Raw genomic sequence first — 144,179 nt, forward strand, 5'->3', positions numbered from 1 at the left:
CAAGCTTAAAAAGTTTGCCAATGGTTTTATTTGAAATCCTCAAAAATAGACTGCAATTTCAAATCTTTTTCTGTTACTTAAAAGTTTTTTTTTTTTTTTTTTTAACAGAGCCCATTAAATCCTGTAAAAATAAAACTCAGATAATCTCAAATGATCTTGTTTGTTTGCCTTTAAAAATCATCTCAACGAACAACCACATGGCTGGTGCAGAATGGAGCCAGAACAACTAATCAGGCTATATTTTAACCTTGGCATGTACTAAGATGATATACTTTCCGCTTTGTTATACAGGCATGGAATTCTCATCAGCAGGAAACATTTCTATAAGTCTTGAAGGATATCAGACTAGACGATGGAGAGACTTTGTACATTTGAACAGATTTAAACTTCACCAACATGTTCAGTTCCAGACATCTGCCATTTACTTTGTACATTGTGTGATTTGAAAGAAAATTGTATTCATTTTGTTTTTTTAGGGCACTTTAGGAGCTTTTCCCTGAACTTGAACATGCTTTACCGCTTGTTCAGGGGTAAATGCTGTATTGTATGGATTGAGTAACGACGCCCAAACACCAACACTGTGTTGCACGGTGCACGGTGCCAAAGGCGGTTTGCGCTCTTGCCTCCCAAGAAGGAGATCATGGGTTCAATTCCCAGACCAACATCACATGATCTCTCTGGGTGGAGTTTGCATGTTCTCCCCGTGTTACTGTGGGTTCTCTCCGGGTTCTCCGGCTTCCTCCCACCGTCCAAAGACATGCATGTGTTAGGTAAAATTGGTGACTCTAAAATTGGCCCTAGTGAATGAATGTGAGAGTGAACTGTCTGTCATGTCTCTGTGTTGGCCCTGCCTAAGGCCCGAAGTTACTGGGATAGGCTCCAGTCACCCGCGACCCCGAAAGGGAATAAGCGGTAGAAAATGGATGGATGGCCCAAACACCAAACACCAAAACCGAATATGTATTTTGTAAATAATATAATTATTTGCACGATCCAACACTGTTAAAAAAAGTATGGAAAACGTGGTGCTAATAACGCCAAGGTCGCGGGTTTGATCCCCGTACTGGCCACTGACTTTATTTGTCAAATTTACAAAAGATGTACCTTTACAATATATAAATTGTATATACTATACTAAACTAATTATAATCTACTTGGAATTGGGTTTTCTTTCATCCAAGCATATTTAATGATACAAATTTCTATCAAACCATTAAGAAAGCACATTTTACAATTATTTTATGAAATCAACCTAAGCCTTGTTAAATGTACAATAAATACAATTCACCCTGGAGAGACAAAGAGACCACGAGAATGGACTGTTGAGCAAGCTTTATTCGAGAGTTATTTGGTGCTCAGACCCCGGCGGAAGACGTTGCAATCATGGGCACTCCATGATCTATTTGTATTAGATGTCTCCCCCGGAGCCTGGAGACTGGTGGTGGTAGATGTTAAGAGGAGGTAGAGGATGAGGGGAATGCAGAGGAGGAGCAGGGGAGGTGGTGGGTCGCAGTACGGTTTGAGCGGCCGAGCCATCTGCCTGAGGGCTTAAATGTGACCGCCTGGCGCTGATTGGGAGCAGGGGAGGAGTCACTTGAGAGCGTTGATTGGGGATGAGGAGCAGGTGCGAGGGCCATGGTACAGACGCCCCCTGACCTTTCACCCTACTTCTTTGGCCAGGAAAAACTGCAAACCTCTTTGGGATAAGCGCAGAAACCTGCGAGAGTCCATGGTGAAGGAGGGATCTGACTCTCACAGACGGACAGGCGGGCGCCCGCTTGAGTGCGATGATGGCGCTGGGGAGAGGGGTCCTTCCATGGTGGCCTTGACGTAGATGGGTGGAGTTAGGTCTTCCAGGCTGAATTTACGCAGGCTTCATTACATAAAATACATAAAATAGAATTAATAAAAAATGTCCGGAAGTAAGTCAATAAATGATAATCCCAATGCAGGAGTTCAATAGATCTTTTCAGTGGTGCCTGCCGTGGCTCTTCACTATTATATCTGCAGTCAGTGTCCATCAGGCCGTGCATTGGTCCGTTATAGCGGACTCCAGATTTGTGTTTGAAAACTCCTCGTCTATTCTATGTGAGGTCTGCTGCTTATAGTGCTTGCCTGTAGCATTTTTTTCCCGAGCTTCTTTTTAAGTAGCACACATACATAGATATCCCTGTGGCTAAAGGAGGCATGGTTTCAAAATGCCGTAGAAAGAGTTGATAAATTAAGATTACCTCAGTACACTTGATACACACATGGAAGATGGAAACAGGCTCCGGACATATGCGCAGTCGCCATTCATGTTTCATGTTTATCGTGTGATTTATGTTCATAATTCTTCAATGCAACAAATCCCCTGTCTCATCATTATTTTTCTCAACATAAATACTGTATAAAACAACACTTCCACTGCTTCTATGTCCAGTGTTTGACTTTGATGAATCATTCTCCCTAAAGGCTATGGTTAGTTTGAGTAATACTGCATGACATCATTTGTTTATTGACTTGACTATTCAATGCCAGCACCACTATATGATAATGTTAACTATGCCACAAAATTTACATGTACGTAATTTATTCATTGAAGTTTCCCTCACATCTTTGGTTTCCCCATCAACATAAAAGGCAGATCAAAATGAATCCCATTCTTTATCCTCATATTGTTTGATCTTGATTTTCAATTAATGTTTATTAATTCCCTTTTCTCAAAAACAAAATAAAAATGGCATTTAGTATTGATTCCATAATAGTTAAATAGTGACATTTAACACATTTAAAATTCCTTGAGGCTTGAAAGTAAACCTCTCTATTTAAAAAACCCAAGCATGTACTATTATTGATGATTAGACATGACTGAATCTCAATGTTGATTAAAGTATGATTATTTGCCCAGCCCTAACTGATCCCCTATCCAGCTCTTCATGGATAAACTCATGGCTGTTGCACTGCTTTTTACCATTTGATGCTCCAATGTTTTTTCATGTCCAAGTCGTTTGTAGGGCCACTTTAATTCCTCTGTTTTGCAAATCACTTGGTATAAAACGAGCAGCCAAATTATAGACTAAACACACACTGAAATTGCACTCATGATGAAACAATTTCTTTTCGAGGGTTGCTGATGCAAATGCAGTCCCCGCGCGCCGGCCGGCCAACAACTGGGTGCAGGTGGTCAGCAGCTTTTGATTAGGGTTTCAACACGAGCAGCAGAAACATTTGCACAAAGATGCCAGAAATATAAACCAACCATGTGGGGAATTAAAGGAATGAGAAAATACATGTATTTTTAGCCCAAACGAGTGTCTATAAAAACATAACATAACATTTTAATTGATTTTGATAAGTAAGTCAGTATAATCAGTAATTTGGACTTTTGACTCAACAGATTTGTCTTAATAAAACATTGTGTGAAACTAGAATTACAAATCACAAGCTTTGACCCCATTTGCATTGTGAAGCTGTTCACCACTAAATCACAGAAAATATAATGTCTGTCAGAAGAGATCAACGTAATAATAAAGCTTAGAGCTGTGGAGGAAGTTAAAGTTTGAATTGTGAAAGTGTCATAGAGTTCAAATGTACCTACAGACAATCCTGATGAAAGTCAAGGTAAAGAAAACAGATGGCCCTTCTTCATAACTATGTCTGCACTGTGGCTTCTATTGCTTTGATCTATAAAAATGAAAAGGCTATTGTAGACACAAAAGGGCATTGATCTGGCCTCCTGAAATATCAACTATGCGTCTAGTTACACTTGGAAGCGTCTGGGGATCAAACTTTGCCCTTACTCATAAAGCAGCGTGTGTGTGACGCACGTGTGTGGAGCCTGTGCGTTAGAGACAGGGATATCCAATAAAAGTGAGATTAAGGGGCGTAAGGCTTGTGAATGTGGTGGTGTCTGCTAGTTTTGCTTAAGGATTACAGTGTCAAACCAAAGATATATTTTGGCAGTGTTCATTAAATTCTCTCCGCTTTGCCCTGAAGATGCCAGTGCTTGTGCTGAGGGAGAAGTGCTTCATTAAAAATGACCGGTTTATTCAGAAAAATAGAGCTAAAGCACCCATTATTAAATGTTCAGGGGTAAATGTGCACAATATGAAACAAACATTCTGTCAAATATCTAGTTTAAAAAACAATCTCAGACAGGGTACTCAGTAGGCAAGTAAAATGTTGGTCAAGTAATTAATAGAAAGTATGTGTGTTATTGTATATATATATATATATATATATATATATATATATATATATATATATATATATATATATATACATATATATATATATATATATATATATATATATATATATAAGCGTTATTTCTTTAACTGAATAACTTTTTTGTATTTTGGGGCTGTTGAGGCACTGTAGGCAACAACGGAGAGCGCATCAACCTCAAATCAAGATTAAGATTATATTATATGACTACAATTAAGATGTGTGGCTATAACAAATTCAGTGACAGAAAAGTGTAACACAATAGCCAAAAATATGAAGTTACAGGACTTTTCTTGGAGCAAAAGACTGTTATTACTAAGAAGAATTACAAAGTACGTAAAAATAAATACCAAGCATTATTGGGTCTAATATTAGACCAATGTAAGACTGCAGAATTTGTGTTTTTTTTTTTTTTGTAATGTGTGTATGTGTGCATATGTATGTGTATTTATTTATTTTGGAGAATACATTCTGTTTAAAAAGGCTTTGAGTTGTCTACACCACAAATCAGAGATATTGAAGATGTGATGGCATATGTAAATACACAGGACTAGTTTGTCTGTGATGGATCCAGAGGAGCAAATAGTTGACAGGGAGTTCCAGAGTGTGTAGTCCACTTGAGCTGGGTCTGTGGCAGCACTAATGCAGAGGTGGAGGTGAGAGCAGAACAGGACGAGAGAGCAAGAGTCCAACGGCTGCTGTGGTTTTTCTGTGTGTGTGTAGAAAGTGTGTATTTGTGTGTAGGATATGTTGTGCTCCACTCAGGCTCCTTGACAATGACAGTGTGTGGCACTGAAAGCCTGGAGCCACATTGCTGCTACTGCAGCTTCAGCCTATTTCTACATGAAGCACAGTTAGAGGACAAGGCCACATGCAGGGCACTATAAACACTGTCACAGGAAGTTGTGCTAAAAGTGGAGAGGACAGATCCATACTCTGCCGCACAGAGGAGACTCAGGCTAAAAGCATTGAAGGACATGCCAAGCTGAGGGAGAGAACAACAATAATGAAAATGTGAATGTAAATGTAAATCACCAGAACTTTAACTGCAATCACTGAAAACCTTGAGGCTCTTCCACTTCATTTCCATTCAAACCTACAGAACAAAAATGTATGGAACAAAACAAAAACATCAAGGAAACAGATACAGAGAAAAGTAAATGTAGTGAAATAGGTTAAGAATAAAAAACATGTAGTTTAGTCATTAATGAAAGTACTTGTAAATGTACATATATATATATATATATATATATATATATATATATATATATATATATATATATATATATATATATATTATAAGCACTTCAGAAATGATTCAGAATACATCAATTCTGCCAAATACTGTAATGTCAGACGAGTAAGGAAATACATTTTATTAGGTTTGTGAATAAATAACTACATGACTTTCCAAATGAAACCTGTATTGAACACAGCATTCACACTTCTTTTCATTACACATCAAGTACACCGAGTCTTAAGCACCGAATGAATGGTGCTTGCTGAATACACCTGAACATATCAGCTCTAAAGCCATGCAGTGCTGCTGAGGTAAAGACCGCAGAGTCCTCCCACACTGAGCTCCTTGTGCTTACCAGAGCAGCTCAGGCTGTGCCCCCACTATTATCTCAATACAAACCTGTGTGTATTGAGTGTGGCCTTCACCTCTATTGTACACACTGAATCACACCTCACCCACACCTCACCCAAAGGGGCATTCACAGACATTGACAACATCTGCTTTATCTAGCCCGTATCTACTCCTCTCCAGCATTATTTGTGGTGTTTTTCAGTGAGATGCTGTGGAGTCTGACCCCAGCAAGGACACAAGTCAGGCTGTGGTTTCGAGGCTCTCTGGGGGACTCGGGAAGAAAACTCAACCGTTTGAAGACATGAAACACTTGAACACAATCTTATTTGTGCTGCCCACTCCTTCAATTAACAGTCTGGACAGGGGCCGAAAGTGCACTATGCATTCTAGCACATCCATGTTGAAATGTTTGCAGCATAAAATAAGTCTTCTCTTGTCGCTTTTTCACATTGCCAACACACTACAGCGGGTTAATCCACAGCACATCAGCCATGCAGACTAAAGGTGTGAAGAAGTGGTACGGCTCTGAAACAAGCAGTGCATTAAAAGTTCTATATTATTCTGAACTGACTTTCTGAGCCGTTAAATTTTTTTAAAACTAATTGTAATCTACTTGGAATTGGGTTTTCTTTCATCCAAGCATATTTGATGATAAAAAATGCGTTCAAATAGAGGAGAGACGACCAAAGTCTAGTGCAAAAATATAACACTGCAATGCACTGGAATTGGACCACCAGTAGAGGTTATGCAAACAGCAAACAGCAGTCACTATTTCAGCTCACTATTGGTACAATATGAAGGTCCTGACAGGGCAGGCCAAACATGTTACAGTTGAAGTTTTTAGTCAACTTTAGTAAACCTGTGTCATTGAGTTTACAGTTTTCATGCTTTTATTCATGTCTGACCAACAACTTGAAAAATGAGACAATGAGTATTTGTTGTGGTTGTAGATACACTTGAAAACATAGGCTTTTTCATTTTCTGGACATTTGCTTGAAAGGAATATTTTCAGTGACAACAAGCTTTTCCAAGTGCATCTCCGATCAGCACGCTTCAAGCAAGCTCACTCACTTCTCACTGCTGCATTGCAGAGGATTCCCCTGAATGTGTAAACTCTAGTGAACTCTGAAGTGCACCTCTTCTGTGGCCCAACTCAGTCTGCAGCAAATTCAGCTTCAAACTCAGATACAACTCAAAGCCAATGTGTGTATGTGAATGATTTGTCCTGCAGTTATGTTTTGCAGTAAACACAGAAAGTGTGAAGCGTGTTTTGTTCAGTTTGGGTTTATGTACTGTTTACCACTGCAGTACACAGACTGTTTGTTGTATGTACATAATGTGCAGCAGTATGTTTGTGTGCACAGGCCTCCATATTTACTGAACACACGGACCCAGTCAGAAACGATAAAACCAATCTGTATGATGCTGATGACTGCTCTTTATCCCAGTTGATTTATTTATCAAGGAAAGGCACAGAATTAGCATTAAAATGATTGTGGTGACAGACTGGCCTTGGATATCTCCCATGGCAGGCTCCCAAAATGTTTCTGTTTGCACAAGTTTTGTGGAGAAAGCCAAAAAGAGGGACAGAAGGCTTTCGGATAAAGTCACAAAGCCAAGATAAGGTCGCGTAAAATACCAAGAAGGAACATTGAAGAATGCACTTGGAAAAGGAGAACGATCCAGAAAGATGTAAGACTAGGACAAGGGCTTTGAAAAATACAGTTGAGTCATGCCCAAGAAGCAAAACAATAAATGCTTTTAAAAACACTAAATTCTCCTACACAGACGCTAATACAGAGAGTACAAAGACCAATACTTTAACAAAAACTGAACTACTACTATCAATGGTCTATACTACTATAATATCACATTTAAAAACATCACAAATATTATCCCAGACCTTAATTCCACACAGACAATTCCAGCACTTGAAGGTGAGTGATCATACAATATGATGATCATACAAATAATAATGCATAGGATTTTAGGGCTGCAAGATGAATCACTATCAAATCAGAATCGTAAATTGAATGGACGCAAGTGGCTGTATTTCATTTTTGAAGTACCATTGTTTCCTTCACAAACAGCAAAATATTCGTATTCGTATATGTCGTATTCTGCATTAAAAAAACTGCAAACCCTGAAGTTTAGATCTGTACAAACATATTTGGTATATGTATATTATAGTTTAGTCTTTTTGTCAACTCTGCTGGACACAATTTAATGTGAAATTTGAACAGAATACGATTATCAAAATCACAATTCTCAACAGAAAAACTGCAATCAGACACTTATTTACAAATCCTTCAGCCCTGTTGGATTTACATGTCTAATTTCAAGACAGCCAAAGTTCTACACTGCATTATTCCTTCACTCATTCACTGTAACCATAGCTTTACTGGCACAGACCGACTGAAATGAGGCTCCCATCGGCCCCTTCGACCACCACCCAGCATTCACTCCCCACATTCACACCAGGAGAGTCGGGTGACGTGTCTTGCCTAAGGTCACAACAATATGCACTGGAGCCACCCCCGCCTCTCTGCAGCCCGTGGTTTCCCCTGCGGTCTCTCGCGCTGGTGGAGACGTAAACTACATCAATGAAAGGTTTTACACATGATAAAACCCCACGGACATAGGATATTTAGAACACTGAAGAATACATTCATTGTCACTATAATTGCAGTCTTTGAGATCAGACATTCAAATTGTCATTTTTATTCCATTGTCACACGCTTCAGCTGAACAATGTGTAGAGGAACATTATTGTATTAGCATAAAATTGCAAAGAGGACATTTTCAAATTACCTCTAGGGAGAAACGGTGAATAACAGCGTGTCACTATGGTAACAGTCACATCAGCGGCAAAATGCAGCAGTGCGCTTATATAAAGTCTAAATTATATGCGTTTTTTGCTGTCTTTTTTTGAAGACAATGTTCTCCTTTTTCTCACTTATTGCACCTACGTTTTACAGCAAGCACCACCATCACAATTCCAGTATTTCAAGCATAATTTATCCTGTGTGAGGAAATACCAGCACCATGTAATTGCTAAATGGAAAGTGCGGCTTCAAACGAAATAAATCAAGTCAATTTACCTCTGAAAAACTAAGAGAATGGGAGGGATTCATTAATAAATGGAGCCAGGGTCACGTCTAAACATGAAAAGGCAGCAGAGCATTATTCAAGACAATGAGCATGAGGCAGTGAAAACCTCATTAAATCATGCTACATAGCACAAAGATGGGTGCAATCACTGGACTAAAAGTGAGGCTGAGCTGCTTCTGTCATCATAATCATATAAATGGGAAAAAGGTCTTCTGGGTTTTTAAAAGAGCATTTTTCATTTTGGTCAATATTTTTAAACAAGCAAACAGACGTGTACAAGGAGCACAACACACCAGCAAAATATGAACATTGAAACACACATCAGTTACGTTTTAGTCATATTTACTCCGGTAATCTGTAAACTATGACCCTTTTTGCAACAGTAGCCTTTTGTGACACATTTGGCGAGTTCGTATTTGGAAGGTAAATGTATGTTTATATCAAAATTGTGGTGATGGAGTTGTTGGTCGGTTCTAGTTATTAACTCTGTTGCAAACTAATGAACGAATGCATATTTTTCAGTGGCTAAAAATATGTTTTTAAAAGAAACCTCGACAATTTTTTTTTTTTTTTTATTAACTCAAAAGCCCAGACCTCCTTTGGGCGCCTTGATAAATTTGTGTTTAAGGGGCTTTTCTTCCGTTCCAGAGATAGCAGAAGCACTCGGGATAGGACTTGAGTTATACTGCTTAGCTCCGTCCCGCATGCAGAAGAGCAGTACTAAACGTAGTGAGTTGAGTTCTCAGTGAGTGGCTGCACAAGCGCTGTGTTGTGAAGAGGAGAGGATGTTTCTGGGTCACCAGCTGCCTACGATTTGTGCACACACTGCACTGTTAGACCTCACCAGCTGTTTTCTCTCGCCATCGTCCAACTTCCTCTAGGTCTTTTTAATCTTGCTACATATTTCTCGGAGCCGCTTCCACAAGCTTGTCTTTGAGTAAATGAACTGTCTCCTCTTGCGCGTCACTTCAAACGCATGTCATTTGTTTCCATGTCATTTGAATGCTGATAAGAGACTTGAATGTGTGCGAGGCATTAAGGCACATTGATCAAAGATGCATTGTCTGAGAGGCAGGACATGGAGAAGATTGTGCTCTTCAATATTCTGCCTTTGATTGAAGTGTTATGGACCCAGTATAATAGAAAATGGGATTACATGCTATCATCCAATTCTTACTATGATCACCATAACCTTGCAAATTAGAAAATGGAGGCAAGAGAATAACGAGAGGAAAAAAGGTTATATCATGATTCATGATCATTTGGGACTGATGGGAGCTCATTCGAAGTATATTAAAAAACTGAGTCTAATGTATAGTTTAAATCGGTAGGAGTTAGGTATGAATATGAAAGAAAGTACAAATGCTAATAAGAAAGGGCTTTTGCCATGACTATGATCAATGTGCTTTGCAGGAGCTGCACACCAAAATAAGTCTCGATCAATATTATTCAAGGCTGAGAGCTAATCTTTTCATTGTCCTAATGCACAACGCACTTCAGTCTTTGTGTTTTGGAGATTACAGATCAAACTATGTGTCAAGTGGAGTATTTAAGCATTGGAGGTCAATTTCCCACACACAGAAACCAATCACAGGAACGTGTGTGCCCATCGCCACAGCCAGTGAAGCCACACCAGCAAAAACATGACTGTGTCACGCACAGATACGGGATTACAAACAGGGCAAAATTTGACTTTAAAATCAGGAGATCGATGTCTTTAAATTGAGATTATCATTTCACACACGTGCTTTGAAGTGCAGCTGAAAATGTTAAGTGTGCTGACAGCAGCAGAAGTGCCCTTGAACACTCTTCACTACACGCTACAGTTCAGTACGTCCTGTGGGAAGAGTTCAGCTGCAACTCTTCAGCTTTCAACTTTATTCTGCTTTGACATCAACTTTGACATTAAAGGGGCCCTATGTAACTTTCCTGGGAGGGTTACATTACGTGTCTATATTATCTATATCGCACCCACCCAGACACAAACTCACATCAAGAACACATTATAGCAGCAGATTAAAAGCAGGCAAGATAAAGGACGAAAAAAACACAATATACTTGTAAACTGTTAAATAAAGCAGTATTGTCTCCGACAAAACATCCAAAGCTATTTTTCTGCCATAAGAAAATCAATACAAATAATCAATACACATAAGACCAGTCTACTTAAGAGCAAAATTGGAAAAAGTTATGAACAGATTTCAGCGCTGTAATGAAAGTTAAAAAAGTATAGCAAGATTTAAAGGATAAAGTGTCAGAGCCACATAAACCCCGTTACCATGGAGTCCACCATTTAACATCACCCCTTAATCAGGCTCCAGGACAAGTGATCACATGCTCTTTTCCCCTCAAAATTACTATCATCAAAATACTATGAATACTCCACTCAAACGATCATGAATGTATATTTAACTTTCCTGCTACTGACTTTCTATTAAACCGAAATAAAAAAAAGTTGAAAGATTGACAAAACTAATAAAAAGTATGTGAAATAGAACTGCATAAACTCCTACAATTTGTCCTATTGTTCCCAAGAATACCTCCCAATGGTAAGTACTGCTACGCTGCTGGTGAAAGCTAACAATTACAGTTGGAGGGATTGGCTTTGGCATTTTCACTTTATGGTGTTTCAAGAAAGAATCAACCAACATGGAATGAACAAGAAAAAAAAAAGACAATGTGACCAAAGATGACAAAACAAAGAGCGCTAAAAGACAGATTTGATTTTGTGTTTAAAGGTTTTGTCCGCTGCAGTTCAAGCGACATCTTGGGAGGGATGTGCACTTTCCCAAAGCCCTGTAGGAGTGTGAGAGGTATACGCTGCCATGTCACACTGGTCAGAGCACTCACGCTGTGCTCTGACACTAAACGCACACGGCAGTATGAGGCAGCACAGCTCACCCACCAGCAAATGCCAAAACCAGTCATCAAAACCACAGAGTAGAGTCAGGGTTTAAAACTGGGAGGCCAAAATAATCTAATAGCGTTAGTCGATATAAGGAGTTAAATTCAAGGATATATCTTCAGGACTATTTTAAAGCATTTTACAGTTTCAATTCAACATTTAATTGAAAGATAAAAGTGATACTGTTTACAAATGTACGATACAAAAGTAGTGCTATATTGCAGGATATTTTTTTTAATTATTTAAGGAAATAGCATTTACATTGGACGAACCAGATGCAATGTTTTAAGTGTTATAGCAGAATATGCTAATTTTCAACACCTGTCCATTGGGCCAATTTAGAGTTGCCAATTTTACCTAACACATCTTTGGACGGTGGGAGGAGCCAGAGAACCCACAGTAACACAGGGAGAACATGCAGACTCCACCCAGAGAGATCATGTGATGTTGGTTTCGTCTGGGAATCGAGCCCATGATCTCCTTCTTGGGAGGCAAGAGCGCTAACCGCCTTTGCCACCGTGCAATAGATTGATGCTGCGTTCCATTTATCCTCAAATCTTAGAGAGACATTTCTGTGCTCCAGTTGCAAAATCTGAGAAAAAATGAGCCATACCGGGCATTGTATGTACAGTAATGACTCTAAACAAATAATACATATGTAAGTGCTCAAATTAACAACAATAAGTATCCAATAAAGTCAATATTAGTTGTATATAAGTCTTGGTTCAGTCACTTACCTGTCAAGGCCAATCACAAACTCACAAACTTGTCCCTGCATTACAGTAAAGCAGTGCATCGCCTCAGTCCAAAGATCATAGATGATGACAATGAGCCACTTTTCCACCATTTTGAGCTCCTTCCATCAGGGCAGAGATACAGACTTCCTTGCACTGAGAAAAAGGTGTAGAGAAATGGTGCTCAGTGGCATCAGGGAGCTCAGTTGGTGCTTGTTTCTGCGCTTGTGTCTGCAAAGAACTGAAATGAACATGCTAATTCAGTTAATTATCTGAATGTGTTTCTTTTATTATAGTCTGTGTGCTTGTGATGTATATCAATGAGCAAGCCAGAGACACATTTCTGCCATCACTGCGCATGACAGACAATGACGTTATTCTATTCTATTTCATCCTATTCTACTTCATGTATTAACCCGTACAGTGCTATTACATTTGTAAGTTATCCATCAATGTTTGAGAGTGAACGTTAGCAACATTAGCATAACAGCACCATTTAACAGCTGAGGCTCAGGGGCATTGACCGCGTGGGAAGAGAAAATAACACAAGTACAACTAATAATGTAACTGGTGGATATCAAATTTCATCCAAACGCAGGGCACAGCCGTGTTGGATCAGCTAACTCGGATAACATACGCAGTTTAAATTGTAAGGTTATGGATTTGGTGAACCATGAACACGTAAGAAATCAAGGGGAACTAAGTGAGTACAATCCCAGGCCTGGAACCCTTTCATCAAATCAGTATGAAAATGAGGTCAATGATAGAACTGCTGAGCCATCTACTGTACATGAATGTGATGAGAGTTTACTTTTTGAACAGAAATAAAAAACACTTTTTTTGTGTGCAGCTGTATAATTTGTCCTTGAGCGATAACTCTTGCTCAGACTGTTTTATACCGTCAGCCCTCTGAAGGCATCAGCGTTGGCTTTTGAGTTGAACCCACTTGGCGTTGGACCGTGTCTTGCTGCAGAGTGACTGCACACGGAACAATTGTTTTATGGCAGGATAACGTGGGAATCTTGTATCTTTTGAACTTTGGCTGTCGCTTGTGAATCATCCTGACCAGAGGATGATGATAGGTGGCCTTTATTTTATCTTATAACACAGTGGGCCACAGTATCAGCCCAAAAAAAACCAACAGTGATGGAACCTGAGGGAACGTAAAAACCTTTTGACTTACCAGACAGTGACAGTGGGGTAAGGGGCAGATTTTTGTTGAGTTCTTCACACTCTGACAGCAGCAATAATGCTAAAATGTCAGCGCGCTGTTGGAGGCCGACACAGAAGAAGTTGGAGGGAAATATGCCCACTCCAAAAACTAACATCATCCTCGAGCACAGCAGTGGTTTAATGCTACAGCTGCGCTTTAGTGCACTTCCCACAGCAGCAGAACACCGACGCTGACCCACATGTCTGAAATATATTGTGATGGATAAACTGCAACTCCAATTTTTGTATTTGAGGAAATCTGAGATAAAAGTACAAAAATTGCAAATACTAGTACTAACCAAAGCCCTGATATCACCGATCTGTAAAGGCGGTGGGGAAAGCATTGACATGTTTGAATTCTGCCCTGTATTACCACATTTTGACAATCTAATTAAAAGGTTTCTGTTGAATTAATTAAGCATACATCAATCTTTGTAAATAGGGAACTTGTTTTTAAAATTAACTGTGGGACTTAACGCATGGAGTTTTGATTAACGTTTTGCTTGATTGATTGGTGGGAAGGGATGCGGGATATTTTCCAATAAAAAGTCTAACAAAATAGTGAGGTATTGAAATGAGTACAATGATATGTTGCTTTGGGAGTCTGTTGTTGAGCACAACAGATGCTAAAATGTAATTAATCTCTCTGTCAAAACAGTCTAACAAATTATCTCCAGTGACATTCTTGCAGACGACTGTGTATCATCAGTATCAGGGACATTTAATCACATTAGCATTTCTGCTGCAAGGGTCTGAAGCACTTTTTAAAACTCACAAAGTGCTGGCACATTCAACGAACAGGTTCTCCTGCCATTATCATAATTTACAACAGGCTCAGAAATATGAGGCCTGCTCCAGTTTTCAATCGGGTTTTACTGTATGTCGTATATGTCATTAATACAGTCAGGCTGCTTTGTTTAAATGCAGAAAATCTAATAGTTCAACGTAACAATACAGAACTTCTTCGCCTGTTCAGGCTGTACTGTCTCCAAGACCACACGCACATAATCAGTGTTGCTGGACTCCAGAGACCCTTTCCTCCCTCTCCTTTAATCCTGGCAATTAGAGAGAAATAATTAATGATAAAAATGAAAAAGTTGAAGGTGGTGAGCCCAGGAGATAGAGTTCTGCACTGTAAGCATCCAATTCCCCTCTCAAGGTCTTAAAGGTCCACTGCTCCCTGCTCTGATCCTAAGACAGGGCAAACATGTTCAGACCGACCCTCATTTACACTAAACTCTGCCTTTCAATGTGCAGCACAACTTAAACGTACGTGAACTATTTTCAGACTCGTCTTTCTTTCCCCAGTTTTCAACATCAAGGCCTGATTACTGAGGATCCACTTGAAGATAATTTGAAGGTTATGTTAGACATCAGGGGTACCTTCTGAGAGAAGTGTTGCTTGATTGCCTCCCTGTGAAATGAATAGTGGGTAATAGGGATGCAGTGTGGATATCATGTCAGGGGCCGTGTAGCTGCAACGTGATGAGAGCCGAGATGAAGGAGCGGGTCAAAGGAGACACGGGGGTCACGGCCCAAGTGCACTCTGAGGCCACACACAGTCTCCAGCGAGAATGACTAAATCTGACAAAGAAAAATGACACGAATCTCGATTTTCAATATGTCTTTCTTTTGTCGTATCAAAAAACAAATTAAATATAACAAATAAAATGTATTTTTAAATATTTTCTGAAGATAAACAGACTTTTAATCATCACCATTAGCACTAAGAATAGTCAAATGACTTCCTCTTAAGTGTAAACCAGGTCCTTTTACTGACTGACTATTGGCTGTAGACCTCCCAATCCTCTCATCACTCATAATCATAAATTAATGAGTCTTGATTAAAATTCATTAATTGCGCAGCCCTATCGGCCTTGTCAAGGATGCAGTCAAAAATCTAATGAAATCACATTAGTTTACTTATAAAATAAATGCTGTTATGAGTATGGCATGTTGCTGGTAAGCTTATCTGCACACAAATAATTGACTTAGAGCAAACACTGAGAACTGACGATAAAGGGATAAAGCCTGACCACTCCTGCCCCCTGGTGGCGTTCTGTGGGTGCGACAGATGGACGAACGCTGCGCTGAAGATTTCTGGTTATTGCACCACCACTGCCGCCTTTGATCTCTGCATTCATTTACATTCTAAATAAGAAAGACGTTATAGCGATAAAGCCCAATTCAAACCTATCCTTTCACTTTTCAAATCCACACCAACAATATTCAGAAATCTGGATCTAATTATTGTCAGATACAGTTAACACATTGAATAGTTGATTCTCTGTGTATTAATACAAATAATAAGAGCAGAGGCAGCAGCAAAAGCAGCAGCAGAAGCAGCAGTGGCTGTTGGAGAGAAAGTGCGTCGTTGTCAGTGATCGTTTATCTGCAGTAGGTATTTTTATCCACCAGGTGGCGTCAGCAGCTAGTGCTGTGAGCTAACTGATACTGCCTGGCCAGTCCCTTACCAGTGTAATGACATTAGATCACTTAAATTAAGATTGTTGTGTCACTCAAAACCATGTATTCTGAGTGCACAAAAAGATGATGAACTTTAGCCTTTGGCTTTTACCACCTTGTGTTTAAGCCCCATAGTGCACACCCCATGCCCCCTTTATATGGTCATGGCCCCTAGAACTGAGGGAAGTAACGACATTCCTTTCAAGGTTTGAGAAACTTGTGAAGTGTGAAAAATGGTCTCCCTCTCTACTCACCACCTGTGCTGTCACCTTGTCACGTTACTATGGCATTTCCTTAAACCACTCTGTGAAAAACTCTACCAACTTTAAATATGGTTAAAACATCAGACCTCTGTCAAGGGCTCATGTGTTATTGATGTTTTACCTTGACTTTCTTCAGACTTTTACACAGATTGAGCCTGAGGATGTCAGAGTTGACCTGTGTGAACATCTCCGCTTGCTGCGACGTAATGGTTGGCAAACACGTCTTCTAGATGTCTCAAGTTTCTTTTCTCTGTTCACTCATAGCCTGGCTTCAAAAGATGTGTTGTTATTAAAGTCAGTGGTGTGTCAAAATCCACATTTGCCTTGTCTTTATACATGAATGCATTGATAGGCCTACATTATTCATTCATTATTTAATCAAACCAGAAGCTTCCGTAGGGCCAGTTCCACATTAATATTACCAGATAATTTTCCATTGGATTATGTTAAAGAAAATGGCATTTCAAATTGGGTTCCACCGTATCCGGCATAAGTGTAGTTGTAAAATAAATTAAAAATCACAACACAACGGGCCAATCGAGAACAGATGTGTTTTGTGAATAAATTATGCTCCAACGTTGTCGTCATCAGTCTTCTTATCCTCAGGGTCAAACGGCATCATCACTCGGAGCAGTGTGTGCCCGGGTCACGAGGTTTACTCTGTGTGTGTGTGTGTGTGTGTGTGTGTGTTACTGTGTGTGTGTGTGTGTGTGTGTGTTACTGTGTGTGTGTGTGTGTGTGTGTGTGTTACTGTGTGTGTGTGTGTGTGTGTGTGTGTGTGTGTGATTCAAATGGAAAGAGGGGGAAGCACGCTGCGCTCAACGTCACATCTGGAGCTGGTGTATGAGGCTAAAAGCGATTAAACAGAGAGCGGTTGTGCGTCACGGGCACGTTGGCTATGAATGGATTAATAGGGAGAATTACATGAATGACCGGATGAACGTGAAAACAGTGAATGAGTGATGTGTAGATGCTTTACAGATTCGCTCCTTTGTCTCATTTTCCTCAAATTCAGCGGTTTTGGAAAATAAATTTATACAGCCTAAATAATTAGATGATTATAATGACTAATATCCATCTTCAATCCTCTCTTGCTGTCTTCTTGGTGTTTCTTGTGATTGATCTTTTTGTGGCAAAGATCTGTAGCTGTAGATCTTTGTCTAGTTATGGAACATACACAGTGGATATGGAACACAGTGTAGACACTGGCCAGCCGACAGCAAATGTCACATTGTTTCTTTTTCTTTTTTTAAACTAAAGGAGGAATATATTTCATATTCCAGAGGTAACTGTGATTTTGTTGTCGATGAACATTGCAACCATTTATACAATTGCTTCAAACCTGTTCACAATTTTTAGTTTGTTATTGTTTTTGCGACGAGCTGCCCCCTGTCCAGGGTGTACCCCGCCTAAGACCCAAAGTCAAAGGGAGAGGCTCCAGTCCCCCAAAATGAATGAATTAATGTTGTTGTTGTTGTTGTTGTTTTTTTTAAAGACAAAAGAATAACCTAGATAAGATAACCTATCTTATCTTATCTAATCTTATTATAGCTCACATAAAATACAAATCCTATAAAAGAATGAAGATTAACCAAGTTGAAGCAGAGCACAATACAGTCCAAATAACCAAATTAAAAAGGCGTTCAGAGGATCTCTGAGGGAGATTTCCTTGCAACCTGTCACTGTGCGTGCACTTGTGTGCACAGTAAAAGCAGCAGACCAAACGGGGCGTGTGTGTGTGTGCGCTCATTTGTGTTTCCAGTGGTTGTCGGGGGGCTGCCGAGGAGGAATGGAGGTCCGCAGAATATAGATTGATAGAAAGAAATAGTCGCCAAAACAGCACTCAGCTACCCCCTACCCCAGCCCCCACCCCCAGCCTGGGGTTTGAATTAATGTGTTTCTATTTCTGGCTCTCCCGTGTTTCCAGGGGAAACCTAATGACGCAATGACGTCAATGCAGGTCACCAGCAAGAAGCCGACTGGAGGAATTGAGTGGCTTCCATTAGATGTTTTGCAGCATTTTTCAGAGAGGAGGGAGGCGAACAAAATGGATTAAATCCAGAGAAATGCACAAAAATAAAAATAAACGGAAGAGAGCGGAGTGTATCGGAGGCAATGCGACTGACGTCTGGGAAGATAGGATAGAGGGAGGGCGAGAGGGTGGTGGTGGTGGAAGAGGAGAGGGGGGACCCTACTGCTGCATATCAATGGGTGCCGTTCAAATTCCCAGGGATTATTGGAGGGAAAACAGGGAAAAGATAAAAAATTATGCATGCTTCTTGGACTCGGTGCAGACTTGGTAAGACCATCTTTATTTTATATTCATTTTTGCATCTAGTTGAAATGAAACAATGAGCTGCAATTCTGTTTTCATGCTTATAGACTGCCATATAGAGAGCCATTGAGAAATCTAGTCTGAGTTTGACGGTGAAGCGGCAGTAGCCCGTGTTTTCTCTGCAGAGATGTGTTGATGTGTAGAATTGGAAAGACAGCATGTGCAAGTAAAATTGATTTGACGGTGACATCCACTGAGTTGTTTGCAATTTTATCATTAACCGCAGCGATGGACGTGCTCCGTCTCGAGCCTGCTGTTTTGTGCAATACTGTATAACTCCTGCATCCATCCAGATCTAGGCAGAAAGTATTTTCACTTGTGCCACGTTGAGTTTTGATTGTATAATTAAGTCTAAACTGGCTGTTTTTGTATACATCAAATCAATAAGCAACATTTGTCGTTTTTATTTGGAATGCCAAATCACTCACAATTTTGAAGAGAAACCTATGAACAGGTTCAGTGACTTTTATTAAGTACTATAAGGCCATAACCATTGCCAAAGCAACGTGTAAATGTCTTTTGTCAGGACTTTTGTGATGTGTGTTTGTGTGTGGGGGGGTGGGGGGGGCAGTCGTGCGCGCAGAGCCTTGAACAGAAGTGCTTCTTTTAGAGGGGAATTTCAAATATTAGACCTTTAAACTGGAACAACTACTTGAACGCATATACATTCACCTAGAAAGCATTAAGGCAACAAGTGCCAATTCATGCACAATCAATGCATCCTGTGGCTCATGTCCTTATCGAGCTTTGTATGTCAAAGAAGAAACAATAGTTTAACTGACATAATAATTTGATTTATTATTCTTCCATTTACCAGAGGCTCTCTTCAAAAGCTGGGCTCCAGTGCAGGGCGTTCACCACCAAGTAAAGGCTTAACCACTGACAGGCTCCGAATGCGTTTCAGGACCAAGGACAGCTCTCACACACAGCAGCCGATCAAAGGCCCGGCAGGTGACTATCCTACATCACTGCACAGATTAGATCACTGATCCATTGTTTGCTCAAAATGTGGCTCCATCACAACATTTCATATCGGGGCTACAGATCTGCTTCACTGAAATAAGTCCCATTTACACCAGATTCATGCACTGCATGGAGCTTGCCGAACAATTTAACTAATGCAGATATTATATGAAAGAACGTTCATTGTGGAGCAAAAAGTAGCACAGTTAGAGAAAGAGCAGCAGTGGACATGGTTTTTATTTTCTTATTTTTTCCCCCCACAAATGACGCATATAGTGAGACAAGTGGCAGGCCTACGTGTACAGATGGTCCAGTTTGCTGGTCCCCATGGGCTTGACGTAACGTTTACACTGGCGTAGGCCTGTCCAGAGGTGGTTGTGAGTCTCAGTACGCACAGCTAAGCCCTTTAAATACGCTTTAAGAAACTTACTTGGAACATGAACACTGTGATGAGGCCAGCGTGGCGCTGGACAGATATGCACATTTCAACATTGTATATATATATATACACACACACACACACACACACTTATTTTATGAACGTTGAAGAGCCCACTTCATTACAGACCTTTTTACAGATTTTGTGCACCAGGTGTAAAATGTAGGTGTGTTAAGTCATAACGTGTTCCTGAGTGCAACATAAAATGTAGACATTCTTAATTCTTTTTAAATAATTTCTATGAGTAATAACTTAAAAATGTATTACACAACACAGACAGAATGTAAAAATTTAGTTTTGGTCAAAGGGAATGAAAAGACACATTCGTTTAGTGTCGTTGTCTATTTCAAGTACGACAATACAATACAAATGGATCGTGCAATACCATTTTAAGCAAACATTTAACTAACATTAATCACGTTTTAAGTTGATGTTGATTTTTTTTGCCTCCTCAAATGTGTGATCAATTTGTTTCCCTGTTGAGAATGCATTATATTGAATATTTAGAGGTTCTACAGTGTTTTCACCATTAATTCACCATTCAGGGGATTTCTATGATTTGAAAATTAAATGTTTTAATTTCATTTTCCTCTCCTTATTCTAGTTGTTGTTGCTGAACCACAGTTGCATCAGTATGTACCTTCACCGTCACGTTTTTGTCCTTTGTGGGTCTTTTTGCGGTCTGGGCTTGCTGTTCCTAAAGAAGTATCCAGGAAGCCCTTACCCCAAAAAGTATCGGCACTGGATTCTGGCAACAGACGACAGAGTCACAGAGTCAATCCTTTTCTTAAGCCAACAGTGAGTGTGTTGCATTCATACAATAAAACATACATTTTACACTTTGCATTGACATTGACACAAACACCAGTATTAAAACATATTTATATTCCAAGTAAATATATTCATTGATCAGATGCATTATACAACAGAAGATAGAAACATCTCTTGTTGTTCAAAGCCAAAGTGACATTATTTTAACAAAGAAACATACTTCAAACACAGTCCTGAGTTAGAGGGAACAAAAGCTTAGGTTTTAAAGGTTTAACATACACTCATTCAGTCAAAACACCAGCATTAGTTGTAGTAGTTCTTTATTTTAAAAATGAAATATGATGTGCACTATGAATTGTGTTTGTAACCTTTGTAATGTTGATTAAAGCAACTTTGAGCTTTGACTGGCTTCAATTCAAATACACTTTGACATAAACAAATCTATACTATGATACCGTCTGTAATATACACTTACATAAACATATCTACTAGCTAAGTCCAATGACCGGATGTATGGATGAGTGACCTCTTGAGTGGACTAAAACACACCAGAAACACATTAGCAAAGATGATTTCTTTGACGTAGTGTGTTACATAAATGGGATAATACCACATTTTCAAACCTGGGAAAACACACACTATATATTTTTATGTAGTATACCATCCAAGGGGCTGCATGGGGCCCCTTCTCTTTCATTGCCTGTGGACATTACAGATATTTTCTATACTGTGCTTTTTCCCAGTTTTTATTTCATTTTTTTTATTACATATAAAGTAATAAAATAGTTGTGAAAATGTGTAAACACAACTGAAGCTTGACGTTAGCTGTTAACTAAATACTAAACACCAAAAATGAGAAAAATGCCTCTGGATTTCTAATATTTCTGAATGTATAATGGCAAAGGTAAATAACTACATTAAATAATCTGGAGCAATTCAGTAATTAAATATGTTTCCTCATGGTCACTAAGCTGAAATATCTCTTCACGTTTTTACTATGTCTACAATTGCATCTATGTGGTGTGTGTTCATTCATTAAAAGGTCAACAACCAGGACGTCCTTGTTTGTTAAATGAATTAGAACAGTGTGATGATTGACTGCTGTTTGGAGTTTCAGGGATGGACCTCCAGATGAACATAGCACTCAACACTTTACTTCACAATAGTATGTCACACGTGCCCCTGGGATATAGGCCAGTTCCCCTTCATCAGAATGTAGAAGCTGATGTGGTTAGTCTTTATCCACTCTCATAGAATTGACATTAAATATGCATAGCCAATGTATAAAGCAAATATTAAAAACAAACTATAAGTCAAGGTTAGTGGTGTTCATACAGAAAACAACAGTCTATAATGGGCAAGACGGAAAGAGCGCAAACCGTCGCCGATGGAAGTGAATATATGAGTGACTGAAGCCCTCCAGTGGATGATTGTGGAACTGCAACGAAGCACATTACAGCCCTGTCAGTTTAATACAAGCGCAAGGAAGAAATATATGTAACATTTTGCTTGCCATAAAATATTTGTTTGTTGGTACAGTTCTAATTTTGGTATTTTTGCGTTCTACTAAAAGTTCAGTTGTTTTTGATTCAATGGAGCAAAATAGAAACATTTGGTATTTCTTGCATTTATTCTGATTGGTCATAGTTAACAAAAATAGGCTAAATAAATATCCATGCGCAACACTCTGTTATTCTAATTATTCACACAACTGCAATATGATTACACACATTCTTTGCATGCATGCACAGGCAGATACACACAGGCACACACACACACACCACATATCGTAAATAAATATTTTATTCATATATTTGTGCAAAAGGCATTGCATGTGCTACATAAGAATGCAAAGAGAAGGAATTCAACAAATATGTGGCAAGACAACAAAGGAGAACAGTAGCAATTTACAAGACAAATTGTTAAAAGCATTATATTTCTCTTATATTATTCTTTTTAAGTTAAACTTGAACTTGTGCATCAATCATTTTAGGTTTTAAGAGGAGACTTGTGCAGCGAGCTCAAAAACCTGTCCAGTGCTGACAGATAGTCTTCAGGATGACACCTCATGTGCGCTGCATGCGTTGACTCTTTCCATTTCCTGCTCTGCACGGCCACGCCCCTCTGCCTCCAGAGCTCCACAATCTTCCCCATCATCAGGGGGTCACACAGTGCGTCGTTCTCACTGTAGAAAAACAGAGCTGGTGCGGTGATGGGTGTGCTGTGGAAAACCTGGATACTGCGCTTGTAGATGTCTGCTGTCTGGGACTTGAACAGCCAGAAGTACAACAACACTGTGTTTTTAATCAAACCCTCCAACCACGGAACCAGGGTCTTCCCCAGACCTGCAAACAGAACCACACGTTAGTGATGCAACAAAAGAAACATTGCCCTCTTTATATATATATATATATATATATATATATATATATATATATATATATATATATATAGCAACTCCAGAGTTTGCCTTGTCAGTCAACACAGGATTGTCTGCTGTGCAAGTGAGGTTTTGACAAAAATCTAATGATCAAAATAGTAAAAATATGACAAATACAGTCTGAACAAAGGTAGGTTATTCTTTTGTTTGGAAAATGTATAAATGTTGCAGAAGACGAACAAAGGCTGTGTATGACCTCCATTAGACATTATTACAGTCCATCCAACCATATCTAATCTGTAGGAATGTGAAAATGTTGGCTGGTCTAATAAGACAGAATCCCTACATTTGGTCTGAGTGTCATATAAAGATATATAAAGATTGGTTACAAGGGCATTGTTTTTTGTGCCTTGCTATAAAGAAGTAATTGTGTTCCCCTGTTTGATCATGCAAAGTCTCATCTAACTAATAAATCAATGTAAAGCTATTGTGGCTAACATAACACTGTTATTACCACAATTAGAGCTGGGCAATATATTGAATTATTGATACTATTGTGAATGTTCTTTTGAAGATATATAACATTTGACTATACGGTATAAGATCTAAATAAAGGTCTTAAGATTCAAAGAACATTTAAAAAATAGTACAGTATAATTTCACATGAATAACTCCAATAGAAGCTAGTAGAGTTTCCATTTTTGACCTAGCAGTTTTTATTCTAAATTTCAACTTTGATACTGTTAGAATATAACCTGTTTGTGTCCACACAAAAATCATTCCTGGAGCCAAGAGGGCTTAAGTGGCACAGTGGGTCGACTGTTGATAAATTATTTCCAGCTCTGACAAATACCTGACACAACGAGTAACCTGATGCCCAGGGAGAGCGCCTGATCACTCTCACTCACCTATGGCCATATGCTCCAGCGTTCCCACCACCAAACTGTCATAGATGTGGCATTTCACCCTCTGACTTAGTGCGGCGTGCCTCTCTGGATCTTGATAAATGTGTGTGAGTATCTGGGAGAAAGTATAGCCACCGATTGAAGTGGCATGGACGAAAATAGTGCGTCCTGAGAAGGGTGGCTCCTCCAGAACTTTGAGCACCTCCAGACCATACTCCACACCCCACCTGGGCCATAAGAAGTGCAGGGCATTGCTCTGGACAAGAAGAACGTCCATACCCCGCTGCAGATAAAGATCCCTGTATTTAGCCACGGGCCCAGGTTGGGCACCGAGCCAGGAGAAGAACACCAGCAGAGGACGGGTTTCTGGAGAAGTGTCTTGCAGTAGCTTGTTTGTAGATGAAGCAAAAGAGCTGGAGGTCTGACAGTCTTTGGCCGCACATGCTGCTCTCACTGGAGTGTAATAATAGGTGATCCCTTTGTTGATGCTTCTAAGAACAAATCTTTCCCCTTTGACGTGGTCTGACAGATCAGTCCTAAAAGGGCTGAAGCACAAACACAGAAACACGTGAAAACAAAGACAGACTCCAATGGACACAGGCTATAACACCACTGACTGACCCACATCCTTTATCAACAGCCTCGTTACCCCGGCATGCGGGCATAGCAACGCAGGTCTAAAAAGCACGACACAAAATAATAATTCTGCAACAATAATTACCCGATGCAGAATGAAACATTCCCCATTGCGACCAAACAATATGTTCATGCTGGGTGATGCCAGGCTTGGAATAAACGTATGTCCAGTGTGGTCAGGAGCTGGTGGGCCATAGAACGCACTTCAGAGGTTTGTTGAAAGCCGGTTTGCCCCGCCCATTACCCCGCCCCTCTGTGCACTGAACCAAACACTGCGGCTGCGCCAGGCTCGCGCCCGCGCAACTACCATGGCAACTACACGCATTATCATCGGCCTGTTGGACTATCCGCTTTTAGATGTGGCTTAACCACTGACAGTACAATGTGCTGGACCATCAACAGCAGAGTTATAGAGAGCGCATTCACGTGACGTCACACGGCGGGCCTGTCACGCCTTCACGACACGTGGGAGATCAAAGCGTGTGCGCGCGCATGGTCCCAGTGCGACTGTAAACAATGTACTTACTCCTGATTCTGATCATGACGCGCGTGTTCACTGACGCTGACCCACTAATCCACTCACTCAAATGTACTGTAATGACACCAGATGGAACTAACAGGGAACACTAACACATTGCCGAACATCTCCGTGTAATACTCCAACATTAAAAACAAATACACTTCAAAGTTAGCTACGTTTGTTTTCATTTTTTTTTTGAAACGTTGAATTGACTGGCTTTGCGATATACAAACTGCCCATACGATGGCGCCAGAGGCTTAAGTAACACAAGCACGGCATTATGGGAAAAAGACTGAAACACGATAATATAATAGATCCATGCTGAAAAGGTTACGCTGAACGTGGTCGACTGAATTCTATCTTGTGATTTGATGTTGTGTGTGAGTTTACCAGACTAAAGACTGTCACGTGCCCGGCCAGTTAAGTGACGTCAGGTACAGCGCGATCCTGGACAGACCGAAGTTATTTTGACAAATTGCTATCCAACTGCTGCAAGTTAATTATTTTAAGCCTTCATTCAAAATTGACTAAATCTGTTGCTAATTCATCCTATTAGGAGAAAACTAGAAGTCATTGTCTTGACATTTGCCAAACCAAACCTGGCCGATACTTACTTAAACTTGTTGGCACCAAAAAGTAAAAAAGAAAGAAAAAAAAACCTTGATGGAACCCATAGATCCGGGGTTGGCACACATGGAGAAAATAACTTTTTCCACCAAGGTACCACTAGTCGGCTTAATTACGATTCCCCCAGTGGCTAAAGGTGTTATTGCACTCGATTGTTGCGTTACTGGTCAATTTTACTTTAGACTAATCAGTGCCATTTCTCCATTAACTTTTGTTTTAATGATTTAAACCTGATACACTATTTATTTTTAAATAATCACAAAAAAGATTTGGATATTGGCACTTTATTTTTCAATAACCGGAAGTAAAGACATAGTGCATTATCATTCATAAGCAAATTGTTTTATGTTTTTCCCCCCCCTTGGATTTGTGTGGTCATATTCTCAGTGGCTCAGTCAGGCAAAAAGAGGTTTAAACTGGGCAACATCCTGGCCTCACCCCCTGCAATGTGCACAATGCTCTTAATGCTACTTACAAACTCTACACCCCTAAACTTAAACCGACGTCATTCTTCTGCCACGACCCCCATCACTTCCAATTCATTTCCATCATCAAATAGCTACAACTGAAAGAAGCCAGCGATCTTTCCTTTTTCTTTTGCGGGGGCGCGCCACCACTGCTCCCCTTTCAGACCCTCAGACCACCCCCTCCTTTTCCCTTTCACAAAGTTTCACCCTGGCCCCTATTGTCCCGGGCCAAGTGAGGGAGAGCGTGGAGGAAAAAGCTTCAAGGAGGGGACAGCGTGTTGTTTTGGCAATAAAAGTTCAACCCATGCGCTCAGATATTTGACTGTGGATATTCCATCGCAGCTTTCAAAACTTTTCCTCACTTAATACTGTTTTCCCCTTTAAGTCACTGTGCAGTTACAGTTTGCCTCTTCTGCCATGTGACTTCCTAGAGGCAGAGGCAGAAAAAAAAACATTGAAACATTTCAGGGTTTTTACAGTCAACTAGTGCTAAAATCTGGAAACAAATGTAAATGTGAGGATTGTGGTGTATATATAGAGTCATATATGTCATATTTATTTACAGTTACATTTGATTTGTGATGCTAAAATATTCTCCAATTTATTTCCCCAGGATTATCTAGATGTTTTCTTAATACAAGCGATTCCCGAAGCTCTTAATTGCCCCTTGTGAATGGATGTGAGCGTGAATAGTTGTCTGTGTGTCTCTTTCTCTGTGTTACCCTGGGACAAGCTGCCCCCCCTAAGGCCCAAAGTCACCATGCTAGGCTCCAGTGACGGGAATAAGCCATTTGTATTTATGTTAACATGTAAACGAAGCGTCACACTGAATATAGATCTCTCCCTTTCCAAAGGTCATAATGGATTTTCACAGGTCACGTTTAGCATGCAAAGAGCTGATCCATAATGTCCAGACCTCAGATAATGAACGCTCTGCTGACTTTTTTTTACATGATTCAAATGCCTAATAGCAAAGTAGTGCACAAGGATGTGTTTGAAGGAGAAACAATGTTAACTGTTTCATGATAGCTGAAAATAGTTTTGGACACACACAAAAAATACTGCTATTGTCTCTGACTTTCCATCCATTGGGCCAATTGTGCCTGGGCAAGTGCAGAATAGTTTGCCGTCACACACATTGTCAGCAGTCTCCGGGGAGCCGCAGTCTGCCTCAGTCTACCTGGGAACACACAGAAAACCTTCACGCATATTCAGTTTAGTCACGCTGACGAGACCGGACGTGTGTCAAAGTGCATGACACGGACAAACTGTGACTATCTTAAATTAAGGGCTCGTGTTAGTAACGCTCAAAAGTCAAAGATGCCAGACAAGACCCATCTTACATTTCCCCCCGTTTTATATGAACAAATAATACTTTCAGTCCTTTCTGAGATTGTAATCTAAGGAATTTTACTTCAAGCATGATATCTGTCTCCAAATCCTGGTGAAACCGAAGAACTTGTGTAACATGTAAGAAAAGTATTTGCTTTTTTTCTTTTATGAAAGTGAAAAACAACACCAACTGTTCTGATAGTTAATTATTGATCCACTCACGGCAAAACTGTATTATTATATAATTTATTATATTACGGCATATATTTATTGATGGATTATTTGTATGTATGTATATTTATTTAGTTTGTTAGTTTTGCACAACTTTATGCAAATCATCAGTAAATGGCTTCACTAAATGACTGAGATTTAAATTCTGTTTTTAGCGCCATTATTGACATTACATATTGTAGTGATTACAGGAGGGAGAGTCAAGGTCAACTGTTCTGATAGTTAATTATTGATCCACTCACGGCAAAACTGTATTATTATATAATTTATTATATTACGGCATATATTTATTGATGGATTATTTGTATGTATGTATATTTATTTAGTTTGTTAGTTTTGCACAACTTTATGCAAATCATCAGTAAATGGCTTCACTAAATGACTGAGATTTAAATTCTGTTTTTAGCGCCATTATTGACATTACATATTGTAGTGATTACAGGAGGGAGAGTCAAGGTCAAATGCAGTGTTACTGGGCTGACGTCGCCTGCAACCACAACAGACAGGACACAGTCAGGAAATGATGTGCGTCTGGTTGGGAGTTCACTGATTGTGTCCATTTCTTTCGCATTCCTGGGGATCACACACTAGGGAAAACCAGCAGAGAGAGTTCAAAACAAACACTTTCTTTTTTAAAACATGTCTTAGATGAAAGAGTATTGTTTGCCAAGGGCTTGTGTAATAATCTGAAAATATGTGTGAGTTAATAAGACATCAAAGTGACCAACAAATGAGACAAATGCACGGCCCTGTGTATTATTGAGCTTTTTTTGACCTGATGTTATTGCTTTTTTGCTTTAAATGCTCCACAGTATGGCATTCAACTTATCTATCCTGTATTTATTCAATTAAAGGTGTTTCTCACTTCAGGCAAAGCAATAACAAACTCCATGGAGACAAGCAGACCCTCCAACTAAAAAAAAATTATGTGTTTTAGTCAGGGCTGGGCGATATGGTGAAAGAAATCGAATTGCGAGCTCATCCTTGTTACAATTTGATATTTCGGTGGAATTGTCATATCGTGATTCACCATTCAACAAAAACAGATAGCTGCATTAACTAGAAAAAAAATGTTCTAGTTAATGCAGCTGTCTGTTTTTCCCACTCACTCCTCCTGTTGATCAGCGTTAGTCATGCTCTGAGTGAGACAGTCAAGTGTGATTTTATTTACCTCCTAAAAATCAATAGTACATGAATCACGATCTGGCCCAAGAAAATAATGACATACATTTTCTTTTCTGCCATAATGCCCACCCAAAGTTTAATTTCTCACTTCATTTCAGATGAACTAAACATAAATCCAGTTTGGTTTGAGTAAAACATGAAGCACACACACACCATGAAAGTAACATTCAGACCAAGTTAGTTTACAAATGTATGTGTTATTTATTTATGCACAAGTTGCTGTACTAGTAAGTTTGCTTTTGTCCCAGGCACCAACCACTGCAGCCGATTTCCACTAATGAACAATTTGCTCAGTGAGGTGTGACCACGGGGCATTGTGATGGCAGCAGCAGCAGCAGCAGCAGCAGCAGCAGCAGCAGTAGTAGTGGACTGATGCAGGGAAGAGAGAGAGCAACAGAGGAAGAGACCGGGAGGAAGGGAGGGAGAGAGAGAGAGAGAGAGGACTTCAGCTCAATAGTCCACTGGCAGCTCATATAGACGCTCTTGCAGCACCGTGATACACTGCTGCATGCTGTTCTCCATCTTTTTGCACACATTATACAGGTAAGACGTATTCTGGCTTTCATTCACCTCATGTAAATCAGCTGGCTCCAGTTTTGTCACAGGGAGATTCAGTGCTGTGCTGTTATATGTTGCCTAAAAGCAAATTGTGTACATGGGACTGATTTGCAGATGAGGAGACAAGATGGTATGTGTGGAATGTTTTGCTGACTGCACATGGATGTTTTTTGTAGTAACATAGAAGGGCATGATGCAAGTGTCATTCACCCCATGGGGCTACACAGACCGTTTCCCCAACATGTGTCGTGTCTGCAGGATCAAGCATGGGCTGTTATGATGTGTCTGGAGTGCCATTGGCCGTTTGCATTAGTGTGTGCGGCACAGGGCGACGGGCAGAAAAGCACAGTCAAAAAAGGTACCCAAATCCCCGGGATTAGCCAGACGTCTTTGGCTTCTGCTGTCTCCATGGTGAGGGCGGCCGGTGGAACGCGCATGTTTGAGAGTGCGCTGTGTTTAGTAAGCAGGTTTGCATGTGTAGCTGTTGGGTAACATATGTCATATTGGGGGTTTGTATATAAAGCAGACAGTAGAAACCAAGCCAAAAAGGCACAATATTCAACAACACGCAATGATTGATGTTTGTCGGCAGATTCAACAGATGTTTTTATTTGGAATTGGAATGAAAACATGTGAAATAGACACATAATAGGAGTTTTCATAGTTCAAGATAGTGTAGGGTTACCTTGTGTTAACCTGCATGTAAAAAGCATGACTTTGAATGTTGCGGTCCCCAAAGAGGCATAATACACGATACAGTATTACTATATAGGTAGAAAGGTTTGATAGCAGCTTTTGTATGGTCAATCAAAAGTATTGGCTAAATAATTCACTCTTAGCATAAAGCAAGTTATTTTGTTTTACAAGTGTGTGTTTACCGTATATCACATTTGCCGAGCCAAATTAAAGGACGTTAAGTGCGCTAATCTCTCTTAACACCTTATAAAGCCCTTCAAACGTCCTGTTTTTCACTGAATAAATCCCTATTGGCTTCAAGCATCCAATCAGATTGAGTCTGATCTAGCATCATCTCAATTTACCATCAAAGTCAGGAAAAGGACACGAGAAAATGGCCACAAGTTGCGAATGAATAACTGTAACTTAATAGGCTTTACATCGTGAATATGACAGATAATTTCATGAAAATTGTGACAGCAATGCAATGCATCCAAAACATATCACTGTGGTGCACGACGTAACTTCAATTACAGATGTTTTTAATAGCTAAAAAATATGCTTTCTTACTGTAAGCGCGGTAGCCTCTATACAGATCCGACCTGTCACACGACCTGGTGATGTCATCATGTAGACCAGCAGGTGGCGGACCCTCCATCAGAAAAGCTACATAGTGCACATGTTATTAGAATATATTAAGAATAGTAAATGATGAATACATTTAGGATTAAGGAAGGACTGAACCAGGCCTTAGACCCAGTGGTTTATATTTGACCAATGTTGTCATTTGTTCCATGATTTCTTGCACCGTCGGTAAGGAAACCATGAGAAAAGGCATAACATTTTGAGGAACAGTAAAAGCCTGCCTGCAGTTTTATATTGGTGCAGATTGAAAAGCAATCTCTCTTCAGATGAATATCAGAAACATGTGGAAAAACGCAGTAACCACATAGTCGCATGTCCGACCATGAAAGAACAGTGGGTTTTAGCCGGTCCTTGTAAACAGGCACACCCACCCAACAGGCTCAGGCGCAGTGGACTTTACAGGGGGCAAATTACTCCATTATTCAGGGCTGTCATTGATACCAGGACAATACAGAGCTTATGGCAGGTTGATTAAAATGTAATGCCATACAGGCCATTCCAGTGTTTCTCAAACGGCGGTTTAGATACCTAAGATAGTACACATGTCAAGGACCGTATAAAGCTTTGAAATATAGTAATAGGTGCATAATTACAGACTGGCTGTTCAGTTATACATGTGGTTCTGTGTCGCGTGTTTTTTTTTTACCTGTTTCATCACAATTTGTTTTTGGAGTAGATGCATTTCCTGGATGCTTGATCGTGTATGTTGTTGGGTTTAGTCTTGGTTTAGGTTTTAGATAAAAATGTCATGTTAAAGTGCACTGTGCATCTTTCCTATGTTATTACTTTGCCTGGAATGTTTTCTCATATGGCATTCAACTTACAATATAACCTGCTTTTATTCGATTACACACCTTTTATTCCTCGAAAATACTTACTTACTCTCCATGGATCGGAGCTGTAACTTGGCCTTGTGATGTCACCTGCTTGTCTTAATGGAGATATTTTTTTCTGAATGCCAGATGGTAAGACATTACAGGCAAAGTGTTCAGGTGAAATCAGGTGAAGTCCTTCTCACCAGAAAAGTTACACAGTGCACCCTCAATTCAGTGAAGAATATCAGGTTTATTCATCCATATTTTTCAATAGCTTCTGTTCATTTCAAAACCTTCCTTCTATGTCTCATGCATGTCACAAGGGGCTTGTAACATAAAATAGGGCCACAGCAGACTAATTCACAATCAAATAAGGAAAGTTCAATGTGCAAAGATGCAGATGAAGAAGCTGTTGTCTCTGAGTAAAATATTGATCGGAAGACTCGAGACAACGAATGTCAATATACATCTATTACCTTGTTTTGTTTTTTTTACTGCCCTATAACGTCTGCTCCCTTGCTTCCTAGTCTGCCTCGGCTCCGTCTTATCAACCCGCACTCAATTGAGCCTGCTACAGTGGCAGCCAGACCCCCCTCGTGTCAGAGGCAGTGAGACAAAACGCCGTCAAAATAATAGATCGGACTTGTAAATTCCCCGCAGACACTTTTTATAGCTCCTTTGCACTTGCTCTGCTGCCTGTCAGAGCAGACAATGCGCTCGCTAACAGGCACGCAGAAGAAGTGGGATCAATTGTGACAGAGGTTAAATGAACAGGCCAACAAAAGTAGCTGCGCTGAGCTTTAAGATTCAGCCTGTGTGGACGAGCCGCTCGATAGTTGTGGCAAAAGTTTCCTAGACCGTCTTGAATGTGTTTTGTTTGTGGCGTTGGCATCGATTTGTTATTAGATACTGAAACTTTGACACTTATTGGTTTAGTTTGAGGTGATTGAGAGTGAGAGGACATAAATTATCGCCCATCGCTGGTGGAGAGGCGACTTAATCACATGACGAACAATCACTCAAGCTCACATTTATTTATTCATTACTCACGCGACGCCTCATCTTTGTGGGAGGATGTTAGAGTCTCCAGAGAAAGAACACATTGTATTGCAGGTTATAGCTTGGCATTGAACTGACAATCTTGCAGAAAAATACATCCAATATTACGCTTTTTCGGACCCTTCAATAATTCATGCTATACGCAATTGAAAACCTCATTGTATTGTTACCATTTTGTTTGAGTTCAAGACTTTATTGACAGTTGTGTGAAATGACCAGAGAGAGGGTAAAGACATTCGGCAAATGATGGAAGCCAGGACGCAAACAACCACATATGTGCAACACCTAAACCACTACACCAGCTGTTATGTGTAAGATAAAGTAACACAACCCACCAGGTATAAACTCCCCCACACAACCAACATGACTCATCATAAAAAATATAATTAATGACACACTCTCCACCATTTGTTGAGCTTTGAAAGGCAGCGTCTCCATTTTAAACAACTGTTAAATGTTCTCTCTAAATCGCGGCATTTGTGTGTAGGTGTCGGCGACAATCAGTGCGTGTGGGCGAGCTAGCACAACAAGCTACGCACCAGCCTACAGAATCTGATCTAGATTGCACCGGGGCATGAGTGGGCCGCTTTGTGTGTGGGAGCTTTGAATCCGCAGGCATCAGAAGACCAAGTCACCTCAGCGGAAACCGATTTTACACTCTTCGGTCGTGGTACTAAAAGTGGAGTCCGTGTGGGAGGTTTTGACGTGTGACCCATAGACTTGCACGAGTCACTCTTCATTTCTCAGTGTATTTGAGTATTTAGGCTGGTGCTTACCCTCAAGGCAGGGGCAAAGAGGCTGATAGTGGGTAAAGGACTCTGGTATATATGGCAACAAAGAGCAGTGGTTCTCAAATAGTTGTTTGTGATCTGATTGGCATTTAAACCCAGGAACAAATGGTTGGTCATTAAACTTGCACATGCCAGACCAAGTTGAAGAGAGAGTCACAGGCAAGTGGTGGTTGTCATAAAAAAGAATATCATTCTCAAAGCCTAGATTGAGATTATACTTTTATCTGTAGATTATTTAAAATGCTTTGTCATCAGCACGTTCAAAATGACAGAATGCAACTAAATGCTGATGGTGTTAAGTCTTTACTACAAATGATGAGCAAAAATGTTGGTATAAATGTCAATTAGTTTGTTTTTGTTTTATTGTTGTGGACAAATCTGATGCTCTGAGGACCAAATTGTGTCCATTGGAATCACATTATGTTCGCGTTACTTTTGCCTCCGTTGTGGAATTTAGAATATTTTTGTCGACAATCTTTCAAAGCGTGTCTGTTGCATTGAAGAGGTAACCAAAGCTAAACGTCTTGATTGAGTGATTGAGTCTGCCTGTCACTCAACATTACTGAGGCTGACCAATTGGAGAACTGGATAGTGAAACTCACTTATCTCAAATGGACAATGGGGGTAAATGATGAGGAGAAGGGACTAATAAATCATAGCATCCGGATCGCTCTATTTATCTTTCAAAGAGCACTTGTGCACATAGAGTTAGAATGAGCTTAGGGAGTCAATGAGAATGTGTAGGGGTGTTGAATACAGCTGGACTATACAGATTGTTGTTCTCATAGAAAAATTCCTTTGGGGCTCCAGACTTTTCACTGGGGCAACAGGCTAGTGACTTTGAACCACTTTGAACTTCACAAAGGGTCTGCTCCATTCTCAACCTTGGCAACTTGGACCCCAATTCTTCTCTAATCTTCCCCCAAGACCCACCCTCACTCATTATTCCTTGCCTGGAGAACGTATGGGAAGACATTCTTCACCTAATTGGCCGGTCAGCATGGGCGTCTGATCCCCGCTATACTCTATACAAGTGAACAGCGCGACATAAATAGTGACCAGCACATCTAACAGGATACCACTAATTGCGGGGTGTCCATTGCACTTAAGTTGTTGTTGCGATTTGTGGTTATTTCTGGCCGTCTGACTTTGACTATTGCTTTCACTGCGTAGCTTAGTTTCTGCTTCATTTATTTTATTACACTGGATGAAACAAGGTCACAAAATAGGGCCAGACTAAAATTGTAACATGAAAAGAAAGTCAACGGATGGGGAGTCTATTAACTGTTGCAGTCTTGACTTTTGCAGGAACTTGAAATATGTCATTTTAATACTGCCTCAGAGCCCTTTCATACTTTCATACTTTTGTTTTATTGAAATGTATTTTAAATATGAACTTATCCCACTGTCTTCTGCCTTTTCATTCCCCACAAGCCCCCATAACAAATTCAATCAGTTTTTTGTAAATCTAAATGTATTGATTTAGCGTTTAAATTTTCTGCCTGGACCGTAATTACTTCTATACGTCATGACAACTATTATTAGACAGAATGCCGCCATAACCAAGGTACAAAGTTACAGTTCGGATATGTGGAGTGGCAACAATGTTTACATTAAGAATTCATGTTTTTCTAGGTATTTTTGAGCCACAGAAACACCTGTAATTGGATAAATGCAAATTACAAAATGTGTATTGATTGGCCTAGTCTAGTGGTACATTTCAGTCAGAAAAGTGACATCTCCATGGAGACAAGTAGGTGGCGGACCCCTCACCAGAAAAGTCACACAGTGCACTTTTAAAGAGTTGGTTAAACTGTGTCACTGCTAATACTGTGTGCTTGTGTCTTTTAGGTCACTCTAGGAGAAACCCGGCCAAGCCCTCTTCGGGGAGCAGAGGAATGAGCCACAACATGTGACCAATCTGAGCACAGCTGCTGACAGCATGCATTGCCTCCACCAGACATTGGCTTTCCTCATCTGGTCTATCCTGCTACTTCAGTCTGCGGCTGATGAAGAGGCACCCTGGGGACCCACCACACCCTCCGTAGTGAAGCCACCTGAAAATAAACAGCGTCCTTACGGGTGGTTTAACATCAAAGACCTATTCTATTCTCCTTGGGGTGGAGGTTCGGACAGTAATGAGGAGGCAAACGTGCTGACCACAGCTTACAAAGGACTGACACAAAGCATTGATCAGTCGGAGGAAATCTCCGGCTCGGGACATGATGGCATTTTTGAAACTTCTGAACCGCCCACTACTTTGACTCAGGGGCCTTTAACCAGTGCAACACATCCCACAAGAGTTTCAACCTCAGCACATAGCGGAACTGCACTGAACGACAATGACGGTCTTGTCTCAGCCTCCTACTCACTGCTATCAAGCATCTCGAGTACGAACACTCCACTCACAAGTCCTGCAAGCACAAACGCTGCTGAAATCAGTCCCACGTATACCCACACAACACGAGGCTCCGGGCAGGCGGGAACAACCAGCAAGGGTGCCACTGAACCACACTTATCCGACGAACACACGGACCGAGAGAACGGCATTTCAGGGAAGATGTTATCAACAACGGCAGACCAAACGACTGTTGAAACTACAACCACATTGACATGGGCCCCCGTGGAGAGCTCTACCTTCTCACCCGATGGCGCAACACTGACCAGCCCCCACACAAGGCCACAGTTTGTTGTCGATAAAACTACCACCACACAAGTGTTCACCACACATGGCAAAACAACAACTGAAGGGGTTGTAGCCACTGCTATGGGGATTGATGGCGTACCAACGCTGGAATCCATATCAGGCACAACTGAGAGCAAAAGGGTTAACTTCCCAATAGTAGGAGGTAAGCAAAGTTAAATCAAATCAATAGTATTTGGATTAGTTCAGTAGAAGTGATTGATCAAGAGTGGAGTGATTGTGAGTGGTCAATGAACGAATGTGAGTCAAAAGGCAGCGTGATGGATGACATTTTCAACGCGTTAAGTGTTTAAAGGCATTTGCGTAATATCCAAGTCGATGTCAGTGCCAGTGCACGATGAGTCATTTAAGGTGCACTAATGTAACTTTTCCAGTGGATGATTGTCTCCATGGAGATGTTATTGCTTTGTCTGGAATGGCTGTAATCTCCGTGGAGTCAAGCAGGCGATGCCCCTAGGCCAGGTTACAGGTCAGATCTGTGGAGAGGTGACCCCACTCACTGTTAGAATGCAATTTTTTCCCAAGATTTTTTATTTTAAATGATGATTAGCATTAGCATGGCATTAATAGTAACAATGTTGATGTATTGGGTAGTTTGTTTAAAGACAGAGGACACCAAATGAATCCCCTTTTTAACTTCATTTCAACTTAAATGTCAAGAAAATCAACCAAACCTGGCTTTGTCCATTTTTTGATTTAAAAGGCCCAAATACCGCTATGTGCAATTATTGATATGATTCTACATGATATGAAATAGTTCTTACATTTATGTGAGTAAACTACAGGAGAGGTTTCAAATGTATTTCTTTAAATTTAAGATGTTTTCCTATTCACCTTAAAATGTCTTGCCGGCTTTTAAGCGTACAAATCCATAGTGACACATTTGAATGTAAGGCCTTAACAAGAATGTAATTGGATTTTGTGGGATTTGTGTCTCCACATCTGGGAAAACCGTGCCCTCTACTTGACATTGAGGCAACACCTTGGTCTCCTTGGCCCATCCCCCAACTCTGCTGTAGGCCACTGTCTGCATGCTAAATGTCTGGAGCCTCCCTAAGACTATACACACATCCATCATATCATTGGGATGGAGGCTGGGCTACAAAATGATGAGTTGATTATATTTTGCTGGTTGGCTGCATTTGTCATTGCAAAGTAAATCCAGATCGAAATGGTTTGCATTGTAAGCCGTTTGGTTTCCACCCCAACATTAATAAATCAATACTCAAAGGAGATCTAGGATACTGAACTAAATGAACTAGACCTATGTATCTGCTTTAGTGTATTTTCAGTGCATTTAGTTTTAGTTTAGTTTAGTATATTACGTTATCAATGAATTACAAAATAAATACAGTAAAAGCATTAAACATTCAGCATAGTTTAGAAAAGGTACATTTTGTAAATGAGACACACCTGAAGTTGTCCCGAGTCTATAAATTGGGCCCATAGTATTTATACTGTAGATACAGATACAAAATGTATCTCATCTAATCACATTTTTAAAAGACTTTACCATCAGAATCAGAAATACTTTTGTTCATCTCCAAGAGGGAATTATTTCCGTTACAATCATGCAACTGACCAGCAGAATAAAGTAGACGTTATCAAAAAACAAGAATAGCTAATAACTTCACATCATTTGGTGGAGCATGTGCTACACATCTGTGTATTATACTGTACATATTTTGGCATTGTGGGTTCAAGTCTCTTACAATAAGCCATAATCTCTTTCTCCCCCAGGTTTTCAGACATAGCAGCAAAGTACAACTCAAATGAAGCCCACAAACCACTGTCATGTTACAATGAACATTAAAATGTACCAACCTGTGATCTCCCTGTTTCCCTAAACTCCCTAAAGTAGTGTTTTTCACCCTTTGATTGTGTTTGCCCAGTATAGAGGTGTAGATCAGTGAGGGGAAATGGGGGGCTTGTCCTGGTGACTGTGAGTGGAGTCCAACTATTCCTGTGTATCAGTATTCTAGCGCACACTCAGCAAAAACAGCACCCCTCCTTTGGGAACATGTGTGCGCCAGTTGCTCTTCATGGATGCTGAACATGCTGCCTAGTGCCATTTAGGCCTCTTCGAACCCGTCTTCCTTTCACAATCTTTGTGCTCCTGCATCAGCACAAATCCTGTGAGGACTGGTCTAAAACAAAAGATAATCAGAAACATGCTGGTAGTTAGGGAGGATATGATAGTTCTGGTTGGATGAAACATTTTGAAAAAATTAGGGGTTTCTTGTTGTGTATAGCCTTTGTAAAATAGGCAAGTGTGTCATTTATTTGAGGAACAGGGCAGGACAGCATCATCCAGGATGCGAAAAGAAGGTTACAAGGGGATGTTAAGGATGGAAGATAATGATACGCTACATTTTCTATAACCTTGAAAGGTGAAATATGCGATAGGTTATGGAAAATCTGAGCTGTGTAGCACTCAGTTACACATATTTCAGTAACATATTTAAATTAATTCATGGAGAAGTTTTGTTTCATCCCTTGTTGAAATATTAAAAATGTACATTATTTGATGTTTGTTTGGACTAATTTCCTGGACCATTTTTAGACAGTGCTTTTACACACCTCTGTAGAAAATGTAGGTTTTCAATGCTAATAGTTCGGCAGTGGCGTGTTTTAAAAGGCCTTTTTTTTCCATCACAGAGTTTTCACAATTATGGGTCAGAACAGGTTTTATGACAGGCTATTACTTAGATACCTGCAAAGATGGATGTTGTGTGAGCGCTGAATGCAAACAGATATTGATACTCTTACTTCAATTTGGATGCTGTTTTATTACACGCAAAGAAATTGAACAAAGTAAATGATATTAATAATCATAATCATAATCATGCAAGATTTATATAGCCTCGTGGTTTATTGTTTAGTATTTTTTTTGGTTTTACATTTAAACCAACTTTTACTATTGATTTAAGTGCTTTACCACTTATTAATGAAGAGATATAGAGATTGTTACATTGCATTAGGCAGAATAAGCTGAAATAGCTAATTAATACAGTTTATTGTATTGCTATTTATACCTTTTATACTGACAGAACCAAGGGCTAAAATCCATACATAATTGTTGATTCATCTGTAAATTTACTTTGGAAATGTACACTTTAGAGCAGTTTCAATTACAATACAATACAGATTGTAATTTAGCTTCTTGAGATTTCCTCCTCTCATTTTTCCTCCCACAGGTCTCATAACATGCCATCTTGTTTTAATATTCATCCTTTAGCAGTAAAGTCCCACTGTGGCTTCATCCATTGCTTCATAGCTCAGCTGCGTCCCCATAGACCTGCTCACGTTTCTACATCGCTCATTTGTGCTACTGTGCTCTTTTGTAAAATTCGCTGTTTGAGTTTTCTAAAAAAGAATTATAGGATTTGGTTTTCTTTGTTATTTTTGGACAGTGAAAAGAGGTCAGCTGGAGATGCTTGTCAACGTAATAAGGTTATCAAGGACAGAACTAGTGTATATGGATGAATGGCTACAGCTACGAGATGGCACGTTTGACATAACTGGGTTAAAACCACTGCATGTCTTCGCAAGCCTAGAAAGGGTTACATTTACACTCGCCAATTTCCAGCAGTACTTTTTGCTAATCTGTGTCTTCCAGACTTCAGTGAATATGCAGTCTGTTTGTATCAGGTTAAACTGCGTGTGTCTGTACAGAGATGCCAGAGGAAGAGGATCAGACGGATAACAATGATGGAGATGTGATTGGGAGTTCTACAAACACAAACCAGGACACAGGGTTAGCGGACATTATTACGCCGACGTCCGATCTTCTAACAACGCCACAACAAATGAACACAGGTGAGTCAAAGCAACCCGTAAAACAGGGGTGGAAAGTAACTCATTACAAATATTCAAGTTAACGTAATTAGATAAGATAACCTATATATATTCTATAATGGGGGAATTACAGTGTTGCAATGTGCAGTTTTCAAGCAGGAGAAACATGTTATAGGAAATAAGAATAAAAATAGGGGGGGAAGACTTCGAAAACAATGTGCAAGTAGAGGAAACCATAGAAAACTATTCTCTACATTGAGTGGCTATGACCATGGTTGAGTAGAATTTTTAATTTTTTTTTTTTAATTTTTAGGATTGTAGTTTTTTGAATCGATTTTTAAACATTTACTTGTAATTGATTAAAAATATGATTTGAGTTTTGAGTATGCCACTGCACGGTTGTCTCACTGCTCCTTTCACACCACTCAGAACATCACTGCTTTGACTAAACAGCGCTAATAGAATATTGTGGTCGAATGCAATTTAAATCATTGTAAAAAAAATTGAATTTTTCAAAGTTTGTATACAAGTAACTACTACTTTGAGTCGTACCGTTTAAGTGCACGTTTTACTTTTACTTAAGTACAATTGTGGCAGCAGTATTTGTACTTGTTATTAAGGACATAATTAACTATGTAAATGTACTTGTACTATTATAATATACAATAGGTTTTACATCTAAAAATAATCTGATAAATAATGGACACACCATTTTGTTGAACACACACAACCCCAGGAGAACATAATAGAGGACAATCTCATCATACTAAATGTCATGAATATATATTAGGTCACTGTGGCTCCAGTGATTCCCATTGAGATACAATAATTACAAACTGAAGCACGTGTGGCCCAGTTCTCAGGACCCAAATTACTTACCAGATTACATATGTCTCGTCAAGGGAAATTTAAAAATAGATATGTCAAATATGTTAACAAGTGGCTCTGGGTTTAGGTGTGTGGAAAGACTAACAAAATGCTTTAGAGATGTATTCGCTGTCAACACACCACCAGGGAGGGTTTTGCTTCAGGTTAGTAGCTGTAAACACCATGCTATCAAGTGGTAATCCAAAACAGACCCTAAGAAATTAATATTAATGAGCTTGTGGCTGATTCAGTATGGAACTATTACATCAGATTAATAAAATAATATAAAAAGACACTGAACATTAGTGTCCAAGGGTGTTCAAACGGTAGCCAAATTATTCATTATTTGTCTTATTCGTAAAATATAATTGTTTGGTAGTGTGCGTGGCAAAGTAGCCACTAAATACTTTGAAGAACTGCTCAATAGCTAACTATCTATTTGAATATGATTACTCTGAGGTCACACATTTTGCTTTGTGAATCTTTTTTCTGCATGAGGCACGTCTTCCTACAGGAATGTGTCAGCTGACTGGGCAGCATCCAGTGGAACATAACGATTTGATGTGTTTGTGTACTGCAGCCATCTCATACCAAAGTGTCTGGGGCTGTTCGGCTCTGCCTGCTGCTCTCTGGATATTTCCCCTCACCAATTGGACAGTGAAATGTTTAAGACAGCTGTGTTGCCACTTTGTCCAAATAATCTCAACCAGACTAAAATGACTAAACCTTCTTTATCAGTTATCAGATACCTGCTGCTCTGTGTTGGTTTTACTCACGCTTCCTGCTTTCACTGGATGAATCAACTCATACAAATACAGTTCCTCCCATTATAAGAAGAGACTATTATTGTGGCTCCCCGTTGTTTAAAAACTGATTAATGAATTATTAAAACAAGGTACACTTTTTGAAGATCTTGTTTTAACTGTACCGTTCAACTTGAATTGAGGGGTTCTAATAAACTATAATGCCTTTAGATCCCAGTGTTTATTATGTTAATAACAGTTTAAGTTGTAGCTGACATCCAGTAAAAACAGCTGAGTTGTACTTAAAATGCAGCCCCAGCAATTGCTTTGGTGTCCTTTTTCCTTGAGCTTGACATTTTCATGGCGACCTGACAGCCCTGAGGTCAAAACAACAAACAACAAAAATGCTAATAGTTTTTACTCAATATTGAAGAATCTGCTTAAACATAAGCATTTTTGAAGCTGCACTTGTGCTGTAATAAAAAAGCTAATTGGACATCCGGAAAATTGCTTACAGAGAAAATCAAAGGAAACTTTATTCATTGCCACATAGTTAGACCCTTTTCTTCTTCAAATTTGGATTGGCATGAACACAATCCTTCGTTTCACGCACTGCTGCAGACAGACCCACGTAGTAAAACATTATAGATTTAGCACACCATGGGAAAAAAACTGTAAAAGTCAAAGAGTACTGTCTCCTCCAACAACTGTCTGACTTTTGGAATAACAAACCCACCTATAGGAGTTTCCCTTGTTAATCACGTGTTAAGGGATATATAAAACAAAAGGGCAATCAGTGACCAGGACAGGGTGGGATAGGAAAGGACACGGCTAATAAAAATACATTAAAAATAATTTAAAATAAACCCTCAACCACATGAATTACTCTTTTAAGTTTTATGAAGGAAATAAATTAGAGTCTGTGGACCGTGCACATACTACATTGGGCAGGTCTTGTGGTAGCGTTCCATACATATACCTGAAGCACTTATGTTCTATGTGCATGTTTTATGGCTTATGATTAGAAATTGTTGAGCGTGGGGGTCCTTTGATTTCAAAACAAGCTCTTTGTTGTCTCGCTGTTACATAATAATGTCAAATTGTGAGTGCTAACAAATAGCAATGACAAAGATGACATTAACACTTTTCAATCATTCCCATTTTTTTATTGTTCGAATGTAAATCACTGAGGGTGTTTGGCTGCTATTAAAAGCATTAGACGCCCAGCAATACCCTCTTCATGTGGTGGAAAAATAGCAGCGTTGCAGTTAAACGTGTGTCTTATGGAAAAGAACTGAGTCTTTTTGATGGTGTGAAACTGAGGCACAGATGAGTTTTCCAAGCCTTTCATTTGTGCACACACGCATACTGTCTGAAGTACATGGTCACTCCCTGGTTTCCAAAGCTAAACCACTTTGAAACAGAAATGTCCTCTACAGCTCTAAAACATGTCCAAGACAATCATAATTAAATTGGATGTGCATGGAAACTCCAGATGGCTTACGTAATCCTAGAGACACAGGCTTTGTGGTTGTGGAGTGGCCTTATAATACGCACACACTATGAGCTGTTACGGTGTCCAGACCACTTGACGTTCGCTCCAGCTTACATGCTTCCAAGGATTAACACAAGAACACGTCTTAAAGGCAGGCAATTTATTTCCTTTAGTAATGTTTAAAGAACAAAGCCAGAGGGAGTCACAAACCAGTGTACTCTTTGAGCCAGTCCCACGGTTGGATAAATGGAGAAGGAGTTAGCCACAAAATCAATACATCACTGCAGACTAGGGGGTAGATTATTTGCTAGGGCAACTCCAGTTGGAAAACAAAGAAACAACCGCATTTCCAAGTATGAATGAATATAACACATGCGGTCATTCAAGTAATGTCTTTTGTTTTTGTTTTTCTAGAGAGTCCCCATTCCCTGACATACACAGACTGGACAAGTGGCGCTTATCCAAGTGGCGCTACCTTTCTTCCAGACTGCAACAAGGAACAAACCGGCATTTGCAACATCTCAGACACCTGGGAGGCCACAACCTCTGCAGATTTTGTATCCACACCAAACAACTCTACTGCCATGAATAAATCAAGCAGCCTGTTTCTGATTCCCGCTTCTCCCCTGTTAGTGCCTCTATACACAGACTGGAACAGTGCTCTGGCAGCCTGGGGTCTAGCCTGGGAGGTGCACGTGTACGGACTGGGTTGTGTCTTCGCTATGCTGACAATAGCTTCAGCTCTCAACCTGCTTTGTTTGCCTCTTCGATGCCCATCAGGATGTGGCTACTTCGCTCTGGTTAGCCTTTTCCTGCTTGCTGCCGGATGCACCAGGGCTTTCTCTCTCCTATATGATGCCTATGGCCACCTGGATCGCCTAACTTCCACAGAGGCCTCCCTGATGCTCTTTGAAGCACCCTTTCCTTGCTTGACTGCAGCATTCGGTCTGGTGTTCCTTCTCCTTTCCATGCGCTCACGAATGCAACTCTCCTACTCAGCCTTTCAGAGACCCTGTTTCCTGGCATGCCTGGTTACTCTACACTTTGCTGCTGCATTTGGCCCTGAGATTCTTCTTAAATTTTACCAACACAAACAAACCCTTTGCCTCTTTTGCACACTGGTTTCACGTGGGGCGTTTGTAGCTCTTGCAACCTTTCTTTCATCAGCCTATTTTGTATTCTACATTTATGTCAGAGCTGATTCAAAACACATTTACCACCTGAACAACACGTCTCCCACGCCTGCAGAGCGATACAACCGGTGCCCTTTTGCTGAAAGTCGTGATTGGAATCAAGCTGCTGTAATGGTCTGCATCTCAGCTTTGTTTACTTTAGCCTGTGCCGGACTGCAGTTGTTTGCCATGCTTAATGCTATGGGTGTAGCAGGTGGGGACCAAGTGCTTCACCCATGGTCCTGGTGGACGTTTCAGTTCAGCTGTCGACTGTGTGAACTTGGAATTTGTCTTACCTTAGCCCTTGTAGTTGCACAGCCCGTCTACTGCTCAGATCACCTACCGGCTGCTGGGAGCTGCTGGACCGAACTGTTAGCTTCCAAGTCTCCAATCCTGCCTGGGACCTACCAGTGGTCCCTGAACCAGCAAGAAAAGCTGGCCATTGTTGATACAGTAGGCTTGGGACAGACCGAGAGCCTCCCTCTTTACACTCTTATGGACGATAGATTTGCAAACAGCCTGAATGGCCTTGACCTCCTGTACCACAGCAACCGAGCTTTGGCCTACCGCGATCTGGAACTGAACTTGCACAGCTCGTTAAAGCCGGAGGATATAGGAGGTGGGGAACCTTCAGGAGGCTCTTCTTTCACCAGTGAATCCACCACAGACCTGCGTCCACCATCGCCCATAAATCTGCGGCGCAGCATCGATGAGGCACTGTTTGGTGAGGCCCTGTTCACCATGAGCATCTTCAGCCCTAGGCCCCTGCGTTGCAGTGACCTGTCCATCAATGACAGGTCTGCACTGGCCTGTAATGGCTTCAGCGATCCTCTCACAACAGATCCTGGCCTCTACCGTACCTCGTCTTGTGTGGAGATAGCCTCTGAACATCGGTCTCAAAAAGAAACTGTTATGACTACATTACAATCTCCGTCTTTGACGTCAACTTCCAGTATTTCATCTCCTGAACGTTGGGGGCAAAGTTCGTCCTCCTGTTCCCTGTACCGGCCCTCTCTTTGTGGGTCTCCCACCCATGCTCAGCAATCTCACCCAGAAGGACTCTCCAGTAACATGGGGACCTCTTCTGATCCGCAGAGGCACTACCAAACTCTGGGAGCAGCCTCACAGGAAAGTCTGGACCTGTCGTCAGAGGCTGACAGATCTGTGCAGGAGGAGTTCATCAGTGTCTGCAGACAAATCGATGCTTTGAGCATCTGCAGTGAGACAATTGATTTATGAAACACTTCAGAAAAGAGTCACATTGAAGAGTTGAGGAATGCTGATTACTAGGTGGCATACTTTCAAAAAGTAAAACCAGTGGTTTTCAGAATTAATGTAATTACTGTAGAACCATATTTGCTGTGGAAAAGGTTTTTATTTACATCCTCCTGAGACTCGGGGAAAAAAAGGTGATTTGACATTTGTTTTTGTCACATCTTAGCATTGGGCTGATAAAAAAGTCACATAATTTCCCATTTTGTTGACATGGACTGCAGTGCACAACTGTGAGGAGTTTTTACATGGAAAAGTCCATAGAAAATGAATGTTGTCAAATTTCAAAAAGTTCAATAACTGCCTATATGTTTAAATGGAATTAAACAATATTAAAGAGACAATGAGATTTGGTTGATAATTTTGAAAGTGATCAAGCTTAGCTCTGAAAACATCCTCCTAAGATGAACTTGAAAAAGACAAAGCATTTTGAACATGAATAGGCAATAAGGTCTACTACAGTGGTCACAAATATTGTCCGGGTCTCAAGAGGGCATTTGTCAACAGCAACATATTCTGAAAACCAAGAATGACACATTGAAGGTTTCCAATCAAGTGCCAAGTATCTCAAATAGTATTTTTTTCACGTTTGGTAGTAAAAGAAAGACCAGGACGCTTTTTGTACAAATGTTTGCTGACATTTAAACATTCCAACAGATCTGAGTGAAACTGCACTGCTATACTACTGGACCTCTTTAGTGTCAGAGGTGAATGAGGAGACACGTTCACACTGTATAGTTCTACATTCCAAACACTCATGTACTGTGGTGTGGTACTCTGGCTCTCTCTGCTGGCCAAACCAAGCTAGTTTTGCTCGTTGTGCCTATATTTACAGTGTATAGTTGAACCAAGATAGCATATAAGAACTGTTCTACAAACCAGTCTTAAGTGAATAGGTTTAATTTGTGTTGTCACTCATTAGGACAAACGTATGCACATAAGACTATATGGAGTTACACTATTGTGGAAGGACCCCATAGCCAGACTAATTTATTTATGTTCAAACATAACTTCACAGAGGATAATAAAACCGTTTTAGCACTGTATGGACTCAAATTATTACACACTAGACATACTCAAAATCTTGACAAAGCAAAGTATAGTTAAATTGATTTATTCATTTTTTTCATGTTGAACAGCAAAAGCAGGTTTCATGTGTTTTAGTTATCCTGAAAATCTTTGCACTTGTCCATCTAAAAAGTTATTGTTATTGACTGTCCTAGCCACCAGTGTGTCCGGCACCTGAGGGTGTATTGCAATACACTGAAGCTGAAAACAGAAACACGATATGTAAACGTACTTACAAATCACTATATTTGTGCTTTTTAGATGGACTATTAGTACACAGTGTATACACACTGAACATGTAACAGATTCACAATCCTGAATTCTCTCCTTATGTGGGCAAACTGAAAATGCAACGGGTCAAACACAGCATTGTTTCTACAGGCAAATTGCAACAAGACTTGTCAGTACTGAAATCATAGGCCTTAGCAAGTACATTGGCATTACTATTAAATTGTAATTATTGAAAGTTTACTGAACAGACAAGAAAATCTATATAAAAAAAAAGATATTTAAAAACATTGGGTTGTGAAGCTATAGTGTGCGATCTGTCAATTATAGTTTGTAACAAATATAAAACATGTCCTCACAATATGAAGATAAAAAGCAAGATACTGTGGCAATTTTGGTATTGCGTTATAAAAGAGTGAAAGAAAGTGTATATACACTTGGCAGTACGTATGCAATAACAATATAGCTGAATATAAATACAGCCAATGTTTGGCTTTGTGGGGAAAAAAAACATGCATATCAAAAACTTTTGATGCTCAAAGGCCCCTGGAATATACAAGTTCAATATAAGTTTACTTTCTAAAAGCGCTCAATTAAGGGGTAAGGAAATAGTCTCTAAAGTATTCTGCCTCCTCCACGATCATAAACATTTCCGATTCATGATGAGCATTTGGTCCTTTCCTGTAGAAAACAAAATTGAGGTGGGATGCACAATTGACTCAAGAAATGGCTACAATGGCAAACACTGTGGCTTTGAGTTAAACCCACTAACGGAATAATACTGTTAAAGCCAGTATCTTGTACCTCAGGATACATAATAATAAGTAAACAATAAGCAGAGGAATAGAAGACAAGCCAAAGCTTTTAACAAGCGTTAATAAGTAGCTTGAATCTGAAATAACTTATTTTGGCAAAATAAGAGGGAAAAAATGTCAAACAAACAAACGAAGACAGTTTTAAGAGTAGCTTGTGGACAGCTTCTATAGGATACTGATTGTTAACACAGATTCTATAAAAGGCTCACTGTTGTTGACCACAAAAGGCAAGACAAGAGGACACCTCAGGCTTTACTACTATACATTCACATTTGCTCTCTCCAATCAAAGCAAACATAATTGGGATTAGCTGCATAACCAAGAAACACAACATTTATTGTGAAGACCCTGATTCACCACTCAGTGAACCAGAGTGAGAGACGACGTTCATGAGTTCATGGTTCTCATGTCCAGATGATTCTCCTTCCCCACAAAGCAGCAGAGATGGCATTATTGGAAAATGAAGTTTGGCGGCCAAGGCTTGAGTAGCGGGTGGTGAGTACAGAATGTTTGGTCTCGTTTGAAGAGGGCAAGTAGCACATGTATCCTTACTCACTCAACTCAATAAAGTCGCTTCTCAAAACTGTTGGGAGGGGAAACAAAGTTGAATTAATGTTGGTTATAACCCATTGCTGGAGGATTAAAATTATTCTAATACTTACGAATGTAAACCATGAACTCCACCCTCCATTTGTGCAGACATGGTTCGCTTTTCAAACTTAAGTTCTCCCGAATACATCATCGACCTAGGAAGATTTTAATAAGTGAAAAGATTTAAGATAAGATAAGATCCTTTATTGTCAACACATGGGGAAATTTCATTGATACAACGCAGTAGATACAGAGGAAAAGGACAGATAAGTGTGAGCACATCAATTGCATATTAATACAGAACACATATGCTTACCGAAGAACAGAGAGACTTTTGGCCCCAATGTCCTGGCAGCCATGCTGGATACCAGCGATTAGGTAAGGGACAAACTTGTGGATGGATCCCTTGTCCTGGATTGAGCCAGACACACCCTGAGCCACCTTGACTTTGTCTCCCTCACTGCAGAAAGATTACAATTACAATCAAGGTTTTTATACCAACAGTCACAGCTTCACCAACACTTCATACAAACCTAAAATAGCGTTTTTGGCTGCTTGTATTCTTCTCCATTGCGTCCAGGGAGCCCATACCGCGGTATTTTTTTAGCCGTACACCATCGGAAAAGAAGTACTCCCCGGGAGTCTCCGTAGTTGCAGCCAGCAATGAACCCATCATCACTTTGAAAACGGAAACATTTTACTTCACTCATTTCACTTCAAAGGCTGATTTCAAAAACAGTATAGCATTATTGATGTAGTGAACCTCTTACCAGTCGATGCTCCCAGTGACAGTGCCTTTATCACATGTCCCACGGTTTGAATGCCACCATCAGCGATAACCGGCACACCAAAGCGCCTGGCATACTCTGCTACTTTATACACCGACGTTCCCTGGGGCCTCCCGCACGCCATGACTACAAGACAGGTGAACAAGTCTTGCATGACAATATAAAGACACCATGACAACACGACATGGGGTAAACTCTGTAAATATGTCACAATCAAAATCATGGAGGATGGGTCCCATGGCAACATAAATGAGGCAGAAATGACGTGATCCCATCAAGCAGTGGTCTTAGCATCAGCACAACAACTATAACAAATATACTGCTAGCCTCATAACTACACAGTAAGTGAGAACAGGCAGAGCATTATTGATACAAACTGCAGTAGATATTCAATAGTACGCTGTGCAGAAATAAGACATTTTGATGGTGTATTATGTAAAGACTGGTACCTTCTTGTGTGATGCAGATTGAACCACAGCCCATGCCGACTCTCAAAGCGTCCACACCAGCATCAATCAGATTCTTGGTCTGAGACGCTGTAACTACTATGAGCGAGAAGTGAAAGTCAGGTTGTACAGCATTCTGGATTTCTGTCATTGCACTACAGATTATAGGGGTGGGAATGTTAAGGGCATATCACTATTCTATTACAAGCATTTGAGTTCATGTCAGGAAGTCTGAAATCAATGGATAGGATTCTTTGGTTCATTCAAATTATTGATTGATTATTATTGATAATTTTGTTTGAAAAACAAAGTTTCTTTCTAATGGCTGTGACAATAATCGTTTCTGTTGGACATGCGTCAGTGATTGGTACTCCAAGTCTGAATACATGTACAATACTTCTATTCAGAAATTAAATTATCAACTCATCTACCAACTTTTGAACATTTTTACAAAGTAACTTACCATTTCCCCCAACAACTTGCAGCTCATGATACTTCTGTTTAATATAATTAATCATGTTGATTTGATAGACTGAGTTCCCTTGGGAAGAATCCTTGAAAGAAACAAAAAGTTTTATTATTGGAGGCATTGAAAGAGGATGATATAGACATCATAAAAAGGAAAAGAATGGAAAGCTGCAGCCAATCAAAGGCAACTTACCAGAACGACGACATCCACTCCAGCTTGCACCAGCAGATCTAGTCTGTATTTGTCATCCTCTCTTGTGCCGATGGCAGCGCCACACAGCAGCTGTTTGCGAGAATCTTTGGAGGCAAGAGGGTAGTCTCTGTTCTTTTTTAGATCAGTTCTTGCAATAATGGCCACCAGTTCATCATTATCATTTACAATGGGAAGCTTGCCTGTTTGAAGAATGTTCCAAAGAATTTAGAAGTGGAAAAACAACAATCCAAGCTGAGGTGTCAAGATTGCGCTTTGAACAAAAACCTTTTTTGCTGCGTTGCAATATATCATTAGCCTCTTTGAGTGTGACACCAGCTGGAGCAACCACCAACTCTTCCCTCTTAGTCATGGCCTGCAAAAAAACAGATCATTTAAAATGTACACAATGCACATAATATAAGAAACATACACAAAGGTTTTATACACACCTCTTCCAGAGGTCTACCGTGCTCTTTCTCAGTGAGGAAGTCGATGTCTCTTGAAGTGACAATGCCCATCAATTTGCTGCCCATCTTGCCCGTCTCTGTAACAGGAATGCCAGAGAAACCATGTCGCGTTTTGGCCTCAAACACATCCCCAACAGTATGTCTTGGGCTCATCACGACTGGATCTGTGATGAATCCTTGCTCAAACCGCTGACCAAAAAGAAAAAAGGTATAATATTAGAACTTCATTATAGAAAATGTCAAGGAGCTTTGAGAAGTACATACCTTAACTTTTCTGACTTCATTGGCTTGGAATTCTGGAGTGCAGTTGTGATGAATGATACCAATGCCACCCATTAACTAAGAAGAAAATCTAGTTATTTTTCTTAACACAAGGATATAATTGGGGACATTTTAGACACTTACTGCCATAGCAATAGCCATAGCGGACTCAGTAACTGTGTCCATGGGTGAAGAGATGAGAGGGGTCTTTAATGTGATCTTTTTGGTCAGCGCAGATGTAAGATCCTGGAGAAAAATGTTTTGGTTTACAGTATTGCATTTTACTTTTCATCCACCAGGAGGCAGTCAAACCTTTTACTTTTTTCGTGCTCAACTCAGTAGCTTTCCATCCCTTAAATATTTTATTCACAGAATTCATTAGAGAGAAGTATCAAGAGCTTTGGACTGGAAAGGTCAAAATACACTGCAATTCTACATAGTAACTTAACAATAAAAATCAACTGTGAGAAAAGCCAAGGGCAATAATAAACCCTAGTACAAATCCTTCGCACTGTTCTCACAACAATTTGCAGTTCATCGAGTGCAGTGTAAATAATGACAATCTTGGCACATGGGAACCGAAAAACATGTCTTAGAATGAAAACAGCTATTCTCCTTATCTAAGACAGACAAAAACTATACGTTTGTGCACTGCTTTTCTCAAGGGTTCACTGTGAAAGCCAAGTCCAAAGTCCAGGCACCACAACTCAATTTAGGGAACAATCCACACCCACCTGTTAAATTCAACCGAGAGTTCAGAAAGTACTTAAAATACATGACAGCTCCATAGTATTTGCAACAACAACCCTGCCGTGTGCGGAACATTGAATAATAGCGATTGAATACATGCAGTGACAAAAAACACTGCAATGAAAGTTGTGACGGAGGCCAAAATGTGGTCATGTATGCCATGTTAGTGAATCAAACCAGCGTTTCAAGAACAGCATGGACCTATTAAAAGTCCTAGGATTAAATATATAAAAGAAAAGAGTTAAACTAAGGCGTCGAGTAAATGGTGCAATGAACCAGACATAGACGTAAACATTCGGTTATGGAAGAAGTCAGCATGTGACCACAGGAAGGCAGAAATAGCTCCAAACCAGGAGAAATGCCAGTTTGCCAAACATATAATTAAAAAGAAAAGTTGGGACAGACAACAACACCAACTCAATATGTTTCCTTCCTGAATACTGCCCCATGTTTCAAGTTTTACTCACCACTTCATCTGAGGTAAAGTCAATAAAGCCAGGTAAGATCAGGAAGTCACTGAAAAACAAAACAAATATAGCATCATCAGTATTTTTAAAAACAAACAAACACACAATGTAATTTTTATGGCACATTTACTGAGCTACACAGTAGTAGTGACTATTGTGAGACATGCCAATTTATACTTTATGAAATGGACACAATAAGTAATTGCTTCAGAACTAGAGGTATTTGTACTGTCAAAGTTTCTCTGAGCAAGATAAAATTTATTTAAAATTGTAGTTTCACTCTCATGCAGTAAAACAATGTCCAGCCAAACGTTTTAACCAAATACTGGGGGAAGGGAGTTGAGGAAAGGTACACCACACAGAAATGAGGTGTTCAGTTTAAAACTGCCAAGACTGTACACTGTCCCATAGCATACTTGAGGGTTTCAAGGGGAATTTCAAAAATGTAGCTGACAGACTGAAGGAGTTACTTAATGTGTAATGAATATGAATGTTCAGAACTTTAACACAGATCCAGGCTTTGGCCGATTTACCCGAGATGACGCATGAAAGATGCATCGATGAATATTATTCAACTGGACATCCAAAAATGAATACATTACTTTCAGAGAAGCAAAGCAAGGACTTATTTTACACTCATTTTCACTCAGACACAGGCAGTAATGATTTTTTAGTTATTTATTTATGTCTGGAAATAGGGGGGAAAATCCTGTGAGAACCCTAGCTAAATACAAAGGCGTAATGATTTACTGAAGATGAAGATGTGGGAGTTTCTTTTTTTAGTCCAAATAACCACAGACATCAATACTGTAACCCAAAAAGTCAGGCATCTGCTAGCATTTAGAAGCAACCACAAACCTCAGCTGACGCAAAAGACGCCTACTCGCCCCGTGTTAACCCAATGCAGTAGGTCCCTTTGGTCTGGATTTGACTGTTAAATGTAGACAAATGCTTGCAGAGGGAAATGGATTCAAAGTAAGACCACAAAGACCATTCAATTGGGTTTTAAAAAACAAAGTGACACAGGATTCTGGACCAATGGATGAACAAGTCAGCGTAACCAGTATTTAGTCTGACTCTATTTAAAACCTTTTTTAGTCTGGTTACAGGTCAATCTAGGACAGTCACAAAAAATGCAAATCGGGAATCCAACATCCTAAACCCTGTATTAGGACTGCTGCCCAATGTGTTTAGTGACATTGGCAGGTGAGAGATTTTACATATTTTTCTTAAAAGACTGCGGCTACAACTGACAGGCAACAATTTTAATGGTTCCTGGTTATTTAAAATATAGTCAAGCTAACTAGTATGATTGAGGTCACAATATCATAAAAAATGGAAAAATAATATGAATAATCAAGACCAAAATGTCCCCATGTGTGGACAATAAAGGCATATCTTATGACGAATAAATTTTAATCCATAATGTGAACCTACATGTAAAGGGATTTTTTAGTTATTTATTTATAGCAGTTTGTCACATTAAATTCACTTTATCATATAAAAAGTTTGATTTCATAAAGCTTGTCACATACCATCGAAACAGGGATCCATTAGACGATGTGAATGGAAGTTAAATTAAGGATTTCATTGTTGTTTGTTCATGTGTCCTATTTTGAATAAATAAAAAACATTTAAAAAGGAAGTTTCTTTAAACAGTTTATTTAAAAATTAAAAATAAAAATCTGAATTGATATTTTTTTTCAATGCAATGACAACAATTCAATGTTGATTCGTACAGCCCTAACTTGTACATAGTACTAGATTATAATAGCAAAGGACAATGTTGTGCAAAAGAATCGCCTTTTTCCAACAGTCAGATGTCAAACTGTGACTCTCATATTAAGAATCCCCAGTCTTCAAGTCACCTGATGTCAATTGAATGATCATGTGCTGAACTTTTACTCCAGTCATGGTGTATTTCATTAAGATGTGGTGATGGTGTTCAATGACCGTTTAGTACAAGACTGGGCCATGATCAGACTGAAGGATAAAAGATAAATTCCATAAAAGTTAGTAAGTTCACATAGTGATTTAGAAATATGCAGAGAGAGGGTAAAAATCAACATTTGACAAGTCTCCTTATACACAGAGGTTTAGAAAACAATATTATATAATAAAAATAGTAAATGTATTAGTTATTAGATTAATACGGTTTACAAATGGCATTAGTAGGTAATTTACAATACAATTAGTATTATTTCAAGCCGTTTTTAATCAAATCAAAATTCAGATTAGTTAAACTATATTAAAGGACGACTTGAAGCAAATTTCATTCCCATGACCCTAATTAAGTTAAAAAACCACCCCTTTACCATTAGCATTCATGCACACATTTTTAGAAACACTGCATTTAAATACAACTTCTCTCTGTAAACATTTAGAAGGACACTATTTTGCTTTCCCATTAAAATGTAACAGACAATCAGCCGTGCATATTTTCTGCAGACAGCCATATTACTCACTTGAAAGTCAACCCATCTCCTTTAGAGCATAGCTCTTCAGCCGTATGACCATCGGAGACAACACACTGTTGGTCAGATCTGCCGATTCAAAATGTGTTGGCCGTTATAAAGTATTCTGGTGTAATTGGACTCACCGATTAAGTGTTTGTTTTATTAAGCTATCTTACGAGTAATTTAATGTCATACTTTAGTATGTTATATTGGAAAGAATGGAATAGAAATTCAAAAGAAATCCAAGTTTATCATGTAAAATAACTTACTTGTAGGTGAGGCCATCTCCAATCGAGAAAAGCTGCTGTGCTGATAGTCCATCTTCAGGAACATATCCTGTCCCACCACTGATTAAGTAATCGGCCATGCTGTTGAAACAGTGAAAAGGAGTTATTTTATCATGAGCGTGTAGGATGTTTTTCAGAGCACTCGTCTAATCGTGGAGACAGCACTTGACCTTCTTACAGTAAAGACAAGCAACATCTTCACTAGACACAGGCAGAGCGCATGCGCGACCAGCAAAACAAACCGTAAAATAAATCCTTGTCATTAAAATACAACAGATAAACAACAGAGGGTGAATGGTGCGTATGTCCGCACCCTTAGCTCATAGAGATTAACTAAGGTACTGTGAACAAATAAGTAAACGGAACAGCCACAGAAAAATAAATAAACAATTGCGGTTACGTCAGCGCGTAAAGCCGTGGCCGAGTGACACCATTAATATCGATTAGAATTGTAATACAATAAAAATGTGAGCATACATATCTGACAAGTGTGTGTAACAACATACTAGCTTGCCGACCTAGTTAAGCTACATCCATCACGTCTGTTCAGTGTTTGCATCTCGAAGCCAGCATCTGTCTAAACACGAGAAACCACAGCTATTTTAAATGTTACTCATAAACGTGCAAAGCAGTTGGATCCCTCATAACCATCCGAGGCAAGGACATTAAATCTGCTTCACGTGCTTTTGAGTACTGTGAATGATCTGACAGTGTAGAATTATTATACGGCACTCATTAACTAAAGGCAAACTTTAAACATTAACGATGCGCTTACACATTTCAAGCCCCATAGCACACAAAAGGAAAGGCTAGAGTCTATAAATGCATACTACTGATGTTTAAATCACTATTAAATCACGGTTCAGCAGGTTAAAAATAACAATAGAGTACTTCCTACATTCACATCGAAGACATGTGCAAGAAATGTTAGCATTAGCATTAGCAGCGACGCCGCTATAACTTGACGCAAAGGCAACGCATGGTCCGCCAAGACACTCTTTCCTCTAACTCAAGTGAGCGTCTTAAACCTGTTAATTGTTATTTATTTTCCAAACCAGTGGAAACCCAGCATATCATCATCCTCTTCCCACTGGAGCTAGCTAACACGATACTAACATTGGAGTGCTGGTTGTGTCCACGTTGACAATACAAGACCGAACTTACCACAATAAAGACAGGGAAATTAATTCAACATGCGACAAATAACGGCCTAATATTACCTCAAAAAACGCACACGGTGTGAACCTGATCGTCCGTTGCTCCAACCTGTAAAAACTACTGTTCTCCAGTCTTGAATGAGATGCTTTTGCGTGTGCAGAGTATCGATGTGTGTTATGTACGAGCAGCGGCTGCGTCACATCCCCTTCCCCACGAGAGGCGTGTTTACCACGTTGCCAAGCATTCACTTCCACATCCACGTTGCCAAGCATTCACTTCCACATCCACGTTGCCAAGCATTCACTTCCACATGCAGTCTCATGCATTCACCTCCACATCCACGCTCATACATTCACTTCCACATCCATGTTGCCAAGCATTTAATTCCACATTCACGCTCATGCATTCACCTCCACGCTCATGTATTCACCTCCACATCCACACTCATGCATTCACTTCCACCTCCACGCTCATGTATTCACCTCCACATCCACACTCATGCATTCACTTCCACCTCCACGCTCATGCATTCACTTCCACCTCCACGCTCATGTATTCACCTCCACATCCACACTCATGCATTCACTTCCACCTCCACGCTCATGCATTCACTTCCACCTCCACGCTCATGTATTCACCTCCACATCCACCCTCATGCATTCACTTCCACCTCCACGCTCATGCATTCACTTCCACCTCCACGCTCATGTATTCACCTCCACATCCACACTCATGCATTCACTTCCACCTCCACGCTCATGCATTCACCTCCACATCCACGCTCATGTATTCACCTCCATGCTCATGCATTCACTTCCACATCCACGTTGCCAAGCATTCACATCCACACGCATGCATTCACATCCACGCGCATGCATTCACTTCCACATCCACGCTCATGCATTCACTTCCACATTCACGTTCATGCATTCACTTCCACATTCACGCTCATGCATTCACTTCCACATCCATGTTGCCGAGCATTTACTTCCACATCCACGCTCATGCATTCACGTCCACATTCACGCTTATGCATTCACCTCCACATCCACGCTCATGCATTCAATTCCAAATCCAGGTTCATGCATTCACTTCCACATCCACACTCATGCATTCACTTCCACATCCACACTCATGCATTCACTTCCACATCCACACTCATGCATTCACTTCCACATCCATGTTGCCAAGCATTCACATCCACATCCACACTCATGCATTCACTTCCACATCCACACTCATGCATTCACTTCCACATCCATGTTGCCAAGCATTTACTTCCACATCCACGCTCATGCATTCACTTCCACATCCACACTCATGCATTCACTTCCACATCCACACTCATGCATTCACTTCCACATCCACGCTCATGCATTCACTTCCACATCCACGCTCATGCATTCACTTCCACATCCATGTTGCCAAGCATTTACTTCTACATCCACGCTCATGCATTCACTTCCACATCCACGCTCATGCATTCACTTCCACATTTACACTCATGCATTCACTTCCACATTCACACTCATGCATTCACTTCCACATTCACACTCATGCATTCACTTCCACATTCACGCTCATGCATTCACTTCCACATCCACGCTCATGAATTCACTTCCACATTCACACTCATGCATTTACTTCCACATTCACGCTCATGCATTCACTTCCACATCCACGCTCATGCATTCACTTCCACATTCACACTCATGCATTCACTTCCACATCCACGCTCATGCATTCACTTCCACATCCACACTCATGCATTCACTTCCACATCCATGTTGCCAAGCATTTACTTCCACATTCACGCTCATGCATTCACTTCCACATCCACGCTCATGCATTCACTTCCACATCCACACTCATGCATTCACTTCCACATCCACGCTCATGCATTCACTTCCACATCCACGCTCATGCATTCACTTCCACATCCATGTTGCCAAGCATTTACTTCCACATCCACGCTCATGCATTCACTTCCACATCCACGCTCATGCATTCACTTCCACATTTACACTCATGCATTCACTTCCACATGCACACTCATGCATTCACTTCCACATTCACACTCATGCATTCACTTCCACATTCACGCTCATGCATTCACTTCCACATCCACGCTCATGAATTCACTTCCACATTCACACTCATGCATTTACTTCCACATTCACGCTCATGCATTCACTTCCACATCCACGCTCATGCATTCACTTCCACATTCACACTCATGCATTCACTTCCACATCCACGCTCATGCATTCACTTCCACATCCACACTCATGCATTCACTTCCACATCCATGTTGCCAAGCATTTACTTCCACATTCACGCTCATGCATTCACTTCCACATCCACGCTCATGCATTCACTTCCACATCCACACTCATGCATTCACTTCCACATCCACGCTCATGCATTCACTTCCACATCCACGCTCATGCATTCACTTCCACATCCACGCTCATGCATTCACTTCCACATCCATGTTGCCAAGCATTTACTTCCACATTCACGCTCATGCATTCACTTCCACATCCACACTCATGCATTCACTTCCACATCCACACTCATGCATTCACTTCCACATCCACACTCATGCATTCACTTCCACATCCACACTCATGCATTCACTTCGACATCCACACTCATGCATTCACTTCCACATCTACGCTCATGCATTCACTTCCAAATCCAGGTTCATGCATTCACTTCCACATCCACGCTCATGCATTCACTTCCACGTCCACGCTCATGCATTCACTTCCACATCCACGCTCATGCATTCACTTCCACGTCCACGCTCATGCATTTACTTCCACGCTCCACGCTCCACACTAATAAGCAGCATTCACACATGCAGCATTACCTGGGAATGTGCCAGAATTGTGAGAATGAAGCCAGAACTGACTTCCCGGCATTTCCCTGGAAAATTGTCCGGACTAAAGCAGAAAAGGCGTGTGTGTAAATAAAGCCAGAAATTTCCAGCACCTCTGCTTGTTTCTTTTGTTACGAGCTTGCTTTTCTCAGGTTACGCTGCAGAGACACATGCCAGTTTAAGTCAATCTACACATGGCAATTTACTGGCTTTACACACTGGCTGTAGAAACACTACAAATGAGTCGTCCGTGTGCCTGCCCTATAATTTAAGAACAATACATTCTAAAAGTCACCTTAGATTTGTTTGCATAATCTAGCATGCGGAGCCCTTAATATGCTTGGTGTCAAGCAAGTTGGTCATCAAATCCCAAAATCCAAATTGCCAAATTCCCCAATTTGTGCATTTGTCACTTTAAGTGGACCTGTTTTAGGTTAAATTAAATCCATGCAGTGGTCAACATTGGTCGTATACGTCACACCAATGTTCTCCATGTCTAAGTGGGCCACTGCAGATATGGGTCAGTAGTAGTAGTAGTTCTGTTACGAAGCCTACAACCCAGTGTGCCGAAGTTAAAAAACAAGATGTATTATATTTTTGGCCTGCTACTATTTTTTTTCCATTTCATTGAAAGCAAAGCAGGACAAGGCCTATTTGCAAATTAAACTGAGTGCACATGTAATCCGATCCCACACAAAATCACTCATTTACATTGGCAGCCCTGAGTTTAGACAGCTGTGATTTACTCCCATAGATATCAAGGGCCATTTAATGAACAGAGCATTATCTCTAAAATATAATTCATTAGAATTGAAATATTTACCTCTCTGGGCCTAAACCAGCCTGGTATCGGTTGGCACTGTATCGACGCGCAGCACTTTCCTGTCCAAGCCCATGAAGCGATTGGCGAACAAAATGCTCTCCATGAGTATCATCTACAACCTTTGAGCAGTCTGCATGTGCTTTTGCTCCATCTGCTCCAAACTGCTTATATCCATGTTCTTCCATCACCAACGACTTCAGTTCCAACAGCCTCACTGCTCTCTTTTCTTTCTGCTGTGTCAACTCTCACTTGCTTTTTCAAAACAAATTCATGAAAATAACCCTTGACTTGACTTTTAGCTGGGAAAAGGATTTGATTTATGTGGTGGCATTGACCAAAAAAAAAAAAAAAAGAATAAATGATACAAACAAGCCAAACTGTTTTCAAGGTCTTTGCTAATCCAGCCAACTTCTCCAGATCTGCGTGGGTGCTGCCAGAGAAAAGAAAAGCAGTGATAGAAGTTTGCCAGCTTCTTCCTTCTGTCTGTACTCAGGATGCACCTGCCTTCAAAAAGGCACAAGCCACCTCTAGGCGTGTCATCAGAGGGCGTCACCTAGGAGATTCTCCCACTGAGAGGGTGTTGTTGTGGAAATGATGTCAACGACAGAACATGTCACCGCTGAGGCTGGAGGTCATGCTTTCAAATGGGGGACATCCAGAGAGTAATGAAAAGGGAAAGAGCATTGCACTTAATGTTATATAAAGCAATTGCTCCAAGCCATTCTCTGCAAGTTGAATAACATGGCCGCTCCATAAAGCTTTATCTATGGGCTAATCCAGCTTTCTATCAGAGCTGCACTTACAAAGAGGATTACACGAGTTTAAGTCAGCAAATGGGACAACTAAAAACAATCTGTATGCACTTTCAAAGAGAAAACCAATTTTTCAAACCCCCCTGACACTTCATGTGATCGTCACTAGACTCAGTCACTTAAGTCCCATAATAATGCACAAGGCGTGTGACACAAGTGAGAGAAAGTCCCACCAAATGTGTAAACTGGGGAACACATACGACTGTTTTGAGTTTTGTGATTCCTTTTACTCCCCCCATGTAAAAGGCCTTTTCTCTGCTCTCATGGATCACCTCCAGGTGACTGACTGTGACAGTTGGTGAGTTGGTGATGGAAAATCCTCTTAGAATGTCTTCAGTTTCTCAATCCCCACTCACACCTCATCTCAATCACAAACACATGCTAACATATGTTAGCATGTGTTTGAATCAGAATCAGAAAAGGTTTATTGCCATTGTCATTGAACACAGTTCACAAACATAGGATCTTGTCTCGGGGTTAAGGCGCAACATTAAAAAAAAATAATAATAATAATAATAATAATAACATCAAGAATCAATTATGGCATGCATAAATTAAGAACTTGCTCTCTGTATATACGCGGATATTTACACAAAAAAGATTGAGAAATGACAGTTAAACAGAAAAAGTGTTTTACAAAATGTCATGTATTTGCAACTAGAAAATTGCCATTCCAATGAAAAAGTTAAAGTACTGCTAAGGTACCTCTGATGAAGCATGTAATGTTTGAAATTGAAGCCTTCACGTCTTGTCACATGCAGACAGATCACACTCACATGCATGTCGTCAGGTTGAGCACGCTCCTCTCTCCCATTCACTCACTTATGATAATGATCGTCATGTGCACAGCCCGGCCACTCAGTGACTGACTGAGACAAATCCGGTTCATAAGATGTGTGTAGCTTTTAGTATTTAAGGTTTGATCTGATGAATGCAGCATGAAATGCTTTAGCTTTTTGTGTATTGTGTAAGTATTGTGGCTATGTATCGTAACCTTTCTAACTTTAGGTTTTGATTGTTAATAAAATTGATTTCTCCCTAGTTCTAAGATGCAAATTGGTAAGCAAAACAAACAAAAATATATTTAACTGGTAAGCTACAGTATGTTATTTTAAAGGCTGTCTCAGACAGTAGTTCCCAAAGTGGGAGTCAGGGGTCCTGCCAACACCATTTCCAAAATTAGATGACACTGTATTAAATCTTTTTTTTATTGAAAATGTATTGTTTTAGAATGTATTGTTTTAAATAAGGGCACATAATAAACTCCTAAAATAAATACAAATAAACCTGCATACAATTATTACAGGAGTTATTTTCACTCTGCAGTTGTGGTCCTGGTTCAGTTTCATGGTTTTTATGGAGTCTCAGACTGAAACCCCTGATCAAAGACACGTGTTTTCAATAGTGATGTTTAGTTTGAAGAGTTCAGAACTCACTATTGTAATTCTCAGTTGTTGCTTTTTTGGTTTAATATGTAAATTGTCTTTATTATTTCTGTGTTGTTATTTTTGCTTCAAACTGTAATAAACTGGTTATTTATTCGCAAAATTATGAAGTGCTGCCATCTAGTGACCAGTCACGGACCCTTCACTGGACTTGGCTCAAAAGATGATTTATTTATTGATTTATTTCATCAGACAATCTGGGCAATTGAATCAAATACTGCATTCACATCTTTCCAACGAATTGACGCAATCTGACATTGTGCATCAACAAAAACTGCAATCACAAATCCTAAAATTAATTGTATTATTTATGATGTTATTATCCACTCAACTACAAGATCAGACTAGTCATCTTTTGTCCCGAACTTAGTACCATTAAAGCCTTCATTTCCTATGGTTGTACTTCTGCTTGTGTCCCTCATGCTTGTTTAGAGCTATATGGCCCTCCTCATACCACAGAGCAAACACAACATCCCACTGTATTAAATCTAAGGACATCTCCAATTTATAGGAGATCTTCTACTGAAAGTGTTTTTCAGACTTCCTATAAGTGATCTGTTCTTCTGTATCTACCTCTGTATCTACCTGCGTTGCACCAATGAAATTTCCCCATGTGGGACAATAAAGGAATATCTTATCTTATCTTATCTTAAGACAACCTTTTGTCAAGGTTCTTCTTGTATCCTCATTATTGGCTGTTTGTCATCTTTAACAGACATTTTAAATTCAGACGGTGGGGTTTTGTTTGGGCCCATCTTTAAGGCGAGACCACATGTGAATAGAAAAACATCTTAAATGTAGAGGTATTAGTTTGAAACTTCCTCTGTAGTTTACTTACATACATACAAGGAAAACTGTACTTGTTTATCATCATGTAGGCTTAATGTTTTCATATACAAAATAAGGCATTTTATGTGTAAAAATTGCTAGAAAGAACATATTTGGGAGTTGGGACATATAAATCAGAAAAAATAATAGAGCCAGGTTTATTTTGAAGACAAATTACATTCAAAATGTAAAATGTGCAGAGATTATTTGGGATATTTTATATAGGTTAGTATAATTAAATATCAACAAATTGTTTCAATGCAATCTATCAAAATTGTAAGTAGGCCAACAAGATTGTAAAGGTTGCCATTGTATGTACTTCTTTAAGCACTGATTGTTGTTGATATTAATGTCCCATATAAATCTACGGATGCAAGTTGATTACATTAAATGATAAAACATATGGGTCTCCTCTTTCTTTAAAACACTTGAAATAACAAATGGACCAGGGAGAAGTTCACTCACTGAGGCCATCGTTCAGTGCCAAACTAAAATAAACTGTAAGCTCGTCTTTTGACTGAAACAGCAGCTTTAGACGTCTCTTAGAAACTGACGAGTCGATTTTGACGAAACCAATGCAGCCTGTGTGTGATGCGTGAGCATGTGAAGTATTGGCTTATTCTCACAGAGAAGTGTTGAAATGAAAAAGCACTTGAACCTCAACGTCATCACCTGCAATATGCCTTGCCCAAAGTGACTGCCAAAAATCACAAGAAATGGTGTGGTATAAGAGAGATGTGTAATAATTAGCTCTGATCTGTTAATGAAATAAAAATAATGTCTCAACAATCGGGTCTTAAAGTGCTACAGTGTTGTCATTATTCATTCTCATGCTCTGTGAAAAGCTACTACAGCCACAGTTGCCCTGGGGTAGATGGTAGAAGCAAGGCTGCCAATCTGCACCATCGGTCTCTGTGACAACCACTAACACTCACACACACACCACAAGGAGAGTGAAGTGTCTTGCCTGATTGGCACAATGACAGAACTTTGTCGTGGGAATCAATTGTCCCACTTTCATTATGTTATAATCACTGAGCCACTGTTGTCCTTTGTCTTTGGCCAAATCCAGTCTTTTCTCCCCCACAGGAGCCATGGTGGTGGCTGTGAAGGTTATTTTGTGTTTTTTATTACGAAGGCTTTTATTTTAGACTGGATTTATGTAATTTTTTTAATTTTAATTATGTTTCCCCCCTGTATTTATATGCAATGAATATTTTTACTTGATTGGATGTAAAAAAGTAATACAAAAATATATATATATATAAAATTCAATGACCTAAATTCAGTGTAAAATAAAAGCTTTCATAATAAAAACACAAGAGAACCTTCATAGGTGGCTGTACTGCAGTTACATTCCATTGGCACAGCTCTGATGGTCCTGTCGTCCCTCCTGGGATTGTGGACTCCATCAGGGGACATGTACGTCCAGGATCTGCACTACTTTCTCCATCTGCTTCAAGAGAGACAATTGAGAAAGACTGTGATGTGTAAAAGCAATGCAAACACAGTACCATCCATAGTGTGGCACAGACCTGCAGCCTATAGGATTTACTGTGGTTGTTTCCTGGAAGTAGTAGTCTACTGCTGACCTTCATATGTCAGAACTATGAACTTGTGCAACAACACTACTGGCTTGTGACAAAGCTGCTTTACTAAAATATGTTAATGTTTTATTATTTGATTAATAAAATATTTTAAAAGGAAAGCTCTTTCATTAATAGCCATGATAAAAATGACCTGTACTGTTACATAAATGACAAAAACAGGTCAACAACATGAACTGCTGTAGAAGGAGAATCGCACATGGCAGGTTTGAATCCTTTCAGGTGCTCTTTTAATCTGTTACAAGTTGTGCTCTACGTTGAAAGAAGAAAACACTTGAAATTTTAAGAATACTAATCTTGTGTATATTTGTAAATTACTTGAATGGCAAGGTGTGAATAGCCTGCCCTACAACCAACATGTAGTCATATTAGGGTGATGAGAATGAAGATCAAGCAAATGACAGTTGACAGGCACAATATTGTTTATGGACCCAATCGCAATAAATAAATAAATAAAATGGACTAAAGCTGGATTGATTTATAGTCTTCCCGTAGAGTGACATTATTTGCACGTTGCGAATTGGATAATTACAAAGCAAAGTTTTGCGCGAAGACCAAACGGAGAAGCAATTGCGCCCTCTAGTGTAGAGTTGGGCACAACCCTCTTGTCAAATAAATAAATCTGTTTCATTCGTCATTGTTTGTTCATATTTTTGGGTGCATTTTAGTCATTGTTGCTAGGCTGTTCACAGGTGACACTCTGCAGCCTCTGTACCGGGCAGAGATCACGTGACTGCTGCTGTCCGGGCTCGGGACAGGGTGCGGGCATACACCTGTTGAATGAAGACACAGACAGACCACTTTGCGCAGCACTTTTTATGTTAATGACCTGTTCGGGAACTTCCCCCTCTCTCCAGCTTCAGCCGCCTCTCGCGCTTCAGCCTCAGACTGGCATCACGTTCACTTGCACTTGCAGTTGTTGTTTTTTAAAGGAATCAGACAATCCTGTGATATGATCTGGCGACTGGTGGTCTTCTGGGGTGTCTGCTGTCTTTTTGTGGCAGCCGGTCACAGTCGAAGTGTCCCGGGGAGCACCGCGACACTCCGCAGGACACAGGCGCGCGCGCGTCCCAGAAGAGACGGCACTGCCAAGCCTGGACACGACCCCCCCTTCACCCGGTGCCGACTGCCCCTCAGTCCAACCGAGCACGAGGTCCTGGATGACAACACGCACGAGGTGAGCTCTGATATTTGAAACAGACACATTCATCTATTACATATTATTACATTCATAGGCCCAGAGCCTGTAATGTACAACTGAGTCATTAAAAGAGACTATAGTGTCATTTTAAATTGAACAGAAAAAAAACAAATAGGCTGAAGTGTTATATTATTCTCTTCAGACAGGCTTTAATGGTGATGATGGCTCATACGTCATCTTGACCTGGGTTGGTGATGGCACAGGAGTGAGTACTGAAGAAACTTGTATTTGCAGTTGTTGTTTTTGTTTTGTTGCTCTTTGTCTGGTTTATTATTTTCCAAAGTAATTTTCTTCCTGTGGGTCATTTTTATTGCATACTCCAGGTCATCTTGGTGCTGTCAACAATTAACGCACCCATTGACTCTTTTACGGGAGGAGGCTCCTCACGTCTTTACAGAAGGTATATTTGGAAACGGATCATTAACATGCAATTGTACTAAACATGTACTTAAATCTCCTCTTATTTTTGCTATTAGTACAGATTATGGAAAGTCCTTCCTTGACATCTCCCAACAGATCAATCACACATTTATCCGAGAGGAGTTTGGAGTGAGTGTTGGACCAGGAAGTTCAGTAAGTAACTGTTTTTTGAAAAAATCGCCCGGCAACAACTACAAACTGTAGAGTGTCCACAAAGTACAGACAGAAAGTTTTTGCTCTGATGCAAATTTTTCTTATGACTTCACGCTCTTGTTTAGCAACATTTGTCAACATAAAGATCAAGTTAACTAATTGGAAATACAGATTCAGTTTTAATCTAGGCTGTATTAAGTTCCCTTCTCTGTGCTGTTTTTATGTATTGTTTGAACTACTGGTATTTAACTAGATGTATATTTTTATTGCACCGTGGCAGAGTGGTTAGCACTCTCACCTCCCAATAAAGAGATTATGGGTTTGATTTCTGAGCCATGATCTGTCTGGGTGGAGTTTGCCTGTCCTTCCCATGTTACAGAGGGTTCTCTCCGGGTTCCTCCCACTGTCCAAACAAATCCATGTGTTAATCGCCCCTAATGAATGTGAGAGTGAATGTTAGTCTGTGGGTCTCTGTGTTAACCCTGTTTTATGATCACAAACAGGTGATTTTAACTGCAGATATCCCAGTGGTGGACCATCCTGGAGGAATAATCTTCACCTCCACAGATGCTGGGGCCACTTTTGCCTTCATCCAGCTGCCCTTCCACTTGGCTCAGCCAATCACATACCACTTCCTGATCCACGACTACCTGGTCGCTCTCAGCATTGATGTGAGTGTGTTTTTCAAATCCTGAGTTGGATGAATGACTTTTTTGTCACTTTGGTTTGATTTTGCTCTCTGGTGAAGGACACACCTTTCAGAAAGGTAAATACTCCTCTGTTCCTTCACAACCTCAGGGCGGACTGTGGCTCTCGTTGGACTTTGGTGCCCAGTGGACAGAAGTACATGATGGAGTGCATTCTTTTGCCTGGTGAGGAAAACAGAAACTACAATAGGCCAAGGATCAACATGTTATTGGAAATGTCACCATACAAACTCGAACGAATGTCAACACAGTAGTAGCAATTGCTTCACAAATTCAGTTAAGAGTATTTTGACTTCCTTCTTTTTTTAGGGGAGCTGGCATTAACCTGTTCTTCAGCTGCAGTAATGTAGATACAGGTGAGTCATTGTGCCTATGCAGTCAAATCAAATATATGGTTGATATTATTGCCGTGTTTTAGTTGATGCAGAGGAAAGGGGAGATTTACAGCTAAAGAGGACCCAAGATCTAGGAAAGTCTTTTACCACAATCCATGAGGATGTCTTCAGTTTTGGATACATAGGAACCTTCCTTTTCTTCTCTGTGATGGAGGATTTGGTGAGACACAGAAACAAGATTGTACTAAATATATAATTTAGTTGATTAGTTGTGTCTGTTGGGCAGTAATTGTACATGTACAATTGTTCTTTCAGAGATCTCCTCGTGTGATGTATTGCTCATCAGACCAAGGAGAAACCTTTAGCCAAGCGCTGCTTCCTTCTGCATCAACTGAGCAGGTGAAACACTGAACCAAACTATTTTAACCAACTGATCGGCACCACCATGGTTTATCTATAATATTTGTTCGTTTGGGATAATTCACTTTGTGTGTGTGCCTGCAGTTCTACTCAATTCTGGACGGTGATGAAGACATGATCTTTATACATGTGGATAATCCTGGAGGTGACTCATAACCTTTCATTCACATTTACATTTTCATTTTTAATTTAACAGGTTCCAAAACATTCACCCGTCTCTAAAAACACAATCTCCTGTTGACAAAAGAACTTTCCAGAATCTCAAGTTGTCTGTAGGGGAGAAGCTTAACGGTAAAGGACAGACTGGTTTCACAAGTTCTTAGTGTTGCTGACCAATCACTAAATTATACTTAAATGTGTTTATGCATCTTGCACAATACATCAATCTTTGTCATTTTTGCCTGCATAGATGATTCTGATGATTTAATGTTGGCGCACAGTTCCAGTTAGTCCTGTCTCGTTGAAGTGATGGGGCTTTTGTTGTGCTCGTATAAATAAGGGAGCTAAGGAGTAGAGGGGCTTTATCTTTTGTTGGCTGGAGATCTAGGTTACACTGTCAAAGCTGACAAGCATATCTCGGGATCAGGGCGTTGCACACACACTCATGCGAAACTTTTTCCATCACCTTCTTCAGTTCTGTTTTTCTTTCATGAGGAACCAGTCCAACTAACTTATCTAATAGAAAGCTGTTTATTATATTGTTTTTTTCCACACACATCTATATGTCTATTTCCAGATGCGGACCGAAATGTAATTTGATAATCATTGTATTATTTTATCTTTAAAGGTGCACTATGTAACATTTCTGGTGGAATGTCCGCCCCCTGCTGGTCATCATGGAGATGTAATTACTTTGTCTAACATGTTATAACAACAGTATGACATTAAACTGATCTATCTCCATGGAGACAAGCAGGTGCAGCAAATAGGCAAAGTTAAGTTAGGTCAAATCTGTGGTGACGTGCAGTACATGGTTAGAATGCATGATTTTCAAGTTTAAATCAAAAACAACATCTCCCCACCAGAAAAGTTAGACACCTTTGAGAAAAGTGGTGATGCAGTTATGTTTCCTTTCATTTAAATATGAATTATTTATTTAATTTCAATCATTTTTCCTCAGATACATATTTCGGAACCATGTACACATCAGACGACCGTGGGATTGTGTATTCTAAATCCCTGGACAGACATCTGTTTGACGGGCATCGTAAAAGTGACTTCACCAACATCACTTCACTGAGGGGAGCCTACCTCACGAGCAGACTGGGCGACGGTACGGACTCAACTTGCTCTGTATTCACAACGAGCAGCAGCGTTTCTTAGCTTTTTTTTCTTTGCAGATGGCCGTATAAGATCCGTCATTTCCTTTAACAGGGGATTAACATGGAGACCCCTGAGCAAACCCCAAAATGTGGACTGTGGGGAAAAAGTGAAAAAAGTTAGATAAATGAAAATGATAACTTATTACTGCATTAGTGTGTCGATTCATTTATTGTATTTCTATTTCGTGCCAGTGTAATCTTCATATCCACGGAGAGCACAGCCGGGACGACCACCTGGTTCCTATGCTAGCTCTGTCAGATCCAAGTGCTATTGGTCTCATTATTGCTCACGGTACGCTGTAACATACAAAGACTCTTAATGCTAAATGCAGCTTTAAATAGCCATTTATTTACCCTCTTTAGGTTCTGTTGGAGACTCCCTGTCCTCCTCACAGCGTCCAGATGTCTTCGTGACCTCAGACGGGGGTTATAACTGGAGAGGCACGTTGAAGGGGCCGCATCACTACAGCATACTGGACTCAGGGGGACTTATTGTGGCAGTGGAGGCTCTACATAATGAACAAGTCAAAACCATCAAGTACAGACAAGCTAAACACTAACATGCCATATATATCATAAAGCCAGGAGTTATAGCCTAGTTTTTTTTTTCTTTTAAGGTTTTCCACTGATGAAGGACAGTGCTGGAAGTACTATAACTTCACAGACCAGGCGTTTTTCTTCGCTGGTCTTTCGTCTGAACCTGGAACTAAAGCTCTGAGCGTCAGTGTGTGGGGTTTCAGGCCAGAGGAGGACAGGCAGCCAATGTGGGTGGCAGTCACCATTGATTTTGAGAGTCTCATTACAAAAGAGTGTAAGTAATAAATATATTACCACCAAAATATGCATTGGTTGTTTGTAGAGGTAGAAGTAGATTGTATGTCTCCTCCTGCTTTAAGTCACGGTGTTAAATAACTTAAATAATCATTTCTAACACTTCTTCAGGCAAAAGTCAGGACTATGAGCTATGGCTGGCTCATGCAACACAAGACGAGGGAACAGACAGAGCTGGCTGCGTCCTGGGCCTAAAAGAGACCTACAGGAGGCTCAAGAAGCAGTCTGTGTGCAGGAACGGAAGAGCATATGTGGTCAGCAAGAAACAAAGTCCCTGTTTATGTACAAGACAAGACTTTGTATGGTAAGAAACCAGTTAACACTGCTCCAAAGAACACGTCTTTGTCTGGCAAAAAGAAAGTTAAATGTCTGGAATTTTGAAGATGTTAAGTGTGTTTTTCTCATGCTTCTTTGAAAAAGTAGACCTTTCTTTTTATTGACATTTACAAACTGAATCAAAGTTAACCGGAATTATTGTTCAACAGTGATTATGGTTATTTCCACCAAGTAAACACCTCTGAGTGCCTGAGACAACCAAATTTTGCAAATAAAACTTTGGAGCTTTGCCTAAATGGAGAAGAAGATGAGCTGCTGACAGTGGGGTAGTTGTACATCTTTGTTTACATAAATAGTTGTTAACAGATAAATCACAAGATAATTGTGTGTAAGTGTATGAACTAAACAGATATCGCAAAGTCCCAAGCAACAAGTGTGAGGGGGGATTTACGCTACAGAATGCTGTTGAGACAATAATCCGACCCTGCAGTGTGAAGACGAGTCCTGGGCCACCAGACAAACCACTGTCTCCAGTTTCACACTTTGACACTCCAGTGAGTTCCAAGTAACTGGTTTGAATGCTCTTGTTTTTATCACCAATGGTTTGCAAATGTATTTTTCAGAAGGAAAAGCTCGTTTTGATACTTGTCTGTGTAGGCGCTGCTGCTATTGTTCAGATAGCCATTGCATCCGCTTTCATCATAGTCAAAAGAACGATGTACAGAATCAGGTAAGGAAGAGAAAAATGTGAGGTGCAGTAAAAAAATAATTAAATCTTGAGGTTATTCTTGACCAATGCTATCTGCAGGACACCAGAATATTGTTTTTCAAACCTCCAAGTACAAGATGAAGGTACATTTACAACAATGGATCTGGAAAATGGCAGCAATGGAACTACAGGTCCCCATGACTCAGACACGGTTCGTATTTCTTTTCTGGATCTTTGCCACTGTGTTCATATTTACCCTTACATTTCCTCATTCTTCATTCTGACAGGATCTCATTGAATAACCCACGAGTGAATGACAGTATCATGGTCACCTGTGCCATATGTTTGTCATGTGTGTGGTTTCATTTCCTAATTCTTGTAAATAAGTATCTTGTGTAATATTGTTTTATTTATTGAGGTGTTCCATTTATGTAAATATAAACTCAGTAAGCTAAATGAAAACCATCCATTGATTAGTCTACTCTTCTTCTCCTGTCGAGTGTCACCAGTACCAGGTGAGGGCGCTGCAAAGTGTTCACTTCAAAGCAAAGCACCGAACAAGAAATAGCACAAGATCGTCTATTGTGGGTAGATGCTCATGGGCTTACTCCGTGGATCTATTATAATATCGGCTTACACAGGATGTGCATCTGAACCATGGATCTATTATATTATCCGAACCAAACGTTTCGAGGCTTCGAAGCAGTTCGGATCACCTCTCTAGAGTGACATCTAGTGGTATGTTTTAGTACTATCACATCCAGTGGTTTTAACCCGATTCTATGTGCTATGGTTGGCAATAATAAAATAACTCCGCATTTTCGTTGTGTGTGTATTATTGTAGCAAACTGTGCTTCAAGAATAACATATTTGATACGAGCAAGGAATCTAGATTTTATTTCAAAATTGGCCAGATAAGTACAATAAGTAAGGAACACTTTGAAATTGGCTCTTTCTCTCACCCCATTTCTCTTTTTCTTTACGGTATAGCGTAAAACACATAATTTAAGGACGTACAACTACAGTGGGCCGAGGTAAATAAACCTTTTCAGTTGGGTGACGATGTAGAGCCTACATCCATGTGTAGAGCCTGGAACGCTGACCGTCACGTGTACGGAGTGAGACGTCTTCCCAGTGTTGTTATCTTTCTGCTCTGCTTCCGTCGCACGCGTGAACAGACACTCCTGGCTTTGTTTCCCGGACAATTAAACGGTATGATTGATGTTTTTTTTTTTTTTTATCTTTTCATTGTTACATATTTCGCATTAAACAAAACATTCATTTCGACAAACCTACACGCGCAATTTGGCAGTGGATTGAGCCATTTCAGTGACGCTCTAACAAGGAAGTACTACTACCAATTTCACCTACTAAGTTTAGTGTCGTACTTTTTAAATCTAAAACATGTTATTTTCCGGTTTAATCTTTTATACGAGCAAGCCAATAAGGAAAACTATATACAGCTTCGAACTGCTGAGGTTCGGCAAAGACATGTTGGCGCACGAGCCTAATGTATGACAGTTTATTGGGCCAGTAAAACATGTAAACCTAAAATAAATTAAAAAAAATAATTTCCGCGACGCATGAGTTCCGTAGAAGCTCGAACGGTTCCGGGTATGCGCGAGCCCCCCGGGAGCACGTGACTGCCGCACCACAAAGCCACGAAGTGTGCCCAGACGTGGCCTTCGTTCACGCCGATCTCCATGGAGACGCGGGCCACAGCCGCATTCCTAGGCTGCGTGAAATGGTACAGCTCACAGTAGGTGGCGGTAATGCGACACATGGATACCGACGTCATAAAACATCAGAGAAGAAGAAGAGGCGTTCCCTGAGATCACGGGCTGTAGTCATCTTGAGCCTGTAGCACATATATCAAGTAGTCTTTGTAGAGCTGTTGATGAAGCTGTGTTTGCACTTTTAACTCTTTTAAGCTTGTAAATATCCTTCCAGACTGCTACAGAAGACGGACCTTTGACAAGATGGTCAGAACAAGTGGTAAGTAAACATTCGGGTTGACTGTTTACCCTTTTTAAGATCTCCGTTTGGCAAAAAAGTTGATTTTCTTCTCTTCATCACTTCAGGTGTTTTCAAGTTCGCGACGATACTGTTCGTTTTCATCGTAGGGATCTTTCTGACGTTTCAACTGTTAGATCTTAATTTAGAGTTTAAAATAAGCGACATACTTGGTGAGTACAACGGGTTGGCGCGTTCACGTGACATCACAACATCCTTGAATCCATATCGTTAACGTAAAAGAGCACATGCCACGCTTCTGTGATGGAATTTGCTCTTTGTGATTGCCATGTCCACAAATTCGCTATGTTGCAACTAAAATCTGCGTTTTACCAACACTCATTAAACTTGTCTGTATTCAATGTGATCGGCCTGTAGAATGTTGTGATGCCATCTGAAACCCAGCTGCCTCATGATATTAAAGATATTATTTTATTTTCAGCCAGGTCCGTCCCAAATGAAACCAGTGAGTATTTTAACTTTTATCATCTATTACATATTCAATCTGCATATGACATTATTTGTAATTGATGTTAATGGGGGTGTTTTGAAATGATACATACAATAAAATAAGGATGCATTGTTGACCTGTTTGCAGCTGCTAAACCTGTGCGGCTCAAGTGTGGCTTGCTCCGTGAGTGTCCCAAGAGCCACTTTGCATTCAAAATGGCCAGTGGAGCAGCCAGTGTGGTTGGGCCACGCATCTGCCTAGAAGACAAGATGTAAGCATTAAACAGTAGTTTTTATAGTTTGATTATTGTTTTAAAGTTGTACTATGCATCCTCTCTGATAGAGGGTCATAGAAGGTTATTTCTTTGCCAGGAATGTTCAACAATTTGACATTTTATTTATCTATGTTGCATATGTTCACATATAATAGATGCAGGTGTTTTTTATACTAATAATGTACATGCGAGTGGGCTCTCCCCTCCATAGATCTGACCTGTAACTGAACATTCTAGGCAAAGCAAATTCTAAAATCTCCATGGAAACAAGGAAGTTGCATATTGCACATTAATTCCCGTGGTTGGTACTTTCACCCCAGTGTGGACATTTCAGACATTGAACCTTAGTCGTCCCTGTGATTATAGTATTTTAGGTCTAGTTCATCTTTTGTATGGCATTTTAAAAAAATGTGTAGATGCCACTGACCCTGGAAAATGTTTGCTGAGCTGAGGTGTTCAAGGAACAGTTAAGCTGACCATTTACAGTTGACTGTTGATAAATACACATGTTTCAAAGATATATTTTTTTTCATCTAATATATTTTATTTTCATTAAAAAAAATCTTTTCACAGATTGATGAGCAGTGTAAAGAACAATGTCGGGAGAGGAATTAACATTGCCCTAGTGAATGGTAAATATCAAGGAGGTCCATAACGATTGCACTGAATATTAATCCACCATAAAACATTTTTCACTAAGGGTGTTATTTATTTTAAAGGAAGAACAGGGGAACTCTTGAAATCGGCCTTCTTCGACATGTGGGGCGGAGGTAAATATGGTTATTGGCCTTGTTGTATTTATATCAGCCATGTTTGTGTACTGTTGTTCAGAAAGGTTGAGTTAGTTTTTGTTCCCTCAGACGTTGCACCCTTTATTAAATTCTTAAAGGAGATTGAAGATGGCACTGTGGTGCTGTTGGCCTCATTTGATGATCCTGCAACAAAGTAAGAAATATTGTTTTGTTATATTTTTAATAAATGGGTTTCATGTAACTGCTGTTCTTTTGTTTTAGATTAAACGATGAAGCGCGGAAGCTTATCGCAGACCTCGGCAGCACAATGGTCTCACAGTTGGCTTTTCGAGACAACTGGATCTTTGTAGGTGGAAAAGGAATCAAAACCAAGAGTCCATTTGAGCAGGTAAATGCCATTGCACCCGAGCAGACCTGTTGGACAGGTTTATCAGTCTTCTTTGCCCAAAGGAAAGGTGTTGAAGTGTTGAAACAAGGCGTTCGGCCTTTGTCCATGTCAAACAAATGCATGAATGAATCATTCTTACTGTGAAGTCACTGCTATTATTTAATAAAACAATCCGTATAACATTATATCATACTATTAAAATACCAGTTTATTTTTGAGAACATATAAAGAACGGAGACAAAACACACACACACAAGGGCATAAATACAGAAGTGAAACACGCATGACATAGTGCTAAACATGTAGTCCACCATTTTCAAGTTCAGCCCGAATGTAATGTTCTACATTTTTTGCATGTGAATTATAATGTCGGCCCTTGATTGGTTTAGTTTGCATTATCCATTTTTTTCCTTGGCATCTCTTTGTTCTTGCCTGGATGATGATGTTAATTATAATATTTATAATAATATATAATATGATGATGAGGATATTGATGATGAGGATATTGATGAGGATGAGGATATTGATGATGATGATGATGATATTATTATTCATACTTGGGTATTTTTGACCCCCTGTATGAAATTCATTGAATGTCACACATGGGGCATAGACGCGATCGGCTCGGCCTGAGGTTGTGAGAACGCCCGTCACAACAGTGCCGACTAGTTCAAAAAAGAAAAAACATGAAACTCTTAATCTTTGGCCTAGGCACATGAGACTTGGGACAGTGATAGAGCTACCTTTTGACCTCTGACCTTTTGACAAGTAACACACCTGGCAGCATCGCTCTATGATAAACAGTCGAGTTCAAAACAACACGTTTGCATCTAAAGACATTGAAATGTAATAAATAATCAAAAGAATGTTGATATTCTTTACGGTCTCTGCGTAACACGCCCCCAATAAAGGCTTAATTTCCTGTTTTTTCAAGGACAAGTCACACCTAATGGAATTGATCTACGGAGCTCATATTTCATTCACTTATGCGTTTTTATGGTCTGATTGGAAATAAATACCTTTGTAACAAATTTACTCTTAAATACGGCTCTCGACAGTTTGCCGCAATGTCCTTTTCATCCTTTTCATCTGATTTTAAGCTACTGTCTTGTCTAATGAAGCTTACGGGCCAAACAAATCCTTTAAAAAAAAAAGAAAGTTGAGACTTAAATGCTTTTGATAAAAAAAAATCTGAGTTATAATTGTCAGCGTTGCTTTGTTTCATTTCCTGGTTGTAAATAATTTGTTATTACCTCTAAAAGTCTCGTTTCTTAAAGTCAAATGATTATTTTTATGTATCGGAACATTTCATTTGCTCTCCCTTTTTAATTGAATACAGAATTACATGTACATCATTCTCAGTCCTGTCAGTTTTATTTCCATTACTTTTGCAGTAATATGGGAGCATGGTTTTTTGCATCCCTCTGTGAGAAACGTATCGATAAACCGTACAATTGTTGTGTTTTGTATCATCTTTTGCAGCACATAAAGAACAGTGCAAACACGAACAAATTTGATGGATGGCCTGAAGTTTTGGAGATGGAGGGCTGCATACCAAAGAAGTTCTAGTGCCTCCTGGTGTGGTCTCCTTCTGAAGGGCGAAGCTGCTGTCCTCACGCTCTGATCCCGTTTGAGAAATGGCTGGATTAAACTTGGCCTTCAAATAGGTGCTTGATATCGCCAACATGCGCGTGGGATACTGGTACTGATGACAGGCCTGCAGAATTTGCACAGTTGGGGTGGGGAAATGTTTTATACCAGATATGTGTGCCCTCCTCATGTTTTATACCTTCACTTTTAACGTTTAACATATTCAACCCTTAAAGCCTTAAACTATTCTTGTTTTTCTTTTTGTAACTTAATTCTATGTATTTAGAGTTGAATTTGACTGAAATAAAACAGAATCACTGTATTTGTAAATGTGTGGGTAATTAAATTTTATTTTGTGAAATAAAGTATATTAATTATGTATTATATGATTGATACATTTTTAAACACAGAATTTGTTGTTTGTTTTTTGCCTGTTATGTTTTGTATTATTAATCCCACAATGGTGTAATCTTTAATCATTGTTAAAACTGATAGAGTAGAATTTCTTATTAGATTGATTAAATTAAATTTATTCAAAATGATGTCCCAACCATGGGACACCTCAGATTCTATCTAGATTCTAGAGTAACTAAAATTGATTTACCAGACTATACATTTTGTAGTATTTGCAATAAGTGACTAACATGACAAGTAAGCTCTGTGACACCAGCAAACTTCAGTTAAACCTACAGCAAACTGCACTTGAGGTGATTCACTGTGACATGCACATGATTCCATCTTATTTGGTGATGGACACATACAATGCAGTTTATTTTATCCTACGAGTTACAATGGGCATAAGCTTCTCTTTGGCTTGTTGTATGCACTTATATTATGATTTATTTAAACGGTGACGGTGGGCCCCAACCAACATTGTATTTAGAGCCACCAAATGCTTAGACTTGGCCTGGCATATCATCTATTTTGCCCCAAACGCCTTCTGAAGGCCTATGTTAAACATTGCATCAATGTAAAATGAAAACTACACTTTTATAATCTACAAGACAAACGTTTATCTTATTGTTGCATCAATTGAAACTGTTCAGTCCTCAAATTCCACCTGTTTCTCTAATGTCAGGCAGGGGGCGCCATTGTCTTATTTAAGACCACTTGTTTCACAAATGAAGAGTATGGACAAGCAACAATGATGTCAACAGTTTGTACTTGTAGGGCTTAAATAGATCTACTCGTACTTCCATGTATAGCAGCAACTTACATTTAAAGAATGTGCATAAATATGCCAAAATCCACGAGAAGGTGGTTTGTTCATCAGTTTTATTTTCAGTTTTTCAAAGCAATTTAGCTCTTATCAAATCAATCAGAAGCACATAGAGCATTTTTTGTGTTCAGATTTCATGTTCTTCCTGTGTTTGGGTGAATTAACGCGTGCAAAGTCATTTACAGCAGCCCAATCCTCCACCTGAAGCCCTGAGCAGGTTCCAGGCTTCTTTCAATAAGGGCTTCTGTTTATTCCTGGTCTTTTTTGTTTCCATAAAGACATTGAGGGGTGGATCAAAAGCAAAGAATTTCCCTAAGTTAACAAAACAGTTATAACTTTATCATTTGAACTTTTTTAGGTAGATCTGGGAAGCGCAAGATTCTTCACAATTCCAATACAATAATATCATAATGTTGCAATACATGCGATAATCGATATATTGAACATGATGTCACTTTTTAAAGAACCAAATACATTTTAACGGCAGTATTTCTTTGTCAAACCACATCAAAACTGTAAAGATGTCAAATGTTTTGTATAAATAAGTTTATTTTCTTTTAAGACACAACCAAAGTGTATCACTGTCTCAAAATAATTCAGTAAAATATACCAAAAACGACGGAAACCCAATATTTGAGATAATTTGTCTTCTCTAAATTTTCATATGGAAATGTAGACATCATGTTACTTTTTTCCACATTACATACATGGATTTGGTCTTTTCTGCAGCATTGTGTGTGGAGATGTACAGTATGTGAGAGCTCGTGTGGGCTGGTCCTTCTCTGACTCTCCTCTGAGCAATTGGCCGTAGGAGTAAACCATCAGACATGATCTTATATAAGACATGTTATATGATGTATTATGTATGAAGCTGTAGTTTATCCCTGCTCATAAGCCTCTAATAATGGGACACCTGGGGAATGGAGAGCTCAGAATTGTAAACAGGGAGAATAACATGCTCTCGTGACAGACCACTTCTTCTTCACTTCCCATGATAAATCTGCCAGCCAAACAAAGGTGGCTACATCTCTGAAGGGGTCAGATTTCTAATTCCCTACTCACTTGGTCCTCTCACCTCTCAACTTTGACCCCCCTGACCGGTCCCCCCTATGCTTCTGTTCAAAACAAGTTTGAAAAGAACTCCTGGCAACCAAGGCAATGACAGTGAACAAAAAACATCACATAATGAACTCACTTAGGCTGGGGACAAATGTTCATCAGAGTTTTATTCCCCCTTTATGCTCAGCTCCTGTCTCGGTTTAGAAACATCAATGTTCTAAAAAGCAGCTTCCGCTCTTATTTTGAGCAAAGTCTTAAACATTGACCTTGTTCCATTTTAGTGCACAGAGCTGGACACAAACTAAGGAGCTTCTGAGAATGTCCTTTGGCGTCACAATAAACTTAGTACTCCTTTAAACATCTACTGTAAAGTCTATTAAATACGTGTTTCAGGTATGATATAATATACCAGTGTTTGGCCTGTGGCATCTTGAGACTGAAATCTGATCTGCACATTCACAGTATCTTATTCCATGCAAAGTCGGTACTATTCCTTAGATATAGGCCAAACAAAGACCCTTATGTTTACTCCACACACATTAACTCCATCAAACTTCTTCCACCTCCAGAGAGAGCCTCCTCTGAGTCAGTTAATCCCCCACTCACAGTGGGCTCTGACCTCATTGGCCTTGCTCCCCTCACCCCGGCCCAAACAGCCTCCTCCTCCTCCTGCTGCTGCTGCTGCTGCCCTGGTCCTGTAGACAGCTGTGTTTACACTCTGTGGGGCTGTGGGAACTTCCTGATACGCACAGACAAACGGCACAAAGGCTGCAGACTCGATCAATAACTGATCATATCGATCACTTTGCACGTGTGCATCATGGTAAAGAGCAGGCCAATCTACACAGGCTGTTGTTACTAAAGAAACACACACTTTTAAGTTGTGCCTCTACCCTATTTGAAGATCTAATCCATCTGAAATCTTCTATCAGTGACATTTACACTTGTTAGCATTCGTGCAACTTGCAGAGTGTGTTCTTCATGCATCTAATTAAATACTGCTAATTTTAAATCTTGACAAAATGTGCTTTCATCTTCAGAATATACTAATGTATTCAATAATTGGTGTCACATCACTTCAAACTAAACATTACCTCATTTGGGTGCTTCACAAAACCAGATCGTGTCAGTATCTTATGTAATTCATCTCACTGGGCAAATCAAAGTTTCACTGCATGTGATAAAAGTCTTGAAAAGATAAAAAAAAGCGCGCTGACGCACACTGAAATAGGCCAATAATGTCAGCTTGTATCAAGGAGGCCGGCAAGGGAAGGAAATCACACTATATATTATTTTCTGACTTGTCCCTACAGCTTTTCTCCATGAATACAACCTCCCCATAAAAGTTTACTGCATCAATTTGCATCATGCTTTCTCCTTGCACTACACCCTTTGCAACGACATGCCATAAAACTGAATTAAACAGGACATTCCCAAACTCATTTCAATGAGCACATGTTATTGCAGTCACTTTGGTGCCAAGAAATGCATTTTTCTGCATAAAATGATTAGCTTTAGCCTTCCATCTTTTCTACAGAAGACAGTTTGTTTCCACAAGCTAAGGACGCCTCTGAATTAAACACTTTGCATTTGACTCTATGGATTTAAATAGCTGCTTTGACTTTGGGAGCATAATAGTCTTTAAAGTATAAATGCACAAGCAGTCACGCGTACGACCTTATAAACTAATGTGCTGGCAGGGCCCCAGAAAGGCAGGGCTTTTACCATTTTCTTTACGTATATTTGTTTATTTTTTACTTAACAAACCAAATACACAGCGTTGATTTAATGGAATGCATAATGTTTTGTATTCCACAATATTATCCTTGAGGCCATATTTTATATTCATTCACAAAGCTATACATTTTCTTGAGAAACCGACGCACTGACAGATGTATTTTTCACAAAGGAGAACGTCACGTGGCAGACAAAAAGGTTTTCTAATGGATTTTAAACTGGAGCAACATGGGATGGCGCTGCGTTCAGGGAAGGCTGTTTTTGTTCACATTTGAGACGGCGTCGAGTCAACTGTAAGTGCTGAGGGTGATGGCATTTCTCCGTCGTTTTCTCCGCCAACAAACAGAACCCTGTCCGCTGTATGTTGTTTCTTGTATGAAGAGGAAGCAGGTGTGCAGACTTAACCTGGACCTTCACCTCAGCCAATGACCTCACATGAGCAAACACACGCCCATTTAAGAGATCCCTTTAAGAGAAAACTGCTCTCCATTCCATATCGCGGTAAAAATAACTCCAGATAGCCTTTTTAGAATATGTGAATACTATCTCTGTAGACTCATATCTTTGCCTGTGAGGGACTGTACTCAGCAGTGGTGGAAAGTAACAAAGTACAAAAGTAAAAAGTACTGTGTAGGTGAAATGTTTAAGTACTTCGGTTTAGTCATTTCTACAGTGGATACTTTTTACTTTTACTTGACTACATTTGAGAGCAGTATTTGCACTCCATGACATTGTTGAACCGGACTGAAAAGTAGAAAGTACTTTTGTAAGAATAAAGGGGTTATTTGTAGCACATTCAAGTCCCGGCTTTGGGCAAACAAAAATATACATACAATTTACAAAATGTTGATTTGAATTGCTTCTTTTGACCAAAAATCAATACTAATCTTGATCAAAAACACCACATTTATTGCTGTTCTCAAAAGTTTGAAAAATACGCTTTTGAACTACATTTTGAAATACGTGTTTCAGAATTTAAGTTAAGTTGATTTTTCTATATGCTACTTTCACTCATGTATCTGTACTCACACCCAAGTAACAAAATGGAGTACTACTTCTACCGCTGGTACTCGGAAGCATATTTTCAGTGTGGATTCTGTCACTAACAGATAGCAGAGGTTACTGAACTGTCAGAGGGTGTCGCACACACATGTGGCCAATAAGGAGCCAGAAACACCAGGTGATAGAGCAGGGGAGTGACCAGCGGTTCACTGCAAAAACCACATTGCAGATTTAGAGAGAAAGAATGCCAGGAGGAGTGGTCCAAAGGGGGCGTGGTTCGGAAGATCGATAAGTTAAGAGTGAGAAAAACACATACTGCAGCATGTCAGGTTGGATTGCTCAACACTTGGGTTTGTTTTGACCTGGAGTGACATTTCTGTTTGTGTGGAAGAGGTAGGCAATAGTCTGCAACAAGATTATACTGAAATAGTTTAAGATATTGACATTTAAAAGGCAACTATAGCTAAATTATTCAAAAGTCACAGCAATACTTTTGTGCTTAATTTCACAGTAACGGTGGGCAGATCGATACTAGTCTAGGTTGATATTGACAAGGTATCAAAAAGTATTCTCTCTGATTCTCATGCAAAAAATATCAATACTTCAAGTTTCTCCAAAAGTGTTCATCTGTTCATAGTTTAGCAGGGGTGGATGAAGTGCTCAGTGTTGTTACTTGAAGCTGTTTTGCTGTAAATTGAGTATATTTTGTGCTCCACCAAAAAGGATCTTGTAAAAACAGCACTTTCAGACTGTCTGCAGCTGGTAATAAAGTCTTTTATCTTTCATAAACCTGGAAGTAAAAGTCATAAGCAGCGCTCTGATGAGCTTTGGCGGTCTCTGCACCAGCTTCACTTCACTGTCTGAAATAAATATTCTACACGCGTCTGACAATTAATGCATGTGAATATTAATACATGCCAAAACGCTAGGAACATCCTCCTTTCTCAGTTTGAATAAAGTAAAAGTACAGATACAGGATTAAAAAACAAACTTTCATAAAAGTATCACATGTAAAAATCTACAGTATTGAGGTGCTGCTGTGCCTGTAAAAAGTAAAAGTATCCCGAGCCAATATTTAGATTAAATGTTTAAAAAACCCATCTAAGAATAGATACAGATAGGTTCTTTGTGATGTAGAGAAGTAAAAGGAAAAAAACATCTATTGTAAAATTTACTGAAGGAAAGTACTTTTACTGTTACTTTCAACCACTGTATTTTATTTGATCTTAGACCAGTTCATACAGCGGCAGAGCAAATAAAATGATGAAGGCAAAAACCCTTTATAGACAAATTTAAATGCATTTAACACAAACCCATTGGAATTGGTATCGGGTATCGGGTATCGACGTTCCGATACTGGCCATAGGATATTTTATTTTCTTGGTATCGTATTGAAATAAAAATCACAGCTATAAAATCCCATTTATGATATACTTGACCAGGACATACAGGCACATTTGGGACCATTTATGATAGATAAATAAAGACATACATTGTTGTCAACATATCCGCCCTACCAGCTGGGGACCTTTATCTTTTTATATTTTCCTCTGACATGGATCTTTCATCATAACGTAAATGACCTGTATGTCACTCAAGCCAGGCAGAAACACAACACCCTTTGGCCCAATGCTGTTCTAGTATTTCCCCCCATTTGGGAACGCTGGTCTATATTATTGAAGACCGGAGCCACAAGAATGAATTATATTTCATTACATGTAAAGTTATGTGCATATTCATGATTGACATCGGACAGAGCACTTGCCCCTGAAACTCTGTATGTATCTGCCATTTCAGGACGTCTTTTTGAAAATATATATATATATATATATATATATATATATATATATATATATATGTAGATATATATATATATATATATATATATATATGTAGATGTTTTGCACGGCCCTGGACACATTTGAACAAAATGTATTTTATTGCAATTCAAAGCCATTTCGGTCCCAAAGTCAGTAACCATACCAACCAGTGTTCCAAATCTGCCCCGTCTACAACAAATGGCCAACCAAGTGCGTTGTTAGCAGCGTAGTTTAGTCTTTCTTTTCCTTTTATTACGTGACCTTAATATCAAGCTTATTCTTTTCTATACCATTGTTCATAACGGCTTCTCCCATTCTCTCCCTCTCTCTCTCTCTCCTGCATCTCTGTGTGGATAATTATAGCTTACTGGAAGAGATGATGCCGGCTCCAATGCCTTGTGGGTAGGAAAAACACCAGGAAAACAAGAGGGATTCCGATTGTTCCCTCTGAGCACGACAGCATTGTGGTGTTATGCTACTGCGCTTATCTCCTACACAGAGCACACAGTACCTTTGGGAATGTTTTATTTTGCTTTCTTCAAGTGCCAGACATTTAAAAAGTTGTTTTTTGTGTGCCACTGAGGCGTAATTTTGCTAAAAGTGTGAAAATAGCGACTACTCACCCAGCACAACATTATATCTCAAAAATGATAATAAAGAGCAACAAAATACTTACAGATGTATTGGGGAAATATATATCTGTGTATAGATGCGGGTTTGCTTTGTTCAAATTAAAAAAAGAAAATGTACCAATAAATGCATGAATAAATACATAATAAATAAATAAATAAATATTAAAAATAATTAATAATTTTGATAATAAATGATACAAAAAATACAGGCTTCATTGTTGTATTGTGGGGTATCTGATGGGTCAATTCCATACAATTCAAAATAAACTAATCTGGCCTACTTAATCTCAATGGTCGTTGATTTTGTCTGTTGGAGAATTCTTTCTTTTTACATTTTCTTTTCCGTGTTTTGAACGACTCAAGCAGTTGATGCGTGTTCTGGCAGAAAAGTGCTGGGGCTGTGTCTGGCCTTGTACCCAAGTGGAGGTCTAAAGTGCACACTGAATACACGTATGTAGTCTCTTAGGTTCGCTCTGCTCTTTTCCTGTTACACTAATGGCCAGACTTTCAGAGGCAGGTTCACGGGGGATGGACTGAGGGAAGTACATATCTGCACGTAGCACACGGAATGAGTCGGAACAAAGGACTTTAGCTTTGACAGCGCGGCGTTTAATCACTCTAATAGCATGAGTCCCTCTGTCATAACGCTAACCCTATATCGCCTTATGGAACCACTTCTGTGATTTTTAAAGGTTTATTAGATTACAACAGATGCCGTCCAATTGCTTCAACCCTAATGTCCAAGCTGGCCAACTATGAGCCTCTAGTAAAGTGTTTGTCAGCTCCTTTTGTACTTCCCCTAAATCCCTATTTTGAACTATCTGACTGCTCACAAGGCAGAGAAGTGGATGTTTATTTGCACGAGACAGCACATGTTTTATGGAATACCTTCTCGCTCTTATGCATTTGGAGGTTTCATGTGGAAAATCCGTGACACAGGCATGCAGAGTGGGGGAAAGTACAAAAGTAAAAGTTCTGTACCGTTATAAAGATACCTTAAACATTTTTATTCTATTGGATACTTTTTACAATGGAGAGCAGTTTTTTTACTCCACTACATTCTTTAACTAGACTGAAAAGTAGAAAGCACTTTTCTGGTATTTTTAAACATATTTATGATGACAACTTGCCTGAAGGTTTTTACTTCAAGTCCTGGCTTTGAGCAATGACCAGGAAAATTAATGTTGCAATTTTTGACTGAAAATCAACGCAATTCTACATCAAGATCAACACATTTGACTCTTAAATACATTTCAAAATATGTGTGAATACTTTTTACATTTAGTTTTAATTAAGTAGATTATTTTATGTGGTACTTTTACTTAAGTATTTTTTTGCTCCTGTATCTGCACTTTTATTTTGATTAGCAAAATTGAGTATGTCATTCACCACTGGGCTGGCCTTTTTATTGTTGTACTAACAAGACAGTAAAGCAGTGTATTCTTACTTTAGAAGGTGTAGGTCAACATGTTTTGGAGCTGATTTAATCATTTGTCAGTAAACTTTGACCCTGTGTTTCTTCTTTGGGCTTTCATGGCTCCTCCCCCTTAAGTCCAAAAGTGATAAACTTGTGTTTTGCAAATGTTGACACAGTTAACAGCTTTAGCAGACGGCCCGCAGAGAAGGGAATGACTCCGCTGGGCCAACAAAACACCAAACGCAAGTCCAAAGAGCATTTCAGTTAAAATTCTATTTACTCAATCAGGGAACACAAATACTGTACATTTTTGAGCAAAATAATTCCTATTTTTCATTACCATTCTATAACAAGAACAGCATGGTGTAAACGCTCTCTCTTCTTTCTCACACTTATTGTGCTTTATCTCCTATATTTTGTAAATATAGTTAGTATATTTTTTCTATTTTACTGTACGATAGGGACACGCGCTGGAATAGCAACTGTTTTTGACTTTTTTCGGCTGGATTTGAGCGTTTTTCGTTGCGTTCGTTGTGTTGTTGTGACGTGAGCTAGCTCCGAGCGAGCCCACCAGCCCCCCCCCCGCGCTCTCCGGCCGCGCTAAAGTACGGCGTGTCGTCGGTACACGTTTATATACACGTTTATATGAAAGAGGAACTTCACGAACGATCGGGACACGCACTGGAATCGCTTTAAATTAACTTGTTTTGACTTTATTCGGCTGGATTGAGTGTTTTCGTCGTGTCTTGGCTCTGAGTCCCCCGGCTCCGGCCCCGCCCCCCGGCCCCGCCCCCCGGCCGGCGCCGTACCGCGTTTCCACAAAGGAGGAACTCATGAAACTGAGGAGAACAGTCGTCTTACCCGGAGATCGTCACATTATCCCGTCGCAATACTGACCTAACCTAATACTGATGTGCAATTCTGTCGTATGTGCAATTGCTGTTGGAATTCATGTGCAATTCATGTGCAATTACTGTGAAATTCATGTGCAATCTATGTGCTGTCGTGACACATATTCATGTGCAATTACCGTCGGGATCACATGCAATGGTATTTATTTATTTATTTATTTGTCTATGGGAGTTTTTATTTATTTATAGGAGATCTTCTACTGAAAGTGTTTTTCAGACTTCCTATAAGTGATCTGTTCTTCTGTATCTACCTCTGTATCTACCTGCGTTGCACCAATGAAATTTCCCCATGTGGGACAATAAAGGAATATCTTATTAACATAGGTTTAATAAATATGTTCTAAGACAGACTGACTCACTGTTAGTAACTCTGTCCAATGACCACACGCTCCTGCTGGTCTCACACTCAGATGCTGCGTATATGATTTAGCAGAAAGCCTTTTTGGCCCATTTCCCACCGCGTCACAGACATGTGAAAGTGCATGGATGTGCATCCATATGATCGACTAGTTGACCAGTCATATGAGTATTTCTGTTGTTTTTATTTAAATTTTGAATAGATTAAAGTCTAAATAAAGTGTAATATGGTGACTGAAAGCTTCTTGATCGAGAATATTTACTGTAAAAGTGTATTATTGATAAATCTATTATTATTTAGTTCTTCAATTTTCATTAAAATACCTCTGTCTTTGCTGTAAAATGTATTTTTCTATGTTTATTAGAGTCTGTATAGTCCAGATTATGATTACAATGATCAAGTATTATAATTATTTTTATAATCTTCTCATCACAATTAGTCACTTATTCATTGTAGCCCTAGTTAAGAGCACTCATAGTTATAATTTATTATAATTACCAATATTATTTTAAAGTTATTTGGTTTTTTTTTATAATTATTACCGGTAAACTGAATTTAATTGATCATTTGAATATATAACACTACTGGCTTCTGCCATCAGAATAGGCATTATAGCTCATCCAGAATATCAGAACATAATAAACATTGTGACCAGACAGTATATATTCTTCTTTAAAATATGACAACACTGTTCAAGTTATTTATGATACATGATTACTATTAAGCCTATTGCATTTTCAGATGTGCACACCCTGTTCTACAGTCATCAACACAGGATGCATGCAGTTTGTTCTTGCCCAATGTAAACTCATCAGTGACTAATTCTTTATGGTCCATTGCCATGCCTTTGCTATGAGTTACACAGAGATTATCTCAAGACTTTCCCACAGCCACAGTTTCTACAGATGGGATCCATTCCAACTGATAATCCTGCTAGAACAAACAATGCATCTCATTTGTGAAGATTACCTGGCTCAGTGGAAATGTGTGTTTGTGTTGTGCCTTTGTGGAAAACTGCAGGATGTTTTAATATTGACCATTGATTTATGGAATGTTGTATTTTCTATTTTTCCTCACTTATTCAGGGATGTTTGATTCCTAAATGTCATCATCAAATACCACAATGTATTCCTCTTATTTTTAAAAAGTAACTGTATTCTGAATACCACCAAATGAAAGCGTAATTGGAATACAATTATTACAGTTACAATAGTATTCTGAATATATATTTTCAGTTTCTTCCCAACACTGGTAACATTTCTGGTGGTGTGGTTTCCTAAGTACGGTAATAAACTTGTCTATCTCCTTGGAGACAAGCAGGTGTCATCACCAGGCCAAATTACAGGTCGGATCTGTGATGAGGCGACACTACTCAGAGTAAGAATGCATGTTTTTTTAAAGTTGTGTTTTGATTATTATTTTGCTTATTTGTTAATGGGACAGCATGTATTAATGAAATGTAAATACACTGAATTTAACTCAAATCTAATCTCGCCTAACATAAAAGTTACACCTTTAAGTCCTTTGTAAATTATATATAATAAACCCGATTTTAGAAACTAACTTTCAATCTTTATTGATCCAGGAGGGATTTAATTGTGGCACAGACGATCCTGTGCTTTTCACCATTTAATATAAATGTTTATTGGCGCCATTTTAAGCACTTTTCACCATTTAAAAGATAGAAGATATAAAGATATAATATTTGTTTTGAATTATTAATTGCCATGGCAAAGAAATTAATGATTCTCTCTGAAACCCACAGAAAAGCAGTGCAATGGACTAATTCTGTTAATAATATAATACATCCTAATCCACTAGTGATATTTTCTTAATCCAGTCTTCCTTGAAACCCACTGTTCATTACACGGGTGTCACTAAGAGGAATAGTAATGAGCTCATGTGTCCTCACTGATTGCTGTTCGCTGCACTTCCCTGTTATCGCTCTTCTCCCCCTGCTTTCCCATCACGCTCTCGTCACACCGTCTTTAATGGAGTGCCTCTTAAAGCATCTAATTATCATTTTCTCCCTGTTTTCCCCTCAGACTTTGACAAAATGTCTCTCCTTGTCTTTACAGTAGCTACAACCTCACATTTGTAGAATTTTATGGTAGGTGGAAATATGTATCTTAACTATGGTAAGCAAGATGGTCATCTTTCTTCTCCCCCATCCCAAAGTAACAGTCACAAATCAAAGATGTCATCTTCACATTTCCTTCACACATTTTCTCTGTCATAAGTGTTTTCCTGTCAGCATTCTTATGGGATTATTTCAATTCCCTTCCAAGTCTATCAAATACAGTGTAAAAGTATTTGTGATTTTTAGAGTGAATATTTTTTACTTTTACTTGAGTGCTGGTATCTGTACTTGTACTCTGTTTTGAAATTAAAAGTAAAAAGTACTTAGTAGAAAGGGTTATTTTTAGATTTGAATGGCCGATTTTTTTTGGCCCAAATCTGAGTCTCATTTCCTCGTGGACTGCCGATTAGTCTTGCCACGTATCAATCATAAAACGCACCTACACCTGCAGCCGCGTCGGCTCGTCCCCAGCACGTTTCAACGTGTCTAAGCGCATTGATCTATCATAATATAGTTCCCTCAATGTACGGGACAAAATGAAGACGGAGAAAAACAGTTCGAGCTGACTCAGAAGAATACGGAAATCTACGGGAGACGAGAGATGTGATGCGATCTGTCGCGCTAATAAACAAACGCACGTGTGTGTTGTATCAGTCCGCACGGGGGAGTGCGCATGCGCACTTCCGCCTGCGTTCTCAAATCGCCGATTACGCCTTTAAGGTAACATTTTGCTCAAAGGTTTTTAGTTCAAATGTTTCCTTGAGTAAACAAAAATATATAAACTCTTAAAAACTCAATTCTTTATCAAAATCTTGCTTTGACAGTTCTCAACATCTGTGAGACTTTTTTACACTTAAAATACATGTTTAAACAGATACTTCAATGTGTTTACTTAAGTGGATTTCTGCATGTACTACTTTGTTTTTTCTCCTCTATCTGTACTTTTACTTAAGTAACAAAACTGAGTACTTCTTCCACCATTGATCAACTACATCAAAATAGCATCACATTTTCAAATAAAATGTTATCCTAATTACAGTTTTGGAGATTGAGGTTCATGTCGCTATGGAAACTATACAAGCAAAATGTAGCACCTAAAGAGTACCATCATTTTTTGCTATGAACTATATGACAGAACCTTTTTGTTCATTTACATTTGACCAGATAGATGAAATAAATAACTTTAACTGTGACTATGATGTGCATATTTTATTAGGTCATAGGCTCTTTTGTGCGTTTGGTTCTTTTGGAGGTAATTATAAGGAGACAATTGCGCCTCACTTCATGTTTAGTTTGTGACACACGTTTGGCCCTAATCCCACTCCCTCTGAGCTAAACCCATTGAACACAGCTCTTTATGTTTTCTCCACTGAATAATATCTGCAGCAGACATACAGTATGCAAATTTAATCCCGAAGACTTTGTGAGCAGGTAAAAGGAACACAGAACATACTCACGTTACTATTTGCTTCTTTGACACTTGAACCAAAAGGTCATAAAACCACATTCCATTCTGTAATCAAATCTATGTAAAACGTCTTTGCAGCATGTAAATGGGTTGTTTTGAGAGTCAGGTTTTAATGGGAAGAGGGCTATGCAATCATGGAGCTGCTTGCTAAAAGTGAGTGAAAACAGGTGAAAGGCAACAACGACATTTCCAACATGTTAACAGAAAGTAAAGAACCTAAATGTATCTACGGTCTGTTCCTGGAGGTGACGGGCCGGTGCGTCTTTGTTCAATTTTACACTGTATTTTGAATAGCTGTTTTAGTTCTGACAAGAGGGTCATGATTTATTGATTTATTAACCTTTATTTAACTTGTACAATTGCACTGTGATTTAGAAACTCTTTTTCAGGGGAGTCCTGGCCCAGAGGAGGAGGAGCCTATTGTACATCTTTTTAGTGGTATAAGGGAAACAGAGCACCCGGAGAAAACCTACACAGACACAGGGAGAACATGCAAACTCCACACAGAAAGGCCCCATGCAGCCTCAAGAGAGCTGAAACGAGAGAGCAATTTGCAGCGCCAAACATACAGCACCTACATGAAGCTCAACATGCAAACGACAGATTAGACTTTCATTAAATGTAGTAAATATTATTACAATAAGATTTTACCAGAATGTTTGCCTATTTTTCCCCAGTTTGAACATTTTAGTGTTTATAACTGTACTTCCTGGTTGTACATGAGCAGCATATGTGGCATGTATAAGATAAGATAAGTTAAGATAATCCTTTATTGTCCACACATGGGGAAATTTCATTGTTGCAACGCAGGTAGATACAGAGGAAAAGGAGAGATAACATAGGAAGTTTAAAAAACACTCTTAATAAACAAAACTCTTAGAAACAAAAACTCCTATAGACAAAACCTCTCATTTCCTAATAAGGAATGGAGGGGAAAAATAAATAAAGATAAAAAATAATATAATAATATAGAGGTAATTCCATTGGTTAGGGTTAGGGTTGAGCTCATAGGTAAAACAATCTTTTCATGTTTACTGGTTTATTACTGCAGTTGTCACTATTTACACTTCAGGACTAAAACAGACTCCCATGGGGCTGCTGCACTTCCTGCCTTCTTAACCATTAGCCTGTGGTCTCCTCTGTGTAATTACAGCTAAGCCTGATACTGTGAGAGCCACGGTTCATATAATGGGACCTTTTGGGCAGCCCCTGGTCATGTGACAGAAGTTACTCATCCAGTCGGCCATGATGTGGGTGAGATTTCCCTTTAAAAACATGTACTTGGTCTGGGCCTCTGTTACTCTAGAGGTTCAAGAGTGCTCCAAAGTTTCCTCTTTGTGGAAGTGCAGGGGATTTTGACTCTAGTTTTGGTTTAAATAACAACTAGTTCTAAATATAAATCAATAGGTCATACGTGAAAAATAAAAACGTTTCGCTTTACGTCGCTTCATTGTCTGGAAGTTGAAACCACAATGTTTCTCAGTAAACATGGAATGGAAACTAGCTTTTGGTTTGCAGAAAACGTTCAGACCGACAGCATTTTGCAAAGGTCAATGAGTGTGCAGCAGATGTTAAAGGCCAACTTACAAGCAACAGTGAGTGAATAAGCCCTCTGTTCCTCCTCTGTTCCTCCTCTGTTCCTCCTCTGTTTCTCCTCTGTTCCTCCTCTATTCTCCTCTGTTCCTCCTCTGTTCCTCCTCTGTTCCTCCTCTGTTTCTCCTGTTCCTCCTCTGTTCCTCCTCTGTTCCTCCTCTGTTTCTTCTCTGTTCCTCCTCTGTTCCTCCTCTGTTTCTCCTCTGTTCCTCCTCTGTTCCTCCTCTGTTCCTCCTCTGTTTTTCCTCTGTTTCTCCTCTGTTCCTTCTCTGTTCCTCCTCTGTTTCTCCTCTGTTCCTCCTCTGTTTCTCCTCTGTTTTTTCTCTGTTCCTCCTCTGTTTCTCCTCTGTTTCTCCTCTGTTCCTCCTCTGTTTCTCCTCTGTTCCTCCTCCGTTTCGCCTCTGTTTCTCCTCTGTTTCTCCTCTGTTTCTCCTCTGTTTCTCCTCTGTTCCTCCTCTGTTCCTCCTCTGTTTCTCCTCTGTTTCTCATCTGTTCCTCCTCTGTTCCTCCTCTGTTTCTCCTCTGTTCCTCCTCTGTTCCTCCCCTGTTCCTCCTCTGTTCCTCCTCTGTTCCTCCTCTGTTCCTCCTCTGTTTTTCCTCTGTTCCTCCTCTGTTCCTCCTCTGTTCCTCCCCTGTTTCTCCTCTGTTTCTCCTCTGTTCCTCCTCTGTTTCTCCTCTGTTCCTCCTCTGTTTCTCATCTGTTCCTCCTCTGTTCCTCCTCTGTTTCTCCTCTGTTCCTCCTCTGTTCCTCCCCTGTTCCTCCTCTGTTCCTCCTCTGTTCCTCCTCTGTTCCTCCTCTGTTTTTCCTCTGTTTCTCCTCTGTTCCTCCTCTGTTCCTCCTCGCTGAATCTTTTTCTACAATAGTTATAACGTAGTTTACAGATGGACTGTACATCAACGCTTCTGCCGTTTATTTAAAGTTAGGTTAAATAACACAACGTTTAAGAAATGGCAAAATGTCATGCTTTTTAAAAGTATGTTTCTCTATAACTTATCGAGGTCAGAAATCGAATTAATCTTAAAAAATGAAATAATCAGAATAGTAATTAGATTGCTTCAATCAATAGATCACAACAATCAAAATAATTATTTTAGTGCTTCCTTGAATAAAGTTTTTTACATTGACAATAATCAAAACAGCAACTAAAATCTTGTTGTTGAACCTAAACCTTGACTTGACTATCTCACATTTTATTCACAATGACAATCACCATTTAGTACTGTCCTGAAGTGAGCATTGTCCTCCGTCAGGTAAACTAACAGGTTAGACGGCCTGTAAAACTTACAAGCTTCTTCTACGTTGTTTGTTTTAGGAGTGTTGCCCCTCCCTGTAGTTTTAAGATGATTTAATCTTCAACTTCTGTTTTCATGTTTGTATCTGTACTTTCTTGCTTGCTTCGTAATCTCTTTCTTTTTTTTGCAATACCATCTGCTTTGATTTTCCAAAACAGGTCACACAATTTATCCTTACATCTGCTCACTTCAATTCAAATACAGTTCATTTGCTATATTAATTTTACAATGAATCGACCACAATTGCTAATGCTAAACACACTCATTTCAGGCAATCAGGAGCATTTCAGGTTATTCTATCTTTTATAAAATTGTATGGCTTTTTCCTGGTTCTTCACTTAAAGAGCAACTAAACGCCAAAACCACTTTAAAAAAACAAAAAAACTGATTAACTGTGTAAATGGGTCTGACAAGTATACATACATACACACGTACATACATACATACATACGTACATTTTAGTGCATATTTGTTTAAAGGGAGGTGGCCGAGCGAGCAGAGAATGCCGTGGACGCACTAGCATTGTTATTAGCATCTTGCAATGTTCATTAGGGTGAATGTCCGCGCTTTAACACATTAACAATAACAATAATAAACTGCTTCCTAAACATGTTGAATATAAATGTAGTACCTGTGTGTCATTCTTCTGACGCGGGCTCATTCTTTCTTAGCATTACCTGCTCATTTTTAATCTGACGTACACCTACAGCGTTCCCACACATCCGTGCTAAATGAAGATCCACAGAAGGCATTTAGCCCATGTCAGCGGACCCACCAAGCTGCACGGCTCATTACATCTCCTTAGCTACTCCTCCGCATCCCTGTAATTATAAATCCCCAGACAACCCATCCATAGCGCATCCCAAATCTTTCATTAGCATACAGGAGCACTGGAAAATATGACCACATTTCCATCTTAATATCACCAGGCTTTGGAATTTGCATGTTCTGTTTGTCCAAAAGTGGATTTTAGGAGTGGCACAGATTATGGAGTGTTTACAAATCAAACGCGGTGGCAAACTTTGGTTTCTTGGGTCTAATCTGTGTTGTTTGTGCGCAAAGAGAGTCAGAAGGAGATGTAATCTGCATACGCAAATGCTACTGTCCGAAGAGGCTATTTATGCTTATCAGCCACTCAGAGGACATAGAATTCAACCACACGCTGCGTCTATACTGATTGCCCTCTGTGCACCAAAAACAAATTTGTTCGAGGATAGATTGAGCGTTATCAACCAAAGCTTTGGCTTATGGAAATAAATGATATTTTTCCAGTAGTATAGTAGTAGCGGTAGTATTAATGTTTTGAAAATGAAAAATCTAACCTTTGTTAAAGCTGTGCACTGTCAGCCGTAAAAGGGCAGTTTGATGTTACAAAAATTCGCCTAGAAGTGCAGTACCACTAATCCAACTGGAACTTTGACACTGTCTAATCCAGTTTATATTATAGATCCGTGGCAGGATCTGAACTACGGGCCTCCATCTTTCATGTGCATTTACCTAATGTTTGATGGTCGTCATTCATCACCAAAATACAAACAGATAAACCATTAGCCATTGTTGATTGCTGATAGAAAATGAGATGGGCTCAACTGTTTCCATTAATTTTCTCTGTTGTTTTAGATAAACGGCATGGGTGATAAAGCCACCTGTGTGTGTTTTTCCAACTGATTGCTTGTCCCTCGGCGTTTTTTTCCACGACGTGCCCTGCAGCAGGACATGCAAAACACACAAGATATCATCTCCCAGTCCACAGCGCAGTGGAAGCTCCTGTGACCAGATCATTCATTTACCAAACAAACTTCCATTTTGTGGAGTGGATTAATCATGGTTATCTAGACTTTTCTATAAGAGGGACCAACGGAAACACAACACAGATGTATTTACTGTGTAATTTTTCTACTTCTTATTACAATACTCTTCTCTATTCCTGGATTACACACACAATAAACAGTAAACCAGTTAAAAAGCTTTCTCTGTACATCTTTATAAATAAGAGGGGAATATAAATATATATATATATATATATATATATATATATATATATGCTCCATAAAAGGGGTATATATATATATATATATATATATATATATATATATATATATATATATATATATATATTTATATTCCCCTCTTATTTATATATATATATATATATATATGTGTGTGTATATATATATATATATATATATATATGTGTGTATATATATATATATATATATATATATATTTTATATTCCCCTCTTATTTATATAAATATATATATATATATATATATATATATATATATATATCTATATATATGTGTGTATATATATATATATATATATGTGTGTGTATATATATATATATATATATATATATATGTGTGTATATATATATATATATATATATATATATATATGTGTGTATATATATATATATATATATATATTATATATATATATATAATATAAAGTACCCAAGAAATGTTCATATATGCTTCATACAACAGCGGCACTGTTTATTGTCTGAATCCAACCCACACAACTGTAAAAGGCCCAATGATGCATCTTCAGTGTGTAAGTGTAATGAAATAGTACCAGCCTAACTATCTGCCTTGTTTTGGATCACGAGCTGAACTCTGAGTCGCCCATGCTTTTCCCACGTGCCCACACTGTTCTCTCTGTGTGCCCGTCTTGTTTGGCGTTTGCTCTGTCTTTCTGTGTGGACATAAAAGCCCCCATTCAAAACACCAGACAGTTGTTCGGGGCCGTCCAATCACAGGCGCCCTATTATGGTGGCGGGACAGATGCGGGTCGGGGTGTCGTATGTTTACTGGAAAGTGATAGTGGGATAGTGTGCCATGGTTTTCAAACAACCATTGTTGATTATTGTCTGTGATGTAGGTCAATAGAGCAGTCCAGCTACCTACATTTTGAGCTGTTTTGACTATTTGTTTTGTCCTTTTAGAGGCACTGGCCTGTGGAGAGCCTGTTTTGAGAGTTTCTTTGTGTATGTGTTACGGGCCCCAAGCTCCGGGACTGCCATAGCAGGAATTGTGTAATCTGAAAATATCGTAAAAGACAAAAGCAAGGATGAACCGAAACACTGCTTTTCATGTTTCATGTTCACTGCTTCAGCGCGTTTGACGGGGAAGTTCCATCGTCAAAACCCAATCTGGTGCAACACCTTCTGCACAAAGGTTCCACCCAACTTCTCCAACTTACAAAAAATCAGGAAAGCACCTAATAATGACACATACTATGTCTAAGTTAATGTCTTAGTATTAATATACCAAAATAACCTATATATTTAATTACTGTACAATACCAAATTACCAAATAATAATATAACTAAAAACAATGTGGTGACATATTTTGGGTGCACCACATATGCTATAGCTTTACTGAAAGATGAATGATGTCACAATCAGTCAAGTACAACTGGCCTTGTCGACGTCCCCTGGTGCGGTTGAGGGCTTTGGCCATTGTCTTTTTCTGTTGTTACTCTATAAATCATTGTTGACCACACCCAGGATTATGACCAGCAACAAACTTGCACCTCGCTCTGGCTAACTAAAGTTGAGATTGCGCAATGAGGATTTTTATTATCTCTTGGAAAATAAATCCAGGAAGGGGTGTAAAATATCAGAACATTTTGTACCTCCGTTGTATCTGCAGGCCGGGTCAAGCCGTTTAGCTCACAAAAACACCCTGTAAATTGAGCTAACCGCCTTTTAACGTGGTTGATGGACACAGGCTGCTCCGTCATGTGATACGCACAGCCCGCAGTCAAATGAGAATGGCTTGAAGGCTGCGTGTTGTACTGAGAAAAACAAACCTGTGGCGTTAGAAAGAAAGCAGCTTGATATTTATTGAACAAATGTAAATGGATTGCAAAAATAAGTCAATATGTACTCACAAAATAGTTGCAAGACTGTAAATAGTGTTTTTAATTATGATTCATGGCAACAAGCTCGTGGCATTTTATTGCTGTGAAAGATTTGCGATTGTTTGCATATTTATCTACTCAGCCTTTTTCTACACAAATACACCTAAATTGAATTACTTTCTGATGGTGGGTACGATTTTCTTGTTTTGTCTAGAACGTTATGCATTGTGGCAGTAGACACGCTATATCAAATCAAGCATTTGTATTGATTTGGGTGTCGGTGTAATCCCTCATTCGTCCAGGCGTGTTCCATAGTAGAAAAAGCTTCAGTTGTAGTCATCTGGACTCAGTTAGAAAAAATAGACGTTTCGACTCTCATCCAAGAGTCATTGTCAATAAAAGAATTTAGATCGAGAACTCCGATATTAATACTGTTCTGTGGTAAGTCCCGCCCATTGGGCGGAGCATTCCTGAAGTAGAAACTGAAGTTGAAACAAACAACTCTTTCTACTTCAGGAAGGCTCCGCCCAATGAGCGGGACTTACCACAGAACAGTATTAATATCGGAGTTCTCGATCTAAATTCTTTTATTGACAATGACTCTTGGATGAGAGTCGAAACGTCTATTTTTTCTAACTGAGTCCAGATGACTACAACTGAAGCTTTTTCTACTATTGATTAGGGTGGTTTTGTTGCTCAAAAATACGTGCAAATAAATACATTCTTACTGTGAGCAGTGTCCGCTCCCCACAGCTTTGACCTGTAACTTGGCCTGGTTGCGCCTACTACTTGTCTCCATGGAGATAGGCAGATTCTTGGCAAAGTAATAACATCTCCATGGATTTAAGCAGGTTTTAAAATCAATCACTAATGCATGTATTGTGTGACAGTTGTTCTCATAACAGCCCTATATGTAATTAGTCTTGATGAAGCGCTGCACATGCCCCATGATGCTGTGAGCTGTCTGATGCACTGGAGGTTAAGATTTAAATGCAATGACCTCTCTGTATGGGGAATAACATGCCACCAAGAAGAAGAGAGTGTGAAGTCAGACAAAAACCTGCACACAGCTGCTCTTTCATCATGATAAGTTATGGGCCTTGCTGTGGCAACACATGGTAATCTACTGCTGAATCTATGAAACGTTCCCAGAGGAGGAACAGGGTTATCCACATGGATCTGACACGGCATCACTGACTTTGGGATGTGGTTGGTTAAATCTTTGTAATCTCTTTTTTGACATTCCTGCTCTTGGGCCATCTTCCAGTCACGGATTTAGAGTCAAAATCTCTCAAAGATTCTCTTGATCCTCTCTCGTGTATTACATAAAGTTGCATCTACTCGCATTTGTCACACGCGTGAGTCATTTAGTACTACACATCAAAGCAAATCTGTATGTCCTTCATACAATCCCAAATTCAACAAGACGATTCCCAATAGCAGCGACAACCAAACATTGAGAGTACAGACCCTGCCAAGGCCATGTGCAGTCCAATCCACTTTATTACCACGGAAAAAGTTAATGAACAAAAGCCGTTTACTAAATGCTGCAGATGGTGAAATAAGATTTACTAGTTAACACAGTGATTAAACCATAAGATAGAATCAAAATGAAATATACAGGCATAAATTGCTTGGTTAAAACGCGTAAAAAACAACAACAACAACAACAACAAATCAATCAAAGACAGAGGACCACACAGCTCACGTGGTGTTAAAAGCCAGAGAACAAACGTCGGTCTTAAGACGAGACTCCACTGTAGGGTCTGTTTGGACGTGGGGGGCACAGAGAACGCTCTGTCTCGCCTGGTTTTAAGTCTCGCCTTAGGCACCATGAGCTACGCCCGGACCCCTGACCCCAGAGCGCGCCGGAGTGTAAATTTGGATGAGGTCCCAGATGTAATGTGGTCAGTCCATTGAAAGCAAAATACATTCTGAAAGTCACAAGATATGGTGTGATATGCTTATGTTTTTTACTTAAAATGCATAAACCTATGTATTTATTAATGTATGTATGTATGTACTTATATATGTATGTTCATGTACTGTATGTATATATCTTTGTAAGTCTGTCTGTATGTATTTATTTATCTGTTTATTTATCAATTGATTAGATTTTTAAATATATAAAACAGAACAAAAAAACACAAAAAGACAACAGACATCAATGAAATTTAGGCACATATTATTCATCGTAAACATCCCATTTGGTCAAAGAATGTCAAATTTGTCAATTTTCATATATGGTTTGAATGTTATTCATTACTTTTTAAACAAATGTCAACAATAACGTTGGTCCAAACCTTGATTGTTGGTTCAGTTTTTGTCATCCATTTCATTGTTGCCTTCTTCCCCACTTCCAGAAATATGTTGTTGTTGTTGTTGTGTTACTTTTAATGGCGTTTGGCAGCCAACTGAAAAGTTGAAATTACCCGCCACCTACTGTAGTTGTACCTCTTAAAAGCGCATAACATAAAGAACATAAGAACATAAAAGAGCGAGAAAGAGAGAGAGGGGGAGAGAGAGAGAAAGAGCTTCCAGAAATATGTTCCAAAGGTCATCCATCCATTTATTGTGTCCATGGCAGTAGTTTCGAGGCCCAGATAGATAATGCTGAGGTCAAACGGTATGAAATGTCAAAAACAGCTAATTTGATAAGTCACGTTTTCCCATTATTTTTAGCTGCATTAATTGATCTGTCCTTCTCATACATTAGGTAATCGCTTGTGATTGCATATTACACCATCACTTAACCTCACCCCAGAGAATCCCGAGATGCACATTGGTAATACATGTAGCCCAAATCATATTACACCGACTCGGCTGCATCGATCGGATAAGGATGACATCATCTCTCAAAGCTCCCTGCTCAGGTTTTTCCCCTGATGGAGGAAGCTAAGTAGCGCAGAAAAATCTTTAACCCAATGGGATCTTCTTTCATGAGAAGGGGAGTGCTTCACCTGCCCCCTCCCCCACACACTTACAGTATATGCCAGCACCAAAGGGGATTATGGCCCGACATTGAATTTTCCATATTATTCTGATGGACAGTCTATGGGACATTTGTGTAGTGCTTCTCACATGATCAGTGCGAGATGAATGAGGCTGGAGTTGTGGCTAAACATGCTTGTTCCATATGAAGAGGGAAATCCAGAGCTAAGTGACTTTGAATGTTAATAAAAACATAGGTGTTGTGTGATCTGCCAATAGAGCGCTAAGAATAAAGGTATTGTAATGTGGCTAAGTCCGGGGTTTATGTACATTCCAGTTTTCATCATCACTTTCCATTGACAGTATATATAGAGGGATTGACCGTCACAACGTTTACATCTACACTGGGAAAAACGATTATTTTAATTTGGGGGCATCTTCTCCACATCTTCTTCACAACTGGGGAACACCATTTTACTGCATCTTAAACAGAGCATTCCAACATTGCCAGAAGAGCCAGCACGCAAATATTCAGCTCGCTCTTGTCGCTGTTGAATAAAAGTGAAATAAAAATGTATGTACGTTCCACTGAGCAGCACATTTTATAACTCATTCAATCATTTGCCATGAAACAAAACTTAACATAAACCAATGCTAAATGTATGAATCAATACAATGACAGCATGCACAGGAGGAGAGATGCTGTGGTGATCTCGACTGTGAACCATTCAAGATCTTTCTAAATTGTAAGTCTATGTAGTGTTGAATGAAGGTAATGACCTGCTTTAGTGTACTGTACGTCAGAGTGGTTTAATGTGTGTGTGTGTGTGTGTGTGTGTGTTTGTGTGTTTGTTTGTGTGTGTGTGTGTGTGTGTTTGTGTGTGTGTGTGTGTGTGCGTGCCATGTGTGTGCGTGGTGTGTGTGCGATGTGTGTTTGTGTGTGTGTGTGTGTGTGTGTGTGCGAGGTGTGTGTGTGTGTGTGTGTTTGTGTGTTTGTGTGTGTGTGTGTGTGTGTGTGCGTGCCATGTGTGTGCGTGGTGTGTGTGCGATGTGTGTTTGTGTGTGTGTGTGTGTGTGTGTGTGCGAGGTGTGTGTGTGTTTGTGTGTGTGTGTGTGCGTGCCATGTGTGTGCATGGTGTGTGTGCGATGTGTGTGCGTGAGGTGTGTGTGCGGTGTGTGTGTGTGTGTGTGTGCGAGGTGTGTGTGTGTGTGCGAGGTGTGTGTGTGTGTGTGTGTGCGAGGTGTGTGTGTGTGTGTGTGCGAGGTGTGTGTGTGTGTGTGCGAGGTGTGTGTGTGTGTGCGCGAGGTGTGTGTGTGTGCGAGGTGTGTGTGTGTGTGTGTGTGTGCGAGGTGTGTGTGTGTGCGAGGTGTGTGTGTGTGTGTGTGTGTGCGCGAGGTGTGTGTGTGTGTGTGTGTGCGAGGTGTGTGTGTGCGATGTGTGTGCGTGAGGTGTGTGTGCGGTGTGTGTGTGTGTGTGTGAGAGGTGTGTGCGCGTGGTGTGTGCGCGTGGAAGGTGTGTGTGTGCGTGGTGTGTGTGCGTGGTGTGTGTGCGTGAGGTATGTGTGCGAGGTGTGTGCGCGTGGTGTGTGTGCGTGGTGTGTGTGAGGTGTGTGTGCGTGGTGTGTGTGCGTGAGGTGTGTGTGAGGTGTGTGTGCGTGAGGTGTGTGTGAGGTGTGTGTGCGTGGTGTGTGCGTGGTGTGTGTGCGTGGTGTGTGTGTGAGGTAAGTGTGCGAGGTGTGTGCACGTGGTGTGTGTGCGTGGTGTGTGTGAGGTGTGTGTGCGTGGTGTGTGTGCGTGAGGTGTGTGTGAGGTGTGTGTGCGTGAGGTGTGTGTGAGGTGTGTGTGCGTGGTGTGTGTGCGTGGTGTGTGTGTGAGGTAAGTGTGCGAGGTGTGTGCACGTGGTGTGTGTGCGTGGTGTGTGTGCGTGGTGTGTTCGTGGTGTGTGTGTGGTGTGTGTGCGTGAGGTATGTGTGCGATGTGTGTGTGTGCAAGGTGTGTGTGTGCGATGTGCGTGCGTGAGGTGTGTGTGCAATGTGTGTGCGTGAGGTGTGTGTGCGATGTGTGTGTGCGACGTGTGTGCGCGTGATGTGTGCGCGTGATGTGTGCATGGTGTGTGTGCGATGTGTGTGTGCGTGGTGTGTGTGTGCGTGAGGTGTGTGTGCGATGTGTGTGCGATGTGTGTGCGATGGGTGTGCGATGGGTGTGCGTGAGGTGTGTGTGCGATGTGTGTGCGTGAGGTGTGTGTGCTGGTGACTCACCCAGACTCAATGTCCCCAGCTCAATCCATCCAGGCTCATCTCACTCTGTCCCCAAGGGATCTGATGGGATCCTGCAAATGGGCAACACCAGCTGCTCCAAACACTAACTCCAAAGTTTTCAAGCAGATTTCACATAAAAATGAGAAAGGCAGCTATAGCCATGGCCAAAATAAATCTAACGGTACATCTAGTGTACATTAAACATCCACCACCTTCTTGACCAGTTTTCATCCTTGTTTTGTAGATTGCAAATGTTAAAAGTGGTGCGTGATTTGTTTTATTATTTTGGATTAGTTTGAGTTTGATTCCTAAACGATATGCAATACAATGTATTAAGCCAACCTTTAACCTCTTTGTTTGCTCGAAAAAGGGTTTTGTCAATGGGCTGCCTGTCGCTCTTGATAGTTAAATGAATTGTTTTGTGTTCACTTGCATTTGCACCTAAAACGTTACATGTCTGTGCTCAAAATTCAACAGACCATTCAGCTAGACCTACGCTAACCTTTGACCTCTCTGTGTGACTCTGTTAAGAATACCATTAGCATTGTGATGAAAAAATGCAAGCTCCATGGCAACACCTCTGGCACAAAGGGAGGTGCCTGTGCTGTCATATGTAGATGTGATGACGTTTACCATAACAATAATAATAATAATAGTGAAAATACATAGCAGGATTTTTGTATTTGTTTTGTTGTGATTGTACTTTTAATATGTGAGCAAATTGTTTAGCCGTAGCCTTTACAACAAACAAGTGCACCTTCACAACAGCAGTGGTGTGTGTTTACTCATTCCTGCCCGAGATTAGGCTCCATTCATCTCTCTGTCACAGCTTTCAAACATAACAAAGATGCACAATCTCCAGTTCCAGTCCCTCAGGCTTCTCCATAAGTCCACCTGTGTTCCTTGGGTCAATATTTGTGCTTGGGCCACCATATCTCATCTTAACAGTTATAAATCTCCTGTCTGTTCAAAATATGACATTTAATTATTGATGGATTAAGAATTCAGGGGCAAAAAGAGAGCAGGGATGGAGGGTAACCTTTGCGAGAGCCCCAAGACAAACAGCTCCTGTGTGGGTTGTTTCTATTAAAACATAATACCCACACATGATGAAGACGTGTAGTTTTGCTATTTGAAAATTCAAACCTTGATGGAGGGTAAGAGAACCAAAGGGCAGGGGTTTCGAATGTGTGCTTACAGTGGATTTATGTGGATTTTAGAATGATGCGACCCTAATTTATTTGTGGTAATCTTCTTCTATATACATTTAATCTGTATTTACAGGATTTACACAGGAACCACAGTTGTATTGCATTGTTGTGAGACAATACCATACTAATAGTTAATAGTAATCTTTTTTGTCCCTAAATTTTATTCTAACTCATTTAAATCAAAGATGCATGGTTAATTCAGTATACTACTTCCATTGTGTCCTTGTTTCTCTTTAGTGTAAATCTAAAAATTAAACCACTTTCAACCTCTGTAGTGATCCATTTCCGTTGTTTTGCTCAATCCCAAAATTTTATATCATATTCATTTTTCTTATTTGTGTTTTTTTAGATCAAAAAGTTCAAAAATCCACTTTAGGGGATCCTGAAATGTCTTTCCAGTTACAGAAAACAAAGTAGTCGTAGGCCTTATGCAGCCACAGTTCTTTGCACATCGTTATTCTGTGTTTGAAAACAGTGTCATCATCGTTGTCTTGAATAAACAATTTGTCTTGGTCTGTCTTGATATTCTTCTCCGTCAATTACGTCAATTTAATCCTTTGTAAATACATTGGCATCCGTGTATGCATGGCACAAATCCTGCAATTGTTTTTAATTATAGGGAACAAAAGAGAAGCAATGTTAGAGATGTACTGTGCGCTGACTTGTCTCTATGGCGACAGTGTCCAGGATAGACCCCTGTGGTGCAGTGCAATGGAACAATGCCATTTAAACTGAGCTGAGGCACCATAAGCTATCTGCTATGATATCATGGGACAAATGATAATAAACAATCATAAAAACACGAAATGGCTGCCACCAGCTTGACCATGAAAATGTTTTAAAATGCATTCACTTGATTGTGATGGAACAGCATATCCTGGGGGTCCATCTTTGATGAGGGAGCCATATTGTAGAGCTGCAGGGCAAACACTTTATCTTTTACCAACACATTCTTTACAGCCCCATAGAGTGACCAGAACCACAATAGGCAACACGATACAATTATGTTAGACTGTATTTCATAAGTTAATGTCCATAACAAAATTGCACACTAAGTTAAAGGAATAATAGAAGATTTTTTTGCAGATTTGAGAACTCAAGCGACTGTTAGTCCCTTTTTTAAAAATTGTGCATGCGCACACTCACCCCCACCCTCCTGTTGTTTCCAAGACAACTACCATCAAACCTCAACAGCCCCACTGCTACATGTGCGTTTGTTTATTAGCACCACGGATCGCATCGCATCTCTCGTCTCCTCAGATTTCCGTCTCTTCTGAGCTAGAACACAGTCTTTCTCTGTCGTCATTTTGTACTGTAATCTGAAGGAGCTCGCCAAACACACACAGGCATATCAACCATGCATGCGCAGCCAGGGAAACGTGCCGCTATCCTGGGAACGAGGATGCAGGTGTGCAGTAGCACGCAAGGAATGATTGACATGTAGGAGAACTACTTGGCTGTCCACGCCACGAGGAAATGAGACTCAGATTGCTCACCAAAAACCCATTATTATTCCTTAAACATAAAAACATACAGTATGTCTCATTATAATGGCAAATACATTATAATACATACATGATTAATTTCTTAGTCTTACATACTGAAAGGAATATTTGGTGCATTGCCAATTTTTTATTGGCTAGCCATTAGAATGGTGAGAGTGATTGTTATTTGTCGGTTTCTTCTTCTTATAATTATTATTATTAGGCCCAAGCCAAAGGACGATTGTATCCGGGGCCCGGAAAATCACAACGATCGAGTAGTAAATAAGGATGAATGAGTGAGTGGTATCAAAAAATAGAACTGTGGGTTAGAACAAATATTGAAAGACGGCTCAGAAGTGCTACCTCAAAAATCAATAAACATGGGGCCAATGGAAGCCCAACACCACAAACAAATTGCAGAAAAAAATATGACTCTCACTCCAAAAAACAGTGTAAAAAAGGATACTATGACCCCGCCCTAAATCATACAGGCAGTCGGCCATATTGGATCAAACAGCGCTGACAAAAGTGCACCTCGTCGTACTTTTGGCATTTCCTCATATTTGGCCACAAGACACAAAACCCATGACCAATTGAAAAATAGTAAAAGCAATGCCAAGAATCAAACAAACAATATCTACAAAACAACTTTTAAATGACAAAAATCTGACAAGAAATGCAACCTGTGAAGCAGGCCAAATAAATAGAAAATAAATAAATAACAAAGAGTTACAAGAACTATTAGTGACTGTCTTTGTTGTGTTACTTTACGGTTGGCTGAAAAAGTTAATTTACCGCCACCTACTGCAGTTGTACATCTGCAAAATATGTGTTTTACGCTATACCATTAAAAAAAAGGAGAGGGAAAGCGAGAGAGACAGAGAGAGAGAAAGTGAGTGGGAGCTAACAGTGACTTTGTAATGCATTGCACAGTCACTCAATAATAGCTCAGTGACATTTCTGTTACTGTTTGTAAAAAAGAAAAGTCCTGTCAGAGCCTTGTCTTGTCTTTGATGTTTTCTGCAGCAAAAGTTTACGGTCATTGAATTGACTTGGTAAAAAAAACACCCCAGACACTTCCTCCAGCTCCTCCGGAGGGATATCGAGCGTTCCCACACAGTCCCTCCAGCATGTCCTGGGTCTGAAATATCAAATACTAAATATTTCATCCTGAAACAACAAGAAGACTCAAGAGGGGATTGAAGAGGCACAGAATGAATAGTGGATTTGGTGATGTCTAGCTCCAGATGCTGTAGACAAGGGCCTGATGTTCTATTAACACCTCATCAGTTTCACTGCCTGTTATTTGTCTCTGTCGGCTTGTGATCTGTGGCTCCTGCTGTGAAATATGGGGCTGTTCTGTGTCTTGAAGTACTTATACTATCATACGTATAATGACACCATGACAGCTCAGACATCTACAGACTCTGATTCTTTATAGCAACATTTACTTTTATTCAAGAGTGTTTCTTTTAAATTCTTTTAAGAACATGTCATTTTTGCTGCAACAATGGCTTCATAAGGAGTTTTCTTCCACCTCTGGATATGTGGCTCGATCGTCATCCCAATTTTATCACACAAGAACACACAGAAGGAAGCAGGGAAATTACAATAATAGTGTGTCCTATTGTACATGCGAATGTTATACTTTTTCCTTAGACAAAAGAGACTGGAAAGATTAACATGTTCATGAGGCGTTCGCGAGACATAGAATTTAAATATTCATTGTCACATATACAGTATAATTATTCACACGCAAATACAGAAAGAAGAATCATGGTGAAGTACCATACCAAGTTGAGTGATTAGATAATTCAGATTAAACTTTTCAATTCTTTAGATAGACAATATATAATTCACTTTTTTGTTCTGAAGGTTTTCTAGTGACGTAAAAATATTGGCAAATATTGTGGGGTTTGTGTTATTCCACTTGCAACAATGATGTATTCTTTCCCATAGAAAATTCAAAAATACAATATTAAAATGTATTTTCATAATTATTCTCAAAATAATACAACTAAAAATCCCTTTTCCCAAGTATCACACAATAATAATACAAAAAGTGACATTATTAACACAGCCTATATTTCATGGGTCACATTTATAAACAATTTCTTCCATAAACCTCTGTGACTTTGCTGTTAACAAGATATCTGTGTTATTATAAGTCCAGATTTGAGCTCGATCAGTATTTGAAAGGACAAAAAAAAATGGCACAGAGGAGTTGCTTTGTTATTATTATTATCTGTCTCAATGTGTTGTTACGTTTGTCACACAGCCAAGGCCTTCGCATGCACATCGCGCTTTAAACAGAGACTCCAGTCCCAACCTATTTGCATTTTTACACAATTGTTTCATTCCTCCCGCTTTGCTCATGTCTCCAGGGGATTTCCTTTGCAGACTAAAGTGGCCAAATAGATATTTCATCCAATGATTTTTGCATTGAATTTATGATTTGCTAATTCAATGTTCATATTGGTGGAGCCCCAAAATGATCATGCCCTGCACATGTCTGTACGTTCATGACCTGAATTTGAGCTGATCGCATTGTGCAGATTTTTAGTGAAAGGATTAATGCACATTTTGATGCTTGAATATAGGCTCGTAACACAATATCCACAATGGTATTTCAATTAATTTGGGCTCATGGAAATAGACAAAGACCAAAGATAACTATTTCATATTCAACAGTATCAAAATAAATAATTGGACTCTATGTGTGTAATGGAAGTAATCGTGTTTGGTTGTGGTGACATCATTAACCAGAGCCCTTATTGTTTTCCCTCAAATAATATGTGATGATGCTTTTAACATGGCTATTATATGTTTTAGTGTTTATAGTCTTAAAACACACTGAATCCATCAAACATTACAACATACTTACATAATTGATTTAAATATCCGTCTCAAAATTCTACAAACTATACCGCATGATGACAACGTGAAAGATGGTTGTTTGAATTATTTGCAAAGGTAATTTAAAAAAAAGAGAAAAAGAAAACAAAGCACATGCTGAAAACACATTTATTTTGCATTGATTGTAAAAGCCACACTCATACAACTTATATTATCCTCTTGCTCCTAAACAGTTACATCTGGACTTGGTTTTCACCCTCATTCAAAGGGAACATTCTTCAAATCTCATACCAACATTGCAAAAAGGGGCATTGCATGAGCTGACTTTGAAATGTGGCAATGGGAAGGAGAGAGCTAGAGAGGAGAGCCTGAGGTTTGTGGGGCACACACCTCCACCTCAGCCATCATCATCATCATCCTCTCCAGTAACCCTTGTGGGGGGGTCAGACCTACGGGACAGCTCTTTCCTCTGCCTCACTACCTCCTCGAGAACAGATTAAAGACATTTAATGCCTTATTGGCGAAGAGTCTCCCTATGTCTATCACACAGTCTTCTAAGGCCTGATTTTCTTCTTGTAACTGTTTTTTGATGTCGACCTTTTCTTCAAAGGTTCCAATGGTTCTTTTTAATTGAGCAGGGTAGTGTTTATGTTCCTCCAGAAATCCATTCAGTTCATCCATGTTCACCTTTTGGTCTTGATTTAACGGATGTACATGTTTGTCTGTCATTGAGCTCCTCTTGAAGTTCTTGTATTTTATGTTCTAATAGAGCAGTGTAGGCGTCATGTGCGTCCTTCATAGACATCATCTCATGCACCCTTATCTCCTTTTCTATTAGCTCTTTGAGAAGACTATGTTCGAGATTCTCACTTATTATTAGAGCCTCTGCCTCTTGTTCCTCTACCTTCAGCATTTCATCACTTTTGACCAAAGCAAGCTGTTCCAGCTGTCCTTGTTGGGCAACATATTGGTGCAGTTCAGTCAAATTATTCTCAAGGTTTTCTACCTTTTGCTCCGGATAGTTGTTCCTATGGCACTGTTCTTGAAGTTCACCTTCAGTCCTCTTAAGCTCTCGTGTGAGCAGGAGGACTCTCGACTGTGGCTGGATCCTGGGTGCCTCCTGCAGGCTCATCCCTGAGGAGCCTCCGTCTCTTCCTACAGACGCCTTCAACAGGTGTTTCTGTGCCTCTCGTGCTCTGAGGCGTCTGAGGCGTCTGAGGCGTCTGAGGCGTCTGAGGCGTCGTCCTCGTCACTCCAAGCCCATCCGTGGTTCATTTTGAGTTGAGTTGTGATGTGTTGTTCTGTTTGACGGATCAAAGTCTTGAAATTCTTCTTCTTCTTTTTTGGTGTTTTATGGCGGCTGGTATCCAAGTGTTGCATTACCGCCAGACTTTATTCCTTAGGCTGTTGTTGTTGCTGTTGTTATTGTGAAGTGGTCTGAAACAAATTGTTGTTGTTGTTGTTGTTGTTGTTGTTGTTTTATGGCGGTTGGCATCCAAGTGTTGCATTACCGCCAGACTTTATTCCTCAGACTTTGTCGTAGTTGTTGTTGTTGTTGTTGTTGTTGTTTTATGGCGGTTGACATCCGAGTGTTGCATTACCGCCAGACTTTATTCCTTAGACTTTGTCGTAGTCCTAAAAGTTCTTCTTCCAGTGCCTTGACGTCCTCAGACTCTGTCGTAGTCCGTAAAAGTACTCCTTCCATTGCTTTGGTGTTACAAAGCCCATGAGGTCATGATATGTCTTTGTGACCGGCTTTATTCCAGGGAGACTCTTCTTCATCTTCCTCTCCTTCTTTGACGTTTGGTGCTTCCACCGTACAGCTTTATTCTTCAGGCTTCATTCTATAGGCTTTAATATGTCCACTGTGCTAGCCGGTCGGTCTCTGAAACAACAACGTGCACTTGGATGCCAACTGCCATAAAAAACAACAACGACAACAGTTTGGATATTACGGCAACATAGAGGAACGCCTCGGTCCGTATGACGGGGAAGAAGAAGAGGAAGCGTGACCTGGTCGGTGACGATATGAACAGCGGGGAGGACCCCCCTGGAGCCACTGATCCTGTGCAGCGTAGGGCGTCTTCTTGCTCGTCTATGGAGGGCTCTCTCAGTGAGGAGCAGGGCGAGGGGGTTGCAGATGTCGGGGATGTGAGTTCAGAGTGTAAGGTGTTCATAAAGCTTGCGCAGGATAATGCGTCCTTTAAGGGGTGGGATCCGATGGCGTTGACAAGGAGCCTGACTGTAGCTGTGGGAGTGGTCAAGCATGCAAGTGTCCTTAGGGTTGGCTCGCTGCTGGTCGTGTGCAAGGACGTGGCTCAGCAAAGGAAGGCGATTGAAGCTAAGTGTCTGGGGGGGAAGGACATTCTTGTGTCTGATGCTGTAAGAAGCACGGTTAGGGGAGTTATAGTAGGCGTCCCTACGACGACATCTGTGGATGACATAAAGGAGAATTTGACTGGAGCTAAGGTGGTGGATGCTAGGCGGTTGAAGATGACCCGGGATGGGGTAAGGTGTGACAGCCTGTCGATAATGATTAGATTTGAAGGTGGGATCCTGCCTCGTGTGGTGTGCGTTGGGTACATGCGCTATGGCGTACGCCCATATGTTCTGCCGCCCCTGCGTTGCTTCAAGTGCCAGCGCTTTGGGCATATTGCAGCGGTCTGTAGAGGGAAGCAGAAGTGTGGTAAATGTGCAGGAGACCACGAGTATGGGAAGTGTGACGACGGAGCAAAACTCAAGTGCTGTAACTGTGGGGGAGAGCATAGCTCTGCCTACGGGGGATGCGTGTTCAGCAAGAGGGCTGCTGAGGTGCAAAAAGTTAGGGCCTCTCAAGGCATATCCTATGCGGATGCGGTCAAGAAGGTGTCTGGTAGTCAGGTGACGGTGGATGCAGTGGGGGCTGCCAGTGCTGCTGGTGTCCTAGGCGACAGGGGAGGGGGCAGCGTTGCCCGCGGCCAGGGGGAGGTCCTCACTGGGATGCCTGTGAGTGTGGCTTCCACGGGCAGAGGCCCTGTGGGTGCGGAGGATGTACTGGTTGTGAAGAGGAAAGATTTCTTCCTCTTTATAGTGGAAGTGATTAACTGTACTGGGCAAACCAAGAAGAGATCCGAAAAGACTAAGATCATCGCTAAGGCTGCAGGGAAGTACTTTGGAGCTGGGGGCCCCGAGTGGACGGAGATAGAGGATGCGCTGCGGGAGGGCGCCCTGCCCCATTCTGGCAGTGGGAGTGGGGGGGCTCCCGATGCGCCGTCAGGTTCCGGGGGCTCATAATGGCGGTGGTTGTCTTGCAATGGAATGCGCGTAGTCTTCGTGCTAATGGCCAGGAATTTAAGCATTTTGTCTCTACCTTGTTGAACAAGCCTCACGTTATGTGCGTGCAGGAGACTTGGTTACGACCTAGGTGGGGTTTTGGGATACAAGGGTATGTGTGTGTTAGGAATGATAGGGAGCAGGGTAGAGGCGGAGGTGTGGCTGTGTTTGTCCGAGATGACCTAAATTACGTTGTTGTCAGTGTGAGTAAAGCGCCGGAGGCCCTGGCGGTGAGGGTCTGGCTGGGTGGTGAAGCTGTTACTGTGGTTAACCTTTATAATCCGTGTGGTGAGTTAACGTTAGAGTCCTTGCATAGTATCGGTAAGGATGTTCGGGGAAAGGCCGTGTGGTGTGGGGATTTTAATGCGCATAGCGCTTTGTGGGGCGGTAGTGGTACCGATAGGTATGGGCAGGTGGTAGAGGGTTTTATCAATCAAAGGGAGTTGGTTTGTCTGAATGATGGGGGTGGGACCCGCTATGATATGGGGACCGGTGCGGAAAGTGCAATAGATCTTACACTTGTGTCCAAGGAGTTAGCTGGTGTTTGTAGTTGGGAGGTTCTTGGTAATCTTTCTTTTGGTAGCGATCACTATCTAGTCCGCACCGTGATTGGCTTTGGGAGCTGTGTGGTCAGGGGGACGAGGATCCAGAGGTGGCAGTTGGCAAGGGCGAACTGGGGGGCTTTCCTGAGGAAAGCTGATGATGGTTCTAGGGTTCTGCAGGAAGGAGGATTGACTCAGGTGGATGATCTCAATAGTGCAATTGTCTCGCTCATCACGCAGTCAGCGGTAGGCACGATTCCTAAGAGTGGTGGTAGTGGACATAGGAAGCGAGTGCCGTGGTGGACTGAAGCATGTGGTCATGCTGTTAGGGCGAGAAATGCGGCGTTTCGCCGGCTAAGGGTTGCCCACACTGAGGGTGCCCTCATTGACTACAAGAGGGCCCGCGCTGTTGTGCGGAAAACTGTGAGAACGGCCAAGAGTGCCTATTGGAGGCGGTATTGTTCCAAAATTGGGAGAGAAACGCGTCTCGGGGATGTTTGGGGGATGATTAAGCGGATGCATGGGGTTGAGCGCCGTCATGGGACCCCGGTCCTAATACTGAATGGTGTTGAAGCAGTCAGCGACGTTGACAAAGCTGAACTGTTGGCCAGCACCTTTGTGTCGGTGCACAGCTCTGACAATCTCTCACCTGCGGAAAGGCACTACAGGGAGAGTACTTTGGCCCAGAATTCTGAGCTGATTGGGCACCAGCCTTCGACTCAAGATGACCTTGACCTTCCGTTTAGTTTGTTTGAGCTAAGGAGAGCACTTTCTAAGGCGAAACAGACAGCCCCGGGTAGAGATGAGGTGTGCTATGACATGCTCTCTCATTTGACTGATGACACGCTTGAGCTAGTCCTGGGTCTTTTCAACCGTGTTTGGGATTCAGGTTGTGTTCCATCTGCGTGGAAACAGTCTACGGTGGTGCCGGTTCTGAAGCCGGGTAGGCCAGCGTCTGACCCTTCAAGTTATAGGCCGATTGCCTTGACGTCGCAGCTCGGGAAAACGATGGAGCGCATGGTTACCGAGCGGTTGGATTACTTCTTGGAGGGTCGGGGTTTGCTTCCTGCGCACCAGAGTGGTTTCCGTAGGGGCAGGAACACCATGGATTCCGTGTTGTGTTTGGAATCTGATATCCAGCTGGCCAGGGCTCAGAAAGAAAAGGTTATTGCGGTGCTCTTTGATGTGGAGAAGGCGTACGATATGGTTTGGAAGGATGGGCTCCTCATTAAGCTGCGGAAGTGTGGTGTGAAGGGTAAACTGTTTAACTGGGTCCGGAGCTTTCTGTCTGGCCGGCGTATCCAAACCAGAGTGGGCGCTGCTTACTCTGGGGTCTATGAGGTAGAGAATGGGATCCCGCAGGGGAGTGTGTGTAGCCCTATCTTGTTCAATGTCATGATTAAGGACATCTTTGACTACGTGGATGGGTCTGTTGGGAGGAGCCTTTATGCTGATGATGGTGCTCTATGGGTGAGAGGGAGGAATCTCCGGTTTTACGAGGCGAAACTGCAAAGGGCAATACAGCAGGTGGAGCAGTGGACCCTGAAGTGGGGGTTTAAACTGTCCGTACGGAAGTCTCAAGTGATCTGTTTCTTCAATGGGCATAGGGACGTCTCCCTTCGACTGCATGGGCAGGTGCTTGAACAGGTCAGGGAGGTGAGGTTCTTGGGGGTCACCTTTGACGAGAGGCTTAGTTGGCGTCAGCACATTGATGAGGTCAGTGGTAAATGCAAAAGGGTGAATAACTTGCTTCGTTGTCTATCCGGCCAGGACTGGGGGGCCAGCAGAAGGTCGCTCCTGGGTATTTATCGGGCCGTCATGAGGGCGGCTATTGATTATGGCTGTATAGCCTACATGTCTGCGGCTGAGACTAACTTAAAGAAGCTTGATGTGGAGCAAGCCCAGGCCTTGCGCATCTGCTGTAGGGCTTTTAGGACCTCCCCTGTCTCGGCGCTGCAGGTTGAGTTGGGGGAATTGCCGTTACGGCTCCGGAGGCTAGAACTTCTGTTAGCTTACTGGGTGAATGTGCAAGGTCATACGAGCTCTCACCCGGTGAGGGACTTTCTCAGGGTTGATGGGGGGCAGAGTGAGGCTGGCGGTATGGTTTTCAGCCAGGTAGGAAATGCGAAGGCGCGGCTTGCGGGGGTTGGTGATCTGCGTGTGAGCCCGTCGGTGGCTTTGTCTGCTATAGCTCCGTGGAAGTTTGTCCCGGCTCCTGTTGATGTTAGCTTGCATGGCAAGCTTAGAGGAGTCGCTGGGAGGGCACCGCAGTTTGCCGTTCAAGCGATCATCGATAAGCACTCAGGTGATGTGTTTATTTATACCGACGGGTCTAGGGATCCTGAGAGTGGGCGTACTGGCGCCGCTTATTTTGTGCCTGACCTGGGGCTAGCGGTCAAGAAGAGGTTGACAGATCGCCTTTCTGTTTTCACGTCGGAACTTATAGCGATACGGTTGGCGTTGGAATGGGCGGAATCTGCTTTGCAGTGTTGCGGCATTGTGGTGGCCTCTGACAGCCTTTCTGCATTGCAAAGCATTAAATCTGGGAAATCGGATTGCAGACAGGATGTGTTGAATGGCATCTTCTGTCTGATGCTCTCCCTGTCCAGGAAGGATGTGAGGGTTTCCTTCATTTGGGTCCCTGCGCATGTGGGGGTGGATGGTAACGAAATGGCTGATGCACTGGCTAAACGTTCCCTTCGGCGGCCATCAATTGATGTAGCGGTTGAGTTGGGCAAGTCTGAAATCAAGCCCGTTATCAAGAGTCATGTGGTCGGCCTTTGGCAGGAATTTTGGAGCCACTGTGTTACTGGACGGCATCTCTATCACATACAGGGTAGTGTGGGTCCTTGCGGGTCTATGGGCAGGAACGCGTGGGAGGAAAGGGCCTTCGCCCGCATGAGGATTGGCCATACTGGACTCAATTGGTCACTGAGTAGGATAGGCAAACATCCGACCGGTCTGTGTGGTCACTGTCGGGTGCCAGAGACTGTCGAGCATGTGCTGATTTGCTGTGAGGCTTATGATAGGGAAAGGGCCGGGTTGGCCTTGTGGTTTCGGAATAATGGGCGGGAGTTCAATCTGCGGAACGTTCTGGCGATCCAGTCACAGGGTTTGTGTCAGGCTGTGGTTGCTTACTTATGTAGCACAGGGCTGGGTAAACGTTTATAGAGGTGGGGGGTGTTGGAGACTGAGCCGAGGATGAGGAGCAAGAGGATGTTCTAACGCGCTTGGACTTCGTGGGCCTAGAAACGCCAAAGTGATGGAAGAAGGACTTCTAACCGAACGTCAAAGAGGGCGAGGAAGGTGAAGAAGAGTCTCCCTGGAATAAAGCCGGTTGGTCTCTGACACAACAACTATTCTAGTCACAAAAACACATCATGACCTCATGGGCTTTGTACGCCAAAGCAATGGGAGGAGTACTTTTACGGACTACGACAGAGTCTGAGGACTACGAAACGTCTGAGGATTAAAGTCTGGCGGTAATGCAACACTCGGATGCCAACCGCCATAAAACAACAACAACAACAACAACAATATGTCCACTGATGTCGCTGCTTGGTAGCCGTGCGTCTACGAGATTGGGCGAGGACAGGAGACCACCCCCACCCCCATCTCGTCACTCTGATCACTCTGACTCCCCACAAGCAGACCCCCATCACTCCGACTCCCATTTAGCGCCTTTAGCCTGTTTTATATATCTGCCCAATCAAGCTCCTTTGTTCCAAGGAATCTCCCTGCAGCTTTAGCAATGATCCTGATCCTTTCAGTTCTGCTTTGAGTCTGAGCAGCACAGTTTACAACATCTACCATAAAGAGTACAAAATCCTCTCTATCCACAACCAGGGTATTCTCATTAATTCTGGAACCTGCACACTTGGGACCTCCACTCTTGAAACCTTCACACTTCTTGGGAGCCACGCTGGCCTCTCTCATTTCGCCCTGGCTGGGAGCAGCGCTGGCTCCTCTCTCTGTATTTACTCTAAACTCGTTACTTGAAACTTTCTTGACTGCATCTGCATAGGATACACCTTGAGAGACCTTTATTTTCTGCACCTCAGCAGCTCTTTTGCTAAACCTGCATCCCCCGTAGGCAGAGCTATGTTCTTCCCCACAGTTACAGCACTTCAGTTTTGCACCCACGTCACACTTCCCATACTCATGATCTCCTGCACATTTACCACACCTTTGCCTCCCTCTACAGACCGCTGCAATATGCCCAAAGCGCTGGCACTTAAAGCAACGCTGGGGCGGCGGAACATATGGCCTGACGCTATAGCACATGTACCCAATGAACACCTTACTAGGCAGGCACCTCCCTTCAAGTGTTACCATTACCGACAAGCTGTCACATCTTACCCCAAACCGGGTCACCTTCAAACGCCTAGCGTCCACCACCGTAACTCCCGTCAAATTCTCCTTAACTTCATCCACAGACGTCGCCGTAGGGACACCTACGATAACTCCTCTGACCGTGTTTCTTTCAGCATTAGACAATCGCCTTCCGTTGCTGAGCCGCGTCCTTGCACACGACCAGCAGCGAGCCATCTCTAAGGACACTCGCACTCTTGATCACTCCCACAGCTACAGTTAGGCTCTTTGACAATGCCACTGAATTCCACTCCTTAAAGGATGCACTATCCTGTGCAAGCTTTATGATCACCTTACAGTCTCTGCTCTCACCCCGGACATCAATAGCTTCAGCCTCATCCTGCTGCTCATTCCCAGAACCCTCGGACGAGCCAAGGGACTTTTTACATTTCCGGGCACGTGCAGGCAGAAAAGGCTGCTCCTCCACGCCGTCCAGAACGTCTTCCATCCCCGATCCACTCTCCTCCGCCATCTCCCGTCTCTCCAGACCGGGTGTGAGGCTGTAGTTGCTTCCTTATTGTTTTATGGCGGTTGGCATCCAAGTGTTGCATTACCGCCAGACTTTATTCCTCAGACAAATTGAAACATTACTGTTACACACTTTGCCATAAACTCTGTCATAAAGAGAGAATCACTGTGGAACCTGTTGACTTTACCAAAGAATAAAGTGTAAAGAATAAAGTCTAAAGAATAAAGTCTAAGATGTACGAGCTTTGAAGATGGGGAAATATCAGCAGCGGTACAAGCACGAGCTAAAGTCTGGCGGTAATGCGACAGGACAACGATAAAACACCAAAGAAGAAGAAGAAGAAGAAGAAGAGCTAGTCTCCGGTCTGGAGAGACGGGAGATGGCGGAGGAGAATGGATCGGTGGTCGAAGACGTTCTGGACGGCGTGGAGGAGCAGCCTTTTCTGGCTGCACGTGCCCGGAAACGTAAAAAGTCCATTAGCTCGTCCGAGGGTTCTGGGAATGAGCAGCAGGATGAGGCTGAAGCTATTGATATCCGGGGTGAGAGCAGAGACTGTAAGGTGATCATGACGCTTGCACAGGATAGTGCATCCTTTAAGGAGTGGAATTCAGTGGCATTGTCAAAGAGCCTAACTGTAGCTGTGGGAGTGATCAAGAGTGCGAGTGTCCTTAGAGATGGCTCGCTGCTGGTCGTGTGCAAGGATGCGGCTCAGCAACGGAAGGCGATTGGAACTAAACGTCTGGGTGGAAAGGACATTCTTGTGTCTGATGCTGAAAGAAACACGGTCAGAGGAGTTATCGTAGGTGTCCCTACGGCGACGTCTGTGGATGAAGTTAAGGAGAATTTGACTGGAGCTACGGTGGTGGACGCTAGGCGGTTGAAGGTGACCCGGTCTGGAGTAAGATGTGACAGCTTGTCGGTAATGGTAACTTGAAGGGAGGTGCCTGCCTAGTAAGGTGTTCATTGGGTTCATGTGCCATGACGTTAGGCCATATGTTCCACCGCCCCTGCGTTGCTTTAAGTGCCAGCGCTTTGGGCATATTGCAGCGGTCTGTAGAGGGAGGCAAAGATGTGGTAAATGTGCAGGAGATCACGAGTATGGGAAGTGTGACGTGGGAGCAAAACTGAAGTGCTGTAACTGTGGGGAAGAACATAGCTCTGCCTACGGGGGATGCAGGTTTAGCAAAAGAGCTGCTGAGGTGCATAAAATAAAGGTCTCTCAAGGTATATCCTATGCAGATGCAGTCAAGAAAGTTTCAAGTAACGAGTTTAGAGTAAATACAGAGAGAGGAGCCAGCGCTGCTCCCAGCCAGGGCGAAATGAGAAAGGCCAGCGTGGCTCCCAAGAAGTGTGAAGGTTTCAAGAGTGGAGGTCCCAAGTGTGCAGGTTCCAGAATTAATGAGAATACCCTGGTTGTGGATAGAGAGGATTTTGTACTCTTTATGGTGGATGTTGTAAACTGTGCTGCTCAGACTCAAAGCAGAACTGAAAGGATCAGGATCATTGCAAAAGCTGCAGGGAGATTCCTTGGAACAAAGGAGCTTGATTGGGCAGATATGGAAAGCAGGCTAGAGGCGCTGAATGGGAGTCGGAGTGATGGGGGTCTGCTTTTGGGGAGTCGGAGTGATCGGAGTGGCGAGATGGGGGTGGGGGTGGTCTCCTGTCCTCGCCCGGTCGCGTGGACGCGCGGCTGCCGAGCAGCGACATCAGTGGAAATATTAAAGCCTATAGAGTGAAGCCTAAAGAGTAGAGCTGTACGGTGGAGGCGCCGAGCGTCGGGGAGGGAGAGGAAGATGAAGAAGAGTCTCCCTGGAATAAAGCCGGTTGGTCTCTGAAACAACAACTATTCTAGTCACAAAGACATATCATGACCTCATGGGCTTTGTAACACCAAAGCAATGGAAGGAGTACTTTTACGGACTACGACAGTCTGAGGACTACGAAAAGTCTGAGGAATAAAGTCTGGCGCTAATGCAACAATTGGATGCCAACCGCCATAAAACAACAACAACAACAACAATAACAACAACTAAACAGCAATGGAAGAAGAACTTTTAAGGACTACGACAAAGTGGAATGAAGTCTGGCGGTAATGTAACACTTGGATACCAACCGCCATAAAACAACAACAGCAACAGCAAAGTCTGAGGAATAAAGTCTAACCCTAACCCACGTTTTATTAAAGATTCATGTTCATACCGGTAAGTTATTTTCAATAATCAATTAATCAAAGCACCTATCAGAAAATCATGCTTTTATTAGGCGCCACAAACTGGCAAGAGGCCTATTAGCTACGTAAGACAAGGCTGTGGAAAGAGTGCACTAAACTGCAGTTCACTAGACTTAGATTGGACAGTGCCCCTTTTTATCAAAGAGCAGCAGAAGTCTCAAATTAACGCTATTACATTCTTCAAAATCTGCTTGAAACACTTTATGGTACAAATTTAGACTAGTACTCCAAAATTTTACTGAATTCTTCAGTAACAACATTAAGTACTCCACCACTCTAAAAGACCAAATCCTTTAGTGCTGAGAGCTCCTAGAATCAAACCAGGGACATCCTGATTACTTATCTAATGCCACTGAGCTATACCCAAAACACTCATTCTTGTCAAAACTATGATATGACCAGAAAGGCCATTTTTGTTGGAAATATACCTTACAAAAAACCTAGTCAGTGTCCAAAGAAAAGAGTTTCTTAACTTGATAGATCAGAAAAGACCCTTGATTTGTGAGACTCAACACAGAAGCAGAAAAGACAAGTGAAGTGAACGCACACGACTGAACACTGAACTCAACTTGTTGTTGTTGTTGTTGTTGTTGTTGTTGTTGTTGTTGTTACTTTTAATGGCGGTTGGCAGCCAAATGGAATGGTGCGTTTACCTTAAGAGTTTTTTTGTTTTTGTTTATAAGAGTTCTATTAAGAGTGCATTTTGAAACTTCCTATAATCTGTCCTTTCCTCCTGTTCTACTGCGTTGTAACAACAAAATTTCCCCTTGTGTGGATATTAAAGGATTATCTTATCTTATCTTACCTCCACCTACTGTAGTTGTACCTTCAAAGTATGTGTTTTACGCAATACCGTAAAAAAAAAAGGAGAGAAAGAGAGAAAGTGAACGCAACTTATGAATGTTGTTGTTGTTGTTTTGTAAGATGATTGTATACATTTAAAAAAGCATTGTATATTGTACCGTTTGGCCTCTAGAAACAGGCATATTTCCTACATAATTCCTATCAGACTTCTCAGACCTATATAGAGTCAAACATTATTTTGTGCAAAGTAACTCAAAATTGACACACACGTTGATCTGGTCAAATCAATTGATAAAGTCAATTACATTGTATCTGTATTATGTATTACGATTGCCCGTTCAAAGCCACAGTCCACGCCAATGCTCCAAAGTGTGCTGTGCTGTGTAAATGGGGGGACGCTAATGGGGCCCAACTTAGCCTGGACGGTGATCAGGCGGGGAGAACGGTGTCCTGGGGCAGTCAGGTTTCGTTTTTTTATTATTATTATTATTTACTTCGCTTACGGTTTAATATCCACATAAATTTAGAACAACTTTTAATGCTCAGTATTCCTCGGTTGAAGTCAGTGAACCTATTTCAAACACACTTGATTTCCCAAGATCAAAGCCTGTGGGGCCAGACTCCAGACACAAAAATACCTTGACTCAAACAATTTTGAGTTTCTGAGCCTCAATTTGTCAACTTGAGTAGAGAATCTGGACCTGAAAGAAAAAAGAAGAGTGTATGATGTGTAGGATGAGATGTATTTGGTATGAGGAGGGTTAATACACATACACTGCACAAAGGGTCTACTATAACTTTATTAGAGAGGACAAAACATGAACATGCTTGATCATTTGAAAATCATAGTTAAGCACAAGTATGGTCACTGCCTGCGGTTCCAAGATAATTCTATGTTTTTTTCCCCTTTACCAAATATGTAATTGTGGTGTGGACACCTTATACCATAAGGATTACATAGTGATCTCATTTATAGAAATTATACCTCAACTATCATGCTCACTCATGACATTTCTGACCTGACTGGTTCTGTGGTTTCTGATATGACGATCTAACACCACAGCAGCACTCAAAACATGTGTAGGTAAAAGTTGCAAACGTCTAACTGCAGACACAAGACATATGTTATTTGCACTGTGCAATACAGAGAAGGCCGTCTTAATGGTCAACTTGTCAGTGCAAGACAGCAGTGAACAGCTACACTGACCTTGCTTTTTAATCAGTTCGTCCTCTGATGCTGACATCTCTTTAGACGTGTGCCATTAAGATTGAATATATTCAATAAACACATGTATCTTATCAGATGGTGAAAGACAACAGCTCAGCATGCTCTGATAAGATAACTTCAGCACATCCCACACAATGGGATTGTGTCAGGCCTCCTTGAACATGCAGTGCTTCATCCGCAGCTTTGCGTCTCACCTAAAGAATACAATTAACTTTCTGTCACCTTCAGCTAAGTGGGTCCACTGCACGTTTCATGTCAGACTCTCATTTCACATGAACACACACTTCACAACAAATGGACCGACGACTTGCACTCACGTGTCCTATGTTGATTAATAAGTCCACATTTGCATGAACATAATTTCCATTTCTAAAACATTCTGCATTTGTTATTTAGAAGTAATTTACAGCCACGGTCTATATAATGCCAGACCAATAGAAGGGACTTTTCTTTTACAACATGTTTTATGAAGCTTTATCTGTCTCAGAAACCATTATCAGTCTGCACAGCGAGCTTGTTTGTCACTCAGTCACAGTCTCCTGGTGCAGTTGTCTCTCTGATCCTGCTCACCAACACAGTGGCTCTAAAGATCAATCTAATCTACAATTCACTGCCTGTTTACTATCTGTACAAAGTCTTCTACTGTAAGACAATGCATGCAAATTGTAAGCAAGGTGGTGTCACTAGCTTCTTTAACTTTGGCTCTGTTAACGTTGAAACTGCTGTATGGTAATGCTACTTGTTTCAAGCTTGTTTCAAACGTATTGCACATTTCACTCAGAAGATCTGGCCACCCCCGCATACTGTATGTGACGCGCGGATGACACACTTTTTGAGAACATGCCTCGACTGTGATATTGATGACCAACCTCTACCTCCTCTATTTCCTCATGAACCCTAATTCGCACCCTCTGCCTCTTTTCACACTGCCTCCTCCACCTGTACCCCCCATGTGAAAGCACTCTGACGGAAGCTGCACAGGGACAATTTCCTAAGTGCTGCTCACAGTTGGCACTCATTTAATTACTGCAGAAACAGGCAGGCCGGATCAGGCCGGCTGGCTATTCCTCTGGACCCTTGGGGAGGGGCGTCCTGTCATATCTATAGTTTCCATACAGGCCCGAGTTGACAGCTATTGAGACTGAAAGGCTTTGATGCAGTCTGCAGGGACAGTGATGCCATACGGACTCAGGATTCTGCATGGATACCTCTGTTTTGAGGGTTTCTTGGCTTATACATTGCACACGGCATTCATCTGGTAACTGTTGTTGCTTTGTACCAGGGCTTAAAACTGTATTTACTGTATATTAAAAAGCAATGTAGATGATTTTTACTGTCTTAGAGAAGTTCAAAACAGAACTTTTTTGCAGATGTCCAAAGATATTCCTCACGTTCTGACGCCTCCTAGTTATTCACTGTGATGAGTTTTACAACTTCTCACGACACACTTGGTTTTTGCTGAGTAAAATGTTCTATAATTGTGTATTTTTTTGTTGCTTGTTGATGTTGTTGTGCCTGTCAGTGATGTGTACCGCCCTCCAACATGTGGATTTTCTTCTTCTTGTGAGAGTGCAAATTGTTACTGAAAACCCCATCCTCAATTTATGATCTTCTGGACCATCTGACTTTTATTCTACACCACATCCCATTGTTAAGCCTGATTGTGATTATAGTCATTGCTTTTCCCTGGTGTAATTCACCTCCCACAGGAATGTCCTCCTTCATGTCTTTATTTGTTTCCAGTCCCACACACTCCAAGTATGTTTTTAATCTCGTACAAAATAACTGTAATCGTGTGAAACAGAAAGATTTGTTTTGAGTAAATGTGTCGGATTACTGATGAGTTTAGGATGTTTTGTACCTTAGTCTGATTAGATTGTACTTTTTGTGCTCTTTGGGTTATTAATGATGTAATTCAAGACGCTGCAACTGCAATTTTACATAGTTCAAATTCTGGGCCAACTCTAAAGTCTAAAACAGTAATGAACTATTTGTGAAATATGGTGTAATGGATCTCAAGCAGTTTACACAATAGAGATTGAGAATAGAAAATATATTGGCATTGAATAGGCTAGAGTGTACGGTGTGGAAGAAACTTTTTTCCCCCCGACAAAACAATAAAACTAACAGTTTGTATCTGTACACTTTTTAACCTTTACACATAGGTTCAAAATACTTGTTCCATTTTTCTCCTGTTTAATATATATTCACATGTATAATTTAATTATCTCTGGTTGAAGTCATACTGAGTATTATAATTTGTTATTATTGTATATAATATACACTTAAGTCACTTTAATTGGTATTAATATGGTATTTATCCTGTTCATCGGTTGCACTGTATTTAATCATGGTCATTGCCACCTATAGTACATAAGAGTTTTTTTTTTATTGTATTTATCTTTTGCTTGACTTGGACAAGTGTATTTTATTTTAAATGTATTTATCTTGTGTTTATTGCATGCTTCTATTCCCCTGCAGTTTCCAAACTGTCGTCAGGTCCCTCTTTCCTGAGTGGCTGAGCTTTGTCTCTACATGTCCTGGCATGTTTCTCCAGGGGAAAGGTAATAACAAATACAAATTCCATGTACTCTCTTACATATACTCAAACATACACACGCGCACACACAAAATATACCATATGCATGAGGTTTATTTAGCTACAAAGTAAGGCTAGAGTGTGTGAAAAGTGTCTTAGCTAAAGCCACAGCTGCCCCTGGGGTAGATTGACAGAAGGCTGACAATCTGCAACATTGGCGCCTCTGATCACCAATGAATCACTCACTCACACATCAAAGCGAGGTGTTTTTGAGGCGTCTTGTCTAAGGACACATCAATGACAGTTTGTACTGGAGTCACAGCTGCCACACTGGAGTCCCTGGTATTCTCCCATCCAAGTACAAACCAGGCCTGACCCTGCTTCGCTCGCAAGCTCAGGTCACTGGCATTAACCTATTATATTTAGGCTCAAACTCCAACTAAAACATGGAATAGAATGAGTCATGTGTACATCGGCAGTAACAGGAGGTGTTTTATAATAACTGTGAGCTGATCCATGCTGTCTGTGCAGGAGGGGGTCACACCTGAGACAGACCTACACTGCTGTTTTAGACTCTGGCACCAATTGTACAGTGTGCCATATGTCAAGTGAGGTTACAGAAAATGGGGACAAAGACACCTACATGCTTATGCAAAAGCAGTGGGCAAAACCGGCTTCACTTTTATGAAACTTGTCACATAAAGAACTAAGTGTACAAAAGTCTAAACATTTCAAGAATTAAGAAAGTATTTGTCAAATCGGTGTAAACCTCATTAAGAACATCTCTTGAATTTCTTTGAATTATATTACAAAAAAAAACAGTATTACTACATGCTCTATATCAGGGGTGTGAATTATTTTTTTATTTTTTTTCCTTTTTTGCCCTCAGGCATCTGTCTGCACTTGTATCCTTAATAAATATGACGTGAAATGAATTAAATGATATAAAGTGATATTTTATTTGACATTTAATTTTTGGGATTATTTTTTTTCACACCAATGATCGCGGGTCGGCCCTCCGCTACTTGCCTGGATTTGAATATGACCCTCGGAGGAAAACAATTGCCCACCCTTGCTCTATATGGATTCCCTCAAGTCTAAAATAAAGCTTGATTGATTGAAGTAATTTGGATTAATTATGTATTTAAAGCAACATTTCTCATCCCTTTGCACCACCAACTAAAAGTACTATTTTAGTTTTGCAAATATGGTATGAAACCTGAGCTTAGTAGATGATAATAAATAGAAATGTCTTAAATAAATACAGTAATATACCTGCTCCAGAGACATCTGGCGTGTTGCAGCATGTCTATGGTGCGTTGCGCATGTGAGCCTGCCTACACTTCGCACCTTGCCCAGTGAAACTATAGCTTGTGTCATGAATAGAGTGTGCAGTGAAATGACAAGCTGCGTGGGCCCAGACAGGATCTGATCCGCAGCTGTTTGAGGCCGTTTAAAGTCTGACTCATGTAGAGAGCTTTAGGGGCAGCGTCACTCACTCACACACTCAAACATGTTCTCTTATACCGCTGAGCTAAGACCTGTTCTGAGGAGAGGGAATGTAGAGCTGAACGACACACCTTTTTCAATTCTGTCTTCAACTTTCACCACTTGAAACTTCTCTGTCGATAAACAAAGATCAGTGTATTTAGTTACAGAATAAAGAATAGCTGTATTAAATCATCTTTTGTGGATATTTGAGCCCTTTATTCAGAATACCGGTACATTGAATACTTCCACATTGAGTTACTTTATATTACAGTAAAAACAAGATGTAGGACAGAAACAGCTTTATGTTTGTTTCACTGTTTGTAGTACATTTTTTATTGCTAAGGAAAAAATGTACATGCACTCACCACAAGAGCAAAGTTTTCTATTTTTCTCGCTAATACTGCAGTTTGAAGTCTAAATTGTGTGATGAAATACCCTGATGTATTGCTTGATTTTACAAAAGTAACTGTATTCTGAATACCACTAAATTAAAGAGTACCGGAATACCATTACTCGAAATTACTATTTTGAATAAATGTATTTACATTTAGTTACTTCCCAACACTGACAACAGTAACCAGAAGTCTACTAAACGATAGTATCATTCAACCAATACTATTCACGCACTGTTCACTTTTTGCACTATTTCCAACCATCTGTATTTTTTTGTGTAAATATCTGTGTACATACCAAGTTTATTTTTTACCTTATTCTATTAGTAAATTCTTGACTCTATAGATGTTGCTATTATCATTATTTTATTCATTGTTTATGTTGCGCCTTAATGAAGAAACAAGTTCCTATGTTTGACAATATACTATTTGACAGCAAACCTTTTCTGATACTGATTAAAAACTGTGTATATACCACAGTCTATGTTACGATCAGTATCCAGCCAGTCGTGACGTAGATCCTCAGAACAGATCAGATCATAGACAAATCAGAGTTGTGATCATTCCTCTCGTCCTGTGATTTCCCCGTCCCATATCTTGCACGGACTTTCACACTGGAGATTGTCTGCAGATTGATTCTTCTGGCAGAGCAGCATTGAGCTCAAGTGTGACGATTGTGTCCCAGTTAAAGTGCGAGGAACATATACAATATTCGTGACAATGTTACATATTCAAACCCCACAGGCTCTGCGCTGTGGCCCACGTGTCTCAGTCAGACCCGGCCCCTCTAACCGTGTCCTCCCAACGTCAAAGATCTGCATGTCGCACTATCACATGTTTGAGAGGTGTAGGATTTTTCATTTTGGTCAATCGTTTTGCTTGGACCACTACATACATAACTGCATAAGATGTTTCACCATCTTGTCGAAGAGAAGGAAGTGAGTGAGTGAGTGAGTGCGTGTTGGTGGCGCAGACTGGCAGCCTCACTTGAGTTGCCAAGTCTGCTTCTTTACTTAACCTTTTTTCGAGTTGCAGGTTGTGTTTTTTGGGGGTTTGTTCCTGTGCAGCACTTTTACGTCATGAAATAGGTGATTTTTTGTATTTTTTCAGGTCTGTTTCACCGTAATAGATCCAGTAATGATTGAAATACAGTCTGTTAATAATGGATTAATGGATGAAAGCAGAAATCAATGTGAAAATCAATCAAAAAATTTGCATCTCATTTGCACTTGTTCAACAGCTTATTTTATTAACTTATTTTTGTTGGGTCGGGGCGCTTGGTTTGGGCTCGGTTTGGTTGCTCGCTATTCTCTGAAAATCTGGCAACCCTGAGCGTCACTTCTGTCAGGCTACCATAATCTAGCCCCAAGACAGCTGTGCAATAGTAAAGCGTCTTTCAATGTCTGAAAATACGCTATATATAAAACGCACAATTTGATCAAATATTGTGTCTACTTTTAAACCTATATGAAAATAAATTGCTGGGGTTTCGGCTGTAATTGTTTTATAATTTCAGTGCATAAATTTGCCAACACGTAGCTTTTTTCCCTCACACATGCTGTAGTCAAATCCTGTTTATTAATTTATTTGATCGAGACAGAGTCAACAAACAGTTTAACATGTAGTAATCTGATGCCGATATCACAGTGTTTATTGCCATGACTAACTCTCAACACCAGTCCCATAGGAGGGCTTTTAACTGATCAGATTTCACTCAGTGCAATGTCAAATGGATAAAACAACAATAAAAAGCAATAAAAAAATACAGTGGATGAGTAAAATGCAGTTTTGCCTGTCGCCCAGTGTTTGAAGCGTTCTGAATTAGCAGACCGCCTTTGTAGTCACGGGTTCTCACTTCTACTTGAGATAAAGGCAATAAAAATCTATTTTTGTTTGTGTTGTTGTTGTTGAAGTAGAGAGGGCGCCTGATGTTACTGTCTGAAACCTTTGTTTCAGTCATTTGGTGACTATAGTAAGTGTGCTGCTTATGGTCTGATCTACATGTAGCATATGGTATTGAATTTTAAAATATCTACTGCTGTCATATTATGCAATGGTGTGGGCTGTGCTCCTTTAAAAGCATATGCAGATCACAGACGAAGAGGAGCATCTCATTTGTCTCAAATTAAAATTAACCAAGATGTGAATAGATGATTCAATACTGGTTCAGGGTTTTGAGAGAATCTGTGCACATCCAGTGTAGGAGAAATTTACTTTTTTAACTGAACAAAATCTTTGGAGAAGGTGAGTGAACCATCATGTATGATCTTTCATAAATTAATTTGAATGGTTGTGGCAAGCCTCTTACAATTTCAAATGTCACATGCTATAAATACACAACAAAGCTCATGCTGCCATGGGTTTTATATTGTTCATATAAAGATAAGTTCAGAGAAAGAAAGACTTGTAGCACAATGTCAAGACATCATCGTCATGATGTGATACTACTGTAACTAACAGTGACTGTGTCATTACACAGTTAAACCTCAGATAAAAACTGAATACATTTACATTTTTGATAATCAGATAAAATCATTATTATTCATTTGATTTGTTTTTGTTTTGTTTTTGTTATATGACATAAAACAAGTGTTAAAAGTGCAGTATGTTTGAATTTGAAAGCAGCAACATGATAATCACACTGATGATTTTAGTGAGCCAATTGACTTTTCCCTGTCGCAGGCATAAAAAAAGCTATTTGTTGAATACTTTCAAATATGTTTATTTCAACGCCTGAATGTTAGGTTGTATCTAAAATGAATTTGGACAAAGTTGCTGTTTACTGATCGTGAGCCAAGTTGTCATCTGTTGCTATACAAATAATGGAAAGTTTGTTTTTTGTGATGAGTTTCTTCCTGGTGACGAGGATCGGAGGGGGAGGGCCCAGTGTGGAGTTGTTTTTCTCTGAAGGTAATTACCAGCGCGGCCACACCCACCACACTCATACTGGGTCACGTTTGCGCAACACTGGAGCATTGCAAATGCTGCTTTAGTCCGACATCAGATGCACATATCATCAGACTGATAGAGCTCACTGTAATGTAAATGAAACTATTGTGTGTGACAATGTGTGGATTCAAGTTTACAGTTGTACACAATATGATCTTACACAACAAAGTCTTAGAGCGATAAATAAAAATTCTCCGTCATTTATATTGATTTTACTTGCTGCAGAACAGTTTGGGTGAAATACAGTCTGATTATGTGATATGTGATTCAAAATTCAATAAAATAGTACTGCTATCTACTGTTTTCAGCTATGATAACGGCCCATCATTGATATAAAAATGACTCAAATCAAAACATTATATTTCTTGAAAGGGGCAACATGTATGGAGGACAAACTACACTTATGCTTCCTTTTAAACATGAATATTATATCTTAAATATGAACTCAATGTTCATTTTAACTGTTAATAAACGAGCAAACATAACAGGGCAGAGATTTAGTGACATATCTACTGTGTTTATTGACTGTGGCAGGAACAAGATTTGACATGTCTAACTGTCAAGCTAAGGCTACAACTGATCGCATTGAATCGTTTCTGGCCATAGACTGTAAGACTATTTAAATGATGACAATATAGTCAAACTAACGACTATAGCATGATTGATCATTTTGACTAAAATCGGGGAAAGACAAAGATAATGTCCAGAAAAAGGTTTGTTAGTGACTTTGATTTAACATTGTCTGAAATTATTGTGATTATTTGCTGTATGTATACATCAATTTTGAATTCACATGGTGTGCCCACTGTCTAGACAAGGCAAGTTTATTTGTAGAGCACAATTCATACACGAGGCAATTCAAAGTGTTTCACACAACAGGGGAAAATGCATTGAAATACAGAAATCACAAACTGTTCAAGACATTAAAGAGAAGAGTGCAAATTAAATAATTTCAGTCATATGCACAGTTAAACAAAAGTTTTAACTTAGATTTGAACATTGTCAAAGTAGAGGAGTACAGGTTTGCTATGGTTGCTTTTTTTAATAACCACATATCGTCCCTTTTTTGTGCTTCAAGGTGAGTAGAGGAGTCAAGTTTTTCCTCAAGCAAGATTAATATTACTTCAAAAAGTTAAAATACAAAGTAGTGGTCCAAGAATTACAAGTAAAAAAGTGATCTGATCTGATTTACAATATAATAATCTCATGTAATTGGAAGAACAAAACCATAAATAATGCTCAAAATGTGGTATTTTCAAAGGATGGATACAAAAATGAGGAAAAAATCTTTTGTCCCTATAGACTTACTCACATGAGAAGAAGTACCAACACTCAAGTAACAGTAACAAACAAATTATCACTCAAGTATGCAATCCGAAAAAGACTAAAGTACAAAAAGACTTAAGTACAATTTCTTCAAAACGTCACAAAAATAAATATAACTATAAATGTACCAGAGTACTACACAGCTCTGATCATGTGAATCATATAGCATACTATCTATACTGATAAGTCCTCTCTGTCTGTATGTCTGCTGAAGGACTAATCAGATTCTGCTGGCCGTTTACCTGGATCCTGCGGAGGTTTGTTTTGTCTGGAAGAGCCGGAGCCATGTTGATTTAGCTTTTGTTGAACCCGCACAAGTTGCTTTCTTTGATTATGTCCACCCATAATCCTCGTTCGCCCTTCCTCCTGAGTGTGTGTGTTCACCGCCGGAGCAATGTTTGGAAAAGTTAACTCTGCCCACATGTAGTGAACTGCCAGGCCTAAACGCTCTCGCTCCTTTCTCACTACCAACCAAGCATTCTTTCCTCCTCTGAATTTCATGTGTGGTTTGGAGATAAAAGCTCCCATTCATTAGTCTTACCGGGGAACCACCGCTATGACAGGATACCCCACCCCTGTCTGGAAGCGAGAGGGACATATTTTAGCCTGTGCTGGTGGCCAGACCAATTCAAAATACTTAACTCTGACTTGACTTCTGCTACACAGAAAAACTCCACATATTACAACGAAAAAATAGAGAAAATGTTGTCCCAAATGGGTTTAGCTCAAGTTAAATATTGACACGATTAAAGGTTAAAGGAAAATATTTAGATTAAGGCATTTCATTCTTCATGATCACATTCCAAACAAAGATTGTCAGTAGTGTAGTGTGTTGTGTAGCTTAAAAAAACAACTTTAAAAATCCTTTTCACAAATGACTGGTACAAAAACCCAAACATTTGTAAACATATGGAGAGTAATACAAAGGTAGCTTATAGCAATCAGATAAAGTAATACAATTATTGTGTGGCTATGTGGCTATTATAATTATGTTTACTACAATGTATATCTTAAAAAACAGGACTGTACATTTAATCAAATAAATAAATATGTAAATTAACTTTCAAGTACTTTCTATGTGAGTGAATAAATTGCCTGAGGGTTGGCACTTTTTCTTTGTAGAATAATTGCCAGAATAATCTTTAAAAATATATATATAGATTTTTTTTCTTTTTTTTTTCTGTAATCAAACAACCTTAACCTGTCACCAACTACACCATTTACAGCGGTGCCCTGTTGTAAGGTCTGGTAGGTTTGGGGCTTCCCATGTTTATGCTTTGTGCATATGTTAGTTTTTGTTTCTCTTTGATCCTACTTGGCTTTTATCTCTCTGCGCTGCCATGGCCAAACCACACACCCCCACTCTCTGTTTCAGTGAGGAGCGGTTTGCTCTACCTGGGCTGTGTGCGGTGCTCAAATCCCTTGCACACTTTTGCTCTGAGTTTTGCTCCATTTAACTGCTGGTTTGCTTCCAGAAACTATAGTTTCTAATAGTACAGAAGTAGAAGACCTGTTCTTACGAATTGAGAAACTATAAAGCAATCCTTCACTCAAGGCTCAGAAACAGAAAAGGTTTATTGCCATTGTCAATGGGCTTCATTCTTTACACTTTTATTCTTGCGCTTCACTGTTTATTTTCAGAGCCGTGACGTACACATGACACGCCTCTTCTCTGCTCCGTCAGACGTGAGCAGCGAGCCCATTGGCCCTGCCCTGTTGCTGCTGTCGGGAGGGGAGGGGCGAACAGTATAAGAAGCCGCCTCCACGCACGTCGTCCTTCACTTCGCAGTATAACGGGAAGTGGAAGGTCGATCAAAGCAGATCGGGGGAAGCACAGGGCCCTGTATTTACAACAACAAAACTGCCACCGCCGTCGTACAACACGGTACGATCGTCTAAACTCCCTTCTACCGAGATCGTAAATGCCAAGAAACGCACTGCTCGGACTCAAACGCGCCAAGACCGCCGGAAACATCGACCTGCCTTCGGGACAAACACGTAGACAGCCACTCATCGACCAAACGCGCACGGGTCATCGCCGCTGCTTTTCCTTTCTCAATGCATACCCTTTGTGCTCGCGGAACGATGAAGCCAGAGATTACCGCTGCCGTCGGTTTTCTGTCCAGATTTCTGCGGGTGAAAGGACATGTAAATGACCGACAGGTCCAAACGTTCAACCAGAGCCTACAAGACATTTTGTCAGGTAAGTGTAAAAAAAAAAAAAATAACAAAAAAAAAAGCCACACAAAGTCCCTCCCCAGCATTCAAATGACGGCACGTTTGAAGCAGTGTCGTTAGTTTTATGTTCATTGATTCAGTGGATCTGTGTGAAGATAGTGCCACTAAAAGCCTCTTTGTTCTCCAGCTGTCGTGATCCGTGCGCCACGAAAGCGCACCACATTGTCCCTCAATTAATTCATGGCGCAAACGGAACTGGGCACGACTGTATTCCAGTGAGGGGTTGTATGCTTTTTAACGCGTAAAACGTCGAAGGTTTGAAGTTTCCATTGTGTTTAGAGTGCGTAAAAGAGGGGGCGGAAGGAGGCGCTTCTCAAACAAGGAAGTGCGTCTCGATGAAGCTCTGAGCAAAACAGCCCGATGATGGAGGCCGAGGCAATTACGTAATGCTAAATCACAATTGCGTCCTCAGAAACATTTTTATCAAATCAACCCATGTTTTATACACACCACTGCGAGTTTTAGCAGTAAAGCTATTTTGCAATTGCTGTCTATACATTTCATGTTTAATTCTCACATATATTGCTTGCATTTGCATGTATAGCCTTATATTAACATGTATTTTATTACGGAATTATTTATGGGTACATTTAGTTGATGGCTGTGGATGTATTTTTCAACATCTGTCATGTTTGCGTCGTCCATAAGCTGAATCCCACGCAGAGAGGCAGGCTTTAGGGATTTTGCGCTTTTCTGTGGTAAACACATTCCAATCTGCGGGCTTTAAAGCTGCCATACATCTGCTCGTGTCCTCCGTCTCCAGCGCCTGTGACCTACATTCACTGCCGCGCTTATTTGCAAAGCGCGCTATGCTGGGATCAAAACAATGGAAACTTGTGCTAGGCTTAAAGCGGCGGATAACGTATCATTAGGCTATATTCAGTTCTTATTTCATGATTAAATTATTGTGTAGGTTATTAGAATATGTTTTGTCTGGTTTGGAATTGGAATGAGCGCTTATTCTTTATTTTCTAATTTTACCTTTGAACAGGCAGAGGAGAAAGTCAAATGTCTTTGAAAAAAAGAGGCAATATTCAATAGAGCAGTGTTCTCATTTTAACAGGTTGGAATATCTAAAATGCCATTGCTGTTCAAAACTAGCACCAAAAACAGTTTTGAGTTCAAAAACATCACACCAGTACAGCGGAAAGGGCTCGCCGTCCAGGACAGGGTGGTGTGGTGGGCGCTTTTTTTCCGATTCTGCTTCATTAATCTGTTTTAGGTTGGCTTTGCTGGCCAAAGAAGGCTGGAGATAAACTCTTTAGGTTATGCACATGTCTGGCTGCCTACTTTATGCTTCCTGCCTCTACCCTCCTCCATGTGTTCTAGTTTTAAGTAGAGGTTTTGTGGTGCTGATCCTCACAGCTGCTGTTCCAGGTTTTGTAGTTGGAGTCCTCTTTGTGGTTTGAAACTTTAGCCTGGGTCCTTCATGGGTGCCAGGCCTCAATTAGCACAGCAACAGTCCTGCTTAATGCCAGCGGATGGGAGCAGTGCTTTTACTTAGTTTACAAATACAGGTTAAACTCATCTTGTTTCACCGCTACGTTTCCTTGTTTTGTAATGTATTTCCCCCTCCCATATCTAAAAGGAGTGCGTGTTTACAAACTCTACCAGCAGGAACACAGGAAAAATGAGTCCTGTCCCCTTAAGAGGTGGAGCTGTGCTTCCCAGATGGCTGGCTGAGACTAATGCGTTTGGTGTTTTTGTTCGGGGAGTCACAGGAGACTTTGAGACACTGGCTGCAGAAGGATAATGCAGTTCAATGGGCCATTTGTCACATAAACTTGGCACATTTTTTTTTAATGCACTACTTCCAGATGCTCAATTATCGTTTGAACAATCAAATGTAAAGATGTTGGTAAAAACGAGCTACATATCCTGTGTTTACATATTAACCATCTCTTTTGTCTTGTGGTGTTTTTATGTCATTGGTTCTTGCTGTAACTTAACATGCTAACCCATCTTTCTTTTGTTCCTCCTGCAGAGCATTACACACACCACTGGTTTCCAGACCGGCCCTGCAAGGGTTCAGGGTACCGCTGCATCCGCATCAACCACAAGATGGACCCCCTGGTGGGGCAGGCGGGCCAGCGCATTGGCCTAACCATCCAGCAGCTGTACCTGCTGCTGCCCAGTGAGCTCACGCTCTGGGTGGATCCCTTCGAGGTCTCCTATCGCATCGGTGAGGATGGCTCCATCTGTGTCCTGTATGAGTCTACCCCCACACCTATTGGACTGCCCCCCTCTGCCTCCATCAGCTCACCTTCAGGAAGCACCATGGTGGACAGTCACATCAGCTGCAAGGATGAAATGATGGTGTTGGGCAGAACCAGCCCCTCCAAGTCCTACAATATGATGACTGTGTCTAGTTAAAATGGCTGCTATAACCCAGTCATTTTTGATCCAGGTCACACCATGTCTGGTCAGGTATTTGATCAGTGCAGGGTGAGCCTTTTTAAGCTAAGAATATGAAATAGTGAAAGAAGGAAGAAGAAAAAAAAGGATGTGGCCTACCATCCAGGTGATGGAAACTTTGTAGGTTTGTTATTTTTACCCTTTAGCCATTTTCCCCAATTCTGTTTCATCATCCCATTGAATCAACTGGACACTCCCATTTTCCCTCGGGAGGCTTTGTGGAAATGGAACTGTGGGGGCAGCTATACCAACCAGGAACCTCTGGAGTGACTAGTCAACTCACCCCGACTGCAACAGCATTGAGATCAGCTCCACCACTGAAGGGGCTAGCAGCATCAAAATTTGCACTTCTCTGACTTGTGCTTACTATGGGTACACTTCAGGACATGTCTGCATTACACCAAAATTTAAATTTACAACCCTATTTGAAAAGCGTTTAATTTACATTTTTACGCTTGGTAGGAAGTAATGGATTGGCACGCGTCTTTACTGAAATGCAATTAGACAAACACTTATTACAAACACATTTTGGACCACCAGGCTTTTATCCTAATCCTAAATGGAAAGTTTTACATCCAAATTAATTTCTTCCCCAATTAAATGAGAATCTACTTCCTGCCCTTAACCTGTTTGTAAGTGCAAGTAGACTTGTGTTTCTGACACCTGTTACCTATGGATACCAGTGTGTCCTATTGCACTGTTGCTTACCAGTTATTTGTGTGTGTAGCTTTCCAAGGAAGGTTTATACCTTCCTAAAATGAATTGATGAATGTTGTTGAAATTCAATCAAAGTTCCTGTGTTTAGCCCCATATCCCCACCATTTTCCACTTCCTGTATCACCAAATTTTAAAGTGTAGCAAAGGGGTCCAGTTTAACCCACCTGTTGGTCATGGTCCCTGTAAGAATTGAAATTGAATGCACTTTGACATGAGATTGTGTGGGATGTTTATTTTTATAGAAAATTGCCTGCATTCCATCCATTCGAATGTCATCTTTTCATGCCGTTATTTGCCCATCTCATTTTAACTTTCGTACTTACTGTAGCTTCTATGTTGTGCAACCATTGTGTTGGAGTGTGCCAGTCTGGGTTGGAGCATTTACACTGTATTTGTGAACATGTCAAAGCTGTTTTAGCTGTACTTTCCATCTGTTTGTGAAACTGTCCTGGTTCTGATTGTGGAGCCGTTTCCCCTCAAACAGAAGACCCGATAGAGGTAAAACAATGGTCTGAAAGTGACTGTGACGTTGGCCTGTGGAGGTCTGCAGCATACACTGTTTAATCTTTAAATTGAAATCCAACTTGACCCCAGGCTCAGGCCTTGGGTTTATTTATATTTCCAGTCTCCATATGAACAATACCTACCATTTTGGGGGTCGTACTGCCTTAGTGAGACATTCTATCAAGAGCCATTTGTACACGTCTGACTTATATCAGGCTCAAGTGTACTAGGTGCAATATACTGTGTGGACCACACAAAGTTTGCTCTCCAGCTTGGCAGCTCCCCTGCCCCTTTTGTAAATAGTCGGTGCCTCAAGTACCACATCAGACCTCTGTCCAGCCCAAACAGACCAGCACGGTGCCATCTGACCCAGTGGAGCAGGTAGACTTAATGTGAAACATATCAGCATCCATCACGGGGAGTGGGCTGAGGATGGCAGGCAGGGGCTGTGTAAAGAGAAGGGGTGAGGGCCAGACTTTGTCCAGGGCAGCTAAACTTCCTCCACCCCTCTCAGGACTTATCCAGCGCCCACTGACCAGTGCCTGGCCAGAAGCCCGTTGCTCCTTTGTGATGGACAAACCAGCACACACCCTTAGTGTGATCAATGGGCTAGTGAAAGATTCAGAAGTGTATTACAAAGTTTGCTTGAGGGTACTAGGACATTGTTTTATATTGAGCTCACTGGATTGCGCTGCATTTGATTACTGATTGGAGTAGCATCTTTGTTTACATGCATTTTACGATTTTCAATTTGACGGTTTGATGTACCCCTCTTCACTCTTTTGAGGCAAAACTCTGGGCAAACCTGTCACAGCAGACTGCTCCACCAGTCATCCAAGACCTGTGTGCATAAGCTTCTAAGCCCCAGAGGATCATAGATATTGGAGCTCCAGCTTTTGATATGCACTGTACCCAGCTCTGCTGACTCTCCCTTCAGCGGCCTGTGACGGCAATGATTCATGTAGACCAGAAGGTGTTTGTTCCGTTTTAAATGCTGCTCCACACAGCTTGTCATGATTCGTTTTCCCCAACATGGAGTGCCCCATCTCACGTTCCCATACCTGTATTTTACTGTCACACTGGCATTATATCCGTCTCAGCCAAATGTGCTGTTGACATTTCTGCTCTTTTGTTAAATGAATTTTTAATCTGGTAAACCATTTTATCAATTTGTTTTTAAACTTAAACACAAAATTTAATTGCAATTGAAACAAATCCTTTCCCAATGCCGCCTTGTAGGCTCTTGGTAAATATCCTTGGTAATATTGATAACTTAGATGGCATCCATTCAGCTTGTGCACACAAAGGTTACAAAATGTTGAGTGCTTTGAATAGTCTGATAAATAGCACATAAAATGCACTAAATGTCAAGTTGAAGTGACTTTGGAGACGGGACTCTCCCTAGAATGTATTGCCAAACTCAGGCCTCAGACATTCAGTAATACCCTTATGAAGAAGTTGTGCATGTTAACACATGAAACAGAAAAGGGAACAATTTTAATGTTGTCAAATATTGTCACCCTTTAGTTGAATTATTGCCACTTTCACATTGGAGGGTTTTAATATTGTAGAATGTATTGTAACTGAACAAATGGTAGAATACATAATTTTACACATGGGAAGTGCCAATAATTGCTATCAGGAGGTGTTTTAGATGTATTTCATTTTCATCTTTTAACATGGATAATTATCCTATGTGGAGCCATTGGCAAGGACCAAAGTTGTTTTTGGTGAAAACAGTTTCCATGATCAGTTATTGTAGACATATCCTTTTTTATTTTCTTCAGTTTTTTCTATTTTTTTCTTTTTCCTTATTTACATAAAAGCAGAAAATAGACAAAAAATCTGAGCTTACCCAAGAAAAGCTGTTTCTCGTGATCCTATGTCAGTACACCGTGTTCAGTCTCTTTTCCTTGGGTATGCTGTGATGAACTGCTGTAAATTTGTACAGTTCATGTAAATTGATTGTGCGGAAGTTGTACAGATTTCTATATTTTGGAAGAAAAGTTTTTTTTTCTCTGTAATAAAAGATTTCCTATCTTGGCATCATATTCACTGTGATTTGTGTCATTATTCAAATAGCACAAATAAGGCCAGTCAACTGCTAGTGTCACCAACTTGAACTTGTAGTACATTCGCAGAGACAGAGCTAGACTTTGTTGGTTTATTTTAATAACTTATTCTTGTAAATCAGATCAATCAGCTCCCAATGCTTGTTCATACTTTAAAGATGATGGCAATTAACCACCAGCACTGAGAAAAATCCGAGATGTAGCAGTTCTGCAGTACAATAGGCTAAAAATGAAATGGCACCAGAAGGGAATCTCAAAATAAGGATTGTCAAAACTATCAACTAAAGATAATTGATACAAAAACTCAAAACTAGTCCTGAACAGTTTTATAATGAATTAGTATAATAAAGAAAATACTAAACATTTTTACCTATCATTTTGTTATTGAAAACAGTACCGAGTCTCTATTGCAATTTTAGTATCGTGACATTATAAATGCTGTGGGAAGAACAAAAGGTAGATTAGCATTGATACATTTTGTCAGCTCCTCTATAACCGATATTCTGTTTTCTCTTTAAAATATTTAAACTCATGAGTCTAAGTGGAAGTGTGTTGACTCGTGTTGCATTGCGATGGGCCGTGACAGATGGTACCGTTAGTAAGTCCCCTCTCAAAACTTGAGGGTTTAAAAAGTGCTAACTCGACTGGCCCAAATATGTGTTTCAGGACAACAGCTGACTGTGCAGAATGCCCCAGTGTTGGATTAAAGCTGTGCTCCTTTGCAGCGCTCTCAATCTCCCAGGTTGCTTAGCAGCAGGAAGGAAAAGAAAATACGAGGGGCTTTTTGACACCCACACAAAGGAAAAACTAGACAAGCTCCTTTAGCAGGAGCAGAGGGAGGAGGGCCAAACCTCTGAGCTGCTGTTGAAGAGTTTAGTTCCACAAATAGCACCCCCAATGTCCGGGACAGTGGGTATATGGATAATTATCTAGAGGCCTAGTAGAAAAGTATTTATGCTGTATTTATTGGATATTTGTGGACTATCTAATATCTTATAATAATAATAATACCTTTTATTTATATAGCGCTTTTCAGGGACCCAAAGACGCTTTGACATATACAAAGGATTATGATATAATCCCAATCCCAATGGATACAATCTGAACTGTGCTCATATACATAGTTTGACCAAACATTACTGCAGAAACTCTGACATTTGGAATTAATGTAAGACTCCAGCTCCTGTTGATGCTTCCAGTTCGAGTCTAGAGTCTTGGTCTATTAGACAGCTGATCAAAACATAAGGTTTAAAAAAAAAAAAAAGCAGGGATTTATAGCCTGATTTCTGTTATTTTGGATTGAATCAATTGTCCTGTTGTTTTGTTCATTTATAGGCCCTTAAAACTTAATACTGTTATTGTGATTAGTACATTCTGATGAGTGTGCTTTGGCCAGAGTGGAGAAAAAAAAGCCTTAAAAGTTGAATTCCCTTTAAAACCAAAAGCCGAATGTTCTAAATATATATTTTAATGATTTGTTTGTTTTGTATGGAAAAAATATCTTGGGGAAATTAATGTAAAACTGTCCAGAAAGACAAACCTCAATAATCCATATTCAAGAGGATTTTGCAATCCACTCTGAGCACGCTTTTGCAATGAGTCACACAACATCTATCACGTTTCCATCTGGGGGGATAAATCTGATGGAAACTCATGAACTTTCTGTGATAGATGTCAAATTCAGCGTCTAAGTTTTACAGCTGCAAACCTCTCTTATCCAGGCTTGAGACCAGTGCACTGGCTTCTAATACTTTATAAAAAAGATAAGATGTTGACGAATTCCCTGACTAAACGATTTTGTTACAGTGGTTTTGTAATAAGGTGTGTCAGGATACTTGGAAAGGGTTGGACAAAGCTTTGTGAGATTATTTGTCACTTATTTTGAGATAGAACATCTAACAATGCATTATCTGTCTTGACAGAAGAACAACATGGGACTGACAACCGATAGGCTCCTCCTCACAAGGAAACACAAAGCTGGCTTTATGATCAGTGAGGCGAACCTCTGTTTGTAAATCTCTGTTTGTGTGTGGAGACTTTGGAGCAGGCGTGTCCAAACTTTTTTCACGGAGGGCCGCATTTTGAAACTTATATGAAGCAGAGGGCCACAATCAACACGAAAATGTTGAATTTGAGGGCCGTGTTTGGCCCCCGGGCCGTAGTTAGGACATGCCTGCTTTAGAGGCCTCAGCTGCCTGATGATTCATGGTAAAACATTCTTTGTAGCTGTAGTCTTAGAGTTTTCTTTGAATACCTCGGCAAATTATGGATAATATGTACATGGATATATATATATATATATATATATATATATATGGGCCTGTAAGTGTGATAAAATGTGAATATATGAGTATATTTCTGTGATGTATTTTATCTGCATAATAGTGATATATTATCTGCATCATTAGTCTAAGAGAAGAACGGGTGTGTGACAGCATTTATTTGTGAAGGGGTCGTAAAGATGGGCCAAAGAATGTTGCCCCAGGGGGGGAGTTGCACCCCCCCTTGCAGGCTTGATCTCTACGGAAAAATACCAAGTGCCTTGATGTGAAGCTGACCAATAAGAAATGTGACCCGCCTATTCCAGAATATCTAATAAAACCAATCAGCATGGGAAAAAACGGGGTGAGACGCAGGAGGATCAGCCAGGCTGCTTACAACGGCTTGGCTGACACAGCCCGGCGTTTTCTCCCAAGCTTGCCATACAAATGTCTGATATTTCTGTGTCGTTTCATATTCTAAGTTGAATTGTGTTCTCAATGTGTTACGGAATAGCATCGGTGTATGTCTCCTCCCAAGGACATTTTCTGATTCCATGACAGTAAGTAAAAGTAAAACTTTAAAAATATATAGACTCTTAATTTGATCCACTTCCCAAAACACTTTTATTATTTATGACTAAATTGAATGTCAGGTTATCAACAAGTTGTTGTGGCCAGCAAACAAGTGGCCAGCAAAGAGGCTAAGACAATATATTGTATTGTATTCACTTCATTTCAGAAAAGTTTCACAAATTCACATTTCATTTGGCCACGAGGCCAAGAGCTAGATTTTTCCATTGTTTGGTAAATCTGCCACCTCACAATATAACAACAATAATGTGTATAATGTGTATCTTTTCCCGTATAAGCTGTGTGTTTCCCCTTTCCCCATCTTTATTGTGTAATCTTTGTGTTCACGGTGCGTCATTTCTTACCCAGGACAGTGGATCCCTCTTTGAAACAGATCCCCTCTCTCTCCTCCTGGCTTATCTATCTCTCCATCTCACAGCCCTTCCCCTGTGGGCACTATCCATCGCGGGCCGCTGACATCTGCTCTGCCCCCTCTCCTCGCCCTCTTCCCGTCAGTGGCGTCCCGGCCAAGGACAATGAGAGTAACCCAAGACAGAGCAGACAAAGAGGGCCACATCACTAAAGCTGCCTGTTATTGACTGCGTGTGGGAGGAGCTTCCGTACAATGGGGCTTTACTACTGACCGGGCTGAGGACCAAATCCAGGATGAAAACACTCAGGTGTGAATGAGCCATTGTTCTGGTAAGCACAGTGCAGAGTAGATACAGTAATAGCATCATTAGTAATATTGTGCATGTGACGTGAAACCGTTTTTTTTTTGTAAAAGATGTACACAAGAACGGCTTCCAGGATATAAGCAATGAAACTCTGGACAACAGTAAAGCAAATAATGCTGATAGGTCAGTTTTCTTTATCTCAGCCATCCAAGAATACACTCTTCTCCAGTACTTTACAGAGACTCTGAAAACTGGTTTTATCTCCCAGTGTTCCAATGGCCGTAATTGACCGGTGGATTTGCCATTTAGGGACCGTCAGTTCCATTACAAAAATGCTGCTTATGCGGAAAAAGCAGGGGGGGAAATATCATAAGGACTGTAAAAGCATTGCAGATATGTGCAGAATGAACAAGTGAAGCACTAAACGCTGTGGATGTGACGTGAGGGAAGTATGATTGACCAATGAGCTTGTTTGTTTCCCACGCATGAATAAACAAAGCTGATAGCACAGTTCTGTCTGAGTTTGGCCTGAGACGCAGCGGAGGAGATGAGGACAGAAAGGACAACTCTTGATTCGGGGCCTCGGGTGCAAAATCATCTTTGTTCTACATGTTCTAGAGAGTAAATACCAGACCAGTGATTAAATTAAATAGATTAGAATACCCCGGGTTAAGGTATCCTGAATTGTTGTTGTTGTTGTTGTTGTTGTTGTTGTTGTTGTTGTTGTTGTTGTTGTTGTTATTGTTGTTGTAGTATTGCAGAAATCCTCTCTAGTTCCTTTTCTTTCACATTGCCTGTCAGCATATTGAGAATGTTGTTTTACGGGTAAAGCTCAGAACATGTGACCTGATCCCGTGTTTAATGTTCACAGCAACCTTTGGCTCCCTTGTGTCCTATCTCCTCTCCTCAACATGCAGCCAGTTATTATTCTTTTATCTGTGTTTACTCTTTGTGTGTTCTGTTTCAGAACGTGTCCATGGTTAGCTGTGGTCCGCTCACCTCTTGCTCTCGTTCACGTCTATCTTTATCCAGGTCTGGGCCGTCTGAGGTCATGATTCAGATCTGGCTCTTTGGAGAGGAGCCACCGCAGGCCATTTTTGGTTCACGTAATGCCACTGACGTTAACACTGTACGTTTGCTCAAATTAAAAACCTGAAACCCTAAACGTGCACTGTCAACAATGTAGCATATTGGCTAATGTGGCTTCAGAGAACTGTAAACATTTGTTTGAAAAGTAAGAGAATGATATAGATCCACACCAAAAATGCACTCAAGTTAAAGCTGCCCGACTTTATTCTTTCAATTGACAAAACACAATAAATGTCAGCAGGCTGCGTCAATGTGTAAAACATTTATCACTTGGAAACCACCCAGCTTCACTTCAACATTTGAGAAAGCTGTAATCTAAAGTGAAGGACACGCAATGTGCCAAAGCATTTGTGAGAGCAGGGATGAGTAAAACAGATTTAAATACCAACTTTCTCCTTATATGGTTTGAAACACAGGCAAGATATAGTAGAAGTACTTAATTATCTGGATAATGTATGTTGTATGCTAACACTTTATAATAACTACACTTGTATTAAGCATAAGACTTAAACACAAACAGACTTTATTGTCAAAAGAACAAATTGTTTATTAAGAATGATTCAGCTACTTCATTATTACCCTAACTTCAATTAATAGTTACATAGACTGAATCATGCTTACAGTATTTGTTCATTATGAATTAAGTCTTTCTTTATGCTTTATTAAGGCTAATTAAGGTGTATTCATTATAAATTGTTGGTGTTTGTAGTAGGAAAACAACATGAGATAAATGATCCTTTGGTTATGTTCATATCATTCACAACACAGAGAGAACAGTTGGTGGGCAGCTCCTCGCAGTTGTAAAGCTGATAAGATGCTGTTGTCAGGACTGCCCTCACTTCACTTCTATCTGTGCCCTCCTCGAGTGATACCACCTCAGCATTCAGCCCTGTCTTCTAATGATAAGCCGATACTCCAACCACCTCCAATGTCTCCATGTGTTTGTTTTCGTCCACTTATGGTTATCTGAAAACTAGTGGTCAGACGGACAGGCTGCATGTCGCCGCGGTGGGCCTCCCCAAATCAGTAGGCACGGCTATTCACCACTCATGGACACAGACACGCAGGGCGACCTCGGCTCCTAAATATAGAGCGGAGCAGAGGCCTCTACATGAGCTGAGGCCACACACTGAGATGGGAATAAATGCAGTGTACAAATAACACATTTGTATAACCATAAATAGAGAGGGCCGCCGTAATCAATCTGAAAAGCCCCCGGGAAAGAAAAGTCGCCTGGCTGGCTTACTTATGAACACAGGGGTAAACTCCAGTGCAGATTTAGGCCTGAATCTACGTAAGTGCAGCTATAGGCAGCTTTGAGAGGTATCAGCTTGATCATATCCTGCCTAATAATTTGCTCCTCAAAAGGCCTCTTGTTACGAGCAACTTTAACCCAACAGCAAAACTGAACAAAAAATTATATTTAACCATTTCCATTCTTGTAAGCAGTATGTAATATTGCAAAAATAAAAAAAATAATTTTAACAGTGGACGATTCCCACATTGTAATCAATAATAAACCAAAGTAGATCCTCTATTGAACAGGTATTGATATGGAAGAAAATAACTACAATAATAACAACCTTTCCTGAATAGTTTTAGAATGGTTCTAATCTATGTAGGACCAAACAGTAATGATACATAATCTACAATTATTCTGTGTTGAAAAACACTGTAATGTCTGAATAAAGAGTGTTTTTCATTGTGATTGTGGCATACAAATTATTACAGGATATTGAGCCTTTTCCTGCTTATCAGAATCAAGTTTGACATTTTAGTACCACTACAACACTTTCTGCACATCTAGATATTGTTAAGTCAAGCACATTTAAAGGCCCAAGTCTCTCACCATAGATCAGTCTAACCACATGGTCACATGATCCGCCCTCCACGCTCCGCTGTGCATCGCTCTCAGTGTTGTTATGTGTGGAGGTGACGCTGGTTTAGTTCAAGCTTAGTTTCTCAGAAACTGTCTGGAAAAATACACAGCTACTCTGCTGTTTCCTGCTTGAAGACAACACAATGCATGTGTATAATGTGTGAGTTTATGTATATAAACTAACACATTATACACATGCATTGTGTTGGCAGTATTGCAGTTGGCATGTCTTTAGAAACCTGTTGGTTATTGTTAGTTGGGTTATCATTGTTACCTACTTTGTAAGTATTTTTTTTTTTCTTATTTAAGATGTTGGTTTTACCAGAGAGAAAGAAAAGGGGAAAC

The 144,179-nt window shown here is 40.4% G+C and overlaps 6 protein-coding genes across 9 annotated transcripts; 4 read left to right on the forward strand and 2 right to left on the reverse strand.

The window, feature by feature from the left end:
* Nucleotides 1–22,786: 22,786 nt before the first annotated feature.
* Nucleotides 22,787–25,152, reverse strand: LOC140368166 (uncharacterized). 2 transcript variants are annotated; one of them, XM_072455082.1, is made up of 3 exons: nucleotides 25,006–25,152; nucleotides 24,564–24,829; nucleotides 22,787–23,344 (listed from the first exon to the last, which is right to left on the reverse strand). In XM_072455082.1, the coding sequence occupies exons 1-3, from the start codon at nucleotides 25,029–25,031 to the stop codon at nucleotides 22,989–22,991; spliced, it is 648 nt and encodes a 215-aa protein (XP_072311183.1). In that variant the 5' UTR covers nucleotides 25,032–25,152; the 3' UTR covers nucleotides 22,787–22,988. The 2 variants fall into 2 exon arrangements, with proteins under 2 accessions (XP_072311183.1, XP_072311182.1); XM_072455081.1 differs by having other exon boundaries at nucleotides 24,288–24,829.
* A 4,541-nt stretch (nucleotides 25,153–29,693) lies between these two features.
* Nucleotides 29,694–45,848, forward strand: prrt4b (proline rich transmembrane protein 4b). Its single transcript, XM_072455083.1, has 4 exons — nucleotides 29,694–29,825; nucleotides 35,677–36,674; nucleotides 40,205–40,348; nucleotides 43,847–45,848. Exons 2-4 carry the CDS (start codon nucleotides 35,768–35,770, stop codon nucleotides 45,841–45,843), a joined length of 3,048 nt encoding a protein of 1,015 aa, XP_072311184.1. The 5' UTR covers nucleotides 29,694–29,825; nucleotides 35,677–35,767; the 3' UTR covers nucleotides 45,844–45,848.
* A 2,377-nt stretch (nucleotides 45,849–48,225) lies between these two features.
* impdh1b (IMP (inosine 5'-monophosphate) dehydrogenase 1b) lies at nucleotides 48,226–60,586 on the reverse strand. 3 transcript variants are annotated; one of them, XM_072455086.1, is made up of 16 exons: nucleotides 60,027–60,586; nucleotides 55,144–55,242; nucleotides 54,884–54,961; nucleotides 52,419–52,467; nucleotides 51,346–51,447; nucleotides 51,205–51,279; nucleotides 50,923–51,129; nucleotides 50,759–50,846; nucleotides 50,474–50,673; nucleotides 50,276–50,366; nucleotides 49,816–49,911; nucleotides 49,349–49,492; nucleotides 49,112–49,256; nucleotides 48,895–49,038; nucleotides 48,650–48,733; nucleotides 48,226–48,570 (listed from the first exon to the last, which is right to left on the reverse strand). In XM_072455086.1, exons 1-16 carry the CDS (start codon nucleotides 60,209–60,211, stop codon nucleotides 48,549–48,551), a joined length of 1,809 nt encoding a protein of 602 aa, XP_072311187.1. In that variant the 5' UTR covers nucleotides 60,212–60,586; the 3' UTR covers nucleotides 48,226–48,548. The 3 variants fall into 3 exon arrangements, with proteins under 3 accessions (XP_072311187.1, XP_072311189.1, XP_072311188.1); XM_072455088.1 differs by lacking the exon at nucleotides 60,027–60,586 and adding an exon at nucleotides 56,382–56,531; XM_072455087.1 differs by lacking the exon at nucleotides 54,884–54,961 and having other exon boundaries at nucleotides 60,027–60,580.
* A 4,845-nt stretch (nucleotides 60,587–65,431) lies between these two features.
* On the forward strand, nucleotides 65,432–71,405 carry LOC140368168 (sortilin). The gene is made up of 20 exons (XM_072455084.1): nucleotides 65,432–65,895; nucleotides 66,062–66,124; nucleotides 66,243–66,319; nucleotides 66,396–66,492; nucleotides 66,996–67,163; nucleotides 67,291–67,364; nucleotides 67,509–67,555; nucleotides 67,618–67,754; nucleotides 67,850–67,933; nucleotides 68,039–68,099; nucleotides 69,075–69,227; nucleotides 69,295–69,392; nucleotides 69,469–69,568; nucleotides 69,640–69,814; nucleotides 69,894–70,087; nucleotides 70,219–70,411; nucleotides 70,593–70,709; nucleotides 70,793–70,937; nucleotides 71,007–71,113; nucleotides 71,192–71,405. Exons 1-20 carry the CDS (start codon nucleotides 65,671–65,673, stop codon nucleotides 71,388–71,390), a joined length of 2,514 nt encoding a protein of 837 aa, XP_072311185.1. The 5' UTR covers nucleotides 65,432–65,670; the 3' UTR covers nucleotides 71,391–71,405.
* Nucleotides 71,406–72,276: 871 nt separating this feature from the next.
* fam3c (FAM3 metabolism regulating signaling molecule C) lies at nucleotides 72,277–76,804 on the forward strand. The gene is made up of 10 exons (XM_072453774.1): nucleotides 72,277–72,304; nucleotides 73,043–73,087; nucleotides 73,174–73,278; nucleotides 73,548–73,571; nucleotides 73,704–73,827; nucleotides 74,404–74,462; nucleotides 74,550–74,600; nucleotides 74,691–74,775; nucleotides 74,844–74,970; nucleotides 76,453–76,804. The coding sequence occupies exons 2-10, from the start codon at nucleotides 73,072–73,074 to the stop codon at nucleotides 76,537–76,539; spliced, it is 678 nt and encodes a 225-aa protein (XP_072309875.1). The 5' UTR covers nucleotides 72,277–72,304; nucleotides 73,043–73,071; the 3' UTR covers nucleotides 76,540–76,804.
* A 54,404-nt stretch (nucleotides 76,805–131,208) lies between these two features.
* On the forward strand, nucleotides 131,209–137,337 carry btg1 (B-cell translocation gene 1, anti-proliferative). Its single transcript, XM_072455089.1, has 2 exons — nucleotides 131,209–131,615; nucleotides 133,635–137,337. The coding sequence occupies exons 1-2, from the start codon at nucleotides 131,471–131,473 to the stop codon at nucleotides 134,021–134,023; spliced, it is 534 nt and encodes a 177-aa protein (XP_072311190.1). The 5' UTR covers nucleotides 131,209–131,470; the 3' UTR covers nucleotides 134,024–137,337.
* The last annotated feature ends 6,842 nt before the right edge of the window (nucleotides 137,338–144,179 follow it).

Source organism: Eucyclogobius newberryi, unplaced genomic scaffold, assembly GCF_026437365.1.
Source record: "Eucyclogobius newberryi isolate DKJ021-1_F unplaced genomic scaffold, fEucNew1.0.hap1 SCAF_2, whole genome shotgun sequence".
NCBI classification, from domain to species: Eukaryota; Metazoa; Chordata; class Actinopteri; order Gobiiformes; family Gobiidae; genus Eucyclogobius; species Eucyclogobius newberryi.

Coding starts and splice junctions, on each gene's coding strand:
- LOC140368166 (XM_072455081.1), bottom strand. CDS start 25,031: ATGGGGAATGTTTCATTCTGCATCGG. Junction 24,830..25,005: donor AATGTTTCATTCTGCATCGG/GTAATTATTGTT, acceptor TTTGTGCTTCAG/CCCTTTTAGGACTGATCTGT. Junction 23,345..24,287: donor GCTGGAGCATATGGCCATAG/GTGAGTGAGAGT, acceptor TTCTGTTTGCAG/GTCTGGGGAAGACCCTGGTT.
- prrt4b (XM_072455083.1), top strand. CDS start 35,768: ATGCATTGCCTCCACCAGACATTGGCTTTCCTCATCTGGTCTATCCTG. Junction 36,675..40,204: donor TAACTTCCCAATAGTAGGAG/GTAAGCAAAGTT, acceptor GTGTCTGTACAG/AGATGCCAGAGGAAGAGGAT. Junction 40,349..43,846: donor GCCACAACAAATGAACACAG/GTGAGTCAAAGC, acceptor TTGTTTTTCTAG/AGAGTCCCCATTCCCTGACA.
- impdh1b (XM_072455086.1), bottom strand. CDS start 60,211: ATGGAAGAACATGGATATAAGCAGTTTGGAGCAGATGGAGCAAAAGCA. Junction 50,847..50,922: donor ACGGTAGACCTCTGGAAGAG/GTGTGTATAAAA, acceptor GTTTTTTTGCAG/GCCATGACTAAGAGGGAAGA. Junction 50,674..50,758: donor ATTGCAACGCAGCAAAAAAG/GTTTTTGTTCAA, acceptor TTCTTCAAACAG/GCAAGCTTCCCATTGTAAAT.
- LOC140368168 (XM_072455084.1), top strand. CDS start 65,671: ATGATCTGGCGACTGGTGGTCTTCTGGGGTGTCTGCTGTCTTTTTGTG. Junction 66,125..66,242: donor GGGTTGGTGATGGCACAGGA/GTGAGTACTGAA, acceptor TGCATACTCCAG/GTCATCTTGGTGCTGTCAAC. Junction 66,493..66,995: donor GTGTTGGACCAGGAAGTTCA/GTAAGTAACTGT, acceptor GATCACAAACAG/GTGATTTTAACTGCAGATAT.
- fam3c (XM_072453774.1), top strand. Junction 73,279..73,547: donor TAAAATAAGCGACATACTTG/GTGAGTACAACG, acceptor TTTTATTTTCAG/CCAGGTCCGTCCCAAATGAA. Junction 74,971..76,452: donor CCAAGAGTCCATTTGAGCAG/GTAAATGCCATT, acceptor CATCTTTTGCAG/CACATAAAGAACAGTGCAAA.
- btg1 (XM_072455089.1), top strand. CDS start 131,471: ATGCATACCCTTTGTGCTCGCGGAACGATGAAGCCAGAGATTACCGCT. Junction 131,616..133,634: donor CCTACAAGACATTTTGTCAG/GTAAGTGTAAAA, acceptor TTCCTCCTGCAG/AGCATTACACACACCACTGG.